Source organism: Haliotis rufescens, unplaced genomic scaffold (genome assembly GCF_023055435.1).
Source record: "Haliotis rufescens isolate VD_foot unplaced genomic scaffold, xgHalRufe1.0.p SCAF_13, whole genome shotgun sequence".
NCBI lineage: Eukaryota > Metazoa > Mollusca > Gastropoda > Lepetellida > Haliotidae > Haliotis > Haliotis rufescens.
In genome coordinates this window covers 9,765,603-9,909,781 of record NW_025963813.1, presented here as the reverse complement: position 1 = coordinate 9,909,781, position 144,179 = coordinate 9,765,603, and the positions used below count along the sequence as shown (strand labels likewise).

Genomic DNA, 144,179 nt, shown 5'->3' with positions numbered 1-144,179 from the left:
GTGAATGTTTATGTAATTATTTTTTTAATAACTGCATTTTCGTGAAATAGAATTATTATTCGATTCCAACAAATCAAATGGATGCTCCCTAAGCAATATTTGAAACCCAGATAAGAACATGTTTTGTCGTTACCATTCTCAATCATGTAATATTCCCAATAAAATGTCCACATACATTATTTGTCTTATCTACTCTTTGTTTTACTATGTATTAGGGTGTCGACGGTGGGACAGGAACCTCTCGCCTTTTTTGTGAACACATGGAATGATCCCTATGTCATAAACACATGCTAATGGTATAGTTGGAATTGTACAATGGACATTTTCAATATTATGGATTGTCTTTTAAGCTATGTTTTACCATATCTAATATCAATACTACTATGACTACTACTACTATTAATACTACGTCTGCTACCACTACCGCCACTACTACTACCACTACAACTACTATGACTGCTTCTACTATGACTATTACTACCACGACCACTACCGTTACTACTAAAACCACTATCACTACCACTATCATTACTACAACTACTACTACTACCGCTACTACTTTTGCTACTACTACTACAGCTACTATTACCACTACTACCACTATGACTACTGCTACCACTCCAACTACCACTACCATTATTACTACCTTTACTACTACCACTATGACTACTACTACTACTACCAATGCTACGACTGCTACCACTAGCACTACCGCCACTACTTCTATGACTATTGCTACCACGACCACTACCGTTACTACTACAACCACTACCACCACCACTACTACTATCACTGCTACTACTACTTCCGATACTACTTTTGTTACTACTACTACAGCTACTATTACCACTACTTCTACTACTACCACTATGACTACTGCTACCACTACCCTTTACTACTACCACTACTACTACTTCTACCACGTCTACTACTACCACTACTACTACTACCACTACTACTACTATGACTATTCCTACTACTACCACTACCGCTACTACTTTTGCTTCTACTACTACAGCTACTACTTTTGCTTCTACTACTACAGCTACTATTACCACTATTACCACTACTTCTACTACTACCACTACTATGACTACTACTACGACTACTACTACAAGGACTACTACTACTACCTTTACTGCTACCACCTTTACTACATACTACTACCTTTACTACTACTACGACTACTACTACCTTTACGACTACTACTACCTTTACTACTACTACTACTACTACTACCTTTACTACTACCTTTAATATCAACTACGACTACTACCTTTACTACTACCACCTTTACTACATACTACTACTACTACCTTTACTACTACTATGACTACGACTACTACTACTACCTTTTCTACTACTACTACTACGACTACTACCTTTACCACTACTACTACGACGACTACTACCTTACTACTACTACTACGACGACTACTACCTTTACTACTTCTACGACTACTACTACCTTTACTACTACCTTTACAACTACGACTACTTCCTTTACTACTACTTCTACGACTACGACTACTACTACCTTTACTACTACGACTTCGACAACTACCACCACTACTACCGCTGCTGCTGCTCCCGCCGCTGCTGCTACTACTACTGCTGCTGCTGCTGCTACTGCTGCTACTACTACTACTACTACTACTACTACCTTTACTACTACTATGACTGCTACTACTGCTGCTACTACTACTACCACCACTACTTTTACCGCTACAACTACCACTGCTACTTCTACTACCACCACCACCACTACTACTTCTACTACCAGTACTACTACTACTACTAACGCTACTACTATTACCGCTACTACTATTACCACTACTACTACTACCGCTACCACCACTACTACTACTACTACTACTACCGCTACAACGTGCCTAATTAATATCAGCAAATAGTTCTGCAAGTCTCTAGGCACTGTACTGTACCAAATTGATATCAGCGGATAGCTCAGGAAGTCGTGAGACCCTGTACTGTACAATGTTAATATCAGCAAATAGTTCCGCAAGTCGTGAGGCACTGAACTGTGCCACATTTATATAAGCGCATAGTTCAACAAGTCGTGAGGCACTGTACTGTACCAAATTGATATCAGTGTATAGTTTAGCAAGTCGTGAGGCACTGTACTGTACAACATAAATATCAGCGAAGAGTTCCGCAAGTACTGAGGCGCTGTACTGTGCAACATTGATATCAGCAAATAGTTCCGCAAGTCTCTAGGCACTGTACTGTGCCACATTAATATTAGTGAATAGTTCAACAAGTCATGACGCACTGTACTGTACAACATCAATTTTAGCGAATAGTTTCGCAAGTCGTGAGGCACTGTACTGTACCACATAGATATCAGCGAATAGTTCCGCAAGTGGTGAGCCACAGTACTGTACCACATTAATATCAGCGAATAGTTCCGCAAGTCGTGAGGCACTGTACTGTACCACATTAATATCAGCGAATAGTTTCGCAACTCATAAGGCACTATACTGTACCACATTAATATCAGCGAATAGTTCCGCAAGTCGTGAGGCACTGTACTGTACCACATTAATATCAGCGAATAGTTCCGCAAGTTGTGAGGCACTGTACTGTACAACATTAATATCAGAGAATAGCTCCGCAAGTCTTGAGCCACAGTACTGTACCACTTTTATTTCAGTGAATAGTTCCGCAGGTCGTGAGGCACTGTACTGCGCCACATTAACATTAGCGTACAGTTCAACAAGTCGTGAGGCACTGTACTGTACAACATTAATATCAGCAAATAGTTCGGCAGGTTGTTGAGGCACTGTACTGTGCCACATTGATATCAGCGAATAGTTCCGAAAGTCTCTAGGCACTGTACTGTGCCACATTGACATTAGCGAATAGTTCAACAAGTCATGAGCCACTGTACTGTACCACATTGATATCAGCAAATAGTTCCGCAAGTCGTGAGGCACTGTACTGTACAATGTTAATATCAGCGAATAGTTCTGCAAGTCCAGAGGCACTGTACTATGCCACATTGATATCAGCGAATAGTTCCACAGGTCGTGAGGCACTGTACTGCACAACATTAGTATTAGCAAATAGTTCCGCAAGTCTCTAGGCACTGTACCGTAGCACATTAATATCATCGACTAGTTCCGCAAGTCTCTAGGCACTGTACTGTGCCACAACGACATTAGCGTATAGTTCAACAAGTCTCGAGGCACTGTACTGTGCCACATTGACATTGGGGTATAGTTCAACAAGTCTCTAGGCACTGTACTGTACCACATTAATATCAGCGAATAGTTCCGCAAGTCGTGAGGCACTGTACTGTACAATGTTAATATCAGCGAATAGTTCAGCAAGTCCAGAGGCACTGTACTATGCCACATTGATATCATGTTCTGTGCCACATTTATATTAGCGATAGTTCAACAAGTCGTGAGGCACTGTACTGTACAACATTAATATCAACGAATAGTTCCGCAGGTCGTGAGGCACTGTACTGTGCCACATTGATATCAGCGAATAGTTTCGCAAGTCTCTAGGCACTGTACTGTGCCACATTAGTATTAGCGTATAGTTCAACAAGTCATGATGCACTGTACTGCACAACATTAGTATAAGCGAATAGTTCCGCAAGTCGTGAGGCACTGTACCGTAGCACATTAATATCATCGACTAGTTCCGCAAGTCTCGAGGCACTGTACTGTACCACATTGATATCAGCAAATACTTTTGCAAGTCGTAAAGCACTGTACTGTACCAAATTGATGTCAGCTTATAGTTCCGCAAGACTCTAGGCACTGTAGTGTGCCACATTTACATATTAGAGTATAGTTCAACAAGTCGTGAGGCACTGTACTGTACCACATTAATATCAGCGAATAGTTCCGCAAGTCTCTAGGCACTGTACTGTGCCACAATGATATTAGCACATAGTTCAACAAGTCTCGAGGCACTGTACTGTGCCACATTGACATTGGGGTATAGTTCAACAAGTCTCTAGGCACTGTACTGTACCACATTAATATCAGCGAATAGTTCCGCAAGTCGTGAGGCACTGAACTGTGCAACATTTATATTAGCGCATAGTTCAACAAGTCGTGAGGCACTGTACTGTACAACATCTATATCAGCGAATAGTTCCGCAGGTCATGAGGCACTGTACTGTGCCACATTGATATCAGCGAATAGTTTCGCAAGTCTCTCGGCACTGTACTTTGCCACATTAATATTAGCGTATAGTTGAACAAGTCATGACGCACTGTACTGTACAACATTAGTATCAGCGAATAGTTCCGCAAGTTGTGAGGCACTGTACCGTAGCACATTAATATCAGCCTATAGTTCCGCAAGTCTGAGGCACTGTACTGTGCCACATTGACATTGGGGTAAAGTTCAAGTAGTCGTGATGCACTGTACTGTACCACATTAATGTCAGCGAATAGTTCCGCAAGTCTCTAGGCACTGTACTGTGCCACATTAATATTAGCGTATAGTTGAACAAGTCATGACGCACTGTACTGTACAACATTAGTATCAGCGAATAGTTCCGCAAGTTGTGAGGCACTGTACCGTAGCACATTAATATCAGCCTATAGTTCCGTAAGTCTGAGGCACTGTACTGTGCCACATTGACATTGGGGTAAAGTTCAAGTAGTCGTGATGCACTGTACTGTACCACATTAATGTCAGCGAATAGTTCCGCAAGTCGTGAGGCACTGTACTCTGCCACATTGACATTAGTGTATAGTTCAACAAGTCGTGAGACACTGTACTGTACCACATTGATGTCAGCGTATAGTTTCGCAAGTCTCTAGGCACTGTACTGTGCCCCAATGACATTAGCGTATAGTTCCGCAAGTCGTGAGGCACTGTACTGTACCACATTAATATCAGCGAATAGTTCCGCAAGTTGTGAGGCATTACTGTACCACATTTATATAGCCGTATAGTTCCGCAAGTCGTGAGGCACTGAACTGTGGAACATTAATATTAGCGCATAGTTCAACAAGTCGTGAGGCACTGTACTGTACAACATTTATATCAGCGAATAGTTCCGCAGGTTGTGAGGCACTGTACTGTGCCACATTGATATCAGCGAATAGTTCCGCAAGTCTAGGCACTGTACTCTGCCACATTGACATTAGTGTATAGTTCAACAAGTCGTGAGACACTTTACTGTACCACATTGATATCAGCGAATAGTTTCGCGAGTCGTGAAGCACTGTACTGTACCAAATTGATGTCAGCGTATAGTTCCGCAAGTCTCTAGGCACTGTACTGTGCCACATTTACATATAAGCGTATAGTTCAACAAGTCGTGAAGCACTGTACTGTACCAAATTGATGTCAGCGAATAGTTCCGCAAGTCTCGAGGCACTGTACTGTGCCACATTGACATTGGGGTTAAGTTCAAGTAGTCGTGATGCACTGTACTGTACCACATTTATATCAGCGAATAGTTCCGCAAGTCGTGAGGCACTGTACTCTGCCACATTGACATTAGTGTATAGTTCAACAAGTCGTGAGACACTGTACTGTACCACATTGATATCAGCGAATAGTTTCGCGAGTCGTGAAGCACTGTACTGTACCAAATTGATGTCAGCGTATAGTTTCGCAAGTCTCTAGGCACTGTACTGTGCCCCAATGACATTAGCGTATAGTTCCGCAAGTCGTGAGGCACTGTACTGTACCACATTAATATCAGCGAATAGTTCCGCAAGTTGTGAGGCATTACTGTACCACATTTATATAGCCGTATAGTTCCGCAAGTCGTGAGGCACTGAACTGTGGAACATTAATATTAGCGCATAGTTCAACAAGTCGTGAGGCACTGTACTGTACCACATTGATATCAGCGAATAGTTTCGCGAGTCGTGAAGCACTGTACTGTACCAAATTGATGTCAGCGTATAGTTCCGCAAGTCTCTAGGCACTGTACTGTGCCACATTTACATATAAGCGTATAGTTCAACAAGTCGTGAAGCACTGTACTGTACCAAATTGATGTCAGCGAATAGTTCCGCAAGTCTCGAGGCACTGTACTGTGCCACATTGACATTGGGGTAAAGTTCAAGTAGTCGTGATGCACTGTACTGTACCACATTTATATCAGCGAATAGTTCCGCAAGTCGTGAGGCACTGTACTCTGCCACATTGACATTAGTGTATAGTTCAACAAGTCGTGAGACACTGTACTGTACCACATTGATATCAGCGAATAGTTTCGCGAGTCGTGAAGCACTGTACTGTACCAAATTGATGTCAGCGTATAGTTTCGCAAGTCTCTAGGCACTGTACTGTGCCCCAATGACATTAGCGTATAGTTCCGCAAGTCGTGAGGCACTGTACTGTACCACATTAATATCAGCGAATAGTTCCGCAAGTTGTGAGGCATTACTGTACCACATTTATATAGCCGTATAGTTCCGCAAGTCGTGAGGCACTGAACTGTGGAACATTAATATTAGCGCATAGTTCAACAAGTCGTGAGGCACTGTACTGTACCACATTGATATCAGCGAATAGTTTCGCGAGTTGTGAAGCACTGTACTGTACCAAATTGATGTCAGCGTATAGTTCCGCAAGTCTCTAGGCACTGTACTGTGCCACATTTACATATAAGCGTATAGTTCAACAAGTCGTGAAGCACTGTACTGTACCAAATTGATGTCAGCGAATAGTTCCGCAAGTCTCTAGGCACTGTACTGTGCCACAATGATATTAGCATATAGTTCAACAAGTCTCGAGGCACTGTACTGTGCCACATTGACATTGGGGTATAGTTCAACAAGTCTCTAGGCACTGTACTGTACCACATTAATATCAGCAAATAGTTCCGCAAGTTGTGAGGCACTGTACTGTGCCACATTGACATTGGGGTAAAGTTCAAGTAGTCGTGATGCACTGTACTGTACCACATTAATGTCAGCGAATAGTTTCGCAAGTCTCTAGGCACTGTACTGTGCCCCAGTGACATTAGCGTATAGTTCCGCAAGTCGTGAGGCACTGTACTGTACCACATTAATATCAGCGAATAGTTCCGCAAGTTGTGAGGCACTACTGTACCAAATTTATATAGCCGTATAGTTCCGCAAGTCGTGAGGCACTGAACTGTGCAACATTTATATTAGCGCATAGTTCACGAGTCGTGAGGCACTGTACTGTACAACATTTATATCAGCGAATAGTTCCGCAAGTCTAGGCACTGTACTCTGCCACATTGACATTAGTGTATAGTTCAACAAGTCGTGAGACACTGTACTGTACCACATTGATATCAGCGAATAGTTCCGCAAGTCGTGAAGCACTGTACTGTACCAAATTGATGTCAGCGTATAGTTCCGCAAGACTCTAGGCACTGTACTGTCCCACATTTACATATTAGTGAATAGTTCCACAAGTCTAGGCACTGTACTGTGCCACATTGATATCAGCGTACAGTTCAACAAGTCGTGAGGCACTGACCTGTACCAAATTGATATCAGCGAATAGTTCCGCAAGTCGTTAGGCACTGTACTGTATCACATTTATTTTTCTGTATAGTTCAGCAAGTCGTGAGGCGCTGTCCTGTGTCACATTAATATCAGCGAATAGTTCCGCAAGTCTCTAGGCACTGTACTGTGCCACATACTTATGAGCGTTTTGTTCGGGAAGTCGTCAGGCACTGTGCTGTACCACATTCATATAAGCAAATAGTTAAGCAAGTCGTGAGGCACTGTACTGTGCCACATTAATATTAGCGAATAGTTCCCAAAATAGTGAGGCAATGTACTGTGCCACTTCAATAGCGAATAGTTCAATAAGTCGTGAGGCACTGTACCACACTGATATCATGTACTGTGCCACTTCAATAGCTTACAGTTCAACAAGTCTCGAGGCACTGTGCTGTGCCTCATTGACATTAGCGTATCGTTGAACAAGTCATGAGGCACTGTTATGTACCAAATTGATATCATCGACTTGTTCCCCAAGTTCCGAGGCACTGTACTGTGCCATATTTATATTACCGTATAGCTCAGCAAGTCGTGAGGCACTGTACTGTACCAAATTGATTTCAGCGTATAGTTTAGCAAATAATGCGGCACTGTACTGTAGCACATTAATATTAGCGTATAGTTCCGCAAGTCGTGAGGCACTGTACTGTACCAAATTGATATCAGCGTATATTTCAGCAAGTCGTGAGGCACTGTACTGTACAATGGTAATATCAGCGAGTAGTACAAATTCTGAGGCACTGTACTGTACCAAATTGATATCAGCGTATAGTTCAGCAAGTCGTGAGGCACTGTACTGTACCACATTAATATAAGCGAATAGTTCTGCGAATAGTCTCTAGGCACTGTACTGTTCCAAATTGATATCAGCGTATAGTTCAGCAAGTCGTGAGGCACTGTACTGTACCAAATTGATATCAGCTTATAGTTCAGCAAGTCGTGAGGCACTGTACTGTACCACATTAATATCAGCGGATAGTTCAGGAAGTCGTGAGGCAGTGTACTGTACAATATTGATATCAGCGTATAGTTCAGCAAGTCGTGGGGCACTGTACTGTACCACATTAATATCAGCGAATAGTTCTGCAAGTCTCTAGGCACTATACTGTACCAAATTGATATCAGCGGATACTTCAGGAAGTCGTGAGGCAGTGTACTGTGCAACATTTATATTAGCACGTAGTTCAACAAGTCGTGAGGCAATGTACTGTGCCGCATTTATATTACTGTATAGTTCAGCAATTAGTGAGGCACTAAACTGTCCAACATTTATATTAGCGCGTAGTTCAACAAGCTTGAGGCACTGTACTGTGCCACATTGATATCATGTACTGTGCCACATTTATATCATGTACTGTGCCACATTTATCTTAGCATATAGTTCAACAAGTCGTGAGCCACAGTACTGTTCCACATTAATATCAGCGAATAGTTCCGCAAGTCGTGAGGCACTGAACTGTGCCACATTTATATCAGCGCGTAGTTTAACAAGTCGTGAGGCACTGTACTGTACCACATTAATATCAGCTTACAGTTAAACAAGTTGTGACACACTGTACTGAGCCACATTGATATCAGCGTACAGTTCAACAAGTCGTGAGGCACTGTCCTGTGCCACATTAATATCATCGAGTTGTTCAACAAGTCGTGAGGCACTGTACTGTACCACATTAATATCAGCGAATAGTTCAGCAAGTCGTTAGGCACTGTACTGTACCACATTGATATCAAATAGTTCTGCAAGTCTCTAAGCACTGTAATGTACCAAATTGATATCAGCGTATAGTTCAGCAAGTCGTGAGGCACTGTTCTGTACCACATTTATATCAGCAAAGAGTTCAACAAGTCATGAGGCACTGCTCTGTGCCACATTGATATCATGTACTGTGCCACATTGATATCAGCGTACAGTTCAACAAGTCTCGAGGCACTGTACTGTGCCACATTAACATTAGCGTATCGTTGAACAAGTCATGAGGCACTGTAATGTACCACAATGATATCAAAGACTAGTTCTGCAAGTCGTGAGGCACTGTACTGTGCCACATTTATATTGCCGTATAGCTCAGCAAGTCGTGAGGCACTGTACTGTACCAAATTGATTTCAGCGTATAGTTTAGCAAATCATTAGGCACTGTACTGTTGCACATTAATATTAGTGAAGAGTTCCGCAAGTCGTGAGGCACTGTCCTGTGCCACATTGATATCAGCGAATAGTTCAGCAAGTCTCTAGGCACTGTACTGTACCACATTGATATCAGCGAAACAGTTCCGCAAATCTCTTGGCACTGTACTGTACCACAATAACATTAGCGTATAGTTCAACAAGTTGTGAGGCACTGTACTGTACAACATTAGTATCAGCGAATAGTTTAGCAAGTCTCTAGGCACTGTACTGTTCCACATTGATATCAGCGAATAGTTCCGCAAGTCTCTAGGCACTGTACTGTACCAAATTGATATCAGCGAATAGTTCCGCAGGACTCTAGGCACTGTAGTGTGCCACATTTATATATTAGCGTATAGTTCAACAAGTCGTGAGGCACTGTACTGTACCACATTAATATCAGCGAATAGTTCTGCAAATCGTGAGGCACTGTACTGTTCCACATTGATATCAGCGAATAGTTCCGCAAGACTCTAGGCACTGTAGTGTGCCACGTTTATATATTAGCGTATAGTTCAACAAGTCGTGAGGCACTGTAATGTACAACATTAATATCAGCGAATAGTTTAGCAAGTCTCTAGGCAATGTAGTGTGCCACATTAATATCAGCAAATAGTTCAGCAAGTCATTAGGCACTGTACTCTGCCACATTGACATTAGTGTATAGTTCAACAAGTCATGAGACACTGTACTGAGCCACATTGATATCAGCGTACAGTTCAACAAGTCGTGAGGCACTGTCCTGTGCCACATTAATATCATCGAGTTGTTCAACAAGTCATGAGGCACTGTACTGTACCACATTAATATCAGCGAATAGTTCAGCAAGTCGTTAGGCACTGTTATGTACCACATTGATATCATGTACTGTGCCACATTGATATCAGCGTACAGTTCAACAAGTCTCGAGGCACTGTACTGTGCCACATTGACATTAGCGTATCGTTGAACAAGTCGTGAGGCACTGTACTGTGCCACATTTATATTACCGTATAGCTCAGCAAGTCGTGAGGCACTGTACTGTACCAAATTGATTTCAGCGTATAGTTTAGGAAATCATTAGGCACTGTACTGTTGCACATTAATATTAGTGAAGAGTTCCGCAAGTCGTGAGGCACTGTCCTGTGCCACATTGATATCAGCGAATAGTTCAGCAAGTCTCTAGGCACTGTACTGTGCAACAATAATATTCAACAAGTCTCTAGGCACTGTACTGTGCCACATTAATATCAGCGAAAAGTTTCGAAAATCTCTTGGCACTGTACTGTACCACATTAATATTTACGTATAGTTCATCAAGTCTCTAGGCACTGTACTGTGCCACATTGGTATCAGCGAATAGTTCAGCAAGTCGTGAGGCACTATACTGTACCACATTTATATCAGCGAATAGTTCAGCAAGTCGTGAGGCACTGTACTGTACCAAATTGATATCAGCGTATAGTTCCGCAAGACTCTAGGTACTGTAGTGTGTCACATTAATTTTAGCGAATAGTTCCTCAAATAGTGAGGCAATGTACTGTGCCACTTCAATAGTGAATGTCAGCGTATAGTCCAGCAAGTCGTCAGGCATAGTACTCCACTACATTAATATGAGGATATAGTTGAATAATTTGTGAGGCACTGAACTGTACCACATTTATATGAGCGAATAGTTCGGGAAGACAACTAAATAAACATCTGCAATTAATAACACTATGGACTGCTCTACAAATATAGTTCAACACGCTTTTAGAAGAATGTTTTTGTGAAGCAACTTTAGTTTGTGCTTCAGTGTATGGCATACGTTGTTCAAGGTTACAACGACCAGGATGGATATTTGATGCTGCATCAAGGACTTACTATTCAAGGCTCCCCTATTGAAATAACACAGACATACGTCTAACCATTACAACTTTCCAGAACTTAAGCTACAATAGTCGCATGCATTGTAGTCGAAACTAGTGTAATATCCAAATTTAACTGACTGTTGCTTGCGTTTCAAATGAGCACTTCAAATGCAGGCTCTGTACTATTGATGATATTGCTCCATTTGTTGATACAAGGTTTAACTTTACTTACGTCAAATAAACGCAGCCAAGGAAGATACAAATGTTGAAAGGTATTTTGGGGGCTGCTGAAGCAATTTTCGAGTGAATTTCACCACACACCAGGAGCCTTAATCATTTGCCCTTATAGGAAAATCGAACCTGGGTTACCCGCGCGGCAAGACAACCTTAAAAACCAGCAAGTTCCCAAAAGCACCCATTTTGAAATTAATAGCCCTTTCATAACTACTGTTCATTAAATCCATTGTTTGTGAATTTCAGATCAATTGGTGTGACCTTACCTATAGCATTGCCTTTCTCCCAATCAACACACCGAAGGTCCTGCAATAAATTCATACTATACATAATACAGTGTACTTGTCCTCGTATGTAAGCAATGAAAAGTAAATTACAAATTCAGTTATGTTTAGAAGTATAAAGTATTCAAGGGATAAGATAAATATGGTATTGAAACTCACATTTGTGATCCTTCCAAGGCTGAAATGATTGTAATCCCTCATGGAAGTGATTGGCAGGTGCATCGCTTTTGTGAAGGTGATGTCTGTAGAAAGAAGAAACAATCTGAATACAAGATTTCTCTTTTGCAGAAGTTACACATTAAACGTGTTTTCAAAAGCTATATTACTGATATATATCAATTGATCTTTATTCTGAGTTAGATATTTGACATTGCATTTATTTGAATCATTTAAACCTGTCTGCTACATGATTGATATTTTTGATAAAATCCATGCAAAACTGTGGCTTACCGAGATGGCAGGGGTAGACGACAGAGCAAAAATCTTCTTCTTTGATGTGTTTTAAATGATCAAGCTATGGATTCATGAGTACTCGTGTGAAAAGCTACTCGCGTAAAAAGGTACTTGCGTAGAAAGCTGTTCGCGTCAAAAAGTACTTGCTAGAAAAAGGTTGTGGCGTGAAAAGCTACTGGCGTGAAATCGCGTGAAAAGGGTACCCGCGTGAAAAAGGTATTCGCATGAAAAGCTATTCACGTGAAAAAGCTATTTGCGTGAAAAGGTACTCGCTAGAATAGGTACTTGCGTGAAAAGGTACTCGCGTAAAAAGGTACAGGCATGAATGATACTCGCGTGAAAAGATACTCCCGTGAAAAAGCTACTGGCGTGAAAAGGTATTCGCGTGAAAAGGTACTCGCGTGAAAAAGCAATTCACCTGAAGGTACTCGCGTCAAAAAGCAATTCACGTGAAGGTACTCGCGTGAAAAAGGTACTCGCGTGAAAAGATACTCGCGTCAAAAGATACTCGCGTCAAAAAGCAATTCGCAGGAAGGTACTCACGTGAAAAAGGTTATCGCGTAAAAAGGTACTCGCGTAAAAAGGTACTCGCGTAAAAAGCTACTCGCGTCGAAAAGCAATTCGCATGAAAAAGGTACTCGCGTGAAAAGCTGTTCGCGTGAAAAAGGTACTCGCGTCAAAAAGCAATTCGCATGAAGGTACTCATGTGAAAAAGGTTATCGCGTGAAAAAGGTACTCGCGTGAAAAAGGTACTCGCGTGAAGAAGGTACTCGCGTAAAAAGGTACTCGCGTGAAGGTACTCGCGTGAACCTCGCATGAAAAAGCTGTTCGCGTGAAAAGGTACTCGCGTGAAAAAGGTACTCGCGTGAAAAGATACGCGCGTGAAGGTACTCGCGTGAAAAAAGCAATTCGCGTAAAAAGGTACTAGCGTATAAAAGGTACTCGCGTAAAAAGGTACTCGCGTGGAAAGCAACTCGCGTCAAAAAGCAATTCGCGTGAAAAAGGTACTCGCGTGAAAAAGGTACTCGCATGAAAAAGGTACTGGCGTGAAAAGCTGTTCGCGCGAGAAAGCTATTCGTGTAAAAAGTACTTGCGTGAAAAGGTACTCGCGTAAAAAGCTACTCGTGTGATATGGTTCTCGCGCGAAAAAGCACCTCGCGTGAAGAAGGTACTCGCGTAAAAAGGTACTCGCGTCAAAAAGCAATTCACGTGAAGGTACTCGCGTAAAAAGCTACTCGTGTGATATGGTTCTCGCGCGAAAAAGCAATTCGCGTGAAGAAGGTACTCGCGTGAAGAAGGTACTCGCGTAAAAAGGTACTCGCGTCAAAAAGCAATTCGCATGAAGGTACTCACGTGAAAAAGGTGATCGCGTGAAAAAGGTACTCGCGTGAAGAAGGTTATCGCGTGAAGAAGGTACTCGCGTAAAAAGGTACTCGCGTGAAAAGGTACTCGCGTGAAAAGGTACTCGCGTCAAAAGATACTCGCGTCAAAAGATATTCGCGTCAAAAAGCAATTCGCATGAAGGTACTCACGCGAAAAAGGTTATCGCGTAAAAAAGTACTCGCGTGAAAAGCTACTCGCGTCGAAAAGCAATTCGCGTGAAAAAGGTACTCGCGTGAAAAGCTGTTCGCGTGAAGGTACTCACGTGAAAAAGGTACTCGAGTGAAAAAGGTACTCGCGTGAAAAGGTACTTGCGTGGAAAAGCACTGGCGTGAAAAGCTATTGGCGTGAAAAAGGTACTCGCGTGAAAATGGTACTCGCGTATCTTGTCAGTCGGTATAGGTTTAGGGGGTTTAAATTACAATATTTGCAACTGCCTATTGAGCTGAAATGGCCTGTTTTTTTCTGTTTAATGGAGTTTTTAGGTTATTTGCTACTGGACTAACATGAACTGCAATAAAATGAGATTTTATGTAAATGTAAATATGTGACTTACCTTTATCTTCTGCGTTGATGATCTGGTGAAAATGTATCAAAACTAAGCGCTTGCTATATACTAAGGGTATTTGAATAATAACCTAAGTGCTTGCTATATGCTAAGGGTATTTGAATAATAACCTAAGTGCTTGCTATATTCTAAGGGTACTGGAAGAATAAGCTAACTGTACTGAACCTATATCACCTGTCAAGTAATTACTGGTGAATAGTTTAACAAGTAGTGAGGCACTGTACTGTACGACATTAATATTAGCGACTAGTTCAGCAAGTCGCGAGGCACTGTACTGTACCACGTTAATATTAGCGACAAGTTCAGCAAGTCGTGAGGCACTGTACTGTACCACGTTAATATTAGCGACTAGTTCAGCAAGTCGCGAGGCACTGTACTGTACCACGTTAATATTAGCGACTAGTTCAGCAAGTCGCGAGGCACTGTACTGTACCACGTTAATATTAGCGACTAGTTCAGCAAGTCGTGAGGCACTGTTACTGTACCACGTTAATATTAGCGACTAGTTCAGAAAGTCGTGAGGCACTGTTCTGTACCACGTTAATATCAGCAAATAGTTCAGTAAGTCGTGGAGCACTGTACTGTACCACATTAATATTACGTATAGTTCAGACACTGAAATGTTCAAATTGGGGAATAGTTTAACAAGTCATGACAGATACTGCAAAGGTTTAAGGTTTCATGGATAACATAAGTGCTTGCTATTTTCTAAGGTGTCTCTATAAATAACCAAAAGTGTTTTGAAGATACTCTAAGTGCTTGCTATATTCTAAGAGTGAGTGAGTGAGTTAGGTATTTCACCGCCTTTTAGCAATATTCCAGCAAAATCAGGGCAGGGACACCAGAAATGGGCTTCATACATGGTACCCATATGGGGAATCGAACCCGGGCCTTCGGCGTGATAAGGGAACGCTTTAACCACTAGGCTACTCCATCGACCCCTATATTTTAAGACGTTTCTAACCCAAGTAGAATTGAATGTGTGTTGCGCATGACGGCCACTTCCAAGGTCCAGAGATGGTCCAGGGATAGTACAGGGATAGTCCAGGGATGACTTGCAGCAAGTTAATAAAGAAAATCGGATATATCTCAAAACATGAAAATTCGACCGACAACTGTTGGAATGAAAACAACAATCGTCAGACTGTTGCCGTTGGACAGTTGGCCAAATTGTAAGTACTAATTTGCCCTGAGTGCTATGTGGTTTCTAAAACCGCAAAAAGTTGGCAATACTTCCTTTAGTTCCATCCCACCTTTTTGATGAGGAGCATCGTCGGTTGGGTGGATCCAAAGGAACTATTTATCCCAAGCTTTTATTGTTTATAGTGATGCTTTCTGCGGTGTAATATGGAAGCTAGACCGTCGTATGAAATGTGAAATCTGGTATTTCACTAACAATAACGTAATTTCCTACCTTTCTTTGTCGATGTCAATCGTCCAGTCTTTCTTCATGAGTCACAGTCCTCAATTATGCAATCGCACAAAATGTGTCCATAACAATTATGTCCAATCCAAATTGAAATATCTCCTGGTGAAAGTTCAAACACTGTATCTTCAATCCACAAGAAAACATCTTCTCCAGTGACATTTACGTGGCTGTTTGGCGACGCCTCTGCAGTGACGAGTTCACTGGTATCATCTGTCCAACCGTTTGAATAGAGAGCCAAGCAGCCACTACACCTGAAAAAAACGGAACAAGTGCATGCAGATATGCTTAAGTTTTGTTTCGTTTTGGCGTATATCGACCGATGGGAAGCTGTACAGAATGAAAAACCTGTACTGCTGAGAGTGTATTTTCAAAGGGTGCGAGCGTGTGTGTTTAATGTTTAGTGTTTTTGTTTTGTTTGTTGTTTGACGCCGCACTCGGTAATATTCCAGACATATGACGGCGGTCTGTAAATAATCGAGTCTGGACCAGACAATCCAGTGATTGACATCATGCGCATCGATCTACGTAATTGGGATCGATGACATGCATCAACCAAGTCAGCGAGCCTGACCACCCGATCCCGTTAGTCGCCTATTCTATCCCGGATCTTCACGGGTCGATTGATGAATATGCTCAAATTTGTCAAAAATGAATGGTATACTTGCCCCGGGTCATGCATTTCATAACCCAGTCGGCAAAGTGTGTGTGTGTGTGTGTGTGTGGGGGGGGGGGGGGGGGGGGGGTATTTTACGTGCATCACACAGGGGCAACCAACAGTGTCCTCACAGTTTAGCATTTTGAGTTCCTAAATTTCTTTCCAAATACCTTTATCAAAACAATGATATAAGCATTTTAGGTGCTGTTAATGTTGGACGCGGTTTAAACAGGATAGAGCACTCTAACTATTTCAAAGATTAAACACCAGGTCCTCGTGCTCTAACCTACACATGGGCGTTAGCCCTTCGTATGAAATGGCATTTTGTAATAAACTAAAAAATAATGTGACTTCCTACCTTTCTCCGCCGATGCCAATTACCCAGTCGCTGAGTCAGTCTCCATGTCGTAGTCCACGATGATGTTGTCGCACAAAATTATATCCAATCCAAATGAAACTGTCGCTACTGCATGGTGAAAGTTCAAACACTTATCTTCAATCCACAAGAAAACATCTCCTCCAATGAAATGTAAATGGCAGTTTGTTGACACATATGCAATTAGGACTTCGCAGTTGTCGTCTGCGTTTGACTTGGAAATATCTCCTGGTGAAAGTTCAAACACTGTATCTTCAATCCACAAGAAAACATCTTCTCCAATGAAATTTAAATAGCAGTTTGTTGGCACATATGCAATCAAGAGTTTACGGTTGTCGTCTGCGTTTGATTGACGTGTGAGTACAGCACGAAGCATCCGCGTGCAGCACGTGAAAACCGAGGGTCGTATTTTGGAGAGTGTTAGTCGTATCGGGAACATGTTCTTGTGTAATTACGCTGCAAGTTTATTATGCCACAACATGTAAATCTAATGTCCAGGGATTATTATTATTATTTAATTTGCCGATGAATACATAAATATATAATTATAATTGTAAACTACATCGTACCGATAGTGCAAGTTTATTCACATCACACCATGACATAGGTGAACGCTAAAAAAACGTGTGTTTACAATGTTTACTTTGTCCAAATATATCTACTTTGTCCAATTTTTGCATCACGTGATGTGATTTCAAACACTTTTTGTGAACTAACAACGCTATGTAATAATTACAACCCAAAGAACTTCAGATGTTTGTTTGTTTGTTTGTTGTTTATGAACTATTATACGGATTGATGCCGGGTCATACGTTCAAATACTGTCAAATGTTGGTGATTCATAATGAAATAATAATGCAAATGTACCCTTTATATGACCAGGAACACTTTATAGACCATACCCGTGAAGATCCGGGGAAGAATAGGTCTACAGCAACCCATGCTTACCGTAAAAGGCGACTTTGCTTGTCGTTAGAGGCGATTAACGGGATCTGGTGGTCAGGCTGGCTAACTTGGTTGATGCATGTCATCGATCCCAATTGCGTGGATCGATGTTCATGACATCAATCACTGGATTGTATGGTCCAGACTCGATTATTTACAGACCGCCATCATATAGCTGGAATACTGCTGAGTATGGCGTAAAACAACAAACCAACCAACCAATACACGTCCATGGTATGTATGTAGAACGTATGTATGTATGTATGTATGTATGTATGTATGTATGTAGAACACACACACACACACACACACACACATATACAAACACTATCTATCCTCTCTCTTCTTCCCATCTTTCGGGGGCACGGGTGGCCCAGTCGTCTAATGCGCCGCGATTCGCTGTGCAGAGTTGCGTCCCTTGGGCACGCCACAAACCTATGATTGTGGGTTCGAATCCCGGTTCGCCCCGATTATGTTTCTAGGTTTGTCAGCACCATACCCGTGCTCGTGGGTTTCACCGAAGTGATAAACGTCTGAGACCTGCATCACTTCGGGCTTTCCTCCCACATTAAGCTGACACGCCGCGATATAACTGGAATACTGTTAAAAGCGGCGTTAAACCAAACTCACTCACTCACTCACTCACTTCCCATCAGAGAAAATAAACAGACTGAGAATATTAATTTATGATAAAAGCAATGTTGTTGTTTTTTCTTATAAACACTCCTATCAATATAAACTGTCGGGCAAATGAAAGTATACTCCCGTGTTTAAAGTGGCTGATATGAAACAAACAAGAAATGGCTATTCGATGGTGATGTATTTGATACGTGTATTATAGTTACGTTTTGGGCCTTAAAGGGGCACTGATCTAAAGCAATTCCCCTGGACTGGTTGTTGCCTTTGTTATTGTTTCTTCCCAGTGAGTACCCGGATGTATAGCCGAAATCTATACTAGTTCGCGACCTCTGCTGTGCCATTCGTAAGCGCATTAGTCACTTTGAAAACAGAAAATTTATCAATAAAACCTGTAGCGTTTAATAGATGTCCTAAATCCATATTACTAAACTTCTTTCTTACCCTACCATTCCAATTTTAACAACCATTTACAGCGTATCTATCAGCCCAGTTAAACACATGTTTGTTTAACCTACTAGACACAACACAAAGTAAATATTTCACCTGAGCATTGCTTTTTTTATAGTGTGTATATTTTTTACTGTCAAAATGTGTAACATTTTCAAATTTATTAAACGCCTAAATATTCAGTTATTTTACAAATTGACTGAAAAACATTTCCCTCTGTATTATTATGATAACGAATTCCAAACATTTTGAGTGAGTGAGTGAGTATGGTTTTACGCCGCTTTTAGCAATATTCCAGCAATATCACGGCGGGGGACACCAGAAATGGGCTTCACACATTGTACCCATGTTGGGAATCGAACCCGGGTCTTCAGCGTGACGAGCGAACGCTTTAACCACTAGGCTACCCGACCGCCCCCCAAACATTTTGATGTTTAATGGCATCACCAAGAGACTGAAAATTTTACGTTGAAAAGTACATTTCTCTGTCGTTTGGCTTCTAATCCTACATAATAATCTATTGTGATGTTTTAGGCCCTTTTGATCGTCTTAATCAATTTCAGTCAATCTTGACAGATTTTTCAGTCAGAATGACTGAAATATTTACACATTTTATAAATTGACCGTAATATATACACGCTTACAAAGGAAAAGACTTGTGAAAAAACGTCTATCGCGCATTGAAGAATTTCCCAACCAAGACGTAAAGGAACAAGAACGAATCGGTTCAATGCTACAGCAAATGAAGGAAAACAAAATGCAAATACCATAATTACAACCTACCAAATTTATGCGTATAATTTTATGCAGCTTCCTTGTTCGAGGAATGTATCCGTGAATATCCACACAAAGGAACAATATCCCACTGCAGCTATACAAAGAAACTAATTCGATCTCACATGTCCCTGTAACAATCAAATATTCTAAAAGATTATATCGTTTCGGGATATTATAACCCGCGTTCGTTTCTCAGCTGATCACTTAGATTGTATCAGGTATTTCACACAGGTGTTAAGTCTCAAGGGTCGGCTGAGAAAGCCCGACGTGACAACTGTTTTCATAAGTCCACTGTTCCTAAAAAATCCATTGAGTTAGAGATAACAATGAGCAATCAATCAACGTATAATCAGTTAACCCTTTGGACAAAGTATGTTGTTTTTACATCGGCACTTCATACCATGATATGAGTGTATTCCCAGAAATGGGCTTCACACATTGTACCCATGTCGGGAATCGAACCCGGGTCTTCGGCGTGACGAGCGAACGCTTTAATCACTAGGTAAGGCAACAACCAGTCCCGGGGAATTGCTTTAGATCAGTGCCCCTTTAAGTCTTTTTCATCCTATTCTCAAGTGTATATTTTCTTTTACCTGGCAGTTTGTAATGAAAACATTATGCTCCATGGCCTGATTAATTTAAACAAATCTTCAGATTCCTGTGGACAGACTGAATCAAGAGTTCACAGTATGAGCGCTGTTTCGCCCGTGTCGAATCGTGTTACATGAAAAATAAAGTCACGAGTTCAACCCAAAGAGGGTAAAGATCATGTTGACATTGACGCACAGATCCACGTCAATTAACAACGATGACCAAAATATGCAATGATATCTCAGTAAAAACTGAAATTGCTTTCGTGTGATGGAGTTTGGAACAACTACTCCCGAAAATTTTACAAATAACAAACAAAAAGGTTTTACAAAAAAAATCAATTCATGCTATTGTTCTACAACATGATATTATGTGAAAAAAATATATCTTTGACTGCTATTTTCTTGGAGCGCTGACTGAACCTTATAGAATATACTACTCAGACTTTCAAGGAAGGCTGCTCTTGTTGATTGAGACACATGCGTGTTGTGTTCAGAGAATGTGGAAACCTTCACAGATCGGTGTTGTTGATTGAGAAACATGCGTGTTGTGTTTAGGGTATGTGGAAACCTTCACAGATAGGTGTTGTCGATTGAGACACATGCGTGTTGTGTTCAGAGAATGTGGAAACCTTCACAGATCGGTGTTGTTGATTGAGAAACATGCGTGTTGTGTTTAGGGTATGTGGAAACCTTCATAGATAGGTGTTGTCGATTGAGACACATGCGTGTTGTGTTCAGAGAATGTGGAAACCTTCACAGATCGGTCTTGTTGATTGAGACACATGCGTGTTGTGTTTAGGGTATGTGGAAACCTTCATAGATAGGTGTTGTCGATTGAGACACATGCGTGTTGTGTTCAGAGAATGTGGAAACCTTCACAGATCGGTCTTGTTGATTGAGACACATGCGTGTTGTGTTTAGGGTATGTGGAAACCTTCATAGATAGGTGTTGTTGATTGAGACACATGCGTGTTGTGTTTAGGGTATGTGGAAACCTTAACAGATCGGTGCTGTTGATTGAGACACATGCGTGTTGTGTTCAGAGAATGTGGAAAGCTTCACAGATCGGTGTTGTTGATTGAGACACATGCGTGTTGTGTTCAGAGAATGTGGAAACCTTAACAGATCGGTGTTGTTGATTGAGACACATGCGTGTTGTGTTCAGAGAATGTGGAAACCTTCACAGATCGGTCTTGTTGATTGAGACACATGCGTGTTGTGTTAAGGGTATGTGGAAACCTTCACAGATCGGTGTTGTTGATTGAAACACATGCGTGTTGTGTTTAGGGTATATGGAAACCTTCATAGATAGGTGTTGTCGATTAAGACACATGCGTGTTGTGTTCAGAGAATGTGGAAACCTTCACAGATCGGTCTTGTTGATTGAGACACATGCGTGTTGTGTTAAGGGTATGTGGAAACCTTCACAGATAGGTGTTATTGATTGAGACACATGCGTGTTGTGTTCAGAGAATGTGGAAACCTTCACAGATTGGTGTTGATGATTGAGACACATGCGTGTTGTGTTCAGAGAATGTGGAAACCTTCACAGATCGGTGTTGTTGATTGAGACACATGCGTGTTGTGTTCAGAGAATGTGGAAACCTTCACAGATCGGTCTTGTTGATTGAGACACATGCGTGTTGTGTTAAGGGTATGTGGAAACCTTCACAGATCGGTGTTGTTGATTGAGACACATGCGTGTTGTGTTCAGAGAATGTGGAAACCTTCACAGATCGGTCTTGTTGATTGAGACACATGCGTGTTGTGTTTAGGGTATGTGGAAACCTTCACAGATCGGTCTTGTTGATTGAGACACATGCGTGTTGTGTTTAGGGTGTGTGGAAACCTTCACAGATCGGTCTTGTTGATTGAGACACATGCGTGTTGTGTTCAGAGAATGTGGAAACCTTCACAGATCGGTGTTGTTGATTGAGACACATGCGTGTTGTGTTAAGGGTATGTTGAAACCTTCACAGATCGGTGTTGTTGATTGAGACACATGGGTGTTGTGTTGAGGGTATGTGGAAACCTTCACAGATCGGTGTTGTTGATTGAGACACATGGGTGTTGTGTTGAGGGTATATAGAAACCTTCACAGATAGGTTTTGTTGATTGAGACACATGGGTGTTGTGTTAAGGGTATGTGGAAACCTTCACAGATCGTTGTTGTTGATTGAGACACATGCGTGTTGTGTTTAGGGTATATGGAAACCTTCACAGATCGGTGTTGTTGATTGAGACACATGCGTGTTGTGTTTAGGGTATGTGGAAACCTTCAAAGATAGGTGTTGTCGATTGAGACACATGAATGTTGTGTTCAGAGAATGTGGAAACCTTCACAGATCGGTGTTGTTGATTGAGACACATGGGTGTTGTGTTGAGGGTATATAGAAACCTTCGCAGATCGGTGTTGTTGATTGAGACACATGAATGTTGTGTTTAGGGGATATGGAAACCTTCACAGATAGGTGTTGTTGATTGAGACACATGAATGTTGTGTTAAGGGTATGTGGAAACCTTCACAGATCGGTGCTGTTGATTGAGACACGTGCGTGTTGTGTTTAGGGGATATGGAAACATTAACAGATCGGTGTTGTGGATTGAGACACATGGGTGTTGTGTTGAGGGTATATAGAAACCTTCGCAGATCGGTGTTGTTGATTGAGACACATGCGTGTTGTGTTTAGGGTATAGGGAAACCTTCACAGATCGGTGTTGTTGATTAAGACACATGCGTGTTGTGTTGAGGGTATATAGAAACCTTCACAGATCGGTGTTGTTGATTGAGACACATGCGTGTTGTGTTTTGGGTATAGGGAAACCTTCGCAGATCGGTGTTGTTGATTGAGACACATGCGTGTTGTGTTTTGGGTATAAGGAAACCTTCGCAGATCGGTGTTGTTGATTGAGACACATGCGTGTTGTGTTGAGGGTGTATAGAAACCTTCACAGATCGGTGTTGTTGATTGATTAATTCCTTAGGTTTAGGGATTGTTTTTTTTGTTGGTATATAATGACATGTACTAGTACTGGTAAGACGTGCACTCATTACGTGTGCTTGCTGCAAGAGGTGGAGGTGAAATGGGGTTTAACGTCGCGTCCAAGATTATTGCACTTATATAGCGACGTGCATGTACGTGTGTGTGTTTGTGTGGCTGCTTGTACTAGTCCGGACTGATGCCGATTTATAGTGCTAGCTCACTGAGATATCATGTCGCAGTTTAACCCCACTCAGACACAGTATACTGACTCCGAGCCGACCAGTCCTTGTTTTAGCCCCTTAATGCCGAGCGCCAGACAGGGTAACAACAAGTACCAGCTATTAACGTATTTTGGTATGACGCGGTCGGGGATCGAATCCCGGAACTTCCGCTCTCCGGGCGGACGCTATACCACTAGACCACGGAGGCTGTCCTCTTGCTGCAAGAAGTGCTCACACATATCCATAAAGAATATCTGTAATGTCTATTTCAGATATTATGTATATATCAAGTGATATGACAATTTTGCTGTTTTTCATTTGGGCAGCCACAAGTGAACATTTCATCAGGTCCAAATATGAGATAAACATGTTATTTTAAAAGACAAATGATCTATTTATTATTTCTTTGCTTGCTGACTTTCATTATCCTACTTCGAAAGCTTTGGTGCCATAAACATTCGATCTACGCAATTGGGATACGATGACATGCATCAACCAAGTCAGCGAGCTTGACCACCCGATCCCGTTAGTCGCCTCTTATGATGGGTTCCGGAAGACAAATTCTAAGATGGATCTTCAGGGGGCAGTTGCCTGTACATGTAGCTAGCTGACCTGGCCCTTGTGGTCAAAACATAGAGCCTGCCGAAAATGGAGGCATTACCTCATGAGGTGTCGACTGTAATTGGCAACTACAACACAAATTGTTTCGAAATGACGACAGAGAACGAGTTTATCGGCGCATGGGGGAACGTTTGGCCCCGACGTGTATTCTAGAGGTCCATTCATTCGGCGGGGGAGGTGTCATGGTGTGGGGCGGTATTTGTGGAGATCAGAAGACTGATTTGGTGATTATACAGGGAAACCTGAACGCTGTGCAGTACAGAGACCATGTGTTGCAGCCAGTTGTGCTTCCGTTCTTACAAAACCAACAGCAGGGGAAATTGTTTCAACACGACAATGCCAGGCCCCATACTGCAGGACTGACTCGGAACTTTCTAAACCAGCAGAACGTTGACGTTTTGCCCTGGCCTGCCCACTCACCCGATATGAATCCTATTGAACATCTGTGGGACCATCTTGACAGAGGGATTAGAGCACGCTATCAGCCTCCCGTCAACAGACAAGAATTGCAGCAGGCCCCGAGGGACGAGCGGCAACGGATTCCAGTCCACGTCATCAGAAGACTGACGTCATCGATCAGGCGGCGTATCACAGCATGCATTGAGGCAGCTGGAGGTCATACACGCTATTGAAGGCAACTGTGTCGACAATGAACTTTTAGTGTGTCTGACATTTTTTCGGTGACATTTCAGACAACTTTTGAAAATGAAATTTCTTACCCTACCATTGTTTTCCTTGAGCTTACATTACCTGTGATTGCACAATTTCATTCAAAGTGTGGTTGATCAATCATCTGATGAAATAAAATCTTAATCAATGTGGTTTGTCAGATCAAGATTCCCACAAGAACATAGACACTTATCCTGTATGTAGAAATTCCAAAATAATTCAAATTGCTGCAATGTCTTCCATATTTTCCAACTATTCATCAGAAAGGTGACGGTATATTTTTACATGACCTTACGACTGGAGCCCTCTGTCTGCAGCCGGTGTCTCACACAAATTGAATATGACAAACTCTGACGCACTCATTCACTCTCCCGCGCACCCACTCACTCACTGCTCTGTCAATTGGAACCGTCCACATTCTCTCTCTGGGGTGAAACCCCGTTAATGCGGACCGCTGTCAGTCAATTGTCTGAAGTAACGAGTATCTGTGATGGCCGTCTACGAGTATTTATATCCACCTTGTGCATGTATACTCACACGCAAAAGAAACGCAAGTGGTTTTAAGCAAATAGGTAACAAACAGGGAACCATAAATTGATACGAGTTTTAGCATGTAGTGAAGCCTGATGGTGTTATCAATATTTTCGGTTGCATTTTGGAAGCCCCGAGTAAAAACGAAACATAAAAAACGAATCGCCAAAACGCACCATTTCAATGAATATGTGGGTATCATGCACCCATTTCTCGCGAAATCGAAAATGCACGAACTGTCACGAACTGTAGTGGGTATAAAACTGTGGCAGTGGAAATGTTCACTTACTTACTTACTTACTTACTTACTTTGGAGATTTAACGTGCGCTTTCCGTCTGATGCGTATTTCGCACACGTGCCCGGCCAGGCCATTTAATGTGTTTCCGAAAGGGGCGAAAGTGGTGTGTGCAACCCAAGAGGGGTTATTAGGGGTTGCTTATATAGAATTTGGGAATTTTGAGATTTGGAATAGATGTCGATGGGGTTGGGGAGTAGAGCTAAGGGAGCTGGGTATGGTGGATGTTTGTTTGTTTATGTGATTTTGATTTGGTAGATTATAGTGTTTTTAGATGCGTTTTATTAGTTCCGTTTTGATTAAGAATACGCCTAAGGCCTTGAAGTTTTCTAGTTTATTTTGTGGGTTTAGTATTGCTTCTAGAGTGAGAGCCCTGTTTAGATTGAGGGTGGTTTGTAATGCGGTACGATGTGTTAGGTAATGTGTGCAGTGGATGAGTGCGTGTTCTGGGGTTTCTAGTTGTTTGCAGTGTGGGCAGTTACCTGTAGTGTGTTGGGTTTTTTTTTAAAATAGGTGGTTATTTAGGTTGGTGTGTCCTGTTTGGAGTTTAGTGATTACTCTGTCTATTTTTTGGATGGATGGAGAATTACCTTTTTGATTTGGCTATTTGGGTTTAGATATAGGTTATACCATTTTTTGGTGATTTTTTGCTTGTTTACACTTATAATTTCTGATTTTGAGATGGGTAAGTTTAAGTTTATTTCTTGGATTTCGAGGGATAGTTTGGCTGCCTTATCGGCGTTTTCATTACCGTATATTCCTACGTGGGCGGGTATCCACAAGAAGGTTATTTGTTTGCCTGCCTTAGTTAGGTCGTTGGAGCTTTTAAGTATTTGATTTATTAATTTAGGTCGGTTTTGGGTATTTTTGTTTTGGAGGGCTTGCAGTCCACTTAGGGAGTCGGTAAGTATTAGGATTTTTTTGTGGTTTTTGGATTCTTGATTATGGAGGGCTTAGGCCATGCCCATTGAAAATGTTCACAGACTAGGGGGAATGTATATGTGTAATAAGTAAGTTTTAACAAAACATGCATCTCAACTTTTTGAGTAAGCTCCTGCTAGCTCCTAACTCATTTATTTCCTGAGAATATTCAAACAGAATTACTGGCCTACTCTTATTAATTAATCCGCTAATCATGGGCTGTGACCATTGTTAAGTGGGTAGACTGGCTGTGTTTGTTTAATTAATCCCACCTACTCCACTGTCTTACAATGGGTGTCTCACTAATGGGATGTCTTACTTATGGGATGTAACCAAGACGGGCCGACCTTGTGTTCATGGTCTTGTGAACACAGGTCAATGGCCGCTCATTAAATCAAGATTTTATCTCACTATCCATTTGATATATTTTCCAACTTCAACTGAAACCCGGTCCCGTGTTACACGCATGGCACGCGCGTGTGCAACGAGTGACTCACGCGTGCTCAACGGGTTGCACACGCACTGCACACCCGTTGCACACGCGTGTTCAACGGGTGCTCAACCCGTGTGCAACCCGTTGAGCACCCGTGTCACATGCGTGTTATCAACGCGTGTTAGGAGAATGAACTTTTAGGCAGTAGTGTATTTAAGGAATTAAGTTTTATATCCGACATCGAACTTTGGAATTGGTCTCAAAATGAATGTTGATTAACGCTGTGGTCAGCTGTGGTCCAGCTGTGTCCGGGCATGGCATTGTATCTGAACAATATGTGTACATTTGATAGTAATGTCATGTCTAATATTAGCCTTCAAATATGCTGGGTGTCCCCTTGGAGTGAAATGCATTGCTTGTTTGAAAGTAAGAATATACTGGTTCCTTGGTAGTGTAAATGTGTTTAATGACGTCATGGCGGAACAATGATTTATCCTGAAATAAACTACACTTCGCTATTCATTGTTCTTTGCGATTAATCCCGTAGCTTTCTTATATACTGTAATATGAGATATCTATGAGATACATCTCAAAGTGAAATGAAGAACGAAGCGTTCTATTGTTCTATCATGGCGTCATTTCTGGAGATTCGAATATGCGCTCGCAACTTGACGACGTCATATATTGGACGACGTTAGTTTGTAAAGGGAATTGCCTAGTGAGTTGTTCACAATAGGTGTAGCTTGGGTATGCAGACAAGCACAGTGGCCGAACGATCGCATCCAAAAGTTGGAGAGATAAGTCAATCGGTATTAGGAGAAAAGGTTCAGATCATCGACGTGAGGATTGTGAGAAAATGAGGGATATACCAATTACCAAACCTAACCCACCTGTTCCTAAAATAGATTTGTCCGACATTGCCGAGATCGGATTCTATGTAGGGAGTCATCATATGTTAAACTAAGCTAACTGTTTTTTAAGCCTGCACATTTTATAAACATCCTTAAAGAGGAGGTACATAATTATTATTTTTATGTCTCATGGTTTATTCTTCTTCGTCTTTTATTTCTTAATAATGATACATGCATAACTAGTACAAGGTCATCATACACCATTTGCTCGTTTAATGCTGCGCGCATTATGGTATTTTATAAATTACATCCCCCGATCAACCAATTAAATACTTTGTTCCTGATTTAATAAAGATATAAACGGAATTAGGATCGATGAGATAGAATATCTAATATCCCAATTCGCGGACGACACATCTCTCATATTAGATAGAACTGAAAATTGTCTCCAAAACACCATGACAACTCTTCATATACGTATGTGTCTTTTTCAGGCCTAAAATATAACACAAGGAAAACGCAAGTGGTATGGATTGGCTCACAACGCTTTTCTGATAAAACTATGAGCAAAAGTTGGAATTTAGATTGGTCAAGAAAACATTTTCCTCTTCTCTGTATTATTTTTACTCACAATTTGGCAGAAATGGGAGAAAGAATTTACAAAAACAAACCTAAAAGTTTAAAAATTATCATGAACTCTTGGTTAGCACGTGACCTGACCATTAGGTCTGTACTAAAAAGTCATATTTTACCTAAACTAAACCACCTTTTCTCAACCCTACCTGATCCAAGTGAAAGGCTTATAAAAGAACTCGAAACACTGTGTTTTTGTTTTAGATAGAAAAATAAACCAGACAAAATCAGTAGAAATATTATGATAAAACCTTATGAAGAGGGAGGTATAAGAGTGCCTGATATTAAACATACAATCAATGCACAAAAGATATCTTGGAATAAACGTTTGTTCCATTCACATCCACACTCTAAACTTACCACTCTTTTGCTTAATAATATAACTCCAACACAAATTGGTTTTCGGCAAAAATGCCAATTCTATATATCGGAAAAGGTTATTGATGATAGGACCAATGCTTTCTGGAAAGATGTTCTGTGTACATTGGGAAACTTAATAGAAAAAAGGGAAATTCTATCAAAGAGGAAAGAGATAATCATATATTATCACAACCTTTATGACCAAAAATACGAATACAAGAATCGGGAACACTCCGGTATATTATAAACATTACTCGGGAAAATCTTGGTAATGATTTGATAGACTAGAGGTGAAGTTTTCTAGACCTATACTATGTATGCGACTGTAAAACACATTTTCTGGAATATTCTTGTCTTAGCCAAGCAATAAAACAATATCTAAAGCGTAAGAGTATAGCCCTAACATCTAAGTTACATCTGCCCTTAATACCATATTTCCTTGGAAACCTAGTGGAGAAGGGTGGGGGTGGGGTGGGGTGTAGATTATTTTATGATATATTAAATAAAGTATCCAACAATATGATATCCCAAAAATACATTCAAAGATGGGAACTAGATCTTGGCCTTCACATGACGGTAAAAGATTGGCAAATGTTTAATCGTAGCCCCCACAGATATATTGTGTCCTTAAAACAAAAATGGTTCCAATACAGTATTATTCATAGAATTGAATTGTACCAACAAACGAGTTACTGTACAAAATGGGATATAAAGAATGATTTCTTTGCATTTTTGGTAAAAGAGAAAGCAAATGTTCTTTGAGTGCAAAATTGTAAAACATATCTGAACAACCCTGCAAATGAATTAATGACAAAGCTGGAATAGAGCTAGAATTTTCTAAATTGACAATCTTATAAGGATATCAACAAAAACGAAATGATGTATTAAATCATATTTTAATTGTAACAAAGCAAAACATATTCAAATCAAACATTTCCGACTCCATACCAAATTTCCAACACATCAAACAAGAAATAACCGATTCATATTACATCGACAGACATATATCATATTCACATTGTAAATACACACAGTTCATGATCATGACATTTTGGTCTCTCTGTCACCACCTATTCGCACCACGAACTTACACAATCCAACAATATGACACTGAAATAGTTTTTGTTTGTTATCATCTATAGATATACTTTGAAACGTGTATGTATTCAAGATTGCATGTGAACTATATTCGGTAAACTTATTGTTTGTGTACTCCAAAAAGAAATAAAATCATAAAAAGATGAATTATTTCAAAATAAGAAACATACAGTGATAATAGTGAAACCAATCAATTAAGTGTCCCTCGGTCGCCAGAATAGATTGACGCTTCTTTATCTAGACGTACCAGATTTATCATGGAATGATATTTTATTACAAATTCAATAATATTTTGGTTCAAAGTTCATAATCTAAAACCAATGATTCCCATCTCTTGGTTCCGCCCTACCATGAAAGGACAGCTGAGTCAATTCACACTTCAAAATAAATATTGCCTCCAGATCAAATATTTACTCCCAGTTTACTCTGTAGATGTAAAAGTCGGTCCTTTATCTTTGGTATAAGACTATTGCTGAATTTTATAAAGGTAAAATCCTGTCTCAATGGATGATACTTTTGGGGTTTTTTATTCGTCCGGTAGTGATGCATTAGAGCGACTTCTGGACTAACAACATACATCTTCCAACCAGGGAGGAACTTTTCCATTGTGTGAACATGAAGCAGGTCCACGACCTCGGGTTTCACGAGAATTTTTGCATTTTTGCTAGGGTTATTTATGTAAGACCTGTCGGTATGCAGAAATGCATGCATTTTGAATTTCTTCGCATCCTCCTTTTCAGGGAACTCGATTTTTGTCTCATTTTCATGGATTGGGAAGTCCGCATTTTGAAACATAAGGGCCCCATACATATTTTTAGAATTAGTTTTTTTTGTATTCAGTAGTCTGTCAGCCAGATCTGCTAACGAAATATCTTTCCTGGGCACAACAATTTCATCAACATCTGCAAGGAGAACGTACTTGGCTACCCCAAGCTGAGAGAAGACACAGTCATGGATACTCGCCATCTGACCCCAGTAGTGGATCTGGTCTGGGGGGAAGGGAAGCTTCCAGTTCCTCATCTCCACCATGCCTTCCCTCTCGTAGTGCAGCAGGACTTTGCTGACATCTTCTGGTATGCTGTAGTTGTAGATGAGGAACTTGTCTGTCCCGAAGTATCTGTTGGTCTCCAGGGCTGTGACAAGTGTGTTGACGTCAATTAAGTTTCCACGCAGGGCATGGTAACAGCGCGTCAGTCGGTTATAGGGGGGTCCGGGATAGTTGACAGGGAGGATGTTGAGGGGGGAGGACATCCGGTCAGTGAGGACAGAGATGAACGCCGGGTAGGAGCCCTGAGGTACTGGGCAGTGAACAAATCCACATCGATTACTGAAAGGAGTAATCAAATAAGACGGCATAGGATTTATTTATTTTATTTTGTTTGTTGTCTCAATGTTACAGCACTATGATGGCGGTCTGTAAAAGTCGAAGTAGTAATAAAAGTACAAGTATATAACAACTGTATAACTGAGTCCCCTATTGAAACATATAATATATAAAATGGTATATGTTTCTCAAAGAATATTCAATCCAATGTTTCATTACCTACGTCATCAACCAAGTGGTATATTCGTACACTATAGATACATACGTGTCTGTGTATTCGTGTAGCTTGTTTTGTTTTAAACAAATTTTATTGACATATATGGTCAACGAGATTGGGCAAAAGTTATCCAACTTAGGTGGCCCTTTCCGTAATGTATTTGTACAGACATTGATACATATATACATACACACATACATATACATACGTGTACAGAAATACATACATATACACATAATCATATATACGCATAATCATACATACTCATACATACATACATACATACACATACTCATATACATATGCACATATTACATTTATAGTAACAAAGAGAAATATATTTACACAAGAACATAAACATCATGTTTGCAAGAATAACATAGACATACATAAGAAATGCCTATGTAAACACAATTTACTTGTATATACACATTATTCCAAAATACATGTAAGACTACATATATAATTACACAATCATACATACACTTATATATACAAGTACATATATGCACACATACACACACTACATACATACACATATACCCTTGTATACGCATGCATACATATATATACATACACATACACATACACATACACATATTTACACACATACACCAAGATATACATACCCGTAAACATTATGCTTACAGAAGGAGGAAGAGATACCCATGTATTCATATACATGCATGCAGTTTATACACTAATGGCGTAATTAATAATAGGTAATCGCTGAGCGATATTCTATATTTATGATATACTTGTACCACTTATGAAACTATAAATAGATTTATACTCACTTGTAAGTACCCCATCTACTTAGAGAGATGTGTCGAAAACGACCTTGAACCCAATAACCCACATGTGACCTTGTTCTCTTCAGTACGCAAACGAAAGAAACAGGATGGAATGGTTCCGGAACGAGGATAAGAGTTCGCACTGACGAGTGAGTTTTTTTCGTATATTGCAGAAAATATAAAAATTCGAACGTCCACTTGCTGAAACTCGCTTTGGTAAGGCCTCCTAGGTGGAAACCTGTTTTCAAGTCCGCCCTCTCCTAAAACGGCATCAAAACGCCTCTTATTGAGGAATAGTTGACCTGAACTGTTATCAGTTTGTTGGAGCATCTGAGGAAGTCGTTCATTACGTCGTGTGGTCGGCGTGGGTATGTTTCTGTTCAATAGAAACGCTTCTTGTTTTGAATGTTTACCTGCACTTGACTGGATCACTGAATTGTTTGCACCCTTTTGCACAGACGCGATTATGTCTTCACTAGTGTCCTCGTGGTCTCTGGAAGTCAGTGCAAGAAGCATCCTTACCCTCGGGATAAGTTCGGAAAAAATCAGCAGGCTGACAAGACAATTGCATAGTGTGAACACCGCCATTACTTTAACCAGGTTCATTCTCCTCATCTTCTCTGATTTTCCCCTGTATATAACAAAAGGAAACAAGAATATATTTCTTAACAGAGAGCAAACATACTTAGATAACAAAGAAGAACCCATAGCTTTCATTTTTTTCACGATAATCTGTTGTGGACCAACTTGAGAGTTCACTGATCATTTGCCCGGTGTCAGTATACCAAGGTAACAGCTGTGATTTGAAAGGACAACAATGTAAGAGAAGGTAAATTATTCAAGTTAAATTCGGCAATATTAATTTTTGCCGCTTTTATAAGTTTATTTTTACTCAGATCACTATTGAATCGTTATTTTCTTAATTTATTATTAATATATTTGGAACGTATTTACTTACCAAATGTCTAAACAGATTTGAATAACTGTATGGTATAGGAATTCCTTGTCGGTACGTCGGTGTGGCCTTTCCGAATGTGATTGTCGTTGGACCACAAGGTTGTACAATGTCACTGTGTACTATTCCAGCTATATGACTGTGGCCTGTGAATAAACGATTATGGATCAGACAAATTTGGGATTAATAGCATAATAATGATAATTCCTTTGTCCTGAGAGACATATATTATTCGTAGGGAACCAACGCCCGACTCGGACAATTGACTTGTGACTGTTGTGGCAAAGACACAGTGGTTTGACTGAGTATGGGTTTACGCCGCTTTTAACAATATTCCCGCAATATCACGGCAGGGGCTACCAGAAATTAAAAAAACTATTTCACTGATATCCGTGTCCGAATGACGTTACGATGTTACCAAGGATATGTTAGATCACGGGGAGGTAATTTGAACAGCGTCATGACGTCACCCCATTATGACGTAACAAAAAATGTTATGCAGGATAAAGTACAGTCGGTGCCTTTGTTCTTAGCGAAGAATCTTAGAAAGTATAATAATGATCCACGACCCAAGCCGTTTAGTTTACACGCCTTTAACGAAAATACCGAGTTTCATCGAATAAGTTGAGACTCCATTGTAAACTTGTAAACAATTACTGTCCAACAACATATGTTCTACGACCTATGGGGGCGGTCGGGTAGCCTAGTGGTTAAAGCGTTAGCTCGTCACGCCGAACACCCGGGTTCGATTCCCGACATGGGTACAATGTGTGAAGCCCATTTCTGGTGTCCCCCGCCGTGATATTGCTGGAATATTGCTAAAAGCGGCGTAAAACCATACTCACTCACTCACTCTACGACCTATGCCTCGACGTCACAGAAGTGCACTAGCCAAATCAGATCTTGTACAGCCCATATACGCATCGAGACGGGAAGGTGTAATAATACGCCAGTGAATGGCCCTACATGGTGTTTTTCTCAAAAACGTAATTTCATTTAGAAAACTTGATTCAGTCACGATCCCATTGTTAATGACATTGCTGGAACTACGGTAATCTTCTGAGTACCTGAATTTGTTTGAGATTGATAATTAGTAAATAATATTTCCAAAAAATAGATCTAAAGTCCAGATTCTATCTCCTGGACGGGAGGCCAAAACACACACACACACAAGACTACACATTGGGGTGTTAAGATCTTTAAACTTTAGGAAATATATTACAAGTTTATGATGTTTCTGTGTTCCTACTTATAAAATAAAATAAAACCTACCAATAAAATTCAATGATTGATCGTAACTCCAATTGAATAGATGTATATAAAGAGGTTATCACGCGAGTGTGTTTGGGGATGGTAAATATCCTGCATTTAGGAATAAAGAAGAAGAAGAAGAAGAAGAAGAAGAAAATTGTTTTGTTAAAGTGTCACATGCTGCAGTACTAAATATATGGACATATAAACATTTCATTAAAAAACAGCATCCGGCCAGTTGGCCTACGAGACACTAATTACATAATGGTACATTTAAAATATATAAAAAAAGAAAGGAAAAATTAGTTGCAACTTTGTATATTACTACACCCACACCCACACCCACACCCACACCCACACCCACACCCACACCCACACCCACACCGATACACCCACACACATATCCGCATTAAAATCCCGCTCAAAGCATTCAAACAGGTAAGCATACAAACAGGTAAGCATACAGGACGCTCACAGCAATCTCATACAGGACACTCACAGCAGTCTCATACAGAACACTCACAGCAATCTCATACAGAACACTCACAGCAATCTCATACAGAACACTCACAACAATCTCATTCAGAACACTCGCAGCAATCTCATACAAAACACTCACGGCAATCTCATACATGTCATACATCTATACACATATGCGTACATATACACACAACTTAATTCATCAATCGTGTATACTAACCTACATGTATAACCAGCATACATACTAACATACCAACCTACATACATACCTATATCCATCAAACATAAATCAATCCGTATTATACATACACAGGTCCATCCATACCTATGTCCGTTCAAACACACCTCAATCCAAATATACTAACACACATGCAACCATACATCCATACATATCTATATCCATTCAAACACACCTCAATCTAAATATACTAACACACATACAACCATACATCCATACCTATATCCATTCAAACACACCTCAATCCAAATATACTAACACACATCCATACCTATATCCATTCAAACACACCTCAATCCAAATATACTAACACACATCCATACCTATATCCATTCAAACACACCTCAATCCAAATATACTTACACACATCCATACCTATATCCATTCAAACACACCTCAATCCAAATATACTAACACACATCCATACCTATATCCATTCAAACACACCTCAATCCAAATATACTAACACACATCCATACCTATATCCATTCAAACACACCTCAATCCAAATATACTTACACACATACAACCATACAACCATACCTATATCCATTCATTCACACCTCAGTCCATATATACATACACACATACAACCATACAAGTGTCGTACTGAATACAGTATGAACATACATTAAATACAACAGATGATATAAATGAGAGGCACTGTGTACTAACGTACATAAACACACCCGCTTACACACCTACGTGCATATATAAGACAATGCATAACATTATGGATGGGATAAAAAGTAATTAAAATAAAAGCTAACAGTTTATATAAAGTTTACGGCGCCTGTACATTCTGTAGACAAGGCTAGGGGTTTACTTATACATGTAGTATTCATTAAATAACAGGTCTGTTGCAGTAGAGAACAGGTCGGGAAGGAGGGCTCCAAGGAGGTAATATAATTCCATAAATCATATCTTAAATCAGAATAAAAGTTCCATTCGGTCCATTATAAGTTGAACATATGGTTCAGTGTTAAGCGAGCCCTTAAAGAGTCTATATGTTCTAAGTTTGTTACCGTTTATAAGCCCTCGATCGTTCCACAGCTGACGTAGCCAGTCGTGGTAATCATTGGATATAAGCCAAGTCTTTATGTAGTCCATGTCAGAGGGTGTTAAATTAAATATATCTAAAATAGGTAGTTGCCACGACTTGATAAGTGTAAAAACCTTATTAGTCCATGATTTACGATAATTACGTGACCATAGATGGACTTTACTACTCACTCGAATGTTGTCACAGTTTTGTAGACGATACCATAGTTGTAAAATTTCTAACTTTTGCTTGGTATAAGGCGAAGTCCAACCCATATCCCCTCGAACTGACAAGTTTGGTGACTTACAGCCCACTCCGAGAAAGAATCTACATGCTCGATTTTGTACAGCATTGATACAACTGAACTGACGTGTGCCCCACACAGCAGCTCCGTATGAGAGAATCGGTTGCACAAGGTTTTCATATAACTTATTAAATACATCGTAAGCCATTCCTCCACTGGCTTTGAATTTACACACAATCACACCTAGGGCACGATGAGCTGACTTGGCTATTTCCTTAGCTGTGAAATTACGATCTAGGTGTTCATGAAACCAAACACCAAGATATTTATATGCATGAGTATAACACACTTCATTTTCACCGATAGTGAAACATTGTATTCAGCGAGCGTGATAAAGACGGGATGTGGTAGGGCATGGGGTTGAGATTTTTAAGTACAGTTTAGAAGTGAGCCTGATAGCAGAGTTTGTGCTGGTAGAAAGTACGGTTTGGTGAGAGGGTGATAGTTTTCTTTAATAAAGTGTGCTGAGCTGTTTTGAATAAATTGGGGAGCTAGTTGGAGGCCCTGGTCCTGAGTTTCTATAAGTAGTGAATTTAAGTCCTGGAGAGAAAACATTTGGTGATCAAAACGTTCCCTTCCCAGGTACTGGACCATGGTGAAGGTGGCGCGGTCATGGGAGCTTCGGTAGATTTCAGATGCCAGGGTCTTGGGGAGATCTGGGTGGGTCTGGGTGGGAGTACTCCTACCAGATCCCTGGGTAATGGGTTGTTGATGTTTCTAGTTTAACGACGACAGTATGTGTGAACACGAGACGACCACGAAAACCGAACGAAAGAATAACGACGACGAACCGTGCAGTGGACTGCTTACTTACTTAATTTGGGAATTTAACGTGCGCTTTCCAACATATGCGTATTTTGATATTGGTAGGTTGATGCTTACTTCTTCTAATTTTAGTTCAGATTTGGCTGCTTTGTCTGCGTGTTCGTTTCCAAACGTAGATTGTTGGCGCTTTTAATTATCTGTTGTATTAGTTTTGGGCGCTTTTTTTGTGTTTTTGTTTTTTATGGCCTGGAACCCACTTAATGAGTCTGAAAGGATTAGGGTTTTTTGGAGACTATCTATTTGATCGCTGTGCAGGGCTGTAACTATCCCCATTACTTCGGCTGTGAAAATTGATTGATTATTTGGGAGCCTATAGGATTGTGTTTCTTTTTGGGGTTAGGTTGATATGGATGCCGAATCCTGTGCGTTTTGAGCCCGGGTCAAAGGACCCGTTTATGAAAATGTGAAACTTATTTGGCCATTTTCGTGAATGTATGCTAGTGTGGTGGATTTAGCTTAATTGTAAATTATTTAGGTTGTGTGTATTAAGGTAATTTTTTATGCGTTGAGAGATTGGTAATAATTGAGTTTTTTTGCGAGCTAGAGCTTGGAGTCTGGGGCTTTTGTTACTTTCAATCTGTTGGATTTGTTGGTTTTGTTGGGTTGAGGCCCAGTAATTTATTGTTAGATGTTCTCGGCGTAGAACCAAGGGTATTTCGCCTGTTAGTGCCTGTAGCGATATGCGCGGCGTGCCATGCTGAGTGCGTGTAATTATCTTGAGTGCTTGATATTGAATTGAGTTTAGTTTATCGCTTAATGAGGAGTTTAAGGTGTTGTATATTTGGCATCCATAGTCTATTTTTTAAATCTAATTTGTGATTTGTAAAGTGATAGTAGGGTCTCCTATTTGTTAGGTTTTTAATGTGAGCACCCCAGGTAAGGTGTTCATCAAACATTAGTCCAAGACATTTGGTTTCTTTTTGGAATTGTATGGGTTTTTGTTTAGTTTTAGTTTGGGGGTGTTTGCACGCATATTTCTGGGTTTGAATACTATACCAGTGTACTGTAGCTGAATGCCCTACTTTTTGAGTTCAAGGAAAACTAGTGTCCCCAGCTGGAGTCTGACTGACTGATATAGGAGATTTAACGTGCGCTTTCCGACTGTAGCGTATTTCGCACACGGGCCTGGCCGGTCCGTTTAGTGTATTGCGAAAAGGGTGAAAGAGGTGTGTGCAACCCAAGAGGGGCTTTTAGGGGTTGCTATTGAATTTTGGGAATTTTTAAATTTGGAATAAATGCCGAAGTGGGTGGAGGAGGGAACTAAGGGAGCCGGGTGAGGTGTGTGTATGTATGTTTATTGGATTTTGGATTGGTAGATTAATGAGTCTTTAGATGCGCTTATTATAATTAGATCTGTGTTGATTAGGAATACGCCTAGGGCCTTGAAGTTTTCTAGTTTATTTTGAGGGTTTAGTATTTCATCTAGAGTAGGAGCCTTATTTAGATTGAGGGTGGTTTGTAGTGTGGTTCTGTGTGTTTGGTAGTGGGTGCAGTGGATGAGTGCTGTTCTGTAGTTTCGGGTTGTTTGCAGTAGGGGCAGTTTCCTGTGGTGTGTCTTTTAAGTTTTTTAGGTGGTTATTTAGGTTCGTGTGTCCTAATTGGAGTTTTGTAATTAATCTGTCAATTTTTTTAGAGGGGTGTAGGATTTTAGGTTTGGCTAGTGGTTTTCTCAGTACTTTTTTGATTTGGCTATTTGAGTTTTGATATTGATTATGCCATTTTTTGGTAATTTTTTGTTTGTTTACACTTTTAATTTCTGATTTTGAGATGGGTAGGTTTAGGCTTATTTCTGGTATTTTGTGAGATAATTTAGCTGCTTTATCGGCGCAGCTTTTGTTAGGTCGTTGGAGCTTTTAAGTATTTGGTTTAGTAATTTAATTAGGTCGGTTTTGGGTATTTTTGTTTTGGAGGGCTTGTAGTCCACTAAGGGAGTCGGTGAGAATTAGCATTTTATTGTTGTTTTTAGATTGTTGGTTATGCAGGGCTGAGGCCATGCCCATAAGTTCGGCCGTGAATATAGATTGGTTGTTAGAGAGTCGGTAAGATTGTGTGGATTTAACTGGTTGTGTGGTATGGACTCCGAAGCCTGTGTGGTTGGAGATCGGGTCTGAAGATCCGTCAGTGTATATGTGACACCAATTTGGCCAATTTTCGTGTATGTGTGCAAGTGTGGTGGTTTTAGCTATGTTTGGGTCGGTTTGTTTATTTATTTGGTTAGCTAGCGTTGTGTCTATATTGGGTATTCTGAGTTTAGGGGTGAGGATATTTGATTTTTTGCAGTTTTGTTTAAGATTTTGAGTTTGGTGTTCATTGAGGTAGTTAGTTATTCTTTGGGATAGTGGGGTGAGTAAGGGGTGTTTGCGAGCTAGAGCATGGTTTCTTGGGCTTATGTTTTGGATGAGAGGGTTTGTTTGGGACGCGGCCCAGAAATTAAGGCTTAGAAGTTCCCTGCGTAGATTTAGTGGCATTTCCCCTGTAAGGGCCTGAAGTGAGGTGTAGGCGGTGCCATGTTGGGTGCGTGTAATTAGTTTAAGGGCTTGGTATTGTATTGAGTCAAGTTTTTTAGACAGAGAGTTGTTTAGGGTATTGTATATGGCACAGCCTAGTCTAGTTTTGATCTAATTAGTGCTGTATAGAGTGAGAGGAGGGTATCTTTGGAGGCTCCCCAGTTAGAGCCGGTGAGACATCTTAGTGTGTTAAGGTCTTTGCTGCATCTAGTTTTTAGGTTTTGGACGTGAGCCTCCCACGTGAGGTGTTGATCGAAGGTGTTTTTGGAATTTGATTGTTTGATTGTTTAACTGGAGGGTTGGATAGGCAGGTTTCATGTTTTTATGTTTGAATACTACTCCTGTTGTTTTATCTGAGTCAAGGGAGAAGCCCCATTTGTCTGCCCATTGTTGTATTTTATTTAGAGATTTTTGGATTAAGTTTTCTGCCGTTTTAATGCTTTTAGTGCGGATCCATAGGGCTCCGTCATCCGCGAATTTTGAAGTGTTTAGTTTAGGGGATAAACCCTCGAATAGATCATTTATCATTATATTGAAGAGGGTTGGGCTGAGGATGCTGCCCTGGGGAGTGCCATTTTATAGGGGACACTGGTCCGATAGCGTATGGTCTATACCCACGGTTATTTTGCGATTGTTTAGGAAATCTTGGATGAAGTTTATTATTTGGCCTTTTAGTCCTATTTTTTAAAGGTTTTTGTATTAGCCCGTGGTGCCATACCATGTCGAAAGCTTTAGAGAAGTCGAGGAATATGCCTATGGTGTATTGCTTGTTTAGTTGTCCTGTTTTTATATCCTGTTCTAGTCGGGCGAGGGTATCGAGAGTTGATCGGCCAGGAGTGAAGCCGCTTTGGTCGGGGTTTATGATGTTGTTTTGGTCTAGGTAGTGCTGTACGCTATTTTTAGTCATAAGTTCCATTATTTTGCAGAGATTTGAGGTTAGGGAGATGGGCCTATAGGAGTTAGCCTGATCTGCTGGTTTATTTGGTTTAGGTATTGGGATTACTAGAGCTTCCTTCCATGAGGATGGGACCTGTCCGTTTAGGTAGACTAGGTTGTATAGTTTAAGTAAAGTTTGGAGTAGTTTGTTAGGTAAGTGTTTGATTATTTGGTAAGAGGTGAGGTCTAGGCCAGGGGCTGTTCCTTTTTTCTATTGTTTAGTACGTGATTTAGTTCTTCTATGGTGTAAGGTTGGTTTATTTCTAGGTTGTCTTGTCTGTTTTCTTTGGAGAATTTGGTTTCTTTTTTTAGTTTAGATTGGAATTTCTTACTGAAGTTACTGTTGCTACTAACTTTAGAGAAGTGTTTGGCTAGGTTGTTGGCCTTTTGGGTGGGGTTAGTTGAGTTGTTTATATTGGGGCTTTTTTGTGCCGTTTGATGCCTCTGATGGCGTGAATTTTGCGCCACACTTTCCTAGCGTCAGAACAGAACAGAACAGTACTTTTTTACGCCCAAGGCTACAAAAAGTAGCATGTTGAGGTTTAACAGGAGATGCGACGTATAATAGTGATGGCAGCTTTAATAGTTATTTAAATGTAGCCATGACTATTTTACAATATTTTGATAATTTTTTCAAGAACATATTATTTTCACAATGAAACATCTGTTGAAGTTTAAACATAGATGGGTGTACAATAAGAGTCTTTGGTATGTATAATTGTCTTACTTCTTTAAAATATTCACATTTAAAAATATAATGATATTCATCCGCAATGTCTTGGCTTTTACAAACAGTACACTTTCTATCTAATAAAGGGGTGTGATTCCATCTTCCACATTCAATCGGTAAATAATGGCAAGAAGTTCTGAAAAGTAGTAGTGGTATGTACACTCGTTTTAGAGAATTGCACAGATATGTTTCCAGTGAGATATTATCTTTAATGACTTTATAAAATTTTCCTTTACTTGAATTTGTGACATCAGAATTCCACCGTTGTATAAACTGATCTTCCAAACAAGTTCTAATCACACATGTAAGCCAATCAACTGATGAAAATGACTGATTTATCCAAACATTGTTATTACCTGTCATAACAAGAATATGTTTAACAAACTGTAGCCAATTTTGGTGTTGATTATTTACAGTGTAGTTATAATACAAATTTTTATACACAATTAAAGAAAGTTTGGTGGCTTTTCCAGATAGCAATCTTCCCCAAAAATTGATGATTCTTGTCATGACAGTAATATACAGAGGTTTTCGGCCTGTCGGTGTGGTGGTTTAGCTCCTCACAGATTTTTTTCCAGTGTTTGGTTTTAGCAGTTTTAACTAGGTTTTGGACTTGGTGGTTAAGTTCATGGGCTGTTTTGAGATGAGAGGGGTCTCGTTTAGCTCTGTTTAAAAGCTGATTTGCGTTTTAGTCTAGTTAGCTCTATTTCCTCATTCCACCAAGGGACAGTGGGTTTTCCTGGGTTGGATGATTTGATGGGGATTGAGGATTTGGCTGCGTTGATTATGAAGTTAGTTAGGTTTTGACAGAATGTTTCGGGGTCTGTTGTTTCTAAATCGTTTAGATTAGCTTCGTTGCATAATTCTTGGAATTGGTCCCAGTTGGCGTTTTTGTACTGAAATTTAGGTTCCTGTTTAGGGGTTTGATTTGGTATTTTTAGATTTCCTAGGGTTATATTTATGGGGAAGTGGTCGCTGCCTAGAGGTACTGGGTGGACGTCCCACATCTGACTTTGTGCTAAGTCTGGCGTACATATTGTTAAGTCGATAGCCGACATGGTGTGGTGGATTTTGTCGTATCTAGATGGTTGGTTATTGTTTAATAGTATTAGGTCATTTTTTTCGATCCACTCTGATATTAGTTGTCCATGGTTGTCTAGTTTATCTGCAATGCCCCAGGTAGGATGATGGGCATTGAAGTCTCCTAGGAAGATGGTTGATTTATTTACTAATTGGTAAAGGATGTCTAGGTCTGTATCTTTAATTGGTTTTAGTGTTGAGTGATAGATGTTAATGATTTTTACTTTTTGGTTATTGATGGTGACTTGGATTCCATTAGCTTCTAGATTAGGAGTGTTTACTTTAACTTCCTCGTAGTTAATATCCTCTCTAACGTAGATGATTAGACCTCCTCCTGTTCTGCCTGGGATGGTTTTGGACCTGTCGGTTCTCACTGCGTTATAATTTGGTAGGTTGAATTTAGTTTTATGTGAGAATTTGGTTTCTTGAATACAAGCTACATGGGGACCTTTATCTATTTTGAATTTAGCTTTAAGTTCAGAACCATGGCCGGCGAGGCCATTGGCATTCCATTGAAAAATGTTTAGGCCTTCCATTGGGAAACTGGGTTGATTTATGTTTGGTTTAGGCTTGGTTTAGGTATTTACTTTAGTAGGTCATTAAGGTTGCTGCTGAAACGGTGGAAAGGGGTGGTGAAGAGTTTTAGTTTATGTGCTACACCAAAGAAGGCTTTGGAGCTGGCTTCTGGATTAGACTGCTTTAACATGTAAGCTAGTAGGAGGACTAAGTTGTTTAGTTTTTTGCTTGCTACGTTTTGGGTGAGTTTTTCTCTAGAGCTTTTGGTTTTGGGGGCTGACATGGTTAGATCGTTTATTTCCTCTGAGGATGTGTACTCGTCCTCTTCGGTTAAGTTATCTTTAGTTTGGTCACTCTCTTCGGTGGTGGGTTGCGTGCTGGGTTTGGGTGTGAGAGTCTGAGTGGTTTCTGTAGTTTCCTTGTTGACTGGATGTTTGGGGGGTGCTTGTAGGTTTTGGGGTGTTGTTGCCCTTGTGGCTGTGATGGCTTGTGTTGGTGCTGGTTGTGTGGTGGTCGTTGTGCGTTGGGTTTTGCTTGCGGGTGTAGATGTGGTAATTGTAGGGTGAGAGGCGGGGAGGGTGAGAGTGTGAGTTTGTGGGATGTGTGGGGTGTTTGTTTCGTTTGCGATGTATGCGTCTTGCTGATTTTGGTCCCATACGGAGTCTGGGTATACTGTTTTGCGTACGTGAGTGTTGTTGTTTGGGGGTGGTGTTGGTAGTAGTGGTTTGTATGCTTGCGGTGTGGGTTTTTTTGGTTTGGATTTTGGCCGTGTTTATGTCTATATGTTTGTTGGCCTGTTGGGTGAGTGATAGTCTGTGGGGGTATTGGTTGGAGAGTGATGAGTGTTTTATGGATTTGCAATGGATGCACCAGGGTGTGCATATGCCTGGGCAGTCCGTTTGGGCACAGTTTTTGCATTTGGGTTTTTTGAAAGTACATTGGCTAGCGGTGTGATTATATTGTAGGCAATTAGAACATTGCTTTACTTGCTTGATGTATTGTTTGACCTCTAAGTTATGGTTAGCGCCGAAAGTGATATGTTGGGGGGCTTCAGGGTGTTTAGTTGGTTTTTTAAAGTTTATTATTACAATAGGTGTGGGGGTGGTTTTTCCCGTTTCTGTTTGATTTAATCCTGCGGAGGCTAGTTATTTGTGGTTGGGTTTGGATAGTGTTAGCTTCTTGGGTGTATATGTCGAGGTCCTCGTCGGTTTCCCTTGGGTGCACTCAACTAAATCCCCTAGTGTATATTTGCCAGTTAGGTTTAGAGCTATTTACGGTGAATTGGAATATTTGTTTAATTTTAGTTGCTGCCATGTAGGATTCCTGATTTGGGAAGATTATCTGATATCCTTTGAAGCTACGTTTGATGTTTAAGTAATTGATTTTTTGTTGCCTTAGCCACATGCCTATTTTATTTGCGGTTAGTGTTTGAGCTAGTTGTACTGAGGGGGTGGCCGAAAAAAAGTGGAGGGCCCACGTGGTGATGAGGGCTGCGGGTGAGAGGGTGGGTGAGGTAGGTGATGCCGATGCGTCTAGTTTGCCCAACTGGAGCCATCTGGTAACAATTAATTAACATCACAAGCTGAATCTTGATAACTGTTTTCAATCTGGGGGGGGGGGGGGGGGGGGGGGGGGAGGGACGGTGTGTGTGTGTGTTGTGAGTTATAGGTTTAGAATTTTAGGGTTGTTTGTTGTACTTTCTTTTAGATGCGGCCGGGTAGGCCTGTTTTGATGGGGTGTTCTCACTTTGTTCTAGTTTAAAAATCATTAGCCCGTGATAATCCCTACAACAATGGGGATTAACACTAAAGACGGTTTCACTTTCACTGACTGACTATAGCCAGACTACAGCCTGTGCAGGTAGATATAACACAAAACATATATGTAGTAGTATAGGTTTTTATTAATTATTAATTAAAAATTACATTTATGTACAGATGTACAAATTTTCAAGACAATATAATATAGCTTGATATCTGTTAAGCTGAACACAGTTCACGTCATTAGCTAAGCTTGGCTCACAGTGGGTCACAGCTAAGTCATCAAGGAGCTCAGATAATCAGAACAGGCTATAGCTGGCAAGTCACTGGACCGTACAAGTTAATCTCCCCAGCCTGCTGGCAAAGTGAGAGTAAACCGTTTTGATTAGATAGATGTCTTGTACTTTAAAGGTTTGTAAGTCATTTAGGGGGATTAGTAGCGTTGATTGTGTCATTTGATTGTTGCAGTTGGGTTGGAGTGTTGTTCTGTGCTGTTGGTAATGTGTGCAATCAAGTATAACGTGTTCAGGAGTTTCTTTTAAATTGCAGTGGGGACATTTACCGGTTTGGTGTTTTTTAAATTGGTGCAGGTGGGAATTTAACCTAGTGTGGCCTGTTTGAAGTTCTGTAATTCATTTATTTAAACCATTTATTTATACCAAGTACGAATGCATTAATATGCCCGCGTTGTATCTACTTTATTTATTTTTTTAATTATCATTATTTATTTATTTTTATTATTTTTTTATAGTAATATTAATATTATTATTTCACAATGGAGTTACTTGTATTTTAATGTGTCTTATAAGCCTAATAAGGCTGGATGTACAAGCTTTTGTTTTGACACATATTATGTCAAATGTTTTTACCATGACTGCGTGTGTGTGTGTGTGTGTGTGTGTGTGTGTGTGTGTGTGTGTGTGTGTGTGTGTGTGTGTGTCTCTCTCTCTCTCTCTCTCTCTCTCTCTCTCTCTCTCTGTATCTACTTACATGTTCTTTAATGCCAAAGAACACCAACATCACAGGACTAAGTTCTTATGTTTGCTGAATGTTGTTTCGTGAATGCACCAATTGTGTAACACATTCCCTGAGCACAAACACAAGTTGCCCGTCCCTTTGAGACAGGTGTTAATTAGAGAATGTATTGCCACCATATTATCTCCCGGCAATTTTATGACATGTAATGAACCTAGTCAGTCCATGGATCTGTAACAACTTTATAACATCAAAGTAACATCAATCTTATATGATTCGTATTAAATCAAACATTTACTGAATCAAATATAACATGAATATAATTGCGCTTTTGCGGATGAAATTGATATTTTTGTTCGGATGAAATTACTAAATACCCTTAAAAATACATGATTGAAGAATTTCAGAATCAGCTGTTTCTTGTATTTATGCACGCCTTCACACAAACTGAAAAAGTATACATATGTTTATAAAGCTATATTTACATGCATGGCACAAAGATTAACATGAAATAATAATGTTGGTCATGTTGGTTATTTTCTACATTTCGTTGTTATTGGTATCCCGAGGATGTTGTAATTACACACGGGTTCTGATCTTTGACGTATAATAAATGAACTGGTTGAGTGACTTTCTGCCATCAATCAGCGTGAATGGATTACCCACACATATACCCACAATCCTTTGTCAAAGAGAAAGAAAGGATCATAAATCCTATAAATATCATATCCACCTGGTACTAAACGTTCACTATCAATCTCCTCTGATAACAAACTGTTACATTTGATATCCCCAAGCAACAATACTCACTATGCTCATGTAGTAATTGTCAAAATCAGAAACCCGAATGATATCCTGTCTATATGGTCACACACACGGTGACTGTTAAGATCTACACCCAAACAACATGGCAGTCTGTATTCATTCCTTGTATACCAAAAGTTCCCCACCAAACTTCCTCTTATTAATTCTTACAACAACAAAACAACAACAAAAAGTATTCATATATTTTTATTCAGTAAATGAATCTGGATTGGTAAATACTGCCTCAGAAACCAAATAATATTTATCAAGTAATATTGATATGTGTTGGTTAATATATATATACTCGTCCCATTTTAATTCTGGAAACCCAAATTGATAGTCAAGAAACTCTACGGTCTTTGCCCAGTCTCTGTCAAAGGTATTTACAAAATTAAACATGCTGTTTTCATGGGAACATACTAAGGAAGAAAAATGAAAAAAATTGTTCAAATACTCAATATTTACACCATGCGAAGTGTGGCCCATGGGTAGGCCCATAGGCGAGGATATCTTCATTTACTCAAAACTCATGGTTTTGTTTTGCAAATACATAAAGGTGTTCATAGAAGTTTCATGACACATAATTTAACTAATTTCAACTTAATTCAACTATTTTACGGCTTTATTGAAATATTTCGCCCTGGGCGAGAAAGTTTGGCACATGGGCGAGAATATTTTCCTTTGCCCAACAGTTTTAGTTTCGCAAATATATAAAGATTTGTCTACAAGCATGACACATGATTCAACTCATTTCAACTTAATTCAACTAATTTGTGGCGTTATTAAAATATTTCGTCAGTCCCTTTAAAGCATTAACTAATTGTGTGCAAAGTATATTGTATCATGTGAAATATACTTTATATCATATCATTACATTACTATTTAAAAAGGGCCTTTGGTTGGATGTTTCCTTTATAGAAGTTTTACAAATTTCATTTTTATTTCACCCATGGGCAGGGACATTGGCCACACTTCCCATGGGCGACATAGTGTAAATATTGAGTTTTTGAACAATATTATTTTCATGTTTTCTTCCTTGGTATGTTCCCATGTAAACAGCATGTTTCATTTTGTAAATACCCATGACCGTATTTATTTTAAAACAACCATCAAATGCCAGCTCTATGCTGCGCCGCTGAGGTAAACAAGAAAAAGGTGGCCGGAAATTACGGCGCTACACGGGCTTGAACTCAGCAAACGTTTCTGATTGGTTATATTTGATATCAAAAGACACTCGGGTGAGATTCTACATTTATCTGCACCCACCATACACCACACTAATGAGGTATGCTTCAGTGCAATACACGTCAGGATGTAGACTTTCATATTGTTTTATTTACAGTGGTTTGTATTCCCAAAATAGAATAGCAGAATAGGACCAGACAATCTAGTGATTGACATCATGAGAGTCTCTGAGTTTTTTATCCACGCAATTGGGATAGGATGACATGCATCAACCAATTCAGCGAGCCTGATCACCCGATCCCGTAGGTCGCCTCATGCAAGCATGGGTTGCTGAAGACCAATCCTAACCCAACCTGGATTCACGTTATATGTTTTTTTGTAGAAACATATGTAGTTTACTATTCAACCAATGAAAATCAATGTTGCTAATTATAAGAAGCAGGCATGCGTTTTGAAGAAGTACACTGTAACATATTACTCTATGTGATGTATGTACGAAAATAATAATGTAAAAGTGAAATGTGTACTCTATATGGTTCTGTACAACGTTATTAATTACAGCAGTAAACAATGGTATGACACCAATAAGTACGGCACATATATACATGGCGAAACATTCAGAATCACCTCTTACGGTACATATTTTAATGTATTCAGCGCAACTCTAAGGGTGTTGGAGGGAGTGGGTGTCTTGTGTAAAATCCCCTGTTTCTGATCTCCTAGTCAACACCGGTTTATAACAACAAAAGTTCCTGTGACATTGAATAAGATTTAATGCAAAGTTATGCTTTGTACCAAATCTGAAGCAATTTCGGTTTGCAACAGATAAAAGACTCCTGTAAGTGTTCAAATGGTTTAATTTGCCATACTGACTTCAGAAAATGCGTGATTACATAAAATAAAAAAAACAATGAACATGCCAAAGTGTTAATTTACAAATCAATAGCGAGCGTGTGTGTCCACCTCTGGTTGCGATGCAAGCAACACATCTTCGTCTCATGGAATGGACCAGGCGTCGCACAAAGTCCTGTGGGATATCTGTCCATATCTGCTGGAGCATGTTTCGAAGGTCCTGGAGTGTCTGTGGAACACGTGGTTGACGTTGAAGGCGCCGATCCATCTCATCCCACATGTGCTCGATTGGTGAGAGATCAGGGGAGCGAGCCGGCCAGGTGATGACATTGTTGAAGAGAATCCTGAACACGTCGAGCAATATGAGGCCGGGCGTTGTCATGTTGAAAGGTAATGCCCCGGCCATGACGACGCAAAAACGAACAACAGGGTCGATGATCTCGTCGCGGTAGCGCTGTCCACTTAGGTTTCCCTCTACCACTATCAAACGGGTCCTCTGTCTTGCTGTAATCCCACCCCTTATCATAACGCTGCCGCCCCCGAACCGATCTTCTTCCATGACACAATGATTGACGTAACGTTCACCTCAACGTCGGTACACTCGAATCCGTCCATCGCTGTGGCTGAGGTGAAAACTTGACTCGTCAGTGAATAGAACTTGTCCCCATTGCATGGCCGTCCAGCGTAGACGCCGTCTGCAGCACTGTAGACGTGCTTGACGGTGGTTTTCTGTCAAAATGAGACTTCTGGCGGGTCTTCTGGCGACAATCCCTGCACATCTGAAGCGACGACGTACGGTTTGTGAAGATATTTGTCGAAGGCCAGGGATGCTTCTTGCAGTCACTGTTGCTGGCTGGAATCGATTTCGGAGGTGTGTTGTTCGAATCCAGTTGTCTTGTCGATTATTGGTTTAGCGTGGACTGCCACTCCGAGGATGGTCTCTGACTGCATTCGCCTGTTGCCAACGTTGCCATAAACACCAAATGGTGTTTCTGTGGACTTTAAATTGTCTTGCAACATCACGTTGACTCGATCCTGCTTCAGGATACATTGTGGTAATACATAATGATTAGACCCGTCAAGTTTCCGGGGTAGAATAGGTCTTCAGCAACCCATACTTGCCGTAAAAGGCGACTATGCTTGTCGTAAAAGGCGACTAACGGGATCGGGTGGTCAGGTTGGCTGACTTGGTTGATACATGTCATCGACCCCAATTGCGTGGATCGATGGTCATGATGTCAATCACTGGATTGTCTGGTCCAGACTCGATTATTTTACAGACCGCCGTCATATAGCTGGAATGTTGCTGAGTGCGGCGTTAAACAACAAACAAACAAAACAAACATAATAATTATGATGTAAATTGGTCAATGGGTAACAGAAGTGTCAACAGGGGTCACATCAGTAGCATGGTCAAAATGTGGAACGCTACCGGTAAAGGGAGCACGGAGTCAGTATTGAGTTAAGAGTGGATGCCTAATTTACAATGTGATCCCTCCAAAATAAAATCAAAATAAACTGGATAGCTTTAAATCTGACTGTGTGGTGCCTTGTCAAAACATGGTTGACTAGAATTTTAGAAATCTGTTTAAGTGAGAAAACGTGTGCTGATATTGTTGTGTGTTTTCTTTTCACCATAAAACTATAATAGCGAGGAAGTAACCGTGTGCATATACCTTGTTATTAGAAAGACAGCTTTGACCTTGATCAAGTTACTGACAAGCCTTGGTAGGGAGAATTAGTTATTTGGAGCTTTGAAACAAGAAAGGAGAGAGCTGTGAGGTCCTTAGGGTTTATTCAAGCAAGTGTCTACATATAATTCATTCATATATAATAATGACATACAATGATGATAATAATGATAATTATATCCCAATACAGTCTCAATCTAAGACTGGGAAAAAAGCAATGTTTGTTATGTAAGAGTATGTACAGTAACTGCGCATTGTCATTATACCAAGGAATCAACATTTACTAGAGTAATAACGGTGATGCCAATTGACATTAGTTTCAAGCTAAATTGAATAATCGTAACATTTTAATAGAGCATGTACGGTTAAACCTGCATGACAATTTTATCTGTGATATGTTGCGCCTATTTGGGTAACTACGGTAAAGCATATATTAATGACTTTTGTTAATATTAATTTGACAAATGAAAATACATACGTAATTACCTTCCACAATTAAAACATCCTTTCCCAAGCATTTCGCTAACCTATATTAATACAAGGCATGTTCGGTAAACTACATTTATTACTGTATTGAGATGGACTTATTCACGCCTAAGCTGGTGCTTATTACTAGTGTAGTATAGACAGTGCCCAGTCACTATCACTGTCAATATACTTCAAAAGGCGTTCTGACGTGAAGGGTGTATCGTTTGCACTGGTCGGTATTAAATTAACCTTTTCTCAGACCGGACGTCTATCAAATCTGAAGTCTTTCCATGAAGATCCGGGTTAGAATCGGTCTTCAGCAATCCATGCTTGTAATTATAAGAGGCGACTGTGCATGCCGTTAGAGGCGACCTACGGGATCTGGTTGTCAGGCTCGCTGACTTGGTCGATGCATGCCACCGTATCCCAATTGCGTAGATTAATGCTAATGTTATCAATCACTGGATTATCTGGTCCAGACTATTATTTACAGATCACCGTCATATAGCTGAATGCGGGGTTAAGCAACCAACTTGTTGCCTCCTGTTTCCATACATCATGTTCAGCTAATTGCGAGAAGAATTGTATTCCCAAAAGGATATCAGCTTGACCCTGCCATTCTTTTAAATGGTACGACGACGATGAACACTGTGTAGATGTTTGTCAGTGTTGGGACCAATGTCCACATAATGACCGGTGACTATAGGCTACTGACTTCTAATTTTTAAATGGCTACTCGTTGACTTCCGGCTACTGGCTACTGACCAAGAACTACTGACTGATGATAACTTGCTACTGGTAATTGACAATAGCTAGGCTACTGTCTGGTGGCTGTTGACCAGAAGCTAGTGGCGATTTATTGCTGACTATAGGCTACTGACATGTCTTTTTAATATTGATTACAGGTTTATTGTCATAGGCTACTGGATACTGATCACTAATCACTGGCTGTTTATTACTGGCTACGCATCACTAACTACAGGTTGCTGACTGTAGACTACTAGCTACTAACTAAATGTGCTGACTACTGATGATTTAGTTTCAGTTGTGTCCACTGAGTTCATCTTCATATTGACCATTGGGTATAGTTTACTGATTACTGGCTAGAACGCAAGTCAAAACTATAAGGGCTTTCACAAAGCCCGTAGACAATTTTGTTTGTTCTTTGTTGTTTTACGCCGCAATAGTCAAGCTTTATGGCGGCGGTCTGTAAATAATTGAGTCTGGGCCAGATATTCCAGTGATTGCCATCATGAGCATCGATCCACGCAATTGGGACACGATGACATGCATCGACTAAGCCAGCGAGCCTGACCACCCGATCCCGTTAGTCGCCTTTTGCGACAAGCATAGTCGCCATTTACGGCAGGCATAGGTTGTTGATCATGAAGAGCTATTCTACCCCGGATTTTCACGGGTGTGAATAATTATGAGTGACAAGGCAAAGCCAACAGTGGACAATATGATCAACGATCTACGCCGTGAGTAAAGGATGACACACAGTCAGCCAGGGAACACGTTGTTCAAACCTGTTATGAAAGGGTTTTAGGAGAGTGCGGAAGAGCCCCTCTCCAACTTGTGTATACCACAAGGGCCATCAAGTATTGGTGCAGGCTACTGCGTTTGGACGAGCACAGACTGTCTCGCCAATGCTATTTAATGCTCAAATCACTGGACCATTCTGGTCGCACCACATGGGCTACTCACATTAAGAATATTTTGTTTAAATTAGGTTTTGGATATGTATGGTTAACACAAGATGTTGGCAATGTGAAGATATTTATTCATCTTTTTAAGCAAAGATTATTTGATAACCTTCAACAATCATGGTGTAGTTCTATCAATAGTATATCTGATACCTTTTATTATAAACATTTTAAATCCCCGTTAAATGTAAAAAATATCTTACACTCCCAATACAAGTGCATCTGAGAATATGTATGACTCGTTTCAGATGTAGCAAGTTTAAACTTGCAGTTGACTTGGGGAGATACACAAATGTCCCATACACTGAACGATTATATAAATATTGTATAGAAAATGGTATCATAATATCTTTTATTCAAGATGAATTTCATGTTTTACATGTACTTGTATGTGAGCGTTATTCAGCCCTAAGAAATATGTACCTTTAACAGTATATCAAGTTTCAAACTGTAACATCTTTTACTGAAATTATTTCATCAGAAAACTTTGATGTTGTGTATAACACATGTTTATATCTATATAAAGTCCAACCGCTAAGAGAAACTTAAATCGACTACTTCCTTGGCATGCGTAGTTCATACAATCAACTATTGTCTGTATTATGGGCCTGTGGCCTTCTTACTGAATAAACTGTCTGTCTGTCTGTCTGAAAGGGTTTACCTTGGCAACGGCAATACGATCCCTCAGTAGAACGGTCAAGACTTGTGACATAGCGTCAGTTGAATCAGCTTTGACATCTTTGATACATGACCTCTCTCGAGCTTGAGAAGCCTACAAGACTGATTCCCTGGCGCTGAATCAACCACAGTTACAGTCATCATCACCGTTTACACGGAGTACGCCCCCGAATAGGTTGTTGTTGAAAGAAATCAATTTCTTTAAGACCGCACTTCAATCACCTGCGTCCCTGGCGCGATAGCACAATTGAAGAATTTTCCGTTAAAAGCGACACAGCAGTTATTCAGCCAGTCCAAGTCACTGAAAATATATCGACTGCCACTCCATATGAAAGTGATGGAAATTGATGATTATCGTCAATTCTCCATTTATTTTCGGCAGTCTGTTACGGCAGATAAGAGAGACTGATTATTCTCTGGTGTTTTTTTATATATATTTTGAAATACTGACATCTATTGAAACTGAAATGTCGCACGAAGTGCTGGGTTGGTATGTCTTACTGAATTCTGTTCGCCTTCTAAGTGAGTGAGTGAGTGAGTATGGTTTTACGCCGCTTTTAGCAATATTCCAGCAATATCACGGCGGGGGAGACTGAATTCTGTTCGCCTTCTAAGTGAGTGAGTGAGTATGGTTTTACGCCGCTTCTAGCAATATTCAAGCAATATCACGGCGGGGGACACTGAATTCTGTTCGCCTTGTAAGTGAGTGAGTGAGTATGGTTTTACGCCGCTTCTAGCAATATTCCAGCAATATCACGGCGGGGGACACTGAATTCTGTTCGCCTTGTAAGTGAGTGAGTTAGTATGGTTTTACGCCGCGTCTAGCAATATTCAAGCAATATCACGGCGGGGGACACTGAATTCTGTTCGCCTTGTAAGTGAGTGAGTGAGTATGGTTTACGCCGCTTTTAGCAATATTCCAGCAATATCACGGCGGTAGACACTGAATTCTGTTCGCCTTGTAAGTGAGTGAGTGAGAATGGTTTTACGCCGCTTTCAGCAATATTCCAGCAATATCACGGCGGGGAACACCAGAAATGGGCTTGACACATTGTACCCATGTCGGGAATCGAACCCGGGTCTTCGACGTGACGAGCGAATGCTTTAACCACTTGGCTACCCGACCGCCTCTAACACCTGAAGAGATAACCCATGACTAACGCCTTGTAACTCACCGTGCCTCGAGCGCTGGCTCTGGCTTGCAAGAACGTTGGAGAACATTGTGCAATATAAACGTTCTTACAAGCTTAAATTTCAATTTTAACAGTTTTTTAATATATTCCCTGGCAAAGTGTAAACTAGAAATACGTGTATTTGATCAATACGTTTATAACACTTCGAAAGTCAAAAGTATAGTTTCATTTCATCAGGCTTTCTCAAATACGTGTTACGACCCGTGAATATCCGGGGTAGAACAGGTCTTCAGCAAACCATGCTTGCCGTAAAAGGCGTAAAGCAAATACGGTAAACCGCGCAGACTGTTTGGATGAGGAACATGACATGTACTTCGGAAGAGACGGTAAACATATCTGTTGTTTTGGTAATAATTTTCACAACATAATAATTTCGGCAAATACGGTAAGTAAATATCCAAATAAAGATACGAATGTACGCGGTAGGAGTTATAGCTCGGTTTTAGTTACTGCTATTATTAGTTAATTATACATTGTTTCTTTTTAATGATACATAGAGATAGATAGATAACTTTGAAGTAATTATGAAAACAAACTTTTTTCACACCACAAACATGTATCATTAAAAGACATCGCAAGTATCTGTTATTAAAATTGTGTTATTTTGAATGTTTGTTGAAGAGGAGCTTTCTTGGCGACAAAATTGTATTTTTTATATATACACCTCGTCATAAATATCGCACGTTCAGTCATAAAATTGACAACACAAGACCGAATTTGAGCACTAATTGAGGTTTTAATTGTCGCAAACTAAAGTTCACTAAAATCACCGTGAAATAAGGTGAAATAAGTATGGCTGCCGGAGTCGTTACAACAGACACACAAGACAGTTCACAATTCATTAATGTCGAACACACTAGTAACGTCCACAATGACTGACTAACTCAGTATCTGGTGTAACCGCCTCGCACATGGATAACATGTTCTCATATGCTGGTCCCCAGACGTCTGGATCTCTGTTGGGGGATCTGCTGCCACTCATCATGCAATGCGTGGGTCAATTCCTGAAGGTTCTGAACTGGAGGATCCCTTGCTCTCACCCTACGTCCCAAAATGTCCCACAAATGCTCAATAGGATTAATGTCTCAATGGCGTTGTGTTGGAGATGCTGAACAACAGCTCGAGCACGATGTGGTCTGGCATTATCGTCCATGAAGACTGGATGTGTGGCGAGAGCATGGTTATTGAAATGAGGCACAACAGCACCGTCAAGGATCAAGTTCTGGTACCTCTGTCCATTCAGTGTTCCGGGAACTGTGATGAGGTCAAGTTTAAAATCGTAGGAACAACACCCCCACACCATGACGGATCCACCCCCAAATGGAACATCAGCTTGAATGTTCCTCTGATCATGTGCTGTGTCTCTCTGCCTCCAAACTCGTGCCCTCCCGTCTGTATGATGCAGCAAAAATCTGCTTTCATCGGACCAGTGGATCCTTCTCCACGTTCTTGGCACCAGGCTAAACGGGCATGGCGGTGCTGATTTGTGAGGAGTGGACTGATTGGTCGTCTTGCTCTCAATCCTGCAGAATTTAGGCGTCGTCTGATGGTGCTGATGGACACTCTGTTGTATGGATGCCATCCATGTCGCAGCTGTGTACAAGTAGACTTAGGGCTTCGTCTGGCTTGGCGTACGAGAGCACGATTTTCCCTGTCATTGTTTTTTGTGGGACGTCCAGACCTCGGTCCATCCTTCACTTCACCGGAAGCAGCATGCTTACGTATTAGCCTGCTGATGACAGTGTGATTAATGTTCAGTTGTGCTCCAATAGCACGACATGACATACCAGTCTGGTGCATACCAATAATTTGCCATCTTTGGTTCAGAGGCACTAGACGCTTGGGCATTTCACTGGTTGGTCAAAATAAAGCTTAATTTATGCCTAAAACCAAATTTTAGCTGTGTCTGCCAATATAACATACGCCAAAAGAGGCTATGTGCAGACTGCATTTTAAGCAAACCGACCCCCGGTACAAGCATGCTCAACGCAAGCATGCACGTGCAGCTCGGAAAAGGGTGTGTTTGTGATATTATGTTCAATTCTATTTTTACTTTAAAATGTGTGGTGCGATATTTATGACGAGGTGTATATGTAGACAAGGATGCCGAAGACAAACTACAACTTTTAATTTAAAGGGACAAATCGATCGTAATATGCACGTGATATTTAGCTGAACGTGTATCATAAAAGAACATAATTGTCATTATTTTTTTTAAGCGAACGTACAATATTGCTTTCCCTGCGTGTTCTGCATCGTCTCTGTGCACACTATATAAATCTTTCTTCACCCACATAGCACTCACAAAAATCATGCATTCTTTTCAAACTCTTTATTTTTGCTGATACCTCCTAAATGGTGATCAACCACGTGGTCCCATTACTGGTAGCCTACCCCACATGTTGCCTCACGTAAACGTAATGCTCACGTGAGGAAGGAAAATGCCATCCTCTGTAGCCGAGGAGGAACAACATTTACATATTCTGTTATTTAAGGGAGCTTTCACCTGAGAAAAGCGACGCAATACTATTTCTAAAGGAGTGCCACATCTTACTGTATGCAATGTACTGCGCAAAGTACATAATGAGAAACAATTAGCATAGTTTTAAATAACCTTCATGTTCTAAGTTTATTACCATTTGTGACAACAGCATCGTTCCACATTTGACTGTACCAGTTTTCACGATCTATGATTTCATGTTTATTCTTATCTTAAAAAGAAACACTACGTGGTGGATACATACGAGAAATTTTGAAACGGTAGTTGTATATCAGTCAACATTTTCAGAACAGTACAATCCCAAGATTTTAAAAATCGAAGTAACGAGAGAAAAACTGGAGATGAAACTAAACATATACAAGTAATTGAAACGAGAAATTACGATTTAAAATATTTATATACAGTAAACTACGGTTATAACGAACACGCTTATAACGAATTACGGTTATAACGAACTAACATTAGTAGTCCCTTTGAGTTCGTTATAACCGTAGTTTACTGTATACCTATGCTACTAAAGTGGCACCATAAGCCTTCGTAGGATTACTAGATTGTATGTACAACTCATTTTATTTCCATTTTCAACGAGTTAGGGAATCTAAATACAAAATATGTGGTCTAAATGGTAAACTGTTTATTAATATTAAAATAAAGTCTAATATTTAATTAATTTCTCTTACCTTCTCTTCAGCTGGGGAGTCACCAAGCGAATGATCCGGAGGTACAATGTCTGTGCTGGGCGTGACTTTGAATAGATGCCATATGTTGCAAAGTCGATATCATACATTCTACCATGAAAGTGGAATTTACTCGATATTAAATCACAATAAAACTCCTCTGATTGATATATACAGCTGGTTTGACGTCCGCATCACCGCGGAAGCTGATATTCACAGAATGGTACTTTTTTCAGTCATTGTCGGTAGGCATATTTTAAATATTTATATCTACAATTACAGGTTACACAATGCACAGGTGCGGTTACTACAATATTCAGAGAATGTGTGGCAATGCATTTCGTGCAGAAAACACGATAGAAATCTACAAAGGGAATGTATTTACGTTTTGGCGACTTGGAATTTTGGCGCTTTTCTATATACGACTGTGACGTCATAGCTTTTGCGTCACAATGAGCGATATGACGTCATAATGGTGACGCGCGATGTAGAGCGAAAGCCTTGCAAACCTTGCTTTGTTTTCTTTACGGATACCCACCTCATGTTAGCTTACCAAGTTGCCGCGCTTATATGCCTTCAATGCCTGTTCGGGTGAAGTATTACGGTGTAAACAAACTGCTTGAGTATATACAGCGCCATATTTTGTTCGATAACCCACTCAAAACCCATGCCGCTTCACTCAGTATATTTGGTAACACCAAAGAGTTCGCGTTTTACCTAGTCATGGTAGAATGGAGATAAACATACTGTGTTTTCAGTGTAGAGCTAGGTTAGCTGGAGATTTAACCGCGCTAAATTTAACATTTGAAACCTCACGCTGCGCGGTCGGTTCCAAATTCAATTTAGCGCGGTTAAATCTTCAGGTCTAGACAGAATCGAGTAAATTCCAAATTCATGGTAGAATGAGCATTATTTTTGCTGAGAAAGTTGTTTTTGTTTGCAGTCGATATAGCTTCAATCGCCCCTAAATGAGCGGTCTCTACAAAAGATGTTAAATTGTGCATCATCCTGGTTTACTCGATGAAAATTTTAGAAAATGCTAACTGTCTACTTCTATAGAAAATTCTCCTCTGTACAAATACTTAGGTTTCTGGCTTAATGGATATCTTGACATGAATTGTACCGCAAAAGGAGTTGCTAAATCTGTTAATCGGGCTATTTTCACGATATCTGTAAAAATAGAAAGTTTTGGTTGTATGCCCTACAGCGTCCTTCAAAAGCTGTACGGCAGTCTTGTACAGCCAATTTTGTTACAGTGCGGCAATATGGGATACTCTAGACTACAGCTATATCAACACATTTTATTTTGGCAAGACCACCCGATTTGGCCACAAGTGTTTGTTTGTTTGTTTTTTTGTTTAACGTAGCACTCAGCAATATTCCAAACTCATTGTATATGACGGCGGTTTGTAAATAATTGAGTCTGGACGAGACAATCCAGTGATTGACTTTACTAGCATCGATCTACGCAATTGGGATAAGATGACATGCATCAACCAAGTCAGCGACCCTGACCACCCGATCCCGTTAGTCGCCTCTTTGGAAAAGCATAGTGGCCTTTAACGACAAGCATGGGTTGCTGGATTGTCTGGTCCAGACTCGATTAATTACTCGATTGTCATACAGCTGGAATATTGCTGAGTGCGGCGTTATACAACAAAGAAAAGCCTATTGGCACGTGTTGATATTGATATCACAAACATGTCGATTAGCATCGCCAGTATAAAGGGTGAAGTGTTAAAAAGGACACTAACAAGAGGCCCATAGGGCCTGTATCGCTCACCTGAATATTTACGCAATCATGACAAAATATACATTTGCATTGTACATGCATATAATGCTGCAAATATTTCGTAATTTTGACTCTGTCAGCATTTAAAATGGGTGCATGGCAAATCTGACAGCATGAACATGTATTTCTCTAGATAAATATGTAGCATAGAGATCTGAACCGTTTCCATGTTATGATCCAGAATAAAGCATATTAAAGGTATTACTCTCTTCAAAACAAACAAATATATACAATGTATCTGTTTATAATAGGGTGGGAGGTGATCAGCCCTTCTATTTGTACCAGACCGCCTCCATTGTCTAGAGGTAGAGCGTCCGCCCGGTGAGCGGAAGGTCCAGGGTTCGATCCCGGGCCGCGTCATACAAAAAGACGTTAAAAGATTGTACTTGTTGTTACCCTGTCTGGCGCTCGGCATTAAGGGGCTAAAACAAGGACTGGTCGGCTCGGAGTCAGTATACTGTGTCTGAGTGGGGTATTCATGTTAAACTGCGGCATCGTATCTCAGTGAGCTAGCACTATAAATCGGCATCAGTCCGGACTAGTACAAGCAGCCACACACACACATACACGTGCATGCACGTCGCGATATGAGTGCAATAATCTTGGACGCGACGTTAAACCCAATTTCACCTCACCTCTATTTGTACCATTTTGAATTCTCACAAACGGAGAATGCTTCCAACCATATATGGTTGATATCTATCTCTTAGTTACAGAGAAGAAGTCGTTTAAAGCAATAACGCCAAATTACCCCTATTTGGCCCCGCCTTCGGACCCAGTGAGCTAATAAATGGTATGGTAACTTGTGCCAAGACAATGGCAAGACACCCATCTTCTTTTTAAAAATGTATCTTTTACCGACGAATATGTAAAACACATTTCCTCGGGGGAAAACCGCAGTATTTTAGCAAAGTTTCGATGTGTTACCCTTCTGCTTGAAGGTGAACTTGGCCGTTATAACCGCCACACAACCCCTGTAGAAAATAGTTTATGAAAAAATTGTAATTTTAACGCTGTTGAAGACGAGTATCCCTTTTCAGTTATGTGCCCATTTTATTGGGATTTAAGATATGATCTATCTTACAAAATTGCCCAGTTTGAACCAATTTTTCTCTCTATGCAGCCTCAAGATAAATTTTCTTATGTCATGATTAACGATCTATTTTCATAATCTGTTGCCGCAACACTTTGCAAAAATGTATTAACATAAACGTCTGCAACAAGCCCAGTACATCCATCTCAACTTGCTGAGGTAAACCCAGACATCGGTATGTGCAGAACTAAATAGTAAGAAGATGGTATTTGTTGTTACCCTGCCTGGCGCTCGACATTCAGGGCCAAAACAAGAACTGGTCGGCTCGGAGTCGGTATACTGTGTCTGAGTGGGTTTTTTTTATGTAAAACCAAGGCATGGCATCTCAGTGGACCTAGCACTATTACAATCGGCATTAGTCCTGACTGGTAAAGGCAGCTTTAAAAGTGCAATAATCTTGGACGCGACGTTAAACCCCATTTCACCTCACCTCACAGAATGCAAACGCGGAATGCTCAAAAGCGAAGGAAGACCTCGTAAAATATACAAACTACTCCAGCAGTTCACGTGAGCGAATGTGTTGTCCTTGAACTGGTACACAGAATACAGTTGCAAGTTGTATCGCCAATATTGTAAACATATTTATAGAAATGTTTGTTTGTTTGTTTGTTTGTTTATTTGTTTAACACCGCACTCAGCAATATTCCAGCTACATGACGGCGGTCTGTAAATAATCGTGTCTGGACCAGGCAATGCAGTGATTGATATCATGAGCATTTGGGATACGATGACATGCACCAACCATGTCAGCAAGCCTGACCTCCAGGTCATGTCTTAAACACATATGTTATTAGAATGTATTCATTGACTTAAAGGAGAATAAACATGTTTTAAACAACCAACACAAGCCGGTAAATCCTGATTGTGCTCGTGGACGGAAGGCGATGTCACCATATGCCGAAGACCGCCTCTGTGGTCTAGTGGTGGAGCGTCCGCCCGAGGAGCGGAGGGTTCGAGGTTCGATCCCCAGCCGCTTCATGCCAAAAGACGTTAAGAGATGGAACTTGTTGTTACCCTGCCTGAAACTCTGCATTAAGGAGCTAAAATAAGGACTGGTCAGCTCGGAGTCAGTATACCGTGTCTGAGTGGGGTTTTCATGTTAAACTGAGGCGTGGCATCTCAGTGGACCTAGCACACACACACACACACACACACACACACACACGTGCACGCAAGTCGCTATATAAGTGCAATAAACTTGGACGCGACGTAAAACCCCACCTCACCTCATCTCACCATATGCCCAAACCAGGACGGATAACCAGGTTGTAAGCCTGTGTTAAAGTATGGGAGTTACGACCACTTTAGCGCTAAGATCGCTTTGTGGAACTGGGTCCTCACACTGGACCATATATTGCACTAAAATATAATATTGATTATATTCTTACACCGTGAGCTCGCCGGTTTTTACGTTGGTACCTCCATAAACGCAACTATTATTCAAGTCAATTCAATGGAATAAGATCGTAAGATTGGTATTGTTTCAACTATACATATTCCTTAAGATGTCATGTTCTTTCATTGAAATCTCCACTGATGAGAAAATCTGCTTCTCCATATTGTGACTTGAGTTCCTTTATAAGATAGTCAATGCCTCTGATATCCCGGATATCACGCCATGTAGGAGAACACTCTGGGTGAAGATACACAAACCCTAATATGACGACACTGTTGAGGCCAGAAACCTTGAAGCATACACAAGGAATATATGGTCGCTGCTGGAAAAAAATAACCTTTCTCACGCCATTAGATAAGTCCACCTCTATTGGTATAGTCCCTGAAATTAGGATATACAATATAGGTTGTGGGAAACAGTTTTCATATTTCGCGCATAAATCGACAAATCAGTAGTCATAAGTTCAGAACACAGCTTCTGAACGGTACAAGACAAAAGGGACATAACTCCATCACAAAGACCCCGGCCACACCCCAATATCGTGTTCTCTGTCCTGTCTCCATCTGCTGATTTTGAGTCGTTAGGCTGCTTTAAACGACATCTACCGGCAAACACAGGGAGTCCGCTTTGACGATTGCAAGTCACAGTTTCGCCATACTCGAAAAACTAACTTGTCTACCCGAGGCGACTTCTTCTGCCCTTTTCTCTCGGTGCGTCCATGATAAATTTCAGTTTTTAACGTTTCATCCTCACTGTCAAGAGGGGGCACGGGTGGCCCAGTCGTCTAAGGCGCCGCGATTCGCTGTGCAGAGTTGCGTCCCTTAGGCACGCCAGAAACCTATGATTGTGGGTTCGAATCCCGGTTCGCCCCGATTATGTTTCTAGGTTTGTCAGCACCATACCCGTGCTCGTGGGTTTCACCGAAGTGGTAAACGTCTGAGACCTGCATCACTTCGGGCTTTCCTCCCACATTAAGCTGACACGCCGTGATATGACTGGAATAATGTTAAAAGCGGCGTTAAACCCGACTCACTCACTCACTGTCAAGAATTGACCTCGGAGACAGCTACACTTAGTCCTTAAGTGATCTAACTCCACGCATTATCACATCTCTCGTATTGTAGCTCAATAGTTTATGATAATGTTTTTTTCCACGGTTAATACAATAAGCCGTTCTATGAAGAAATTCGAGTCGTCTTAGAAATCCATCTTCGACCGTTATATTTCACGAACTCTCGGACTCTCCACGTTTCGTCAGGTTTAGACCTGGGAATACCGTGGAATGGCACGTTATTCCGACGACTCTGGTTTTCCAAGTTGTCAAGTTTATCAGTAGCAACTGATACGTTCTTCTTAACTACAGGACCCGTGAAGATCCGGGGTAGAATAGGTCTTCAGCAACACATGCTTGCCGTAAAAGGCGACTATACTTGTCGTAAGAGGCGACTAATGGGATCGGGTGGTCAGGCTCGCTGACTTGCTTGATGCATGTCATCGTATCCCCATTGCGTGGATCGATGGTCAGGATATTAATCACTGGATTGTCTGGTCCAGACTCGATTATTTACAGACCGCATATAGCTGGAACATTGCTGAGTGCGGCGTTAAACAACAAACAAACAAACACAATTCTTAAGTACAGTGTTTTCATTTTCCAGCGCTTCATTGAGAGATCATCCACAGTATATTTTATTATGTCCAATGAGTCAGGCAGTCTGTTGAGTTTGCAGGATAAAACCTTGGGTACGTTATCAATCTTGTCAGTTAGTTTTTCAAATTGTTCCATTAACCTCTTAAATTCTGATTTTCATTAGAATCGATAGCACCAGGAGGCTTTAGTTGTTTAGGAGTGGTACGGGTGTCTGGGCCTGAATTTTGTGCTACACAAAAACGTATGAAGAATGTTATCAAACTCTCGGGTTGAGGAAAGTCGATGTCAATCTCGGTCTGCAGAAAACTTGTCATTTTACGAGCGCTTTCGATAGAAAAACGGCCATGACACTTAAAGACAAGATACACGACATACAAACCTGACCCCTATTTTCGTTAGCGGTGTCATGTGAAGCAATACGGGGCATGAGAAAGTTCAAATCTAATTTTAAAAATGAAGAAGTGGAATTGATTTTAGTCTCCGATATGCTGGCATAATCCATACCTAGTGTCCACATCGACAGAAGTAACGACAGGGACAGAACAAGCTTGTCGCTGTCCAGCGTGAGTTCGGGTCGTAATTCGTTACCACTCGCCCCTTTCCGTAACCTGCAAGAAGACTCGTCCCCCAATCGATGAATGTCATGTGGGAAAATACGACAAACCAATCAGAATGCGCGTATGAATTCAAGTTGTTCGTCAAAGAATCCCTCAGAAATAATTGTGATTTTACATATGTCTTGCATCTAAAAATATACCCAAGACACAGTTAAATGTGTTCAATCATAATGTATAATTCCGCGTGTCCCGATGCGCTTTAAATTGCATCTGATATATATATATAATATATGGGGAAATATATGTGAACCATTACGCAACGAGTTGACAATTGTTTTAGGTATGCCCGTTTGCGCTAAGACGGAACCCGGTCGCAAAAATGGCCATGAGAGGGGCACGAGTCGCTATTCGGCTTGACCCGGAATAACACGAGTTGGTCACGAATGTTCGGGTCGTATGACAGGATTGTATCGATCTGTCTCAGACCACGGGGATCTCCAAACTGTCCAGAGATCCACAGAGTTCCCTATTGCTGCATGTGTTTGGGACCTTTCTGTAATTTTTGTTTTTATTTGTTTTTGGAGGTTTTGGACAGCTCTTCGTAGACGTCACTATTCCCATACCCTTTGCTTTAGTTGCAATGGAAGCCATATTGAAATAAGAATGATACTGTAGAAGTATTTATCTAAGTTTTTATGGGTATATAACAGCGATCATTAATTTGGTATTCCAAAATAAACACTGATGAGAAATTCACCTGTAAACAGCCTGAACCATGCGACGGACACAAATAACATCAACAAACAATTATGTTTATTACATATTTATATTTTTTATTTCATAATAGCTGATTGATTGGCAAGTATGACTGCCATATTTACAGTCCAAAGACTATTTTAAGTCAAGTCATGATAGACCCAATCACTAGATGATAGACCTGTTAACATTAACTGGCTCGGCTTGTTCCTTACTTTACTTTATTTCGGCTACTGGCAATATTCATGAGTAAAATCATTGTCATTTTTTTATCATTCATCTTATCATTTTTAAAAACTAAATTATAAAGATTAACAACAACAGGAAAAGCTGCCAAACATATTGGTCTGGCAAAGTTTAATTACCATACAAAGACTAAGACACTGTTGCTAATTTTACAGACACTCACTTTGGCACCATCCTTGTAGAGTTCCAGCTTCCCAGATCTTATGAGGACCAGGCATACCAAAACCAAAGTGACCCATCATCAGCCAACTCTCCAGTCCTGAACCACTTGTTTCATTGCAGTCGACTCATATGTCAAGCCAAGGCTATCCAAGATACCAAACAGCAAATATCTCGCCCTTAATGAAATGACCCAAATTGCCTCTCAGGTTTTAGTTTATTAGATATAAGAATCCGTCAATCGTTTATTAATAGTGTGATGTCATGATTGTTCTCTGCAACTGCGAGTAAATGTATAAAAACAGCCCTCGTAAATACTCAATGAAGCTTTTCCAGCATCCGTTCAGAGGAGCTAATTTCCGAAACACAATTACGAGCTAATTTACTTTCCGAGTCAAACCTATATATTTATAACAGTTGTATACATCTAAATCATTATTTATATTTATTTAAAATCTTAAAATGTTCACTAATTTTGGGAAAAAAACAATAGAGTGATGAATAGATGAGTGAAGAAATATTGGTTACTCAATGAAAAATATAATAACCCATTTAAATCTTAGAGGTAAACCTCAATTGCTCAAAAACTTATCTGGAGCTCTGGACGTCGATAAGGTCGTTTTCTCAGCTAAATGTTGCAGTCAGCAAATTCAAACTATATTTGTAAATTATCAAGTCTAGGAGAGAAAAAACCAGTGACTGATATTATAGCTGATGGTCGTTGTCGGCACAGGTACTACAGAAATGTACACCAGGTACGGTTCTACATACAGAAATGTACCCTAGCCAAAAGGGACGCAACTCTGCATAGCGAATTACGGCGCCTTAAACGACTGGGCCACCCGTACCCCCCTAATATAGAAGGAAAGCCCATTAGTACTTCAGTCACAGACGTGTTCCACTACACCACTTCAGGTCGGGTTCGGACAGACCAAGAAACATATTTAGAAGAAAAACATCATCTGGAATGCGGGTCCTTGACAAGTGGATCCTTGCACAACTAAGGGACGTAATTGTAACTTCGGAAGACCAGAAGGCCACCCGTCCACTCCACATGGCTGTTCTCGTCGTTCCGAAACCCACTCACTCACTCACTCACTCACTCACTCACTCAGTGCATGTCAACCTCACCTGATGAAATAAAATCTTCCATATTTTCCAACTATTCATCAGAAAGGTGACGGTATATTTTAACATGACCTTACGACTGGAGCCCTCTGTCTGCAGCCGGTGTCTCACACAAATTGAATATGACAAACTCTGACTCACTCATTCACTCTCCCGCGCACCCACTCACTCACTGCTCTGACAACTGAAACCGTCCACATTCTCTCTCTGGGGTGAAACCCCGTTAATGCGGACCGCTGTCAGTCAATTGTCTGAAGTAACGAGTATCTATGGCCGTTCACAATAAACAAGGTCAATGTATAAGAACAAACTGAAAATGAATACTTAAAACATCAATCCACATTTTCATAATCGATAACATATGTGTGAAGGTACACTTCATCTACGAGTATTTATATCCACCTTGTGCATGTATATGCAGAAGCTGAGGCCAGGGAGAAATATAATATTCTATTTTAACACTTACACGTCAACTCAAGAAAAAAATATGTTACCACGTTGCATTTGAAAACAAAGGGACCAAACAGCCTACATCAAGACCATGAGCCTCATCCCTCGTAAATCACCCAGTAATATCCTCTAATAACCTACAGTCATTTCCTACTGTTTGTTGGCCGGTGCTGTGACACCGAAGGCATCTGCACATTCCCTCACACAGGGACACACAGGCCTCAACGAAGCGAGCTGTCCCATGTGTTTGTAGGTATCCTGGTATTGAACTTGCAACATCTGCTGCCGCGAGGATCGTCAACACCCACTGTCGTCTGTCAGCTCGGCCGCCATATTGGCTGAGGAAGGATCACAAACGCCCTCTGCACATAGACCGTTTCGTTCATGGCCTAGCTGATGGTGTTTTCCCGGAATACATATTTTGGTGCATGAGAATGACGGATCTGCTGAATCCATTGTTTGTTGGAGCCCCATGTTCCCGAATTCCGGATAGAGCAGGACAAGTGAAGGTAAGATGGAAGTCTCGGGGAACATCATTTAGATGGCTGGGGACGTTTCTCTTCCAAAGTTCTGATCACGTGACTCAGAACCACCGGGACTCTGAACATTGCACGCAAACTGTTATACGAAACTTATAAACAGTAAATAAGATGGTTTATGTTATGATGCAATGACTTCTTGGAAATACGTGTACAAAGGTTGAATGGGATTTCAAAAGGTTTTCAGAAATACATCCGCTGTGTACTATCAGATGAGCAACTGTCGCTTTTCGATCATTCCAATTTAGATACAACCGATTGTGTCTACATACAATGAGTCTACATAACAGGACATCCGATACGTTTATTTGTTATTGAAGCCGCACTAAGAAATATTGCAACTAAAAACGGCGGTCTGGACCATGACCAGTGACTGATATTATGAGCAGCGAGCCACACCAATCCAACAGGTCACCCAGCCTGACAACCCGACCCATTTGGTTGATTCTTACGACCAGCTTAGGTTGCTGGGGACCAGTTATGACCCTGAAACCCGGAACTTCTCATTAAACAGGGCTTCAGTTCAGCGAATTGACAAGCGTAGCAAATAGAATGTACATTTGACAAATGACAGCTTGTTGGTTTGCTGGTTCAAGGTTTATTATGAAGATCACTATTTAAGCCGATCATTAACATTGTGTTGATGCAGAAACCAGTTCCAAAGTTCGCAAATAAAAGACTGAGTCACAATGAGCATATTGGCTACCTCTCGCTGTGATCTACCTATTTGAGCATGACAACACATCCACGGCATGACAACATATCCACGGCATGACAACATATCCACGGCATGACAACATATCCACTTCATGGCAACACACGTGGTGAAACCATCACAAGAACTTGTAGAAGCGACCATTGACCATTGATCGCTGCACATTGACCATTGACCGCTGCACATTGACCATTGACCGCTGCCCATTGGTCTGATGGCAACAATTCAACGCACTAGGGATTGGCTACGATACGTAAATATAACATGCTGAGAACCGTATATAATTGTACATGGGCCAGGAAAACCAGCTTGCCTGTCTTCAGGGCATAACAACACATCCACAGCATGACAACACATCCACGGCATGACAACACATCCACGGCATAACAACACATCCACAGCATGACAACACATCCACGGCATGACAACACATCCACGGCATGACAACACATCCACGGCATGACAACATATCCACGGCATGACAACACATCCACGGCATGACAACACATCCACGGCATGACAACACATCCACGGCATGACAACATATCCACGGCATGACAACACATCCACAGCATGACAACACATCCACAGCATGACAACACATCCATGGTATGACAACACATCCACAGCATGACAACACATCCAAAGCATGACAACACATCCACGGCATGACAACACATCCACAGCATGACAACACATCCACGGCATGACAACACATCCACGGCATGACAACACATCCACGGCATGACAACACATCCACAGCATGACAACACATCCACGGCATGACAACACATCCACAGCATGACAACACATCCACAGCATGACAACACATCCACGGCATGACAACACATCCATGGTATGACAACACATCCACGACATGACAACACATCCACGGCATGACAACACATCCACGGCATGACAACACATCCACAGCATGACAACACATCCACAGCATGACAACATATCCACGGCATGACAACACATCCACAGCATGACAACACATCCACAGCATGACAACACATCCATGGTATGACAACACATCCACAGCATGACAACACATCCACGGCATGACAACACATCCACGGCATGACAACACATCCACAGCATGACAACACATCCACGGCATGACAACACATCCACAGCATGACAACACATCCACGGCATGACAACACATCCACAGCATGACAACACATCCAAGCAACTCACATTTAGACACTCCGAGTATTTCTATCCAAATTCGAGGAGTATAAGCAAAATGTATTACATTGTATTTTAATTTATGAAGCTGCTAAAAGGACTGAAACTAGGTGTTTGATGATAATCGTAATTTGATAAAATTATTATAAATGTAATAGTTTCATACTGAAGCAACTGATATAATTATTCGGGTATTTCCCTGAGTGAGTGAGTGAGTGAGTGAGTTGGGTTTAACGCCGATTTTAACATTATTCCAGTTATATCACGGCGTTGGTATTTCCCTGAAGACAGGCAAGCTGGTTTTCCTGGCCCATGTACAATTATATACGGTTCTCAGCATGTTATATTTACGTATCGTAGCCAATCCCTAGTGCGTTGAATTGTTGCCATCAGACCAATGGGCAGCGGTCAATGGTCAATGTGCAGCGGTCAATGGTCAATGTGCAGCGGTCAATGGTCAATGGTCGCTTCTACAAGTTCTTGTGATGGTTTCACCACGTGTTAAACGTCCACGATCTGTATAATTTGGTGATTTTCTCCAGTGTTAATCTAACTTTGGCTTCAGTGATAAATACTTCAATTGGAGGCCCTCCTCATTAGACTATGAGATGCGGTCTCAGCACGAGAACGATGGGTTGTGCAGACATGAGAGCATATGATGGCATTAAGATAAATATGTATCTAGAAGTGGATATAAGTAAAATACATCAAGCATATACATCTCCTATGCAGTTAAGTGCAGTGAAGGTTACAGTTGAGGGTAATGACCTGTATATATCACCATCATCATCATTACCATAATTTAAGAATTGACTTTCACTTTGTGTGAGTTCATTGGAGTCTGAACCTGCATAGTGTGAGGCCTAAATGTATGAACGTTGGAGCTTGCGACCATGTTCATACAATGTTTGGCCCTATTTTTTTATATATCTATTTTTTACCTCGAAGGATGTAGGTCTAGATCTATATTCAGTTGTGTTTAGTATCTATTGTGAGTTCATGTTTACACTGACAGCAATACAACAACCAGCTGTATCGCGGAACAAAATAGTTCCTCAAAAACGTATGTATGCTCAGCTTGCTCTTCGGGAACATCTGTTGTAGATTGTTTACAACAAATGTATTCAAATAATTTCATCATTGGATGAGAAAGGTGTGTAAAGAACTACCCAAGTAAGTCAGTCAGAATGACAGCGCGTCGTAATACATTTACATCAAGTACAAGACGTCAAAATGGCCGACACTATAAACGTGAAGGGAGAGATTTCCGAAGTTGTAAATGAACCTGTAGCGGTTACATGTGTTGGTCATCATTGATCAATTGGCCGATCATTGAAAGGTGATTGTAAGGTCAATTCATGGATTGCTGTAGACTCTCACTGTCTGTCTAGACACGGATCGAGTCGATACCACGATAGTTTGGATGTGCATTTCTTCGTTTTGTCCACAAGGATCGGTCGTAGAGGATATTCGTGAACGATCATGCAGTCAAACTCTCTCAGGGTTCCTCACTGTATGCTAAAGCGTTTAGTTCTAGATTGAAGGGTTTAAATGACCAGAAAATACACTTCTGTATGTATTCGTGCTAGGGAATTCCCAAGGGTTTCCCCAGGAATGTGGAAGTAGTCCGTCAGCGTTAACGTCATTTCAAGAGCACGGTCTCGTAAAAAACGTATGATCGTCAAATTGTGTCGTTCATAAACTTATGAACGTCAATTTCGCGGTCATGTGACCGACCTGTCGTCCAATGGAAAAGCCGTATATCGTGTAAACTTCCAAACAAAACATATAATCACTATGATCATCATCACCGTACCCTCATCATCATCATCATCATCATCATCATCATCATCATCATCATCATCACTCTTAACCTGCTAGTATTATTTGCCACCGTACCTCTCTCAGATCATTTTATTTATCAAGCAAAAGCTATACACAGTATTTCTTCGATCGGGACTAGCATCATGTATATAATTGTAATGTGAACGCAAAATCAAGAAACCACTCATATCTACATAAAATAGTTTATCTTGACTGCAAAGGAATGCTGGCATAAAGCAGTTGGAATGTAGGTAATAACGTATATGTGTGTCATTTGTATGTTGATTGGAAACGGAACAAGACATTTGCATTATTTCCAGACAGATTACACCATGTGCATTTTCTACACACACGCAACACAACACAACAAACCTATTCTTGCAACATACGAAATTATTTTACTTTGCCAGATGGTAAATTAGCATATTTGCATTTGCAACTCAGACAACTTATTCACATTATTTCAACATAGGTTAACATAACTTACATGGTGGGCTGTGTTGGTGGACTGCGCGTAACAATTTATGAGCTACAAATTATTCGAAATGACAACAAAACATAATTTCAAGAACTAGAACTTATGGAACAAAAAAGTGAATTACAGTTGATTAGCAAAAGGCTCGCTACAGTTGAGTGAGTGAGTGAGTTTTATTTTTACGCCGCTTTTAGCAATATTCCAGCAATATTACAGCGGGGGACACCAGAAATGGGCTTCACACATTGTACTCATGTCGGGAATCGAACCCTGGGCTTCGGCGTGACAAGCGAACGCTTTTTCAGATGTACATGTATGTCTTAATACAGATCAGGGATGTCAGATGTACATGTATGTTTAAATAATATTTGCACTTCCAGCGTCACTCAATCGTTCCTTGCTGTTTACTCTTATATAGGGCAGGTCCAGGTCATTCATAATTACCCCCACCCCCAACCCCAGCCCCAGCCCCCGATAGCAATTATTGCCCCCAGCTTCCCGTGCGTCTGGGTGTCGTGCGGGAATGTGACCTACATCGGAAATGTCAGAACTTCAACTTGGTCACAACTGGATCATTCCGGTTCACGTTTGAAGTTATCTGCACGTTTATGCTTGGTCCCATATAATCATGCCTATATTGGCATTAGCACGGGTAATACGTTATTCAATTAATATGTTGCCCTCTCTTAAAGAACCATTATGCCCTGACTGATTGCATCAGACATAATTGACACCGTGTGGGTTTACTATACATAATGAATGTGTAATTTGTTTTGGCCGACACATTTATACGTCAAGAAAACGCCCTAGAGTTTATTTCTATTTAGAACTCATGTTTGTTTGTTTGTTTGTTGTTTAACGCCACAATATTCCAGCTATATGGCGGCGGTCTGTAAATAATCGAGTCTGGACCAGACAATCCAGTGAATGACATCATGAGACCCATTCTACCCCGGATCTTCACGGGTCTAGAGATAATGCACATTCGATCATGGTCGACTTCATATCAGCTGAATAAAGCCATACAAAACACAAGTCATGAATTTTACCGACTGTGAAATAATTGATTCCACTCAGGGGGCGGTCGGGTAGCCTGGTTAAAGAGTTCGCTCGTCACGCCGAAGACCCGGTTCGTTTTCCGACATGGGTATAATGTGTGAAGCCCATTTGTGGTGTCCCCCGCCGTGATATTGCTGGAATATTGCTAAAAGCGGCGTAAAACCATACTCACTCACTCACTCACTCAAACAACTCAAGTAGAAAACAGTACTTTTCATTATGTATACTGGTGAACATAGATGCAGATAAAAGTGCGCAGTTGTACCTTCATTATACTTATAGACTGTGTAGTGTGTATGTGTGTAGTGTGACGTGTGACGTGTGTAGTGTGTAGTGTGTATGTGTAAGCAAGTATCTTGTACACACTGTTGCAGTTATGTGGTTGGCACGGCAATACACAATTATCATAGTCAAATCACCAGGTCGTCATTAGTCGGCCCTAACAAGTTTGGAATACTAAGGACATATTTTGCCCAATTGATGCTTGCTACTGATTAGTAAGCATATTTACTATTTGTTCATTTGTTACAAACATCTGCTTTCGGCATCCCCCATGGTCATTAACTGTGCTCCCCTTTTTGCTGATCTCTTTCTTTTTGCATGAATCGGAATTTCTGCTCGGATTGGCAAAGTCGAAAAAAGGTAATTTGGCCAAGAAGTTTAACTTGAACTTCAGGTATATCGATGATCTGAAAAATCGATCGTTGAAATATTCCCTTCCGCTGATTTACCCACCTGAACTAGAAATAAAGGAGACCAGAGAGACCGCTTCATCTGTTTCATATTGTGATCAATGCATAAAGATTCAGAGTGACAAAACACTCCCCACAAGACTGTATGACAAGACGGATGACTTTAACATTCCAATAGTCAACTTTGTAGAGCAATATTCCTCTAGCTCTGGCCATTGGTGTCTAAATTTGACATTTGTTTGGGTACAGTCGAACAGGCTCTTTCTTCCAAGATTTAAAAGAGCGTCAAACGACTCCCACCAGAAATTTTTTCGATCAAGGTTACAACAACATTCAAGGCCTCAGTAAAGCTTTCAAAATGTTTAATGGTAGATTCTAGGAGGACACTTCCAAATTTGACGCATCAGTGACAAAAGTGATGTCCGATGCAATTCCCTATTTTGACTTGTACGACATATTCCGGTGGGTTTTTTTCAGGAGACTGATTGACTTGCCTTTGCTTGTGTTTGTGACGGGTGCATAAGTGGGGCAGGATACGCTCACCATTTTCGCGAACACCCGGTATCAATCACATCGACAGTGATTCACATGCTTATGATATAGTCGGAATCGTACAATCGACTGTCTTTTTGACAGAGATGAATATGGAAAGGGTTTTGTCACTTATATTGATATATCTAACGATGTCCCAAAGAGTAGTGAATTAGCTTCGCAACCATATTCAGATATGAAGCATGTGGCTTCCTTATCAACGCTGAAGATTTACGTCAAGATCATTAACGAAATATGATATCTAATAAATATAAATAATGATGTTATTAGCTTTTCTCATTATGCCAGACACATTTATGGTGATGAATCACGCAGCTGTGAGATAAGTGTGGCATTGTGGCTGGGTTCATTCTGACACATGCATAGGGTTTACCTGGCCAGTTTAAAGTAGAAGACAGAGTGGACGGATTTCAACTTCTGCATTGTTTCAATGCGATGCTCTGGTACGGATGCTATATACAACAGATTCCACAGATACGGCAGATGCAACGTACAGTGGTGATAAATGATGCAAGGGCATGAACCGGGTAACAAGGTAACTGGGTGTCGTGTGTAGTTGCAGTGTGTTAATACAAGGTAACTGGGTGTCGTGTGTAGTTGCAGTGTGTTGATACAAGGTAACTGGATGTCGTGTGTAGTTGCAGTGTGTTGATACAAGGTAACTGGGTGTAGTTGCAGTGTATTAATACAAGGTAACTGGATGTCGTGTGTAGTTGCAGTGTGTTGATACAAGGTAACTGGATGTCGTGTGTAGTTGCAGTGTGTTGATACAAGGTACCTGGGTGTAGTTGCAGTGTGTTGATACAAGGTACCTGGGTGTAGTTGCAGTGTGTTGATACAAGGTAACTGGGTGTAGTTGCAGTGTGTATTAATACAAGGTAACTGGATGTCGTGTGTAGTTGCAGTGTGTTGATACGAGGTAACTGGGTGTCGTGTGTAGTTGCAGTGTGTTGAAACAAGGTAATTGGATGTCGTGTGTAGTTGCAGTGGGTTGATACAAGGCAATCGGGTGTAGTTGCAGTGTGTTGATACAAGGTAACTGGGTGTAGTTGCAGTGTGTTGATACAAGGTAACTGGGTGTCGCGTGTAGTTGCAGTGTGTTGATACGAGGTAACTGGACGTCGTGTGTAGTTGCAGTGGGTTGATACAAGGCAATCGGGTGTAGTTGCAGTGTGTTGATACAAGGTAACTGGGTGTCGTGTGTAGTTGCAGTGGGTTGATACAAGGTAACTGGGTGTCTTGTGTAGTTGCAGTGTATTAATACAAGGTAACTGGATGTCGTGTGTAGTTGCAGTGTGTTGATACAAGGTAACTGGATGTCGTGTGTAGTTGCAGTGTGTTGATACAAGGTAACTGGGTGTCGTGTGTAGTTGCAGTGTGTTGATACAAGGTAACTGGGTGTCGTGTGTAGTTGCAGTGTGTTGAAACAAGGTAACTGGGTGTAGTTGCAGTGTGTTGATACAAGGCAATCGGGTGTAGTTGCAGTGTGTTGATACAAGGTAACTGGGTGTAGTTGCAGTGTGTTGATACAAGGTAACTGGGTGTCGCGTGTAGTTGCAGTGTGTTTATACGAGGTAACTGGACGTCGTGTGTAGTTGCAGTGGGTTGATACAAGGCAATCGGGTGTAGTTGCAGTGTGTTTATACAAGGTAACTGGATGACCTTGTGTAGTTGCAGTGTGTTGATACAAGGTAACTGGATGTAGATACAGTGTATTAATACAAGGTAACTGGGTGTAGTTGCAGTGTGTTGATACAAGGTAACTGGATGTAGTTGCAGTGTATTAATACAAGGTAACTGGGTGTCGTGTGTAGTTGCAGTGTGTTGATACAAGGTAACTGGATGTCGTGTGTAGTTGCAGTGTGTTGATACAAGGTAACTGGGTGTCGTGTGTAGTTGCAGTGTGTTGATACAAGGTAACTGGATGTCGTGTGTAGTTGCAGTGGGTTGATACAAGGTAACTGGATGTCGTGTGTAGTTGCAGTGTGTTGATACAAGGTAATTGGATGTCGTGTGTAGTTGCAGTGTGTTGATACAGGGTAACTGGGTGTTGTGTGTAGTTGCAGTGTGTTGATACGAGGTAACTGGATGTAGATACAGTGTATTAATACAAGGTAACTGGGTGTAGTTGCAGTGTGTTGATACAAGGTAACTGGATGTAGTTGCAGTGTATTAATACAAGGTAACTGGGTGTCGTGTGTAGTTGCAGTGTGTTGATACAAGGTAACTGGATGTCGTGTGTAGTTGCAGTGTGTTGATACAAGGTAACTGGGTGTCGTGTGTAGTTGCAGTGTGTTGATACAAGGTAACTGGATGTCGTGTGTAGTTGCAGTGTGTTGATACGAGGTAGCTGGATGTCGTGTGTAGTTGCAGTGTGTTGAAACAAGGTAATTGGATGTCGTGTGTAGTTGCAGTGTGTTGATACAAGGTAACTGGGTGTTGTGTGTAGTTGCAGTGTGTTGATACGAGGTAACTGTGTGTCGTGTGTAGTTGCAGTGTGTTGAAACAAGGTAATTGGATGTCGTGTGTAGTTGCAGTGTGTTGATACAAGGCAATCGGATGTAGTTGCAGTGTGTTGATACAAGGTAACTGGGTGTAGTTGCAGTGTATTAATACAAGGTAACGGGGTGTAGTTGCAGTGTATTAATACAAGGTATCTGGGTGTAGTTGCAGTGTATTAATACAAGGTAACTGGGTGTAGTTGCAGTGTGTTGATACAGGGCAATCGGGTGTAGTTGCAGTGTGTTGATACAAGCTTAACTGGGTGTCGTGTTTAGTCGAAGTGTGTTGATACAAGGTAACTGGGTGTCGTGTGTAGTTGCAGTGTGTTGATACAAGGTAACTGGATGTGGTGTGAAGTTGCAGTGTGTTGATACACCGTACCTGGATGTAGTTGCAGTGTATTAATACAAGGTAACTGGGTGTCGTGTGTAGTTGCAGTGTGTTGATACAAGGTAACTGGATGTAGTTGCAGTGTATTAATACAAGGTAACTGGGTGTCGTGTGTAGTTGCAGTGTGTTAATACAAGGTAACTTGGTGTTGTGTGTAGTTGCAGTGTGTTGATACAAGGTAACTGGGTGTCGTGTGTAGTTGCAGTGTGTTAATACAAGGTAACTGGGTGTCGTGTGTAGTTGCAGTGTGTTGATACAAGGTAACTGTGTGTCGTGTGTAGTGGCAGTGTGTTGAAACAAGGTAATTGGATGTCGTGTGTAGTTGCAGTGTGTTGATACGAGGTAACTGGGTGTCGTGTGTAGTTGCAGTGTGTTGATACAAGGTAACTGGGTGTAGTTGCAGTGTGTTGATACGAGGTAACTGTGTGTCGTGTGTAGTTGCAGTGTGTTGAAACAAGGTAATTGGATGTCGTGTGTAGTTGCAGTGGGTTGATACAAGGCAATCGGGTGTAGTTGCAGTGTGTTGATACAAGGTAACTGGGTGTAGTTGCAGTGTGTTGATACAAGGTAACTGGGTGTAGTTGCAGTGTGTTGATACAAGGTAACTGGGTGTAGTTGCAGTGTGTTGATACAAGGTAACTGGGTGTAGTTGCAGTGTGTTGATACAAGGTAACTGGGTGTAGTTGCAGTGTGTTGATACAAGGTAACTGGGTGTTGTGTGTATTTAAGACATACAGAACGATTTCACAGGGTCTATACCAAACCAAGTGTTTGATAGGCATTTCATTCATAAAAGTTTCATGTTTCATATGTTAAACCAATTTATGTATTTCTTCAGTGGAACCCCTTTTGTTATTCCCCGTGAAATAGTCCGGAGTACCTATAGTCAACACTAGTGCCCATGGTTCCCAGTAAAGGGACAAATTGTTTCCTTTGAATAACCCTTATTCTTACAAACTCGCTTCATTTCAAAGTGGTATGTGTCTAAGACCTGCATCACTTCGAGCCCCCCTCATTCATCCCGGTGATGTAGGGATCAGTCTGGCGTATAACCAAACCCACTCACTCATTTAAAAAGTTGCTAGTTCTACTCACGTGTTTCGTATCTATCTACACTAGGCTTCATAACAAACTTACACGTTTCTCGGGCACATTTGTCCTCCACCAAGAATACCAACAAACATAAATGGGCGCACATTGAACCCGGCCGTTTAAAACGACGACAGTCGTCTAGCATATTTATTTATGGATAATAGAGTAGGCTTCATATGGCGACGGGAATTTGAATTTTTTTTTTGTTTAAGTGGCAATATACATGACAGGCGCGCAGGATGTATAGTGACGCGGCGATGCATGAAGAAACATTAACTTGAGTGAGTGAGTGAGTGAGTTTGGTTTTACGCCGCTTTTAGCAATATTCCAGCAATATCACGGCGGGGGACACCACAAATGGGCTTCACACATTGTACCCATGTCGGGATTCGAACCCGGGTCTTCGGCGTGACGAGCGAACGCTTTAACCACTAGGCTACCCGACCGCCCATGAAACATTAACGATTAAGCCTAATGTAAAGGCTAGTGAAACCGCACTTTGAGACAATTAAGTTTGCTTGTTTGGTGTTGTTGTTTTTTGTTTAACGCCGCACTCAATATTACAGCTATATGACGTCGGTCTGTAAATAATCGAATCTGGACAAGACATCCAGTGGTTGACATCATGAGCAAGGGTCCACACAATTGGAATACGATGACATGTATTAACCAAGTCTGCGAGCCTGACCACCCGATCCCATTAGTCGCCTCTTACGACAAGCAGTCACCTCTTACGACATGCCTGGGTCGAGACAATAAAGAGAAACGGTTCTGTTTCCATGTATTCCTATGTTCTGTGATTCAAGGACTTGAGAAATATAATGCAGCCCTAACCTTATACACTCAAAACTCTGTAAGTTCGCCAACATCATGGCTACATGCAACAGCTGTCCGTATAGTTATATATATCTTTGTATTATGCATCTGAAAAGGAATCTATCAACTCGAGCACAATGTACCACAACACCGGCCCACCTACACGGTGTCAGTACCGACAGTTCACAAACACAAACACATGCTGTAATGTTAATGTGCGCCTTGTTTGAAAAACGCTTAAACGTTAATCAATATCCCTTGACGTAGGCCTTTATAAGCTTTTGACTTAATAAACGGTTCAATACGCAATGCTTCAAACGTATAAGTGATACTTGTGCAATCATCATCATCATCATCATCATTATTATTATTATTATTATTACAGACTAAAATATAAAAATGCAGCAAAGAGGGTTTGGCACAGTCAGGCTGGTTAGGCTCATCATCAGCTCAAGGCCCTTGCCCCCTCTACACGCAAACCAGACAGCGAATGGGACTTCTCCCGGGAAGCGCTGCCTAGTCAACCCACTCAGAACATTTCGGAGAATGTGAAGACTCCCCAACACTGGAACCTTCTGCATTACCCAGATTGTCAGAAGGGCTGTATTCCCCTAAAAAAACAAGGGTACTCTCCCAATGTCAGTCAACAGATTTGGAGGTACCAAACCTAAGGCACCGAGAACAATGGGGAGTCGGACAACTTGGTCCTTGGGATGCAAGCGTGACATTTCGAAAGCGAGGTCCGCATATTTGCCATGTTTTTCCTCAATCTTGTCAATCACATTAGTGTCAAAGGGGACAGAAAATTTAATGATATTTCATTGGATTTATCAAAAAGGTTTGTTGGCCTGGATACGCCATACGGGCCTATTCCAAAGAATTTTGTATTTATCATTTTCCATGACGCCCTCTACATATTCTTGGTCGTACCATGGAAATTCGATTTTAGTTCATCCACAGCTGCAATTACAACTAACAACCTAAATATAGTTTCTTAAATATCCTGCAAAAATATATTTTTTGGTGGCTGACAATTTTTTGGCCACAATTTGAAGCATATTTATTTTTTCAAGCATAATTTAAAGGTGTGCATGCCTGTGTGTATGTGCCTGTGTGTATGTGTGCCTGTGTGTATGTGTGCCTGCGTGTGCGTGTCTGTGTGCGTATGTGCGCCTGCGTGTGCGTGTCTGTGTGCGTATGTGCGCCTGCGTGTGCGTGTCTGTGTGTGTATGTGTGCCTGCGTGTGCGTGTCTGTGTGCGTATGTGCGCCTGCGTGTGCGTGTCTGTGTGTGTATGTGTGCCTGCGTGTGCGTGTGCATGTGCATATGGATGTGGATGTGGATCTGGATGTGTGTATGTGTATGTGTATGTGTATGTGTATGTGTATGTGTATGTGTATGTGTATATGTATATGTATCTATGTGTATGTGTATGTGTATGTGTATGTATGTGTGTATGTGTATATGTGTATGTGTATATGTGTATGTATATGTGTATGTATATGTGTATATGTGTATGTATATGTGTATGTGTATGTATGTGTGTATGTGTATGTGTGTAGGTGTATGTGTATGTGTATGTGTGTATGTGTATGTGTATGTGTATGTGTGTATGTGTATGTGTGTATGTGTGTATGTGTAGGTGTATGTGTATGTGTATGTGTATGTATATGTGTGTATGTGTATGTGTGTAGGTGTATGTGTATGTGTATGTGTGTATGTGTATGTGTATGTGTATGTGTATGTGTATGTGTGTATGTGTATGTGTATGTGTATTTATATGTGTATATGTGTATGTGTATGTATATGTGTATGTGTATATGTGTATGTGTATATGTATATGTATATGTGTATGTGTATGTATATGTGTATGTGTATGTGTATATGTGTATGTGTATGTATATGTGTATGTGTAAATGCGTATGCGCGTGTGTGTGGAGTTTCCACAAACAGTTCGGGTTCCAACCCAAGATTATCCAACAATGGTGAATTTGAACTTTAAAACTTTGAAGAGATATGTTGTGCGTGTAGCAGGCCCTCTAAGTGTACATCAACGATTGGACATCAGTACAACACGCCTAAAATATCGGTACAACACGACTGAGACATCGGTACAACGGTATAACACGACTGAGACATCGGTACAACTCGAATGAGACATCGGTACAACTCGAATGAGACATCGGTACAACTCGAATGTGACATCGGTACAACACGACTGAGATATCAGTACAACACGACTGAGACATCAATACAACACGGCTGAGACATAGAGATTACTACACGAGTGCCTGTCAGATACCATTTATCTTACAACGAGTTGTTTCAAAACATATCTAACGAGCGAAAGCGAGTTAGATACGCTTTGTAACAACGAGTTGTAAGATCAATGGTATCTGACAGGCACGAGTGCAATAATCTGTTTCTTACACACCCTAAAATCGCACCTTTTTGGCATCGAAACGATGTATTTTGTCTGTTCTCATGATCGCAGTGGCACATTAATACATAATACACTGGTAATGAGTGACGTCATCCGACGTACTGCTTACTATTCATATATAATGTGACCCTACACCTAAACCTAAAAACCATTCCGCCATCTGTGGATTACAAAGGCGACGATGATAGTGCAAACTAGATAAGATCAAAGAACCCGCATGATGCCGACTTAAAAAATCACCTAAAAGAAATGACCAAATATGTACAACAATGTTTACTACCGTATGACATCACTGCCGGTGACCGACTTCTACAAAATGGCGTGTTCACTGATAGCGACAGTACGCGGAATTTTCAGAGAAGGATTTTCGTTGATTGAGGGATGGTACAGGTTACACACAACCAAATGTTTTCCCATAGACTTCTATAGTAACGTTATATTTTTTTCAAAAATAACTAAGCATTCAACAGCTATTACCTGTACGTGTGTGCACAGTTTGGCCTTAGAGCAGCAATAAAAAAATAAAAAATGACTAGCTTAGTCAGCTCCTTTTCCGAGTACCGGAAGCTAAACACAACACCCCCAGTTTCGCACCAAATGTCACCTACTTGGAAATAGCTGTGGTCACATTCAGCATAAGTCATCATGTTGAAAAAGACAGTACTAAATATAGAAAAACATGGTCAGTTTTACTAACTGGATGGATGTACATTTGAAAGACATAAAAATCTTACAGAATATCCTCCAATCACAGCCTGCAGATATCTCTCGATCTGTACTGAAGGCTCCCTACGAAAACCGCACTCTCCAAACTGGTACTGATTTGGTGTAGTAGAACCTATATACATAAATGTGTCATGTAAGTAATCAGAAACAATCTGACAATTTGCGTACTGTTATATGTTTTTATGTTTTCCAATATAACAAAGAGAATTTGTCAGAAATGCAGATAACTACCGTCGTCGTTGTGCGTGACTTTGCGTCAGTCATGGTGTCACACAGAACGGGAACTTGATCATTGTAATGTATATAATTTTAATTCCATAATTCGTGCTACGATACTCTTCCCACGAATATTCTCAAACGCGTCAGCCAATGTATGCAACAATTAGACGCTTGATCTCTCAAAATGGGAGTGTGTAAAATCTGAATTTTGCTTTGTTTACATTTCATCAAGTACAGTTTTCCGAGCACAGTGTTCGTTTCCACACCTAATTTATTTCGCTTGATGTCATCTCGATGATTTGTATTGGTGACAAAGACCATTTGTCACATGATTCTAAAATGTAGGAGGAATTCAGGGATGCAGGTATCGCAGCTCAGTTTGAAATGTACGTGATCTAATAGGCGTTTCATAACCCGCGTGAAACGTGATTTTTGTCAACACTATCCAATATATGGCGGAAAGTGCACTTCGGCGTTCTTGTTTGGGTATTTTACAAAACATTCTAAACTATCCCAGGCTCCTCGGCGACGTTTCAGAATTATCATTGGTGTTTTGGTGAAAAACAGATTCCCCTGATCACTAATATGTTATTTTGAAATTCAATCCTTCGACTAAATATCCGATATTTAGATTTTTAAACACACAGTAATTTTGCTTTGCCTAAAATGGATAATATCACAGAAGAGGGAATTTCCAACAGAATTCAAAACTTTCGGTGTGCGTGAAGTATTTCGGATTTTAGTCGACTTGGAAGTGAGGGTTGAAGAGGATAGACATATATATCGTCGGATCATTTGTTTTCGGACATCAAACGTTTTCAGGCTGCAACGTTTATCGCGAATTACTCCCGCTATAACGAGAGTTGTGGTGTCAACAGACTTTGTAATATACTCAGATGATGGCTTGATTTTTAGATAAAGCTGTCTTTGATCAGTTAATGAGAATGTTTTACGGTTCTTGTGATTAGCGAATGTAACATAGCACGGGAATATATATATATATTAACACTCTAAAACCATTACGTTCAACACAGGTGGACATTCGACTGAAGCACGAGCAACTTATCAATGACTTATGATCTGGAAAGTAGTCCGTCATAATCTGACCTCAGGTCATCACCATGGAGTAGCCAATCACTAGCCTGGAATTTGATCTCACACATATGTTTGATACCAGTTATCTCAAATGGGTTTCTCACCCACAGGTGTGTAAGAAATCAGAAGAGACATCAGTACAACACGACTTAGATATCAGTACAACACGACTGAGACATCAATATCACATGACTGAGACATCAATATCACACGACTGAGACATCAATACATCACGACTGAGACATCAATATCACATGACTGAGACATCACTACAACACGACTGAGACATCAATATCACATGACTGAGACATCAATACAACACGACGGAGACATCAATATCACATGACTGAGACATCAATATCACATGACTGAGACATCAATACAACACGACTGAGACATCTTACGGCATGCATATTCGCCTCGTCACAATGGATATAGGATTACGCGTCACTGTCTTTGACTCCACATGCAGGCACACAACGGTACAAGGAATGGCAGCATAATAGGGGCATGTAGCACGTGCAGTACGTCTTTGCGCTGTTCCACCTACTGTTGTGTCACCCTGATAACAACTTGATAGTTTCTTAAACAATGTTTTCCAGTGATGGGTATAAAAATATCAAACAACAGATATTGTTGGGTACAGGCTATTCATTGCCGTGTACCGTGTATTGACCTTTAATAGACTATTCCCGATCTTGAGTTATTTTGCAATTCAACGTTCTTATTTGGGCTGACCGCCTCCCGGCCGCGTCATACCAAAAGACGTTAAAAGATGGTACTCGTTGTTACCCTGTCTGGCGCTCGGCATTAAGGGGCTAAAACAAGGACTGGTCGGCTCGGAGTCAGTGTACTGTGTCTGAGTGGGGTATTCATGTTAAACTGCGGCATGGTATCTCAGTGAGCTAGCACTATAAATCGGCATCAGTCCGGCCTAGTACAAGCAGCCACACAAACACAAACACACACACACGTACATGCACGTCGCTATATAAGTGCAATAATCTTGGACGCGATGTTAAACCCCATTTCATCTCACCTCTTATTTGGGTGAAGTTGTCCAATACCGGGAACAACCTCACTATACTGTGTACTTGATGAAAAGGTGTATACGGTGTACTTGATATATTACGAAGTGGTAAACGTCCGAGACCTGCATCACTTTGGGCTTTCCTCCCACATGAAGCTGACACGCCGTGATATAACTGGAAGACTGTTCAAAGCGGCGTTAAACCAAACTCACTCACTGTATATGTTGATTGTTATATCAACCCTTTCCCTTCCAGAGCTAGATGGGCTGAGGAAGCACCAGAACATGTCAGCAACCGAGGCTCCAGTTATATACCACCTGGAACCTTGGGACAAGCTCGTCATAATAGCAGCAGCACTAACAGCACTCTTCACTATCGGCATCCTCGTCTTCTGTGCCATCAGCCCCCTCTGTTGTCTCTTCCATATCTGTCCCTGCAAAGAAAAGGATGAAAGAGGTACGTTTATATGTTTAAATAATATAGTTAATTCAATTCACACATACATAGGGGAACGGTTAACGCAGTCGTCTAAGACGCCGCAATTCGCTGTGCATAGTTTCGTCCCTCGGGCACGCAAACCAATGACTGTGGGTTCGAATCTATGTTCGCCCCGATTATGTTTCGTGGTTTATCAGCAACATACCCGTGCTTGTGATTTTTACCACAATAAACGTCTGAGACCTGCATTACCTCGGGCTTTCCTCCCACATTAAGCTGACACGCCGTGATATAACTGGAATACTATCCAAAGTGGCGTTAAACCCAACTCACTCAGTCACACGTACAGCTCTGTCACATTAAACAAAAACAACAAATGGAAGCGAATTACCGTAAAGTTACATAAATGGCACCAGGTGTCATGTGATGAGGTCATGTGATGAGGTCCCTGTTTCACGAAGCAGTAAAAGCGTTCCTACTTTGGAAACGCCTGTACAATATACTAGTATATGCTTACGCTAGTCCTAGTGCTACAGTGGCTTTGCATGTGTTTGTGATGTGTGCCACCGGCAGGGCAGGGTACCTTCACCTTTTCGCGAACATCTAGTGTCATCGCGAGGTAGTGATTCCTTGCTAATGATATAGTCGGAATCGTTCACTTGACTCTACTTTTGGCCGGGATTTCTTGTGACTATAGACAGGGTTTTGTCGCTTTTATTTGTGAAACGGAGACCTGGATACTCAAAGTTAGCATAGTTAGAAGCAATGATCGCAGTATGTAGTCCACGTAATCAAACTCTACAATATGATATTTGACTTGTCTTTGCATGTGTTCGTGACGGTGGCACGCTCACCTTTTCACACTTATTGATAGTGATTAATAAACACATTTCTTATGATTATGGAATAATGAAAGCACCTGGTCAGAAATCCACATCTTCGCAGATTTACGAAAACATAATTTACCTTGTACATATCGGAAAAGTGTTGTTAAATATACTTTTGTTTTCCAAAAGCATGTTTTAATGATAAATTTATAACTTAATGTACTTGTATTATGGACAAGGGTCCACAAACAAGGCTTCTCCTATTTAACCCAGTTCCTCAAACAATAACAAAACTGGCCTGACAGTGATTTCAATACTGGAATTATATTTGTGAAGTTACTATCAACTAAACAATTGGTTGCTGCAGTTTGTTCCAATACAACACTACTGTGCTGTCCCACCCGATAGGTCATCGTGATCCTGAGGTAGTTCTCTAAGACTCATCCCTACTAAAGATGAATTAACATCCAAATGTTGTAACGTTTCTTTAACAACCTCAATATCTTCAAAATACACACATTGAAGCTGTTACTTTTGTTTATATATTTTTCCCATTCAAACCTATTATGTCCTGACGGGAGGTTGAACCCTTGGTGTAAAAGAGTGAGTGAGTATAATGTGACGCCGCTTTTAGCAATATTCAAGCAATATAACGGCGAGTGACATTGTACTCATGTGCTGGATCGAGCCCAGGCCTTCGGTGTGAAGAGCGCACACTAGGCTACCCCACCGCCCCTGGTGCAAAAGAAGTAAGACATATTAATATTTCTTCCAGAGAAAAAGGGCAAGGACAAAGTGCCAGCCTATGGCTCAACGACAGGATCGCACGCGACTCCATACTATAAACCCGAACAAAACAGTCCCTGGCAGCCTCTACAATCATTTAAAGACACGGACACTTCCGATTGGTCAGATTACAGTTCCCATGACGTCATTGAGATGAAACAGGTAACACATGACTTGCATGTTCAAGTTACTGTAATCTCTGATGATGGTGATCCCATGCAGCTTTTCGACTGTCATTGTACAGATGTATATATAAGAGAATCTACGTCAGCGTGACCAAGTGTACTTAACAAGGTTGAATATATCACCACGTGGAAGTGAATGTTGAATAAAGCCGCACTCTAGCTATCGCAGCCCTATCACGGCCGTCTGTAAATAATCGAGTCTGAGCCAGACAAACCAGCAGTTGATATCAACTAAGTCATCAGCCGATCCATTTTCTCTCCCCTCACAAAACAGTGCACGGCGTATTCTACACCGCCTCCCAAAGAACACTGTACACGTTAGAACGATGATTAAGAACGACATCATTGTTTAGAACATACTTTTGAATGTCAAGGCGTGAAGATCCGGGTTAGAATAGGTCTTCAGCAACCCATGCTTGACGTAAAAGGTGACTATGCTTGTCGTAAGAGGTGACTTACGGGATCGGGTGGTCAGGATCACTGACTTGGTTGATGCATGTCATCGTATCCCAATTGCATGGATCGATGCTCATGATATCAATCCCTGGATTGTCTGGTCCAGACTCGATTATTTACAGACCGCCGTCACATAGCTGGAATATTGCTGAATGTGGCGTTAACAAACAAACGAACAAAATAAACGAATGTCAACCATGGGTTTCATTGGTCTCAACTTTGCCAATGTATATTTCAGGATCGTCACCAAAAAGAACACGTCTTCAAACCTATTCGCAGTGAGCCCCAGTCCCCTTCTTCGCCAACTATATTTCTTTTTCAAAAAGCTTCGCTTGTCTTTGGTCTAATGTATGACAGAGTCGACGGCAGGCTTACAATGCGAGTCCAGAAGCTGAGCAACTTCTCAATCACCGATCCCGACGGCGCCATGACACCTTATGTCAAAGTGAGGCTGTACCGGGCTCCACGCAGCTTCTTTACCTTCAGGGGCAAGGCGAGTAGGGAGCACGAAATGAACAACCTCGATGTGGAGTTCCAGACAAAGATACTGCGCAGGTCCACAGACCCCGCTTTCAACGAGATATTTATGGTGCCAATTGATGCAAACGAGATCCACCACTACACACTGAAAATGCTGGTGTGCGACTTTGACCGCTACACAAGGCATATTGTAGTCGGCGAGGTCGTGGTGCCGTTGTCACGGGTGGAGTGGACCACGCAGACGGAGGTGGTGTTTGACGAGCCACTGCAGCCCCCGGTTGATGTAAGTTGATGAACGGTTAGGGTACCTAAACAGCTTGAAGAATTATCAGGGCGACCCAGGCGAACTTACCTCCCACCATCACCATCAGCATCACCATCACCACCACCACCACCACACCCACACCAACAACCGTTCCATCACCCATTCCAACACCAACACACACACACACACACACACACACACACACACACACCATCACCCACACCATCACAAACACCATCACCCTCACCCGCATTCACACGATCACTTTCACCCGCACCCACACTCACACCCATACCCACACCGCACCATCATCCACACCCGCATCCACACCCGCACCCGCACCCACCCACAGCATCACCCACATCCGCAGCCATACCCGCAGCACACCCACACCATCACCCGCACCCGCACCATCACCCGCACCCACACCCGCAGCACACCCACACCATCACCCATACCCGCACTATCACCCACACCTGCACCCGCACTCACACCATCACCCACACCCGCACCCACACCATCACCCACACCATCACCCACACCATCACCCACACCATCACCCACACCCGCACCCACACCATCACCCACACCATCACCCACACCATCACCCACACCCACACCCACACCCACATCCACACCCACACCCACACCCACGCCCACGCCCACACAGACATCTTATACTTTTAAATAGATGCTCGGATGCTTACCGTGTCTGATGAGTCAGTGAAACTTTGTTATACTTGCAACAGCGTTATATTTTCGTTGTCTGTTAAAAATTTTTATTTTGCTTTTTATTTTGGCTACTATAAAAATGTGATCTTCTTGCCGTTGTTTTCGAAAAATCAGAATAAAATTGTCTTTTAGGAAAAATAACATCGACCTTTAATTAAAACTCGACACCAAATTCCAGAACATGCATGCATAAAATAAATTCACCCTTCTCTGTTATCATTAATCTCGAAATAACCTTAATGGGTGAATCATCTGAACTGTAACGTGCATGATAAGCTTTCATTGATGCCCATCTCAATCAACATAGATTCATATCGACCACAGCTGTTGCAAGATGACAGATGTCCAGTTTCGAAACTAGATAGCTGCTAAATTGGATAAAAACAATTTCACTATGTTCAAAAAGTTATTCTTTAAACCCATGACAGATAATAAACACATCCAGCTGTTTTCGTTACAGATTAAAGCATGATGGAAATTGATATTGCTCAAAGAATAAACCCAAATGGAGAAATGGAATATATGATGAATATAATGTTGTGTCATTACATATTTACCATTGTAAGCCAAATGTACATTTCGTACAAAATATATTAATGTACATTTGTATATTGGCCAGAGGTATTCGTACAATATATATTAATGTACACTTGTATATAAACCAGGGGTATTCCGAAAAAAAAAATTCTTTATTTTTGTCTACAAAATGAAAAGTTTGTCGATATTCTAATACTCCATTTTTTCTTACATCAGGAAAACCTCGGCGAGGTACAAATTGGGCTGATGTACTTGCCTACAGCAGAGAAATTGAGTCTCACTATCATCAAGGCACAGGGGTTGAAGATCATGGACCAGGCGAAGGCTTCTACCAGTATGTTCACATTCATATTCTACCCTTCAAAAATACACCCCACCCCCTCCTTTGTAGGGTCGTGCCAGGGGATCGCAATAAGTTAGAGTGAGTGAGTTGGGTTTAACGCCGCTTTTAACAGTATTCAAGTTATATCGCGGCGTGTCAGCTTAATGTGGGAGGAGAAGCCCAAAGTGATGCAATAATTTAGAACTACAGTAAACTACGGTTATAACGAACACGCTTATAACGAACTGACGGATATAACAAACTTACTTTTGGGTCCCGACTATTTGCTGTTGTTATACTGTATATATGCTTATAACGAACTACGGTTATAACGAACTAAAATAAGTAGTCCCTTTGAGTTCGTTATAACCGTACTTTACTGTACATACTACATGAAAGACAGGCAGGCAGACAATGTATTCACCGGCAGCATATACATGTAATCCGTGTTTCTTTCAGATGCCTTCATGAAAGTGAACCTTATGTTTGATGGTCGTCCTATGAAGAAAACGAAGACGTCGGTACGTCTTAGTGACGTCAGCCCGGTGTTTAACGAGACCATGACGTTTGACGTACCTCATTATCAGCTTGACAAAGTTTACTTCAGCATTGCCGTCATCCATATTGATAAGGATGCGGAGAAACCGACACGGGCTCTGGTTGGTCGACTATACTTGGGCATGAACTTTGACTCCGATGCGCGTGCACAGTGGAACGAAATGATTCAAAATTCCAGGAAGCAAGTTGCATGCTGGCATAAACTACAGATTTGATCTTCACTTGAAGGGACTCTCCGCGTGAACCAGGTTCTGTGAACACTGCAGTATCGGGCGGCTTTATTGATAGCTCAACCTGTTCATATACAATCAATGTTTTATTGATGGTTCAGACTGCTAGTCAATGTTTTATTAATGGTTCAGACTGATAGTCAATGTTTCATTGATTGTTCAGACTGCTAGTCAATGTTTTATTAATGGTTTAGACTGCTAGTCAATGTTTATTGATGGATCAGACTGCTAGTCAATGTTTCATTGATGGATCAGACTGCTAGTCAATGTTTTATGAATGGTTCAGAATGCTAGTCAATGTTTTATTGATGGTTCAGACTGCTTGTCAATGTTTCATTGATGTTCAGACTGCTGGTCAATGTTTCATTAATGGTTTAGACTGCTAGTCAATGTTTCATTGATGGATCAGACTGCTAGTCAACGTTTCATTGATGGTTTAGACTGCTAGTCAATGTTTCATTGATGGTTCAGACTGCTAGTCAATGTTTCATTGATTTTTCAGACTGCTGGTCAATGTTTTATTGATGGTTCGGACTGCTTGTCAATGTTTCATTGATGTTCAGACTGCTCGCCAATGTTTTATTAATGGTTTAGACTGCTAGTCAATGTTCTATTGATGGTTCAGACTGCTAGTCAATGTTTCATTGATGTTCAGACTGCTGGTCAATGTTTCATTAATGTTCAGACTGCTGGTCGATGTTTTATTGATGGTTCAGACTGCTAGTCAATGTTTCATTGATTTTCAGACGTCAGTCACTTTTAATGTTGTTGTTGTTGTTGGTACTGTTACAATGGGTAGTAGGCAAACCCTGGACACATATAGTTATCCCGTTACTCGAGCCAGTTATATACGGTACGTCGCCTGACAGACTTATTTGTTGTTGTTAAAAATACTTTAGCTTTAAAACGAATCCCGTAGTTAAAGATTGGCTTCTCACAGAAAGGCATGTTTGAATGTGCACATGATGTGTCTAGGGCAAAGGATAGCTTGATAACAATCATCGACATTATAAATCTGCATGTGCGAGAAGAGAAAAACGTTCGTTAAAGGGGCTCCAGGCTTAAGTCATCGACAGTCCCAGCAAATTTGATACAAGCGCCATAAACAACGATTTCTTTGTCTGATTGTTCAAATTTTAATATCGATTATGTATGATATGTTTCCGCAGAGACGATGTGTAAGTTCACACGTGGTAATAATGAAAGTATCTAGAACTAGTCAGACAATGGGCCCAGGGACGTGGTGTAAAGACCAATCACAGAAGGTGTGTACGTGTCACCCCAAGGCCATTATTAGCAACTAACCAACGTTTCGGGCAAACCATCTTTTATAGTGGTCCCAGTCACCGTGTCGGGCTTCACAAGGGAAGAAAACAAAACTGTTGTAGAAAAACGTTGTAATAATGTCGTTTCAAAATGTTCGTCAGTGTAAGAATTTCAAACGTTTATCACGACTGAAATTCTGCCCATACACAAGAAATAACCTCCGGGCCTAGGGAACAGACATATTATATACGGTGGAAATGAGCAGATTATTTTTCGGTCATTATAATACACTGTCACTGTATATTGTAAAATATGAGACCAAATTATTTTTCCGGTTCTTATTTTCTGAAATATTTTTGTTCCAAAGTACGCCTCCTCTTCACCCACACGCCCTTGTCAGAACATAAAATGGCCGGCCCAAAATGTATGGAGAGAGCCCCTTAAACCCCGCGGGCGAGGCTATCATTGAGATGCTAGTTTACTGAAAATGTTGGTTTTGTTTAATTGTGCCATGTGTTGTGATGCTTGAATGACGTATTCGCCCAGACTACCATGCCTCCATACCCGAGTACCGGGAATTACCATACCTCCATACCCGAGTACCGGGAATTACCATACCTCCATACCCGAGTACCGGGAATATTGTGGACATGTACATCAAGCTTGCGCAAGAAATTGGGAAATCAATGTTCTTTTAGAATTCTTTTGAAGAAGAGTCTGAAATTGTCCATTTTTCAAAATATTATTCCGAACACCGGGATTATATGCTTCTAAATACTGTCTTTCAAGACTATATTTACATTCATTAATGTCTGCATTTACTTCAGTGCGGTTTAATATTCAGATACAAGACTATACAACGTTGTATAAGATACAAGACTATACAACGTTGTATAAGATACAAGACTAAACAACTTTGTATGAGATACAAGACTATACAACGTTGTATAAAATGTATAATGTTCAAAAGTCCCTACTTTTACAATGGGGGTTATTCTCAACGGTAAAAGTAAGGGTGGTCACATCATTTTGTTGATAACTGTAGGTTAGCAATACTTATTGTGACATGATCTATCTACCAGGCTGATCAACGGGCTGGTTGTGCATTCCAGAATCCACTCTCGCCAGAGCATGGCTTCAAATATGGAACACCCTGATACTTCTTTCCTGTTCAAACAATGGGAAATGCAAAAACCGAACATGTTACCTTAACTTGTGTCAAGATCACTTGCTTCGCACAATTTGAATTTCAACGACTGAATTTGTTTCATTCTTAATTTTAAAAACTGAATACTTCAACACAAGCACATATCAATACTTCAACACAAGTTGACTTCAATACGTCAACATAAGCACACCACAAAACTTCAACACAAGCACACCTCGAAACTTCACAAGTACACATCAATACTTCAACATAAGTACACTTCAATACTTCAACATAAGCACACCTCAATACTTCAACACAAGTACACCTCAATACTTCAACACAAGTACACCTCAAAACTTCAACACAAGTTGACTTCAATACTTCAACATAAGCACACCACAAAACTTGAACACAAGCACACCTCGAAACTTAAACACAATTCACATCAATACTTCAACATAAGCACACCTCAATACTTCAACACAACCACACCTCAATACTTCAACACAACCACACCTCAATACTTCAACACAACCACACCTCAAAACATTAAGGAAACGAGAGGCGTTTTGAGTAATGTTTTTGTCAAAAATCACAATAAGAGAAATAAGAACATACTTATTTTTGCAGTTGAGTATATTGCTGACATTGGATTGATTGAAACACGTATACACAGCTCACTCCTAAGTGATGCAAATACCGCTAGAATATGTAGTTTCACAGTTGTGCGAATATTGTTGGTAAAATCAATACGTATATACACGCACGGAGGAACACATGAATAGTAAGATATCTAGGTCACATTTATGCTTATTTCAACCGCAGAGAATTTTTCTGCTGACGTAAGCATTTCTTGCTAATGATTTCGATACCCCAGGCAAGCTTATAATGTAGAAATATATGCACCCATGAGACGAACGTTTTCCTTGTATAGTAAATCCTATTATGTTGCATATGTTCGTCTTCGACGTGAAACTTCAAAATATATAACACATCGTTTACAATAACTTGAAATGCGTTTACTGATATGATCTGTACGATAGTGTTCAACACTCTGATAACACTCGTCTCCTTTAATTGCGCAAATTTGACTGGCACTTAGATGATCTTAACTGTCGGGCAAAAGAAAATATGCACTTGAAATTTGAAATTGACTCAACAATTAAAAACGTTATCAAAACGTTACAAGGCTGAAACAGTTGCTGAAACACTGCAAACTCAAGATCCAAAACACAACCATGATACCCGTGTCAAATACATCACCATTGAATAACCATTTCTTGCTTGTTTCATGTTTAACCACCATCACACATGGGTGTATACTTTCTTTTGCCCGGCAGGATATATCAAAATATACAATGGAATTAATAATGGGTAATATTCATATTTCAAACAGCAAAACTAAGAGACAACGTGAGCATCTTCAACCGTACACGTTAATCTATGTTCAAAATACCGTTCTCTAAGTGTATGTCAGGAGTTGTATATGAGTTACTGAGATGAAATATGCGAATCAAAGTTTAAACTTAGCAAATAAATTTTGATGAAATTTCAAAATAACATTTAGAAATGGTTTAGGAAAAATATATATTTAATTTAAAGCACAGGGATAATATGCATCTAATTACATTTTCAATTATTACATCTGGAGGTAAAGTATGTAATTCTTCAAAGACAATTCTACAACCGTCTGATCATAACAATGAATGTAATGGGATTCCGAATATAATTATTTGGCATTTAATTTAAAACCTCATTTTAGTATTTCCGGTTTTACACACTGATTGAAATTTTGAACTTATTTCCTATGATTATATATTGTTGGTTACCTGTGGTATGTATCTTGTATAGCTAAGGCTACTTTGTATGGAGAAGAGTGAAGGCAGGACTAATATGTGTTATCACACAGATAAAGGTACCAGTCCTTGGACACATACATCCATCCTGGCTTCACTGTCCTACAGCTGCTTCGTGCCACTTACATGTATCATTTATATGAATGTACATATGTATATTGTAAAGTGCTTTTGTATACAGTGAAACCCCATTAATGCAGACCGTTTCGAATGAAATCGTCCTAATTAACGAATCACGGCTACGGATGAATATCCATTCTATGCCAGATTCTTATAAAACTTGGTTTAGGAATCAGTCGACTTCACAATTCATTCCGCACCCCACCTCCCTGTTTATATTTTTAGACTTTCCTGAAAGAAGTATCAAGAATCCGGGAGTTTGCGGATAAAGGAGGTCCGTATTAACGAGGTCTCACTGTATCTGCATACAAGATGGCTGGGCATAGTGCAATATCCCCGTGTGAGGTATTATTTGAAACTGTTGATTTGTATGTTATCATATATGGTTAATTGAAAATATGAAATAAAATATATATTATACATAATTTGTCGTGATTAATTACGTGTGCAACCAATACCTTGGTGTCTGGATCTCCTGATATGTTCTCTGGAACGAAAGTGAGATTCTACATTGCAAGCTTGTATTAACATCTCATGGTAGAGAGGGCCTGTTGTGACACGGTATAGAGAGGGCCTGTTGTGACACGTTATAGAGAGGACCTGTTATGACACGCTATAAAGAGGTCATGTTGAAACACGTTATAGAGAGGGCCAATAAACAGCGTTTGCTGTTCTAGCGTCTGTTCTCAAAAGAACAGTGCATACACTACTGTTTAAAAAAACCCACCTCAATTACAACCGCGGCGCGAAATTTCGTATGGCGGACGTGATCTCGGGAAGCTGTTTTGAACAATTTCATTTCCATTGACATCATTCCAAATAAAAGATGGAATATAATATCAACAAAATAATCATGGACACCGAACGAATCAAACTCATTTGCTCATCAAGTGCTCATTTTGAAAAAAATAAATAAATATGCAATGTCAGAATTGTTTTAATTTAAACTTTAGCACAGTGAATAAAATGAATAAATCCATATAAATCAATACAACACGACAGAATGGCATGGTATATGTGTACATTTCACTTATGATTATGCAGCATATTTTATTATTCACATCAGCAAGCTCTCATGTCAGGACAATCGATAGCCGTGTAGAATATCGCTGATACGTTGTTCAGCTGACACACCTTATCGGGAAATATGGATTTGACCGAACATGACTATACAGCATGACTCAGTCCCGAACAGCTGCTGGTTATAACACCTTTCTAATCAATACACACAGAACACACGGCGATGAAACCAGTACAGTGCGAGACATAAATAATTACCAATCACAGACAGTCAGAGATAGTCCAGGTATATCACAATCTCATTAAAATCAGATCTTAGTTCTCGCTACCGCTAAACAAAGATCTCAGGACATCCCATTACGGGTCACGTCAGAACGACCTTTCATCCAACCAATCAGAGCGTCGCTTACCAGATCCTGAAAGTGACCGTCGGAATGTGTTTTCTAATCATCCAACCTCGAAATATTTAACAGAGGGTATTCCGAACGACAGTTACGGGTTTTATGATTATATCCATACAATCTAGGCCATCTATAAGCCATTCCAGAATGTTGTTTTGGTCAGTTTTATTTTTTTTAATCGAGAATATATCAAAATATGTTTCAAAGCATAGTCGCCAGTTTGAAACTATTGCCGTAAAGCTCGAGAAAGCTGCCTTCTGATTTGCTAATGTCGATTCTTGTCAGTCATTTCATTGGTCGGTCAATGTTCGCGAAAGGTCGTTCTGACGTAACCCGTAATGGGATGTCCTCAGATCTTTGGTTAGCGGTAGCGAAAACTAAGATCTGATTTTGATGAGATTTGGTATATCATGGCCACCTGGAAATAATCATTTCATGCCAACTTGTGGTTGCTAATATGAGCACCGATTACGTCAGGGGACAATCAGCCATGTTAAATAGCGTAACCACCTGGTCATCATTCGTCGACAAGCCATCTTCCCGAGGTTGGAATTTCGTGGCTCGGTCGTAGCGCCACCAGTGTCTATTACGAGTTATGTCCCTTCTATGTCCTTCCTGTTGACACCCGTGAAGATCCGGATCAGAAGAGGTCCTCAGTGAGCCATGCTGGCCGTAAAAGGCGACTATACTTGTCGTAAGAGGCGATTAACGGGGTCGGGTGGTCAGCCTCTCTGACCAATTGCGTAGATCGATGTTCATGATGTCAATTACTCGATTATTTACAGACCGCCGTCATATAGCTGGAATATTGTTGAGTGTGGCGTAAAACAACAAACAAACAAACCTCCTGTTGACCAATCATATTCCACCTCCTATATCACTTGAATTTGCTTTAATCAAAAGGGGGGCTCCAAGTCAAAACGATTTGATCAAGTTAATCAAATAAAAGTTTCACATTCCCTGTCTCAGACATAAAAATATGAAAAGATTTGGAAAATATATGTCGATGCCCAGTTGATATTTTGCAGTTTACGAACCGGATGTCGATTTCGTCACGCGATTTTGATTGGACTATGCTTTGACTCGTTAGTTCAGCCAAAATATAACATTCAAGCCTAGTTCAGCAAGAGTGGAAACTGGACTCTTATAGTTAGTAAACTACCTTGCTTCGGGAAGATGTTAACAGGCATGTGTTGTTCTACTCAGGAATCCCACAGCCATAATATCGACGTAAAATGCGGTTTCTCTGTATGATGGTTTTTCGGTAAAAGTCCACGTAGACGTATGTGGTTCTGAGGAAAACTAGGGACATATATATATACGGGGAGGGAATCTGGGATTTGAACATTCTTCTGATAAGGGGGCAATGGTATGGTTCAGTGGTTAAAGACTGTCGCGCTTGATGTACGGGTTCGCTTATTCGGGTATCTGTTGCTGTGAAGCCGTTTGTAACTGCTGTAATATTTCTAACATCGCCGTAATTTTCTACTTACTCAATCCCTTCTCAATTACGGATTATCTCGCCCTTGTGAATTAAAACTCAGAACTTTCAAAACTATTTCACTCGGTACAGATAAGCCGTGTTCATCGATGCTCGTAGCCAGGTTCTTCTCCCTGTATATAAAGAGGGTGAGTGAGTGAGTTTGGTTAACGCTTTTACAGTTACTAGTTAATCACGGCGGGAAAGCCCGAAATGATGCAGGTCTAAAATGTTTACCAATTTGGTGAAACCCACGAGCACGGGTATGGTGCTGACATACTTAGAAACACAAACAGTTTAAATGTGATATTTGAACCCACGACCATAGGTCTCTGGCACGCCTAAGGGACGCAACTCTGTGTAGCGAATAACAGCGCATTAGACAACTGGTCACCAATGCCCCCTTTATCATAAGGAAATTGCTAATGAGGATATTGCTAAGGATAAATGTTCCACATCAACCCATTCTTAATCTTGTTTTATGTTTGGTATTTATATCAAGAGATAACGATTATCGGAACAGTACCGTTTCATTCAAATATACTCGATAAATGAATCACGAATACGGAGCAAAAATATCCCTTGTATATAAACTGACGGCTTAAAGAAACTTTACCATAGTTTTAAATCACTCTAGTTTAAAAACCACAAAAGATAGATACATGAAGTAAAATGTATTAAAAAGATCACAATTTCAACGAAATCAACATTTAAAATTACAGTCATACAGCATCCGATATTGGCATAACAGTTGCCCGAATTTAGGTGAAGTAGCAAAAATATGCTTTCAACGAAAGGCACACACATCTAAAAATCGCTCAAATTCAAGGACACGTCATATTGATATGACCCCCACGTGTAAGACCACCCCCTGCTACAAGACACGCAAAAACTCTCTGGCGTACAGAGTCGGTCGTCTAATGACGTCAAGTAGGATACGTCACAATTCTTCTTGGAGGGCCTTGGATCAGTTCGTGTCGGTTGGCTGGATGATGCGTTCGCTGTCGAACACGACGATCCATGACATGGCAGAGATGTTCTATGGGGCACATGTCTGGGGAGCGTGCAGGTCACGGCATAACGTTGACGTTGTTGGCTGCAAGGAAGTTATGTATGGGATCTTGCGTTGTCATGTTGATAAAGGACACCACGTGGCAGCCAGTAAGCCCTAATTCCTTGAGCCCTGAGTCGACTAACCATATGCCCTGAGGCATTCGTCGCTGATGACGTCACTGTCAGGAATCGATTCCGGAGATGCAATGTACGCAAGAACAGGTCTTCATTGGGCGTAGTTACCCTGGGTCTGCCTGTTCTTGGACTGACTGAGCACGGGAGCAACCAAAAGTTCTAGTAATGTGGGCATTGGTGGCTCCGATCTGTATTATAGCCAGGGCCCGCTCACGTTGTTCGGGTGTCAGTAGTGGCATTTATGTGGTGTATTGTGTATCAGTTTGAGTGTCTGATACTGATAATTTATAACCTTTATTGCACCTGTAGTTTCGGCTGCCCAAGAGGCACGTGTTTTTCTTTATTTTGGTATTTTCTATACAAAAATCGTGCCGTGGACGTGAATCACTTGCTGCATAGAGCATTGCTGTGTTTGGACGATGTGTTTTGCACTCATTTAGTTTGAACTTGTATTTTTAACTTTTTGCAATTTCATAATTAAAGTGGTAAAGTTTCTTTTGGCCGTCAGGTTATGCAGACATTCCCATTCGTCAGCGCCAGAGAAAAACAGATTCCATAAAATACTGAATGGAACACTGAAAATCAGTGATGAGACGAGGTATTCGCGAACATGATGTCCATGTCCTGCACTACCGGTAGCACCCGCCACTCATACGTTTCATAAAAAAATATGTTTGTTGCCTGACACCGCACGTCAGTACCCCTACCATGCTAAGGCGACACGTAAACAAACCAGACAATCAAGTGATGGATTTAATGATTTGGTTGAAACTGGAAACGACAAGTGCAATGTTGTGTTCAAGTCTAGATATTTTGCTGCTTATAAGTAAAGAAAACGCCTGGGGAATATGCTCGTTTTGTAACACGGTGTGGGGCAGATTTATAGTCTCGGCCCAAACATTTCTGTTGTAGTTGACAAAGCCTAATTGATAATTGCTTCTGCGCTAACCCTTAACCTTAACCCCAAATCTGTTTTAGTTTGCATTTGTTATAAATATAACACGTCAACGCCTGAATAACCAGTGTCGGTCAAAACAACGAAACAAACCGATTCAACTTTCCTTTTTGTCGATACAAAAATGATAAAACAGAACATTTAAAAAACAATTCCGCGTTGTAAACAATGAACACATGCTGTGATAACACTACATACGCATGTGACAAGAGATGACGCATATTCTTCCACATTCCACATTCGGTGAATTATTAATGCTCAATATATTTGATATTGTTATTGAGCATTAAACCTTTTGCTTAATTGTTCTCGTTGAACTAACCTGTTTCATAATCCTGATTATCAACTAAATATCACCAGTCCAGGATATTCCCAATCGAAAACAATTAGTTCATGGGTCCGCCAATATGTCGCTCATTGCATCCCAGCGTGCCGTTAGCAGGTCACGTGACGCCTGGCGTGTCTAACCGCAGAATGCTCGTTCGTATGAAGGCACGGATGCTCGAAATATTTCTAAAGAGAGAACAATTTAATAATAAGAGTGGTTCAAGAGACACCGATGAAGACAATGAACACCAAAAAGAAGACAAAGATGATGTCAATGCCTCTTAAATCAGCAAATAAATTCAGAATGGGTTACATTCAGACATTATTGTTAATCTCTTAACAGCACATTCGTCAATCGTGTTGCACCTCTGTAGTGTTATGTGCGATGTGTCTGCCGTTGACGATGCACAGAAGGCGATTTCAGGAACTGGGAGGATTTTGAGGATACGAGTTTCCAAGGAACACTGGATGAGCATATGCGTCTATTGGAATGGAGTGCGAATGAAAACTTATCTTTTGACTTGACCTTTACCTTTTTGCAGTACTTAAAAGCAAACGCAGACCTGAGGTGTATTGTCAGGAATCCTTGGTATTCAATGTGTTTCAGTAAGTAAGGGGGAAGAACACGAAAGAGCGCCAAAGAAAATTTCAATTTGGATAATCCTTCTTTGTTGATGTGATTTAAATTATACTCCTGGAGACCAGAACACACTATGGGAAATACCTATACTCCAAGAAACAAGAACACACTATGAGTGAAAACCAACGAGGGTCACAAATTGCATTTGGATGTTCCTTCTAACTGGATGTGATATTAAATGATATGTACGTCATCAGAGAACGAGTTAGGAGACCTAAGACTTAAGCCCACGGTGGAATGGGATAGCCACCGACGTTTGCATTACAGGAATTGTCATAAACATGATGAAACAAGATGTTTCACTGTTGCTCACGATTTGCAACCTGCTAAAACCGCCAATTGAAACCTGTTAAAATCTCCAATTGAAACCCTTTAAAACCTTCATTTGAAACCTGTTGAAACCTTCATTTGAAACCTGTTAAAGCCGCCAGAACTTGGAGGAGAAGAGGGAACACTTCGGTCAGCTCCTTCAACTCGTCCGTAATGATGAAGAAGTGCCTGAAAAAGGCGATGACAGCCATTGGCATCGTGAAGGCGGTCATCGGCAGGTGCTTGTTCGCTGCCCATGGGTTTGTGTGTATCTGGAGGGTGGTTGTGATGAAGGGGGACCCCCTCTACTGGTGTCTGACAGGCTCTCTCCCGCTGCTGATTCTGGAAGGAGTCTTTACTTTGAAGAAGAAGAAGGGCAGAGAATGGAAATGGTGAGTAGGGAGTGGTTTACTAATGTTTCAATATTCCTAGTTTTATACTATCCTTATGTGTTTCTTCTTCAATGTTTTAGCATGCTCAGTACTAGATATGATGCCATGGGACAGAGGAACATGTGCATGCACCACGTCCTGATACAACCAACCCCTTGTTCTATCCGGCTTCGTTACTTCCGGAACAGATATACAGATTTCTTGAACTGATATGCATATTTCTGGAAGTCATACATGCAACATCTCCAGTTATACGCGTGTAAATGAAAGCGACGAAACCCTTCCCATATTCATAAGAAATGTCTGCAAAAAGGTGAGCGTATCCTGCCCCACCGGTTCACAAACACATACAAAGGCAAGTCAATTGATCGCACGAAAAAGCATAGAACATATCCCACAAGTCAAAAAAGGGAATAACATCGGACATCATTTTTGTCACTCATGCGTCAAATTTAGAAATGTCCTCCACATGTTTACATTTTCACGCCCAAGTTAAGCCGGCATTGACAATTGTATATACAGTGTCGGATCTACCATCTGTTGCCGTGACATTGCGTACAACGACCATGCACCACAGCATCGTTGACATCTATGAATCACTGATGGTAAAATACAGCAGCTGTATCAGTGCAGCCTTGCTCTTCTTGTAATCGTCAAGAACAAAATTGTGACTATGGTTCTTTGAGGGATGAATTAAATAACGTTAAAAATACGTGTATCTATTTAGATACAATATGCTATTGTTCTCCGCGACAAACTGTCATACAACAAAATGTAATTGTACTATTGGTCTCATGGTTACATATACGATCTAAATCTGTCTGTCTGTCTGTCTGTCTGTCTGTCTGTCGGTCGGTCGGTCGGTCGGTCGGTCGGTAGGTAGGTAGGTAGGTAGGTAGGTAGGTAGGTAGGTAGGTAGGTAGGTAGATTTGTTTGTTTGTTTAACGCCACACTTAGCAATACTCCAGCTATATGACGGCGGTCTGTAAATTATCAAGTCTGGACAAGACAATCCAGTGATTGACATCATAAGCATCGATCCACGCAATTGGGATACGATGATATGCATCAACCAAGTCAGCCGATCCCGATTAGTCGCCTCTTACGACAAGCATAGTCGCCTTTTACGACAAGCATGGGTTGCTGAAGACTTATTCTACCCCGGATCTTCACGGGTCAGGTAGGTAATACGTGCGTGCTATGCGTGCGTGCGATATATATGTCGATAGGTTAATAATATGACAGCATGAATACATCTTCAGTAAATTAGATAGAAATATCTGACAAAGAATTAATAATAAAAGAGGCAAAACCCTTTCCATACTCATAAAAGATCTCTGCTAAAAGCAGAGTCGATACTATTTTTCCGACTGGCATGAGCATATGTTTATGAATCACTATCAAAAAGTGATGATACCAGGTGTTCGCGAAAAGGCGGGCGTATCCTGCCTCGCCTGCGGTTCCCATCACAAACACGTGCAAAGGCAAGTCAAGTGTGTTTCTTGTGAACCAACTTGGTTCAGTTTTCAGTGTATGATGTTTCTTTTTTAAGTAGTTCCGTGCTAGTTATATTGTAAATAACATTTAATATGTATGGATGAATAGACACATGTAGGGAAGAAACAAAAGAATCACTATGAATCGTGACTAAATTTGTTTCATCGTCAAAATTAATTTTAAAAACTCTCGCTATCTTGAAGCTGGTTGGCACGAAATATTCTATACTCAAAGTAAACACATGGTCCAAGTGCATCCAGCATGGTCATGTTACTCACTTTTTGGCCAATAGTTCGCATCACGGGTACGATCGCGCCGTCGCTATATATTCAAGGTGGAGAATCAATCAACGACATCAACAAGGATGCCAAACCTTGAACATTTTTTTTATTCTAATCTATTTTGTCTACAAGAAAAGTTTCACACTACTCTAAAATATTGAATATCTACAATAAAAGAGAAACCATTTCCATAATCATAAAAAAAAACAGAAAAGCATAAGAAAGCTCTATATATGTCAGAGTCCGTCATACGATTCCGACTACACCATAAGCGTAGCACAACACAATATTTACAACACAGCACAACACAATATTTACAACACAGCACGGCAGAGCACAGCACAACACATCATCATAATAAATTTTAGAGACAAAACCTTTTCCATCTCTGAAAGCCGAGTCGATTGTACGATTCCGACTATATCAGAAGCATGTGTTTGAGCGTATCCTGCCCCACGTGGCACACATTACAAACACATGCAAATGCAAGTCAATTCTTCACCTGAAAAAACACTTCAAAATACGATACCGACTACATCATGAGCGCAGCACAACACAGCACAACACAGCACAGCTCATAATCATAAAAAATCTCAGACAGCATGAACATACAAAACACACCATACCAACATGCTGTCTGTTACCGCGCTCGGTTCCAATCAATCAATCAATCAATCAATCAATCAGCAAGGTCCATGTTTGTGTAAGACACGCGTTTTATGATGGATTGTTATGTTTCCTGTGTACATAGTACAACGTGGTAAATATGTGCTGTGCTGCGCTGTGGGTGTTGTGTGGAGTAGTTGGTAGAGAGAGTCTTGCTGTGTGCGTTGTGATGTGCAGTACTGTGTTGTGTAGCGTTACTTAACGAAATATATACTGAACAACAAAAATTCCTGTGACATTGAAAAAGATTTAATGCAAAGTTATGTTTTTTACCAAATCTGAAACAATTCCGGTTTGCAACAGATAAAAGACTCCTGTAAGTGTTCAAATGGTTTAATTTTCCATACTGACTTCAGAAAATGTGTGATTTCATAAAAAACAAAAAAAATGAACATGCCAGAATGTCAATTTACAAATCAATAGCGTTTGTGTCCACCTCTGGTTGCAATGCAAGCAACACATCTTCGTCTCATGGAATGGACCAGGCGTCGCACAAAGTCCTGTGGGATATCTGTCCATATCTGCTGGAGCATGTTTCGAAGTTCCTGGAGTGTCTGTGGAACACGTGGTTGACGTCGAAGGCGCCGATCCATCTCATCCCACATGTGCTCGATTGGTGAGAGATCAGGGGAGCGAGCCGGCCAGGGGATGACATTGTTGAAGAGAATCCTGAACAAGTCGAGCAATATGAGGCCGGGCGTTGTCATTTTGAAAGGTAATACCTTGGCCATGACGACGCAAAAACGGTAGCACAACAGGGTCGATGATCTCGTCGCGGTAGCGCTGTCCATTGAGATTTCCCTCGACCACTATCAAACGGGTCCTCTGTCTTGCTGTAATCCCACCCCATACCATAACGCTGCCGCCCCCGAACCGATCTTCTTCCATGAAACAATGATTGACTTAACGTTCACCTCGACGTCGGTATACTCGAATCCGTCCATCGCTGTGGCTGAGGTGAAAACGAGACTCGTCAGTGCATAGAACTTGTTCCCAATGCATGGCCGTCCAGCGTAGACGCTGTTTACACCACTGTAGACGTGCTTGACGGTGGTTTCCTGTCAAAATTGGACGTCTGGCGGGTCTTCTGGCGACAATCCCTGCACATCTGAGGCGACGACGTACGGTTTGTGAAGATATTCGTCGAAGGCCAGGGATGCTTCTTGCAGTCACTGTTGCTGGCTGGAATCGATTTCGTAGGTGTGTTGTTCGAATCCAGTTGTCTTGTCGATTATTGGTTACGCGTAGCCTGCCACTCCGAGGATGGTCTCTGACTGCATTCGTCTGTTGCCAACGTTGACATAAACACCAAATGGTGTTTCTGTAGACGTTAATTGTCTTGCAACATCACGTTGACTCGATCGTGCTTCAAGCATACCAATGGCTCGCAGACGCTCATTTTCGGACAGGCGTAGCATTTCGTAATGTTGAATAATTGCGTAATTTTGTTGTTTTTCTGAGTGGTTGCTGTCAGCACGATGCTAAACAATGCATATGGAATCCCGTTAACGCACATGTTTTTCTGCCTATTCTTGGGTAGTGAAATGCATGGGGCTTGCATAAAAGTCAACTTTTGCATGGAATGCATGCTTTTCTGTAGCAGTTGCGTTTTTGTGACTTGATTCCATACATGTACTACAATATTGAAAACCAAACTTTACTTGTTTGAAAATTGAACTAAAATATTGGTGTCACAGGACCTTTTGTTGTTGAGTATATATCATAACGTATAATGGACCGATAGACGGTAGAGCGCCTGCCCGGAGAGCGGAAGGTCCGGGGTTCGATCCCCGGTCGCCTCACACCAAAAGACGTCTAAAAATGGTACTTGTTGTTACCCCGCTTGCTGCTCGGCATAAGGGGGGTAAAACAAGGAGTCAGTATACTGTGTCTGAATGCAATATTCTTGAACGCGACGTTAAATGTCATTAATTTCTCCACGTGACATTAGGTCCGGGGTTCGATCCCCCGCAAGCCTCGAAATTTTTTCCACTTTTATCAACTTGTGTTGACATATTTGATATCAAAAGACACTTGGGTGAGATTCTCTATATGTATGTGACATAATGTAATGGATTTATTTACGTGACATAATGTAAAGTAAAAGATTTATCCACGTGACATAATGTAAGGTAATGGATTTATGTACGGGACATAATGTAAGAAAATGGATTTATCCACATGACATAATGTAAGAAAATGGATTTATGTACGTGACATAATGTAAGGTAAAAGATTTATGCACGTGACATAATGCAAGATAATAGATTTATCCACGTGACATAATGTAAGGTAATAGATTTATCCACGTTGCATAATGTAAGATAATAAATTTATCCACGTGACATAATGTAAGGTAATAGATTTATCCACGTGACATAATGTAAGGTAATAGATTTATCCACGTGACATAATGTAAGGTAATAGATTTATCCACGTGACATAATGTAAGGTAATAGATTTATCCACGTGACATAATGTAAGGTAATAGAATTATCCACGTGACATAATGTAAGGTAATAGATTTATCCACGTGACATAATGTAAGGTAATAGATTTATCCACGTGACATAATGTAAGGTTATAGATTTATGTACATGACATAATGTAAGGTAATGGATTTATGCACGTGACATAATGTAAGGTAATAGATTTATCCACGTGACATAATGTAAGGTAATAGATTTATGCACGTGACATAATGTAAGGTAATAGATTTATGTACGTGACATAATGTAAGGTAATAGATTTATGCACGTGACATAATGTAAGGTAATAGATTTATGCACGTGACATAATGTAAGGTAATAGATTTATGCACGTGACATAATGTAAGGTAATGGATCGTGTTTTCAGGGTCTGCCCCAGCGTGCTACTGTATCTGGCGACTGCAGTTCCTGCGATCTGGTTCCTGGAACTCAATCTCCTGGACAGAAGAATCCTAGCAGCCAGGACTGGTGGCAGAGCGTCTGTCAACGCCTCCAGGACCGAGAAGATTACCGTGTGGAACAGCCAGGTAGGACATGGTAGGACAGGAAGATGAAGATGTCATTTACAACCCCCCATGTCATCTCCATGTTCAGCTTCGGATGCCATTGTGTTCTCATCTCCATGTTCAGTTTGCGATGTCACTGTGTTCTCATCTCCATGTTCTGCTTCGGATGTCATTGTGTTCTCATCTCCACGTTCAGTTTCAGATGCCTTTGTGTTCTCATCTCCATGTTCTGCTTCAGATGTCATTGTGTTATCATCTCTATGTTCAGCTTCAGATGTCATTGTGTTCTCATCTCCATGTTCTGCTTCAGATGTCATTGTGTTCTCATCTCCATGTTCAGTTTGCGATGTCATTGTGTTATCATCTCTATGTTCAGCTTCAGATGTCATTGTGTTCTCATCTCCATGTTCAGCTTCAGATGTCATTGTGTTCTCATCTCCATGTTCTGCTTCAGATGTCATTGTGTTCTCATCTCCATGTTCAGTTTCAGATGCCTTTGTGTTATCATCTCTATGTTCAGCTTCAGATGTCATTGTGTTCTCATCTCCATGTTCAGTTTGCGATGTCATTGTGTTCTCATCTCCATGTTCAGCTTCAGATATCATTGTGTTCTCATCTCCATGTTCAGTTTGCGATGTCATTGTGTTCTCATCTCCATGTTCAGCTTCGGATGTCATTGTGTTCTCATCTCCATGTTCAGCTTCGGATGTCATTGTGTTCTCATCTCCATGTTCAGTTTGCGATGTCATATTGTTCTCATCTCCATGTTCAGTTTGCGATGTCATTGTGTTCTCATCTCCATGTTCAGCTTCGGATGTCATTGTGTTCTCATCTCCATGTTCAGCTTCGGATGTCATTGTGTTCTCATCTCGATGTTCAGCTTCGGATGTCATTGTGTTCTCATCTCTATGTTCAGTTTCAGATGTCATTGTGTTCTAATCTCCATGTTCAGCTTCGGATGTCATTGTGTTCTCATCTCCATGTTCAGCTTCGGATGTCATTGTGTTCTCATCTCCATGTTCAGCTTCGGATGTCATTGTGTTCTCATCTCTATGTTCAGTTTCCGATGTCATTGTGTTCTCATCTCCATGTTCAGCTTGGGATGTCATTGTGTTCTCATCTCTATGTTCAGTTTGCGATGTCATTGTGTTCTCATCTCTATGTTCAGCTTCGGATGTCATTGTGTTCTCATCTCAATGTTCAGTTTGCGATGTCATTGTGTTCTCATCTCCATGTTCAGTTTGCGATGTCATTGTGTTCTCATCTCCATGTTCAGCTTCGGATGTCATTGTGTTCTCATCTCCATGTTCAGCTTCGGATGTCATTGTGTTCTCATCTCCATGTTCAGTTTGCGATGTCATTGTGTTCTCATCTCCATGTTCAGCTTCAGATATCATTGTGTTCTCATCTCCATGTTCAGTTTGCGATGTCGTTGTGTTCTCATCTCCATGTTCAGCTTCGGATGTCATTGTGTTCTCATCTCAATGTTCAGCTTCAGATGTCATTGTGTTCTCATCTCCATGTTCAGTTTGCGATGTCATTGTGTTCTCATCTCCATGTTCAGCTTCGGATGTCATTGTGTTCTCATCTCCATGTTCAGTTTGCGATGTCATTGTGTTCTCATCTCCATGTTCAGCTTCGGATGTCATTGTGTTCTCATCTCCATGTTCAGCTTCGGATGTCATTGTGTTCTCATCTCTATGATCAGTTTGCGATGTCATTGTGTTCTCATCTCCATGTTCAGCTTCGGATGTCATTGTGTTCTCATCTCCATGTTCAGCTTCGGATGCCGTTGTGTTCTCATCTCTATGTTCAGTTTGCGATGTCATTGTGTTCTCATCTCCATGCTCAGCTTCGGATGTCATTGTGTTCTCATCTCCATGTTCAGCTTCGGATGTCATTGTGTTCTCATCTCCATATTCAGTTTCAGATGTCATTGTGTTCTCATCTCCATGTTCAGCTTCGGATGTCATTGTGTTCTCATCTCCATGTTCAGTTTGCGATGTCATTGTGTTATCATCTCCATGTTCAGCTTCGGATGTCATTGTGTTCTCATCTCCATGTTCAGTTTCAGATGTCATTGTGTTCTCATCTCCATGTTCAGTTTCAGATGTCATTGTGTTCTCATCTCCATGTTCAGCTTCGGATGTCATTGTGTTCTCATCTCTATGTTCAGTTTCAGATGTCATTGTGTTCTCATCTCCATGTTCAGTTTCCGATGTCATTGTGTTCTCATCTCCATGTTCAGCTTCGGATGTCATTGTGTTCTCATCTCTATGTTCAGTTTCAGATGTCATTGTGTTCTCATCTCCATGTTCAGTTTGCGATGTCATTGTGTTCTAATCTCCATGTTCAGCTTCGGATGTCATTGTGTTCTCATCTCTATGTTCAGTTTCAGATGTCATTGTGTTCTCATCTCCATGTTCAGCTTCGGATGTCATTGTGTTCTCATCTCCATGTTCAGTTTGCGATGTCATTGTGTTCTCATCTCCATGTTCAGCTTCGGATGTCATTGTGTTCTCATCTCCATGTTCAGTTTGCGATGTCATTGTGTTCTCATCTCCATGTTCAGTTTCAGATGTCATTGTGTTCTCATCTCCATGTTCAGTTTGCGATGTCATTGTGTTCTCATCTCCATGTTCAGCTTCGGATGTCATTGTGTTCTCATCTCCATGTTCAGTTTGCGATGTCATTGTGTTCTCATCTCCATGTTCAGCTTCGGATGTCATTGTGTTCTCATCTCCATGTTCAGTTTGCGATGTCATTGTGTTCTCATCTCCATGTTCAGTTTCAGATGTCATTGTGTTCTCATCTCCATGTTCAGCTTCAGATGTCATTGTGTTCTCATCTCCATGTTCAGCTTCGGATGTCATTGTGTTCTCATCTCCATGTTCAGTTTGCGATGTCATTGTGTTCTCATCTCCATGTTCAGTTTCAGATGTCATTGTGTTCTCATCTCCATGTTCAGCTTCAGATGTCATTGTGTTCTCATCTCCATGTTCAGCTTCGGATGTCATTGTGTTCTCATCTCCATGTTTAGCTTCATGTACCTGTGTGCGGGGCTTAAAGTTATGTCTTTGTTGTTTAACGCGGCACTCAGCAATATTCCAGCTATATTGTGGAAACCCACTAATCCCTTTGTGAAAACCCTTTTTGTTGAAACCCATTTATCTCTTTGTGGAAAAACACAAATCTTTTTGTGGAAACCTCACAATGTTTTGTGGAACCCACTATTCTCTTTGTGGTGTTTTGTTTGTTTGTTGTTTAACGCCGCACTCAGCAATATTCCAGCTATATGACGGCGGTCTGTAAATAATCGAGTCTGGAACAGACAATCCAATGATTGACATCATAAGCATCGATCCACGCAATTGGGATTCGATGACATGCATCAACCGGTTCGGCGAGCCTGACCACCCGGTCCCGTTAGTCGCCTCTTACGACAAGCATACTCGCCTTTTACGGCAAGCATGGGTCGCTGAAGGCCTATTCTACCCCGGATCTTCACGGGTCGCGGGGCTTAAAGGTCTTGAATGCGAAAAGTTTACAAGACGGGAAGAAATCAAGCTATGGGCTGAGTCTGTTCACTCCTACGAATATCCCCAAACAAATGTTGTGAAAATATATTGTTCAGCTCCTCTCACAGAATAAAACCTGTCTCAATAACACCAGGTCACATCTGCATGATCTCCAGTCGATATCCAGAGCCATCGCTAGAGGTAGCTAGTTTATCAAGGAGAGTAATTTATTGCCAAGTAAACATTATGCAGACAATATAGATGTATGTGCTATTCCCAACTATATTCTGGAAAGGATGCGCCTTGAATTGCATACATTTCAGCATGATCTGTTTTATCGTAATGCTATCTGGAGGGTTGGTTGTATCTAATTTATCCGGAAGGTGTATATTAACCTTATCACCCGCTTCTAAAATCAACTGGTTACACCTACACTATGACCAAGGTCTGGACTTACATCACTTCACTTGACACACCCGTTATGACTCCCATTAATGAGTAATTCCTCACTGTTATCGTCCTACATTCCTAATTCCTCTTTCCGATAAGTCTCCCAGCCCTCTTTGTCCCCTACGACTGGTTTAAGATACTGTTTGTTATTACATTTGGAGGTTCCACTGCCTAATTCCTCTTTCAGATAAGTCTCCCAGTCCTCTTTGCCCCTGACGACTGGTCTAAGATACTGTTTGTTATTACATTTGGAGGTTCCACTGCCTAATTCCTCTTTCAGATAAGTCTCCCAGTCCTCTTTGCCCCTGACGACTGGTCTAAGATACTGTTTGTTATAACATTTGGAGGTTCCACTGCCTAATTCCTCTTTCAGATAAGTCTCCCAGTCCTCTTTGCCCCTGACGACTGGTGCAAGATACTGGAACAAATGATGCTGCTTGTTCTCATCATTGGTCGATGGCTGCTTCCCAAGGGGGAGATAACCCGTGAACAACTCTCCCAGCTCCTGCTGGTTTACATCGGCATGGCTGCTGACATCATCGAGCTGTTTGAAGCCTTCAAGGAGAAGGAAGTCCGCTACAACAAAATCCTCACCATGATCATCCTGTCTATGTGGACGGCCAGCCTCCTGCAGTTCACCTTTGTCCTAACCGCCACCAAGTCAAAAAGAATGCGTCCTGTCCTGTTCCACTCTGGGAGTTCTGCCTCCACAATCTCCGTGGGAGGGAAGTCATGTTGCCCTACTGAAGTGCTATCCATGATGATCAGTGTCATGCTTCAGGATGGGCCGTTCTTGGTCATGCGAATGCTGTTGATATTCCGATACGGTGTCCTGAGCTACACTAATCTGTTCTTCACATGCAAGAATACCCTTGTTCTTGTTCTTCAGTTTTATCGCCTCTTGGTCCTATTTTGTCAAAAGACAGACAAATCCACACTCGTCATTGCTAAGGATGGTTTAAATTCAACTGGATCCATTGACTCGAAGGCTAAAATGGGATCGCTTAAAACAACAGGGACTCCCAAGCAGTGTAAGAAGATGAGTTTGGATGTCACTCTTGAGAGGCCAGAAGGTCTGGCTGAGAGGAGAAGATCGTCACTGATGAGGCAAGACTCAGTCACAGATTCCAGCCATACACAAGACACGGATGTGATGGACACAGGAATTGAAGAAGGCCATGATATCAATGATGGGGACATTGAGGATGAAGCAGCTGATTTGTCATCTGCTACGGTTCCAGACGAAGAACCTTCAAACGACAAAGGGAAGTCCAAGAAGAAGGAGAAGAAGAAGAAGAAAAAGAAAGAAGACAAGATGGGGAAAGGGAAAAGTAAACTGTCCGTGGACGACAAAGATCACTGGGCTGATGTCAGGAAAATGGCAAAGGCACTGGCCTTCCTGAATGAGACAGGGAAATGTCGGACAGTGGTTGTGAATTCAGGCGGTAATGAACATACGCTACTGATTGTGGATGAAGCGGGTGCCAAGGAACTGGTTGGTAAAGGACATTGAAGTCCAGTGTGGTGGTTTTGGATCAGATAGATGACAATATCCATCTTGCGATGCCAAGGAACATTGGTTGGTGAGTGTATTTAGTTGTTAGATTCTTGTTAGAAACTCTGAATTGCCTGCACGGGTCTAATGACTCGTTGTTGGACGAACAATGATGTGATGCCAAACAGAAGAAAAATGTACAATGTAAAATGTGCATGCTTAGAGGCCGACCGTTTCATTTTCTGGGGCGGGGAATTCATATGGTTGGGATTTTATAGATAAAATTAATTGTTCCCGAAAATTATTGGAACTAATAATTATGTTTTAGACGGTTGAAAAAAATGAATTAAGATATATAATGCACTTGATAGACGAGGGTGGGCATTGAATAGAAACAAATATTCCCCCCTGATGATTGGAGTTTGATGCCTTGGATCCCACAGAGTGTGTCCTGGGAGGTCTATATCTTGTTTGTACCAAGGCCAACATCTGGAAAAGTGGTCTTCTTTGTTATGCCAGGTTTGTTTAGGTTCGAAAGTATTGTTTTGTTTTATTCGAAGTCGTATAGAACGCAATTCGAGCAAAAAAACTATTTTTGCGCGAAAGAAAAAAATTGGAAATAATTACAGAAGAGTTATTAGGAAATAGTTACTTCAAAAGAATTATCATTTTTAGTGACACATCTTTTCCATTCCACAACAGAGAATAATAGACTTTACATAGTACATGATCGAATTTGAGCAGAGTGTTAATCAAGAGTGCGCTTCATATTTCAATATTAGTTTGGAAAATAAATGTTTTGAGTGATGAAAAGAGACTCTTTGCTTGATATTTTCTTGAGACCAATGACTGATATTATGAGCAACAATCAAAGCCATCGGGGTGCGATGACAAGCTATCAGCCAAGTCACCGATTCTGACCGCGCCAGATTTGTTTCACACAGAGATTTCTTGGCAAGATTTACTTGTGGTCGATCATCGGCCGCGTCATACCAAAAGACGCAAAAGAAGGTACTTGACGTTACCCTGCCTGGCGCTCGGCATTAAGGAGCTAAAACAAGGACTGGTCGGCTCGGAGTCAGTATACTGTGTCTGAGTGAGGTTTTCTGCTTCATGGGATCTCAGTGGGCTAGCACTATAATATCGGCATTAACCCGGAATAGTACAAGCAGCCACACACGCGTACGTTGCTATGTAAGTTCAATAATCATCTTTGACGCGACGTTAAACCCCAGTACACCTAACCTCACAATCATCAACGGGATATACTCGCGTAATACATCCACAAAATCAGCTTTCAGCTTCAGACAAATTCTAATTTTCGACAAACAACGTAAATACAGATATTAATTTCCATATACATTGTATATCACAAAAAATGAAAAAGAATCCAATCTTGAGATTCAGATTATCCAAGAACTCTCTGCGACCGACGTTGCTTAACGTCACCTGCCTTGTGACCTGTGACCTGTGCAGAGACCAACCGGTCGCCACGTGTTGTTGATTCACGATGGTACGACCTATTTAAGAAATGCACCTTTCACTAAATGGAGATCCATCATCTTGAGTTAACAGGGCGAATACATCAAACAACTCTCATGTAATACACAAGTGTTTAAAACAATGTAACAAATGTTATATTTGGGATAACACTTTCTCAGTAAAGTACAGATTCTCGATTCTTCGTCCGGGATTCGAACCCTCACTTGCCAGAGTGAGGCACCTTATCGCCAGCACACAAAGTCAGCGATCTAACCCACTCAGCCACCGAGGCTTCCACAAAAGGAAAGTCCGACAACTGGTAGTCTAGATCGCGTACTTTGAGTACCCCTCTGACAAGTGTAAATTGGCACGGCTCCCATGGCCGAAAGCTATGAATACACGAGTGTTTAAAACAATGTATATTCTTTGGTTTAACATCCCCCACATCACGAACTGTCATATACATGTGCCCAAAGAATGATTGGTTGTAATGAAAACAATACATTTGATCAAATATGTATAAAATATTTATTTACAATATCATAACAATTTATTTACAAAGTAACAGGTATGAATATCTTCATTTATTAACATTGTGTTTAAAAACAAACTCATCAAGAATGTAATATATGTCAATGAAGATTTCAGCAGCACTTGCGGTACATTTGATTATATGAAAATAAAGATATTTTACTTCACTGTTTCCTATATACAAGCATCTACTTGTCTACTGTCAAACCTGTATTCCTTGCTATGAGTGAGTGAGTGAGTATGGTTTAACGTCCACACTTATCATCTTTCCGAGGCAAGAGAGTTAACTGACTTGTTGAACTTTGCTGGAATTATGGAGTTATATTTTGGCTGGACTAACTAGTCTATGCATAGTCCAATCAAAATCGGTTCGTAAACTGCCGTGCAGATTTCGGTCGCTTGCAGGATTTGCTAAGCATGTGTACCGTCAACCGAGCGTCAACAGATATTTCCCAAATCTTTTCATTTTATAATGAAAATGCTCACATGATTTGATGCACTTCGCGAAGTAAGACCCGTGTTATTACAATATAGATCTTAATTATCGATCAGATCGTCTTCACTGGGCGACGCCATTTTATTTGAAGCAAACGCAAGTGATATGAGAGGTGGAATCTGATTGGACAATAGGAGGGACATAGAAGGGACATAACTTGTAATCGACCCTGGTGGCGCTGCGATCGAGCCCAGAAATTCCAGCCTAGTTCGGCAAGGGTGAAAACTGGACTTTTACAGTCAGTTAACTCCCTTGCCTCGGGAAGATGACACCTATGAAAGAGGAACCTGTAACGATCATTTCGTCATCATCCCGGTGTTACGTTTGTTCTTTTAAGCCTGTAACGCTCCATCGTCAGTTCTCCGTGTGTTTGTATAAGCTACCTTCATCCATCACCCGAGAATACTCAGGGTCGATATGTTGTGTGGTAGTGGCGTGTGCCTATTCTTAGTCAGCCAATGAAACGGGTCCTTGTATAACTCACGGATTGTCAAATGAGTCCTACCCGTTAATGATACCACGAGCATATGACATATCTCGCTTCACATAATGTCTAGCAGTAGCACAAGAGGTACATGTGCTCTTATGCATTAGGTTTATACTACGAGCTGGAGGGACGCATAAACCCATGTGTACCCCGAGTGATGCTTTCATTGACACGGAAGAAGCTTGAAGCTTTTTGCTTCGAAGCGGGTACGGAACAAGGGGTTTTAAGCTACGATGCTCAAGGATTGCATAACACGCGCTATAAAAATGTGTATATGAAGCATTTGTTTGCTTCTCAGATATAGTTTATGCTTCTTAGATATATTTTATGCTGGGAAATAATAATGTCTGTTAAGATTAAGAGTGAGTGGGATGGGTTGAACACCGGTTTGAGCTACAGTTCAATTATATCACAGCGTGTCAGCTTCGTGCTGGGGAAAGACCGGAATGGGGCAGGTGTTAGGTATTTACCACTTTGGTGAAACCCACGAAATTGGGCATTGTGCACAGGAACAGAATCGGGAGAACCTGGATTCGAACCCACGACCACATGGCGCGCCACAGGGACGCAATTCAACTCTTGGCTGCGGTCTTCGTGTATGACCACATAAACTTAGTAGTTTTCAGGACTGGCTAAAGCCATTAAATGGAACACATTGAATTCCTCACTATGAAAGTGTTTGATGTTACAGCCATTCGAGGATTATTTCAGTTACGTATCACGGTGTGTTTGTTTCATGTGTGAAGAAAGTCCAAAGTTAAGTAATTATGAGTGAGTGAGTGAGTGAGTGAGTGCGTGAATGAGTGAGTGGGTGAGTGAGTGAGTATGGGTTTACGTCGCCTATATCAATATTCCAGCACGGCGGGGGATACCAGATATGTGCCTATGTGGGGAATCGACCTCCCCCCCCCCCCCCCCAAGCAATTATAATAATACATGCATAATTATATTAGCCGTATCCATGTACTGCATGACCCTTTCATAATTATTAACCTTGTCAATTGATCGGTGTGTACTCACAGGGCATTATCAACTCCCTGGGGTGTATACAACCTTTCAGGAGGTTTTTAGATAATCATTATATTACTATCTCATACCAGTGAGGATGTCACGTTGATGAAGATGTTACTGTGGTGACGTCACGTTGTTACTGTGTTGACAAACCTAGGATCTTAATCAGGGAATATCCGGGACTACAAACTTACAGGATCCCATCTCTATGTTTTTACAATTCATTTAAATACAAACTCACAGAGAATTAACAGCTATGTACAATAAGATATCCTCAGCACTTGAGGTACACATTTGATGGAAAAAAATATCTTTGCACGTCAGTGACGTCACTCCGCACAGCGAATTACGACGCCTTCGACAATTGAGTTCCTGCTCTTCCCTTGTGTAACCGTCGTAAAAAGGCACGTTTAGATTATTTATTTACACGTACCATCTATGTAACACGTCATCGTGACGTCATCATGACGTATCGCGTATTTTGGAATGCGCTGACGACTCGTCTGTCGTGGCTGTACTACGTTCCTTTGATTCAGTTGACAGTCTCTCAAGGTAATCTCGTGCGAAAGTCTCGTATTTTCTCGTAGGCGAAGGAACTGTGGGAGACTTGGGAGGTTGAAGATTCAAGTCCACTGAAAGGTCAAGCAGAGTGGCGTTAGATAAATTCCGTGTGGTTTAATTAGCATTCATGCCTTAATTCAACACATCTTATGGCGACACATCACAACTTGCGTGAGGGGCACGGGTGGCCAAGTCATATAAGGTGACGCGATTCGCTGTGCAGAGTTGCGTCCCTTAGACACGCCAGAAACGTATGATTGTGGGTTCGAATCCTGGTTCGCCCCGATTATGTTTCTAGGTTTGTCAGCACCATACCCGTGCTCGTGGGTTTCACCGAAGTGGTGAGACCTACATCACTTTGGGCTTTCCTCACACATTAAGCTGACACGACGTGATATAACTGGAATATTAAAAGCGGTGTTAAACCCAACTCACTAACTCAACTTGCGTGTGTATCATAAAATATTAATTTTTATGGGAATGGCTGCATCTTGGAGGCCAGAGACTTCCTGGTACGGAGCAGGCTGCCAATACCATGGTTTCTCTCCAATGTCTAGTTTATTCTGATTTAAGGAAAAATAGCTAACCAGGGCATTATCATGTTTGTCCAACCAAAAATTGCATCCTCCGATGTTTAACAGTTTATTGTGTGTTTGTCGTGTTCGTTAATAATGTCTGATACAATTCCCTATTTAATTTGTACCATATGTTCCGTGTATATTTTTCAAGTGAACAATAGACTTGCCTTTGCATGTGTTTGTGACCGGTGCCACTGTGATGTTCTGGTAATATCGCCTAAAAGGTTTAAAGGATAAGAAGGACGACGGCGGAATCTGCAGAAATTACCCCAGAGACACTGTAGCAAAGATGGAGGAAGTGCGCGAGTTTGATTTAACGTCACTTTAAAAAGCCCGAACAGATGCAGGTCGCAGATGTTCACCACTGTCGTGCCAGCCACGAGCACGCGTGTGGTGCTGATAATCTTGAAACATAATCCTGGCGAATTTGGTATTCGAAGCAGAGTCTCCTCGCACACCTGACGGCGCAACTCGGGACAGACAAGTGCAGCCCTTAAACCACTGGGCTACTACGCCCCTTTGTGGCAATGAGTGAGTATGGTTTTACGCTTCACACATTTTACCCATGTCGGGAATCAAACCCGGGTCTACGGCGTCACGAGCGAACGCTTTAACCACTAGGCTACCCGACCGTCCCTTTGAGGCAATGATTTACGTTCAGATGTAATGGACTCTATTTACCTTTGAACAAGGGCTGGGAGTTGTCTATAGGAAACGTGGGCAGGTGGAAGAGTGGGGGAAAGGAGACCGGAAACCTCGGTATCCATGGAAACAATGGTGGTCGCATTGTAGGTGGAAGTGATGGCGGAAGTGATTGTAACGGATGTGAGATGACTTGTGGGTAGGTATCGCATCTTTGTCTCCATACATCAATCATTCGAACCATGCTCTTCTCTTGCTTCCGCCATTTAGCTCTTCTGTTTTGGAACCACACCTGAAACAAACAGACGCGTTCATGAGTATTTGCATGTACAAGAGTGAGTGAGTGAGTTGGGTGTGACACAGCTTTGAACAGTATGTCAGTTATATGACGGCGTGTCAGCTTGATGTGAGAGTGAGTGAGTGAGTTGGGTTTAGCGCCGCTTTTAACATCATTCCAGTTAAATCACGGCGTGTCAGCTTAACGTGGTAGGAAAGCCCGAAGTGATGCAGGTCTCAGACGTTAACCACTTTGGTGAAACCCACGAGCACGGGTATGGTGCTGACAAACCTAGAAGCATAATCGAGGCGAACCGGGATTCGAACCCACAATCATAGGTTTCTCGAGTGCCCAAGGGATGCAACTCTGCACAGCGAATCGCGGCGCCTTAGACGACTGGGCCACCCGTGCCCCCTTGGATGTACAAGAAGCATATACAAGAAGCATATACAAGAAGCATGTACTAGAGGCGTATACAGTCAGCATAGACAGGAAACCTTTACAAAAATCGTTCACAAGAAGCATGTACAAAAGGTGGCTATCGAATGCTCGCTCGAAGCGCTGCTTAATCTGCTTACACTATTATTTTTTAAGCGTCCAAGTGGTCCTCTACCCGTAACTCCTAGCGCGAGGGGTTCACAAACATTATGAGACGTTGGTGTTGTTTTCCACAAGGAATTCCATCTCTAGATCACGTCTACCTTTATGTTTTCCTATCTTTGGACGCCTCTCGGCAGCTTCCAGTATTGGAAATGTGGTCGATAAGTTAATAGAAATATGACAGAGAGATAATCATAACCAGCATGAATCTGGGATTTGAACCCACAATCGTCGGATCCTGGTACGTCTGAGGGGCGCAACTCAACGCGTTCCCCGACCAGGCAGACCCTGCCCTCAACAAATCAGTATTCTTTCCCATTTTAACATTAAACATTTGATTTGAATAATATTGAGTATCTAATTATTAGGCACATGTCATTCAGTTCTACGTGTGTTCATAAATAACCGTTAATTCTTTCAAATAACATAGCTGTTTGTATGTTGGAATTCAATCAACTTAAGACCTTTGAAAATAAGACAAACATATAGAAAACGTATTTCAATAGAATTGTACGTTTGTCACTAACAGCAGAAAATAGGTATAGTTCCTGTAAAGCATTGGGGCATGAAAACGCGGTGAACTACAAGCGTCCTTGAAGCACCTATTAAATCTATTATCCCTAAAATAGGGCATTATTATCCGTGTCGGGAGCTTTCCCCACATTCCAAACACACAGCATCAATTGAACTCCACATCACTGTTCTACATCGACGTAACGGGATGTTTAACAAACCAGATACTAAACATCGGGTATCGAAATCCCCTCTTACAAAATGGACTAATCCGATTACGCCGATGCGAGATCTCAGCGTGATTTTCATCAAAGGGAGGTAATCCGATAGACATTGTCTCCAATGAGTTAGAAAACAGGTACTTTTAGAAGGATCTACAATTGATATTTATAGAGGATTTGTTAGCGAGAAGATCAGTTGTAATTAAAGCTGTATCTGGCAGCATGGGCGGGATGTTCTGAGGGGAGACACTGCGGGGGGCGTCTATTTCTGCTCCAAACCAGCGGCGGAAATAACAAGATGATGCGACTTAAACATTATTTACAAAATGGCGGCAGGAGATATTCATTCATGCCGTATTTATTAACATATTTGTGATTCGTCAATAAAATTATAAATATTCGAAAATGTTAGATCTGCTCAGGGGCCGACTATTTAATCTTCTTGGTGGTTATGTGGAGGTGGAGTGGGTGGTGGGGTGGGTTAATGGGCTTTTGATGAGTTATGTTTTTAGACATTTTGAAGTTTTGATATTGACATTGTTATTATAAATTTCCCCCGCCACAACAGCATACGTAAGTGATTATTAACTTTTCATCGCATTCGGCAAAAACTCCAGCTGAAGCGAACTTGTGCAGTATTATTGTTTCAAATTCCAGCCACATCATGGACTGCTTACAGTGTATATCATATCCATTAGGAGATTCTAACCCGTGACGAGCTGACGTACCCACAACGCTACCCCGCACTGCCCAGTGGTAAACCCTGAGGACAAAATATTTTTCCAGTATTTTCGGGAACAGATTAATTGTTTCAAAAAACTTAAGCTCCCGATGACATACAAAACACATGGACTTAGATAAAGAGGAGTGGCGATGTAAGCCCAAAGAGCTACTGAGTATCATGTCGAGACCATGTCACGTCGTCTTAACGATGTATATCGACTTAAAGACGTTGGAGTAATATAAACCACGTGACGAAACGTCTTAATGGAATCAAGGAAGCTAAGATATCAGTCACCTGTTATTCAATAACATGCTTTAATACAGGGGAGTATAAACCTTATTACGACACTTTCAATAATCTCAGCTGGTTTCGAGACGCTAAGCAAGTATTTGTCGCGAGTAATCGGATTTGTGTGTGGTTTTAACCTTTCATTAGTAATCACTTGTTTACTTGTGGAGGTTTGTGTTGGTCCAAACTAAACACACAACTCTTTTGTGGTATAATACTCTTTTTGTACCGCAAACACATATGTATATTAAAACCTAGATTATGGGATCAATAATCTCAAGTGGTAATACGATATGAAAAGCGTCAGATTGTGGCATGTTTCTTAATGGAGGGGATCAATTTTGTTTAAGAAATCCTTGTCAGTTGTTTTATGGGTCACGTAATATTTTCCATTATTTATTTCTACACATGGTAAGATCCCAACACTTTTAATATACCTTACTGTTAATGCCAAATGTTTACTTGTTTGACCGATTTAATATGGGAACATGCACATAGTCGTAAAAAAATATTTTTTTGAACACAACAATTTTAGTTTGATATTGTTTGATCTATTCGTGTTACGATTCATGGGTAATCTGATTATGATTTGTTTCATCATACATCTCCATATTTAAAATCAAATAATTGTCAAATGTTAATTCATACTAATAATTGTAATCCTTTCATCATGTTTCAATCTCAGAATCATCGATAAATAAATCAGCGATTCGCGTTTTGCTAAATAAATTGTACCCCTGAACGTTTCTGACAAGCGCAGATGATTAACCTCCGACCTGTGAGTACATGGTCTTCTAAGCCGATCACTCGACCAAACAACTCCTCTCAAAGATCGTGACATGTGTTCAACGAGCTCTCCTGATGCCATAACAATTGTAAAGCTCCAGCTCGCATTGTCCGTCCTTATTTTAGTTGTATTCCCGGAGCCCCCTAATCTGCTCGTAATTAGTCTCTCGTTGGCCAATCAAGGGAGGTAAATTGCAAGGTGGCGCTCTTGAGATCACGTGATGTCAGCGGGAGGCGGTCCGCAGTGAATGCAGTCTCGGGCTCGAGTGATTTCTAAATGAGCCAATAATTATCACAATTACCCATATAACTAGAAGCCTCTCGCTAGTCAATACACGGACAATGTTTGCACGATAGCCTGAAAACTATCCCCGACCCCCTTGGGTGTACCCCTACCCCCAGGCCATCTGATCTTTGGGGCGGGGACGTGAATAGCGAGCGAGATTTAAACACTTCATTAAACAAGTGATAACAGCGACCTGGCTCTCAAGAAGGCTTAATCAAAGGTGCCGATTACCAATTATCAGGTAGCAAACAAGGCATCCTTCATATGATGAAGCGAAGCCTTTCATTCCCTCGTTGTTCAATACAGATGGACATTGTTGCATATCCACATCAGTTGACTTGAAACATTGTATTTCTTAATCCGTGAATGTTATCCCCTATTTTGGCTAGATGATGACCGCTTCGTTACACAAGAGCTGCAAGTCTACCTACCCAATAACATAGAAATGCATTCATTTTAACAAAGCGTGTGTAGAGTGTTGGGTTTTTTTAAGTACTCAGCAATTTATTTTTTTTGTTTTTCATAATGGCATTTTGAACGAGTATTTAAATGGTATTTTCTCGTGAGATGCTTTGACAGCCGTTCTACACTTAACAAACAGGTAAGCGTGTCTGAGAAGGACAAGCAAGACCGTAGTTGGTCACTGTGTGTTCCATTACAATGTACTATATTAAGTTTCAATCTTAAGCACATTACAGAGTTAATGACTTTTATGCCAAGTAAGTGATTCATTAAAAACATATTTATACGGAAAATTAATTTCATCTGTTCCACGTGCACATATAGCTGACACTTCTTGATATGGTTGAATATGTTTGATAATTGCTGACTTAAACAACAAACACGCGATATGATTGTACTCTGCATCAAACCCAACTCACTCACTCATACAATGTGGCCACTGTTCGGCTCTGTGTTGAAAGAGGCGACTTAAGGGTCGGGCTCGTTGACATGGTTGATTCCTTGTCATCGCAGCCACAAGGCGTGGATCGATGCTCACAATGTCGACCACTGGTTTGTCTGGTCCAGACGCGATTATTTACATACCCATCATATTGCTTGAATACTGCTGTTCGGCGTTAAACAATAAATTATGATTGACTGGCGTCTCACCTGCACCCTTGCTTCCGTCAGGTCCACCTTGTCTGCAATCTGTTCCCGGAGGGTGCAGTCGGGATAGTGGGTGTGCTGGAACACCGACTCCAGCTCTCGAAGCTGCTCGGCCGAGAACGTTGTTCTGTTTCTTCTCTGTTTCTTGCTTGACCCACTTCCGTCGGAACTTACCCCAGCCTCGTCATCTGCTGATACAGTGGGATATGTGGTCAAACATATACAGCATCTCAAACACAAGGGCAAATTAGACACAATTTATGGATAACAACTTCTTTATTTACTGTTAAGGCCACGTTTTGGTATAGATCCTTATACCGTGGTCAAGCAAGGATAAATACCGAACATCGCCTTCACAGTAAATAAAGAAGCTGTTTTCCATAAATTGTGTCTAATTTGTGACCCGTCAACTTCTAAGTAATGCCTATCAAACAATTTAAACACAAGGAATAATCATGCTTTCAGCAACAGCAACTTTAACTTGGTCTTGGACCACAAAGCGACTTTAACGTTACGACTGTCGCAAGTTACAGACTCGCATCCGTCGTAGTGATAAGATCGTTTTGTGCAGCGAGAAGCTGAACATGGTAGTAGTCAACCATACGTCGCTTTCATAAATACAATGTACCCAAATGGGAATAGAACCCTGATTTTCGTCTGTGCGACGAGCGAAAGGTTTATCAACTGGGCTACCCAACGAAAGTCTGATGTTTCAGTAAAGATTCCGAAACAGTTACTCGAGCTTACATGCAATACAACCAGCCCGCCGTATAATCAATTATACATGTAAGGAAGCGTCATACCACTGTAACAGTGCGGTATATTATGGCTGAGGTACAATTTGCATGTTTAAACACTATTCTCTCATTGACATATTTCACAGAAGTTGATAACTCTGCGTTCCACTCCATTTCTACACGATCTTCAGCTATGAAGACATGAAAGGTCAACGTCTTCATATATACTGATGAAAGGACAATTTGAACTGTCGTCACTGAATGTACACGTTTGCATAACCGTGATATGTGAATATTGTTTGTGGGCTGTCAGAAAATGTTTTTGCTTCTTTAAATTCATAGAGTAAATCATTCTCATTGAGAAGGGCGGTGCAGCCAAAGAAATCAAGTGTCTTGTGCTATAGGAGGTAAGTTATATGCTGCTTAACATAACGGTATATTGAATATGTTTCTCCTGTCAGCGAAGTTGACTAAAAAATGTGGTTATAAAGAATCACCTCAATTTGCATATTCTAAACCCTAATCTGACGTTTGTGACAGATGCCAGAACATCCAACAATCTGAGATACATTGTATTCCTAATCACGTGGTAAAGACTACACAAGAGTAATTGTTATATATTTTCCACTTCCACATGTTTAATTCCTCAATACTAAAGTGATCCCTACTGTTTAATGACACATGTCGATAAACAGGTCTGTGTATCCATTCATACGCTTAGGCATTTAACAGCAACAAAGTAAATAGATCAGGATGAATTTACTAGGGATATTAGTTTGTGTAATCAATTAATATCTTGAAGCTAAATATGATTTTTAATGAATAGCCCATTACATTACTGAGTAAACTTTCGTATTTCTATGATTTGTTGATCATTTTTAAAAACGCTAAAAGCTCTTATTCTGCAGATTATATTGAATAACAACAGAGCCAAGGTACCCTAAAAATATCATTTGCATCAACAAACACATACAGGTAATTACGTGTTACTAAAGTTCAGGAAGACAGGCACGACAGTGTCGCGAAAACACCGAGAAAAAAACACCACTCCTTTTTTCACATTCCGAACTTAGGTGTATCTCTTGGCAATATCTACAGTGACACTGACCTTACTACCTGACCTTTCGCGAACACCCGGTGTCATAACTAGTTGATAATCATTCATAAACATCTGCTATTGGCAGAGATTTCATAGGAATATGGAAAGGGTTTTGTCATGTGTTTTTTTATAAATACCAGAGGTAGCACTGATAATGAGCAACTCTGTGTATAAGAACTGTGTATGTTCCCCCGATGGTCGCCAGTACTTGGTCATATCACGTAATGCGACGATGTGAGACAGTAGTTCAAAGGTCAAATAACCGTAACGCTATAGACCAGTAACGAAACATCTTATTACATAACCGATTTTTGTTTCTGTATTTCAGCATGAGTTTGTCAGTTTTTAAACGAAAACAAATGTGTTTCGCCCGACAAAAATATAGGCTAGGGTTTTAAGAAATTGCTATTCAACACGGCAATGAGTTGTGGTAGTCGACATATGTCACATGAAATCAAAACCGTTCCGATTTGTGCAACCAACCAGACATACTCGTAAAGCGAAATCCATCAGATGCAATAACAATGTAACAACACATTCAACCTGCACTTGTATGCACGTGTTTGAACTGATGGACTATACAACGGAATGAGGGTCTCTACCGAAACGTCGCATCATACCAGAATAAAGAAGTTGTCATCAAGAAAATATCTTGTCTTGACAGAAGTACGTGTAATAATTGCAGTACATCAAGCGTCATTTGATGTAAAATCGGCGTTGTCCGAATACAAACATTTACGACCAATTACAAACAGGATTGCGAAGTCTTGACCACTTAATGGGGTCAGTATTGTGGTGAAAAAGAGTATTCATGTCTTGTCACATCAATATTATCACTTGTTTTGTAATTGGCGACTGTCACTCTGCTAAACAAGTCATTATGTATTAGTTGTGATCAGTATGGTTGTATTCGAATACAATATATGTGCATGAAAATATGAAGTAGGACTTTTTTCATGGTAATTTAATAAAATGATGTAGTTCTCAACGTAAACATAGAAATGGACAATTGAGGTTTACGGACCCGTGTAGGGCGATACAACGCATTTACAGGAATAGGTTTGGTATGTCACTGTGACTGATTCAACACGAAGCGTTACATTTTATCAAAAGGTGAATTGTGTTCAGTATCTTACCATCATTCGCATTAAGACTTTCATCTCTCTCAGAACTGGCCGAAGAAACCGCATCATCCTCCACATTCAAAGTGACGTCGTCATCATCAAAACTTCGTTCCGCAACATCGTCGTTGTTCTCAGTTTTCATACTGTCGGTTCTATGCCTTAACAATCAATAACGAGTTGAGTGTCTACAAAATCAGCACACACGAAACCAATAAGAATGTAGATAAAAACTGTGACCTTTCAGTGATCGAGCAATTGACTAAACTGGGTAGGTAGGTTTAGGAAGATACTGAGGGTTAGGCAAACACGTCTTCTAATCTGATCTGAGTTTCTGATGAATGAACAAGAGTCCTATCGCGGGTTTACACCTCAGTTGTCATAATACCACAAGTCGCCCCACTAATCTTTCTAATTTCTCCGAATGCTTAGAATTGTTAGAAGATTGGGATCTACGATTCTAGTTAACAAGAGGCTTAAAATGCACCATTCTTCTTTCAGCCAATCAGAAACCTTCCCGCCCAGGGGGGCCCAGAGGAACCAGGAGGAGGGGGCGGGGGATGGCGTTACTCACGGGGAGGGCTTCATTAGACCAGAGGGGATTAAGAGGGGGATAATTAGAGGTTTGGGTATTGAACTTGTTTGCCTCGTAATTGTTTCGCGATATTCATCAGCCGCCATGTTGGCTTCAAGATATATTATTGCTCTGACCAGATTACATAGAATGGGATTTGCACGTGGGGCTGAATGTCATTGAAAATGTCGTCACTTTAGACATCGTTTGATAGGCATTACTTAGAAGTTGATGGATGACAAAGTAGACACAATTTATGGATAACAACTTCTTTAATATTGTAAAAAGCGACGTTTCGGTATAGATACTTATACCGTTTCCAGTCTTGCTTGGCAATGGTATAAGGATCTATACCGAAACATCGCTTACATAAATAGTGTCACATAAATTGTGTCTACTTTATAGGGTATAAAAGCTAATTAGGTACATTAGGTTTGAGGAAGAATGTAAACACATGGAGACTTGATCATTAAAATATCTGTCTGTCTGTCTGTCTGTCCGAACATAGGACTCTTGCGGTCTCTGGTTCAAATCTCGCCTACTAACCTGAGAACATTGTGTAGTCATGACTCCATCAGAAAACAGGAGGTGTGTTTCGTATTCTCGAACGGCGAACATGACGTCATAACGTAAGTATTTTTATACAGAAAACTAATCACATAAACAGCATTACTATAATAAAATACCATGACAACAGAACAAACAACTATCTGGTGTGCGCTGGGTACATAGGAATAGTTGTCACATTCACAAACCATAAGGTCGCGTGATTAACCAATATCTCGAGTTGATGGAGTTCAAACTAACCATGACTCACTGTAGACATAAAATTAATCTTGTTTCCAACAGTTATGTTGACACAGCTATACATATAAACCAAACTTGATAATGAAATAAGATATACAATATTATTTTACCCTATTTAGTCAATTCGATCAATATTTCATTATTATAATTACATTTTACTGAACACATTTTAAAACCTGGAAGTCATCCAACCAGGACAACTTCCGTGGCTCTGAGCCATGAAGGGAGACATCTGTTGTTCAGGGGACATAACTCTTAACTATCCATGTCAAGAGTCTCAACCCTGAACCCATGGTGTTTGTGGCTTCGTTGACAACCTTTGTGAAAGCTCGTGGCTGACAGGTGCACATATCACAAGAGGTGAACATATGGCCAAACACCGTTGCTGTGTGTACCCAACTACGAAAATAAAGGAAATTGTTGCAGATAAAAGTTAGTGAATCGCATGTGATATTGACATTGGCGTTTGATTAAAACGGCTTATACAGGGAAATGAAAAAGAGGCTTCGTGACCAGAGAATATTACACGTCGGTCAACTACCATAAGAAAGTAATGATGATCGGCACAGTTTAATCACGTTGATTAGCACATTATTTTAAAGTTGATTGACACTGTTTATTAAAGATGATTGGCAGTGTCTTAAAGATGATTGGCACTGTTTATTAATGATGACTGACACAGTATTTTAAAGATGATTGACACTGTTTATTAAAGATGATTGACAGTGTTTTAAAGATGATTGACACAGTTTATTATAGAAGATTGATAGTGTCTTAAAGATGATTGACAAAGTTTATTATAGATGATAGACAGTTTATTAAGATGATTGACACGGTAAGCAAAGACAGTTTATTAAGATGATTGACACGGTAAGCAAAGATGATTGACACTGTAAGTAAGATGTTTGACAGAGTAAGTAAAGATGATTGAAACCAGTAAGTAAAGATGATTAACAACGTAAGTAAAGATTGACCCAGTAAGTAAGATGATTGAAACAGTTTATTAAAGATGATTGACACAGTAAGTAAGATGATTGACACAGTTAAAGATGATTGACACAGCAAGTAAAGATGATAACCACAGTAAGCAAGCTGATTGACACAGTTTATAAAGATGATTGACACAGTAAGTAAGATGACTGACACAGTTTATTTAAGATGATTGACACAGCAAGTAAAGATGATTGACACAGTAAGCAAGATGGTTGACACAGTTTATTAAAGATGATTGACACAGTAAGTTAAGATGATTGACACAGTTAGTAAAGATGATTGACACATTTTATTAAAATGATTGACACAGTAAGTAAAGATGACTGACACAGTAAGTAAAGATGATTGACACAGTAAGTAAGGTGATTGACACCGTAAGGAAAGATGATTGACACCGTAAGGAAAGATGATTGACACAGTAAGTAAAGATGATGGAGAGCAAGGGTTTACTCGGGTTCCTCGGGTAATTTCTTCAATGGTGACCAGTGTTCGAGTATCAGGTCGTCGTCTCTGTGCTCAAAATTATTGTATGTTAAGTTTAAATTTATAATATACAACTTAACATGAAAGACATAACTGTTTCATTTAAATATCGTCCTCTGTTACAGTTACATTATTGTAGACATCAAAACTCGAAGGTCAGGAAACTACAGTATTACACAAATGGAGTAAAAATACCGCCCATGTCACCAGGACTTCAATCATGTTTGTTTGTTTGTTTGTTTGTTTAACGCCACACTCCAGAAATAGTCCAGCCTTTTGACAGCGGTCTCTAAATACTCGAATCTGGACCTCACAATCTAGTGATTAACATTATGAGCATCGATCTACGCAGTCGGGATACGATGACATGCTTCAATCAGGTCAGCGAGCCTGACCACCCGATCCCGTTAGTCGCCTCTTACGACAAGACCAGTCGCCGCCTTTTACCATAAGCAAGGTTACTGAAGAATAATTCTAAATCTGATTTTGACGGGACCTAGTCATGTGCGTATAAGCTTATTACATATACATTGTACAAATGTACAAGTTTTTCACTATTTACTGTAAAATCAACGACAGACGTAAGTATATTTGGGCTCTTGTTAAATTCTTGTTACCATAAAAAAACGTTTTCAGATCAAAATCCCTTGTGTGGTAGTGCATTGTGCTTCTAATGTTATGATAAGCAGGACACGTGAAGGGGAAGTGAAGTGGAGAATCCAAATATAAACCACACTGACATGCTGCAATATTTGAAATATGTCTTTCTACTTTATGACTATTAATATCACTACATCCAAATCTTAGACGAGCATGGACAATTTGACAATTTCGAGTACCGTAATTTAAGTCAAAATATACTGAACCACAAAAGAAACGTAACCATGGATAGATATATGATAAACCTTATTTGTCCAAACACTGTAAACATACTTTGAGACATACCAAAAAGATGAAACTTGGCAAAACTGATCATCAAGGTTGAAATTAAAGTGTCAAATGTTTTTAAAGTGAAGCACAACACTAGTCTCTGAGAAAATGGCATCACAAGTCAGTATCTCGTAGGTCCTCCATGTGCATTGATGACTGCCGTGCACCGTCGATACATTGAATGGATGAGGCGGTTGATGAAGGCCAAAGGCACTTGAGCCCACACTCTGAGGAACGCCTGTCTTTGCATCTCGTCCGACAGGTGCTCAGTGGGATTTAAATCGGGTGAGGTGAGGTGAACTTGGGTTTAACGTCGCGTCCAAGATTATCGCACTTATATAGCGATGTGCATGCACGTGTATGTGTGGCTGCTTGTACTAGTCCGGACTGATGCCGATTTATAGTGCTAGCTCACTGAGATACCATGCCACAGTTTAACATGAATACCCCACTCAGACACAGTATACTGACTCCGAGCCGACCAATCCTTGTTTAAGCCCCTTAATGCCGAGCGCCAGACAGTGTAACAACAAGTACAATCTTTTAACGTCTTTTGGTATGACGCGGCCGGGGATCGAACCCCGGACCTTCCGCTCTCCGGGCGGACGCTCTACCACAAGACCACGGAGGCGGTCACTTTAAATCGGGACTGAGGGCAGGCCACTGCATGGTTCTGATGTCATTCTGCTGGAGGAAGTCTCTTGTTGCTCCCTCAGTGTTGGCACGGGCGTTACCATGCTGAAACTCGTGGCTGCGGCGACGTGCCAAATGAGGTATGGCGTGTGGTCTCAAGACTTGATCAATGTACCGAGCTGCTGTGACACCATTGCCTCCCCCTGGACCGATGTTCTGGAAGACCACAGGGCCGACCTTTGTGCAAGACCAATTCCACCCCACACCATGATGCTCGGACCACCCCACGAGTCTCGCTCAACAACACAAGCACCCGAATAACGTTCCCAACGGCGTCGCCAATCTCTCTCTCTCTCTCTCTCTCTCTCTCTCTCTCTCTCTCTCTCTCTCTCTCTCTCTCTCTCTCTCTCTCTCTCTCTCTCTCTCTCTCTCTCTCTCTCTCTCTCTCTCTCTCTCTCTCTCTGCCATCTGCTGTCTGAGAAGAGGACTCTCCACCTCTGCTGGTGGCGCCAATGCTGGTGCTGTGTTGCCCACTGAAGACGGTCTCGGCAGAATGGGTCCTCGGTGTGGCCTGTGACAGTGGAGGTGTCTGCTCGACAATCGTCGACGGCGTCCACACTAATGTGTCGCTGGTGTGTCCCCATGGTCTGTCGAGCAGTTTCCGCAGCAGTAGCAAAGCGATCTTGAAGATGCTGTCGCACAATCTGACGATCCTGACGTCGGGTGGTAACCCTTGGTCTTCCACTACGTGGTCTGTCACCTGTAGTGCTGGCGGTCTGGTACCGTTGCTGGAGCCTGTATATGGTCCTTACGTGAAGTTGAAATGCATTGGCTACTTGCCGGGCGGGTTGTCCAGCTTGCAATCGTCCAAGGGCTTAGTGTCGCTGATTTCTTGTCAATGTTGGCATGTGGTAGCAATTCAATAACGAATGAATGTTATCCGATCTGGGTGGATTTTTATAGGGCAAGAAATGGGGGAACGCATGTGCATTTCAAATTGCACGGAACTCACGGGTTACCATGGCTGTTGCCGTGATTCGTTTGGGCGATCGGTTTTATTGTCATCTGCTTTTTTTATCATCAAATTTCATTTTTCCGAACAAGGTAACGTAAAATTTTAAAAACTTTGACAAACAGTACCCAGATATTTAAATGACAACTTTTCATGCAATGTTACTTAGTGTGACGTTTCTTTTGCGGTTCAGTATATTATTGGATGTGTTTCTCGTCTCTATGCTTTATATTATTGGATGTGTTTCTCTTCTCTATGCTTTATATTATTGGATGTGTTTCTCTTCTCTATGCTTTATATTATTGGATGTGTTTCTCTTCTCTATGCTTTATATCATTGGATGTGTTTCTCTTCTCTATGCTTTATATTATTGGATGTGTTTCTCTTCTCTATGCTTTATATTATTGGATGTGTTTCTCTTCTCTATGCTTTATATTATTGGATGTGTTTCTCTTCTCTATGCTTTATATTATTGGATGTGTTTCTCGTTTTACTCATAGCCCGCTCTTTATATACTTCCTTATGACGTCATCGCGCCCGTGGTAGTCAGAGATAAACGTGGGTTATTTTTATGAAATTGAACATTAAGTGAAATAAGATTGTTTTCTGATATTGCTGGTAAAAGCGGCGTAAAACTGTTCTCACTCAAACAAACAGTATCATGTTTCAAATATTCTCTCAGATGACGGTTTGTAGAATGAGGCCCGTTATTCTTCGATATAGTTGTTAACCTTGGTCTTGGATGATTAGAAAGCAGTAAAAGAGCATTCCAATTCATTAGACTACACTTTCATACACTGCTACACGTGTAGCTTAGAATATGGACAAGCAAATATATTAAAAAAAAGGTTAAATCACGTTACTCCGGACGGTGTCGATGTCAGCAAAATCGCCCTGATTTTAACAAAATAATCACGCGGACGTAAATAAACTGAGGGCCAAAAGAAACGTTACCAACATTAACTGATTTGCCACTTTGAAACAAAGATGCCAACCTGTTCAAAAACAGTAAAGAACACATCTCATGGATACAGCCTTCATGTTCTCAGTCGTTCTTTGCACGTGCACGGGAGATATTGGTGTTTTTCATCAATTTTTTAAAGCATTCTTTCCCAAATTATCGTGCAATTTCCTGGTATAAATTACGCACGGATCTGTTCCCTATCATTGGTTGCGATGATTAACACCAACGAACATGCCAAGACTGACCGCTGTCCAGAGGGAGAGAGCCATAGGTATGCTGCAGATGGGAGCGACACAGAGAGCGGTTGCCATTAACATGAACTGCTCCAAGATGACCATTACCAGACTGGTCGCACGTCTCCGACAGACTGGCAGAACCACAGACAGACCACGGAGTGGCAGACCAAAGATCACGACCCCGCAGGATGACCGCTTTTTACGGGTACTTCATCTGAGGAACAGACCTTGACCCGTCAACATCGACGTGCCAGATTGACGTGGTGCAGGCAAACTTAGCGATGGCAACAAAGGGAATGGCGGCGAGTGCTGTTTAGTGACGAGAGCAGGTTCCAACTCTTCAAACCTGATGGGCGGACGCGAGTTTATCGACGACGTGGTGAACGTACGGCTCCCTGTTGTGTCCAGGCAGTTTAACCTTTCGGGGGCGGAAGTGTGATGGTCTGGGACGGCATTTGCGGGGACGAGAAGACGGAACTTGTCATCATCGAAGGCAATCTGACAGCACAACGCTACATTGACAATAACCTTACGGCCAGTGGTTCTTCCTTTCATCCAGCGTCAACAACGAACGGTGTTCCAACAAGATAACGCCAAACCCCATAAAGCCCGTATTACTAGAGACTTCCTCAACGCCAACAACGTGACTGTCCTGCCGTGGCCAGCTCGATCACCAGATCTGTCACCCATAGAACATCTCTGGGACCAGTTGGGGCGTCGTCTTCGGAAACGTCAACATCCTCCCTTCACGAGACAAGCGTTGATCGTTGCCCTCCGTGAGGAATGGAATCGGATACCTGCAGTCGATGTGAGGACGCTTGTCTACTCAGTTCGACGCCGCATTCGAAGATGCATTGCCGCTCATGGAGGTCTATCCCGAATTGAACGGTCTGGGCCGTCGTCACCTTTAAGTTGTAACCAATGTTGTTGATCGAATACTGGACGAATGACACCTTGTCAAGATGTCCCTGTTGGAGGTCAAGGACTTTGTTGTTGAATTAGTAAGTTCGCATTTTACTGTTCTGAATGATGAATTTCTACAATACAATTGTTATTGCCGCTTCAAATTGTGTTGGTCATATTTTATCCTAGAAATATTGTTGGTAATGTTTCTTTTGGCCGTCAGTTTATTATCACTTTAATCACAATACGACCTTTCTGACAGTAATGGTCCGGAATGCGAGGTGTCCGGAATGCGCGGTGTGCGTACTCTGGGGGGTCTGGACTAACGATTTATTTTTTTTAATTACCCTGCACGTACCCAAGTATGCGTATTAATATATTCATCGTGTACGTTTTATTGAATTATTCAAGGAAAACGTTTCATGTTGATAGATGCGGACGTAAAATGTTTCACAACGCCCCACACCGTGCACATATTCTGCGCATTGAAAACACTTTGGGGGTATTGTTGTTTCCATTGGATGACATATTGTCTGTCGTCGTCGTTGTTCCTTCACTGGAAGCAGGTAGGAATCCTGATTTCAATATGAATTTACAAAATAAAATAGGAAATTCGAGATATTTATGTTTCTTCGCCCTGGTGTGTTCCGAATGCAAAAACACACTGGAAGCCTCACAGGACAATAATCTTTTATTGCTGCAGTTTGTTTTAATGCTTGCTTGTTTACATTACTTATCATAATAAAATAGAGGCTTTTCCATTCCAATTCACCAGTAGTAGTAGTTGTAGTAGTGATGGTAATCGTAGTAGTAGTGGTGGTAAACGTAGTTGCAGTTGTAGTAGCAGCAGTGGTAGTAGTCGTAGCAGTAGTGGTATTAGTAGTAGTGGGAGTAATAGTAGTGGTAGTAGCAGCGGCAAACAGCAGCAGCAGCAGAAGTAGTATTGTAGTAGTGGTGTTGATGGTGGCGGTTGTGGTTTTAGTAATTATTGTAGTGGTAGTAGTAGTAGTTTCGGTAGTAGTAGTAGTTTCGGTAGTAGTAGTAGTAGTAGTAGTAGTGGTAGTAGTAGTAGTAGTGGTAGTAGTAGTAGTTTCGGTAGTAGTAGTAGTAGTAGTAGTAGTAGTTTCGGTAGTAGTAGTAGTAGTAGTAGTAGTAGTAGTAGTAGTAGTAGTAGTGGTGGTGGTAGTGGTAGTAGTAGTAGTGTAATAGACCTAACAGAAACCATGAGTTTCTGCCCTCATTAAACCTACTTGGTGTTTTAAAATACGTATTTTCATTCGTACAGCATGGGTGAGCTGTTTTTTGCCGTTTGGCTGTTTGCCACGGGAATGTTGAAGTGTTTGTCAGGATGGACTTATGTCGGAGAGTGTTACGATGAAGAGGAAAACTTGAACCGAACGAGTTGTACGAAGCTAACGTAAAATCCCCGATTCCGCGTATCTCCTGAACTGTCGGGCTCACACACTCACTCATTCACTCGCGCGCTCAGTTGCTCACTGCTCCACACGCGCTGACACTTCCACTCGCCCCCACTCACCCCTTATGCAATCTCACCTTATCTCACCATCGCTCTGACTTTGCCTCACCCTCACTCTGACTTTATCTTCGAATACCTTGTTTTCCCCGATAATGTTTCTAGGTTTCTAGGTTTGGTAAATGTCTGAGACTGGCATCACTTCGGGCTTTCCTCCCACATTAAGCTGACACGCTGTGATACATGATTGGCTGGTTATGAAGAGGTGTCACACGTGGTGTACACAGGAGATGCATATATACACTCAGTAAACAGTAACATGACCATGCAAAGCCAGTTTTGATCGAGGAGACACTCTAAATACTAATTATAATATAATGTAAGAATTAATTATATATGCCATTGCATGCATAGAGTGAGTGCGTGAGTATGGTTTTACGCCGCTTTTAGCAATATTCCAGCAATATCACGGCGGGGGACACCAGAAATGGGCTTCACACATTGTACCCATGTCGGGAATCGAACCCAGGTCTTCGGCGTGGCGTACGAACGCTTTAACCACTAGGCTACCCGACCGCCCCTTGCATGCATAGAAGCAAAGTAGGTACATATATGTATACAGCCACAAAGAAGCCCCTCCCCACATTAACCCCATAAATATATATGCACATAGACACAAGTGCGATCATATACACTACATATAACCGGAACACTGTTCAAAGAAGCGTTCAACCCAACTCACTCTCTCTTTATCTCACCATCACTTTACCTTAAACCCAATTATCTCAACTTCATCCTCATTCAAATTTTATCTCAAATTCACTATCACTTTATTTCACTCTCACTTTAACTCATTCATTTTATCTCACCCTGACTCTATCTCACCCTCACACTCACTTCATCTCACCCTCGCTCTCACTTTATTTCACCCTCGCACTCACTTTATCTCACCCTCACTCTCACATCATCTCACTCTCATCCTCACTTCATCTCCCCCTTAGTTCATCTCACACTTACTCTCAATTATCTCACCCACACTCTCACTTTATCTCACTCTACTTTTTCTGACTCTCACTTTATCTCACCCTCACTCTCACTTTATCTCACTCTTATCCTCACTTTAACTCACCATCACTCTCACTTTATTCACACTCTCACTTTATCTCACTCTCATTATAACTTTAACTCACTCTCACTTTATCTCACTCTCACTTTATCTCACTCTAACTTTATTCTCACTTATATCCTCTTACTCACACTTATCTCACGTCACTCTCACTTTATCTCACGTTCTCTTCATCTCACTCTCACTTTATCTCACTCTCACTTTATCTCACTCTAACTTTATTCTCACTTATATCCTCTTACTCACACTTATCTCACGTCACTCTCACTTTATCTCACGTTCTCTTTATCTCACCATCACTTTACCTTAAACCCAATTATCTCAACTTCATCCTCATTCAAATTTTATCTCAAATTCACTATCACTTTATTTCACTCTCACTTTATCTCATTCATTTTATCTCACCCTGACTCTATCTCACCCTCACACTCACTTCATCTCACCCTCGCTCTCACTTTATTTCACCCTCGCACTCACTTTATCTCACCCTCACTCTCACATCATCTCACTCTCATCCTCACTTCATCTCCCCTTTAGTTCATCTCACACTTACTCTCAATTATCTCACCCACACTCTCACTTTATCTCACTCTACTTTTTCTGACTCTCACTTTATCTCACCCTCACTCTCACTTTATCTCACTCTTATCCTCACTTTAACTCACCATCACTCTCACTTTATTCACACTCTCACTTTATCTCACTCTCATTATAACTTTAACTCACTCTCACTTTATCTCACTCTCACTTTATCTCACTCTAACTTTATTCTCACTTATATCCTCTTACTCACACTTATCTCACGTCACTCTCACTTTATCTCACGTTCTCTTCATCTCACTCTCACTTTATCTCACTCTCACTTTATCTCACTCTAACTTTATTCTCACTTATATCCTCTTACTCACACTTATCTCACGTCACTCTCACTTTATCTCACGTTCTCTTCATCTCACTCTCACTTTATCTCACTCTCACTTTATCTCACTCTAACTTTATTCTCACCTACATCCTCTTACTCACACTTATCTCACGTCACTCTCACTTCGTCTCACGCTCTCTTTATCTCACTCTAACTTTATTCTCACGTATATCCTCTTACTCATATCAAACTCACTCTCACTTTTCTCACTCTCACTCATACTTTATTCTCACTTATATCCTCTTTCTCACTTATCTCACACACACTCTCACTTTATCTCACTCACACTTATCCCACATTCACTCTCACTGCATCTCACTCTCATTATCACTTTAACTCACTCTCACTTTATCCCACATCCACTTTCACTTTATCTCATTCTCAATCTCACTTTATCTCACTCTAACTTTATTCTCACTTACATCCTCTTACTCACACTTACCTCACGTCACTCTCACATCGTCTCACGCTCTCTTTATCTCACTCTCACTTTATCTCACTCACACTTATCCCACATTCACTCTCACTGCATCTCACTCTCATTATCACTTTAACTCACTCTCACTTTATCCCACATCCACTCTCACTTTATCTCATTCTCAATCTCACTTTATCTCACTCTAACTTTATTCTCACTTATATCCTCTTACTCACACTTATCTCACGTCACTCTCACATCGTCTCACGCTCTCTTTATCTCACACTCACTCTAATTTTATCTCATCTCACTTTCTTTCAGCTTTATTCCCAACTTGTGTATTCACTCCTCACACTGTATCGACACTCATTTGTCAGTTTTCAGATCAGGAATGATAACGTGATCTTCCACCCTTCCAGGCGAGTCAATACTTTCGTTTAATTGTGAATTTTGCTTAGAATGTTCGGGAAATCGAAGCAGAATTCTATTTACAATTTCACGTACCTACCCAAGAATATCTTTTAATGAAGCGTACTCATTGCGCCCAACAGTAGCCCATAGCGAACACCCAAGCTCAACCGTCGCCTCCAAATTGGCGTGCATCATACCGTCCTACACGTACAACCCCTTTCACTCAGCCCCACTATTGCCACAGAAAGAGTTAACATAGCCAGAACTCCATAGAGCAGTGCACCGTGACAGATCTAACACTACAGCAATGTTCAACGTGGTCGGTCAATGAAGCTTGAAAGAGGGACGAAGACTCCCCTCGCTAAACAGTGGGGAGAGATCCGGGCCTGGCGCCGACGGTCTTGCATCGATACGTGATCGATCGTTGAACACACTTAACTTCGATCTCTCAACGATTCCGCATTACCTATTAATTCGGAGGACAAGAGAGCCGATGTTGTTACCACCTGAACGGTTTTATATTTATCTGTGGTTAGTAGTGCTTGCGAAGATAGCCATTTTATTTTATGGCATGTATAGTACTGTAATTCTGAAGGAAATTGTACATGTATGCACAGGGGATCGTTACGCAAATAAATAGCAGGTAAAAGATCTGTGGCCACAACCAGTGTCAGTGTTATACAAAACACACACACAAAATAAGAAAAAAAACTTTATATAGTACTATCCCTGGTTGTGACCACCCCTCTAATAGCGGCAAAACAAGTATATAAACTGATGTTTGATGGTGGCTACGAATGAAACAGAAGAAATGGTTAATCGATATATTGGATACAGGTTTGCAGGTTTTGGCGACTGTTTTAAGTTTAGTAACTTTTTTTGTAAACGTTTGTAACGTTTCGGTCAAATCCAATTTTCAGGTGTATACTTTCTGTTCCCCGCCAGCTTATCTTGTAGCTGCTACGTTTGCGTTACAAGTCCCTGCTCTCTTACAGGGTTTGATTACTTTCAAAAATTGTGAAACAATGTCTTAATTCATTGGTACAATCATCTCAAATCACTTGGAATGCAATCACATTGACACAGTACATTTCATAGGCCTGTGTGCTACACGTGCAATTCATGTGTAGTGTGATATTTAGTGTATCGTTTTCTCTGAGTTGGTTGTTTGTTTGTTGTTTAACGACGCACTCAGCAATATTCCAAGTATATGACGGCGGTAAATAATCGAGCCTGGACTAGACAATCCAGTGACTGACATCATGAGTATCGAACTTCGCAACGATGATATGCATCAACCAAGTCAGCGAGCCTGACCAACCGATCCCGTCAGTCGCCTCTTACGACAAGCATGGGTAGTTGAAAGTGGTTACTCTTGAGTATTCCTGGTTACTCCTGGTTACTCCTGGTTACTTCTGAGACTGCTCATGTCGGGCTTTCTACTACGCCAATTTGAAAGACCGTTATACAATTGAAATGCTTTTATAGCTGCTTTGAAAGAAACCAACTCTCTAAATCTGGCTAAATGTGACGCGCATACAGAACCCACAAGACATAAACACTCGTAGGTTAAAAAAAAGTCTCCTTACAGCGATGTATGCCTGCCTAACCAAAAAAAGTGACGTATGCCTGCCTAACTAACAACAGTGACGTATGCCTGCCTAACAAACAACAGTGACGTATTCATGTCTATCAAACAACAGCGACGTATGCCTGCCTAACCAACAACAGCGACGTATGCCTGCCTAACTAAAAACAGTGACGTATGCCTGCTTAACCAACAACAGTGACGTATGCCTGCCTAGACAACAACAGTGACGTATGCCTGCCTAGACAACAACAGTGACGTATGCCTGCCTAACCAACAACAGCGACGTATGCCTGCCTAATCAACAACAGCGACGTATGCCTGCCTAGACAACAAAAGTGACGTATGCCTGCCTAACCAACAACAGCGACGTATACCTGCCTAATCAACAACAGCGACGTATGCATACCTAATCAACAAAAGTGACGTATGCCTGCCTAGCCAACAACAGTGACGTATGCCTGCCTAACCAACAACAGCGACGTATGCCTGCCTAATCAACAACAGTGACGTATGCCTGCCTAGACAACAAAAGTGACGTATGCCTGCCTAACCAACAACAGCGACGTATACCTGCCTAATCAACAACAGCGACGTATGCATACCTAATCAACAAAAGTGACGTATGCCTGCCTAACCAACAACAGCGACGTATGCCTGCCTAATCAACAACAGTGACGCATGCCTGTCTATCAAACAACAGTGACGTATGCCTGCCTAACCAACAACAGTGACGTATGCCTGCCTAATCAACAACAGTGACGTATGCCTGCCTAATCAACAAAAGTGACGTATGCCTGCCTAGCCAACAACAGTGACGTATGCCTGCCTAGCCAACAACAGTGACGTATGCCTGCCTAGCCAACAACAGTGACGTATGCCTACCTAAACAACAACAGCGACGTATGCCTACCTTAAAAACAACAGCGACGTATGCCTGCCTAATCAACAACAGTGACGTATGCCTGTCTATCAAACAACAGTGACGTTTGCCTGCCTAGCCAACAACAGTGACGTATACCTGCCTAACAAACAACAGTGACGTATGCCTGTCTAACAAACAACAGTGACGTATGCCTGTCTAACAAACAACAGTGACGTATGCCTGTCTATCAAACAGTGACGTTTGCCTGCCTAGCCAACAACAGTGACGTATACCTGCCTAACAAACAACAGTGACGTATGCCTGCCTAACCAACAACAGTGGCGTATGCCTGCCTAACCAACAACAGTGACGTATTCATGTCTATCAAACAACAGTGACGTATGCCTGCCTAACAAACAACAGTGACGTATGCCTGCCTAGCCAACAACAGTGTCAAACAACAGTGACGTATGCCTGCCTAGCCAACAACAGTGTCAAACAACAGTGACGTATGCCAGTCTATCAAATAACAGTGACGTTTGCCTGCCTAGCCAACAACAGTGACGTATACCTGCCTAACAAACAACAGTGACGTATGCCTGCCTAACCAACAACAGTGATGTATGCCTGCCTAACCAACAACAGTGATGTATTCATGTCTATCAAACAACAGTGACGTATGCCTGCCTAACAAACAACAGTGACGTATGCCTGCCTAGCCAACAACAGTGTCAAACAACAGTGACGTATGCCTGCCTAGCCAACAACAGTGTCAAACAACAGTGACGTATGCCTGTCTATCAAACAACAGTGACGTTTGCCTGCCTAGCCAACAACAGTGACGTATACCTGCCTAACAAACAACAGTGACGTATGCCTGTCTAACAAACAACAGTGACGTATGCCTGTCTAACAAACAACAGTGACGTATGCCTGTCTATCAAACAGTGACGTTTGCCTGCCTAGCCAACAACAGTGACGTATACCTGCCTAACAAACAACAGTGACGTATGCCTGCCTAACCAACAACAGTGGCGTATGCCTGCCTAACCAACAACAGTGACGTATTCATGTCTATCAAACAACAGTGACGTATGCCTGCCTAACAAACAACAGTGACGTATGCCTGCCTAGCCAACAACAGTGTCAAACAACAGTGACGTATGCCTGCCTAGCCAACAACAGTGTCAAACAACAGTGACGTATGCCAGTCTATCAAATAACAGTGACGTTTGCCTGCCTAGCCAACAACAGTGACGTATACCTGCCTAACAAACAACAGTGACGTATGCCTGCCTAACCAACAACAGTGATGTATGCCTGCCTAACCAACAACAGTGATGTATTCATGTCTATCAAACAACAGTGACGTATGCCTGCCTAACAAACAACAGTGACGTATGCCTGCCTAGCCAACAACAGTGTCAAACAACAGTGACGTATGCCTGCCTAGCCAACAACAGTGTCAAACAACAGTGACGTATGCCTGTCTATCAAACAACAGTGACGTTTGCCTGCCTAGCCAACAACAGTGACGTATACCTGCCTAACAAACAACAGTGACGTATGCCTGCCTAATCAACAACAGTGACGTATGCCTGCCTAACAAACAACAGTGACGTATGCCTGTCTATCAAACAACAGTGACGTTTGCCTGCCTAGCCAACAACAGTGACGTATGCCTGCCTAACCAACAACAGTGACGTATTCATGTCTATCAAACAACAGTGGCGTATGCCTGCCTAACAAACAACAGTGACGTATGCCTGCCTAGCCAACAACAGTGTCAAACAACAGTGACGTATGCCTGTCTGTCAAACAGTGACGTATGCCTGCTTACCAACAGCGAGTCTTTGCCGAGCACAGACTCTCTGACCACGACTTCAACCCTGTGTATAATTGAGAGTGTCGCTGCTAGTGGTGGAAAGTTATACCTTACTTCACGATCAACAGGAAATTTCATTCTCAGGTTTCAATCGTTGAGAAAATATACACTGAGATTGCAAATAAGGTGATATCAGCCCGGATATTGATGTATCCCGACCACAGCGGCGATATGGTTTTAATTAGGTGCAAATATTTGACAGTTAAGTCATACAAACATTTTATACAAAGGAAATGTCTGCGGGAAAGTTCCCCGGAAATTGGACTTTTATTGCAAATAATGTTACCTTGCCCTCTCCCTTGCTTATAAAAGACGGGGTGCCGGTAGCTGTACAGAGTTGCGCCCCTTAGGCGTGTCAGAATTCGACGATCCTCACGCCACCTGGCATGTCTTGATGTAACTAAAATACACTTTCGATTCTGCTTTGCACATGCACGTATTGGTTTGACCCTCTCGTTGAGAGTGAGAGTCGGGGAAACGCCGCCTTAGACAGTATACGATTTACTTCAAGGAATGCCATCGTAGAACTCTAGAAACGCCATAACCATTGTGGAATTCGAACCCAGGACAAGAGGCTCCAGGCTTAAAGACGCCAATTAAACCACTGGACACTTCGGTCCCCTGTTCAGCAAGAGTAACATTAATGAGTATCATGTCTCAGTGTGAGTCACATCGTGGAGAGTCATCACATGGCCTCCACCTAGTGTGGATGCCGGAGTAGAACAGGTCCCAGGCAACATATGCTCATCCTTAAAGGCGACTAAACGGATCGGGTGGTCAGACTCGCTGACATGATCCCCAGCTACCTATGCTGATCCTTAGAGGCGACTAAACGGATCGGGTGGTCAGACTCGCTGACATGATCCCCAGCAACCTATGCTGATCCTTAGAGGCGACTAAACGGATCGGGTGGTCAGACTCGCTGACATGATCCCCAGCTACCTATGCTGATCGTTAGAGGCGACGACTCGCTGAGTCGGTTAATAGTGTGTCATCGTTCCCCGACGGTTGGTTGGTTGGTTGGTTTGTTGTTTAACGCCGCACTCTGCAATATTCCAGCTATATGACGGCGGTCTGTAAGTAATCGAGTCTGGACCAGACAATCCAGTGATTAATATCATGAGCATCGATCCACGCAATTGGGATCGATGACATGAATCAACCAAATCAGCGAGCCTGACCACCCGATCCCGTTAGTCACCTTTTACGACAAGCATAGCCGCCTTTTAGGGCAAGCATGGGTCGCTGAAGACCTATTCTACCCAGGAAATCTTCACGGGTCCCCCGACGGCAAGGATCGTTGCTAACAATCTTGTCTGGGCCAGACTCGATTGCTTATGTCATATTGCTGGAATATTGCTGAGTGCGGCGTTAAACAACAAACAAACAAAACATGGCCTCTACAATAAGGTTTAATATCAGCGTTTGATCCTGGCGTTTGATGCCAGCGTTTGATCCCAAATCCGACTTCACAAATATATACCTCGTAGCACAGAATCCTCCAGTCTTTCCGTAATTCTACAACGCACTTTTCACACCAAGTCTCCTCCGTCATAACATGTTTTTTTTCACACGAATAATATAAACTTGAAAAGGAATAATTGCGAACGCAATATTCCTATTTGACCTGTTTACTGATAAAACTAAAAATGTTTATTAATAACCTGTTTTTCTCATCGACAATTGTTGATGAAATATTTGACTTCCCATCCTAACAAACACACCTCCTCGAATGTCAGGACGCCGTACAATGACTCAATCAGGTGCTATTTGGCAAAGTGCGCAGGATAACATCATTACCGATGTAATTAGGCCGGTATTCCTCCGCCGTGAGATATGTTTATTTGTGTACTAGTGAAGGCTGCGGTTGAAATGAGGGCACGCTGTAGAATCTCTTACTCCGTAGATGCAAGATCGACTCCGGCTAGTTAGAAATGGTACACTCAAATGAAAGTGTAAATATGAGCTTTCTGGGACCTTGTCAGCTGCCTATACAGCGGGTGCACATGTTTGTTGAGTGGTGTTTCTGGCAAGCCATATTTCGCACCTCGGTATGTGTTCATGTTCCGGTGAGTGAGTGGGTGAGTTTGGTTTAACGCCGCTTTTAACAGTATTCCAGTTATATCACGGCGTGTCAGCTTAATGTGGGAGGAAAGCCCGAAGTGATGCAGGTATCAGACGTTTACCACTTCGGTGAAACCCACGAGCACGGGTATGGTGCTGACAAACCTAGAAACATGATCGGGGCGAACCGGGATTCGAACCCACAATCATAGGTTTCTGGAGTGCCCAAGGGACGCAACTCTGCACAGCGAATCACGGGGCCTTAGACGACTGGGCCACCCGTGCCCCCTCATGTTCCAGAGACATATTGAACAGGATAGTGTATTATCAATATTGTCGTCGTAGTACATGTC

General features: G+C 41.2%; 5 protein-coding genes across 5 annotated transcripts in view; 3 read left to right on the top strand and 2 right to left on the bottom strand.

Moving 5' to 3' along the window:
• Positions 1 to 179, top strand: part of LOC124126829 — a 4,823-nt gene extending 4,644 nt beyond the window's left edge. The window contains exon 2 of the mRNA XM_046490357.2: positions 1 to 179. This exon is cut by the window's left edge and continues 1,347 nt beyond it. The gene's annotated coding sequence lies outside the window, so the exon portion shown is untranslated.
• Positions 180 to 30,286: 30,107 nt separating this feature from the next.
• Positions 30,287 to 31,135, bottom strand: LOC124115163 (beta-1,4-galactosyltransferase galt-1-like). The gene has a single exon (XM_046476040.2). It carries the CDS (start codon positions 31,133 to 31,135, stop codon positions 30,287 to 30,289), a length of 849 nt encoding a protein of 282 aa, XP_046331996.2.
• Positions 31,136 to 66,952: 35,817 nt separating this feature from the next.
• LOC124115181 (synaptotagmin-A-like) lies at positions 66,953 to 92,427 on the top strand. The gene is made up of 6 exons (XM_046476088.2): positions 66,953 to 67,309; positions 84,422 to 84,622; positions 86,207 to 86,379; positions 87,097 to 87,621; positions 89,089 to 89,206; positions 89,654 to 92,427. Exons 2-6 carry the CDS (start codon positions 84,451 to 84,453, stop codon positions 89,965 to 89,967), a joined length of 1,302 nt encoding a protein of 433 aa, XP_046332044.2. The 5' UTR covers positions 66,953 to 67,309; positions 84,422 to 84,450; the 3' UTR covers positions 89,968 to 92,427.
• Positions 92,428 to 99,921: 7,494 nt separating this feature from the next.
• On the top strand, positions 99,922 to 112,747 carry LOC124115179 (transmembrane protein 26-like). The gene is made up of 3 exons (XM_046476086.2): positions 99,922 to 101,086; positions 106,387 to 106,546; positions 110,867 to 112,747. Exons 1-3 carry the CDS (start codon positions 100,869 to 100,871, stop codon positions 112,004 to 112,006), a joined length of 1,518 nt encoding a protein of 505 aa, XP_046332042.2. The 5' UTR covers positions 99,922 to 100,868; the 3' UTR covers positions 112,007 to 112,747.
• Positions 112,748 to 116,032: 3,285 nt separating this feature from the next.
• On the bottom strand, positions 116,033 to 125,683 carry LOC124115161 (retina and anterior neural fold homeobox protein 2-like). The gene is given in 4 exon segments (XM_046476038.2): positions 116,033 to 116,601; positions 117,790 to 118,068; positions 122,585 to 122,769; positions 125,554 to 125,683. Coding segments are annotated over 4 exon segments (738 nt in total). The 3' UTR covers positions 116,033 to 116,457.
• Between the last annotated feature and the right edge of the window lie 18,496 nt (positions 125,684 to 144,179).

Bases quoted from the DNA above. Each gene is read 5' to 3' on its own strand.
- LOC124115163 (XM_046476040.2), bottom strand. From the start codon at position 31,135: ATGTCCTCCCCCCTCAACATCCTCCCTGTCAACTATCCCGGACCCCCC.
- LOC124115181 (XM_046476088.2), top strand. From the start codon at position 84,451: ATGTCAGCAACCGAGGCTCCAGTTATATACCACCTGGAACCTTGGGAC. The intron at 86,380-87,096 runs GTAACACATGAC...TGTATATTTCAG, and splicing joins ACGTCATTGAGATGAAACAG to GATCGTCACCAAAAAGAACA. The intron at 87,622-89,088 runs GTAAGTTGATGA...TTCTTACATCAG, and splicing joins CACTGCAGCCCCCGGTTGAT to GAAAACCTCGGCGAGGTACA.
- LOC124115179 (XM_046476086.2), top strand. From the start codon at position 100,869: ATGATGAAGAAGTGCCTGAAAAAGGCGATGACAGCCATTGGCATCGTG. The intron at 101,087-106,386 runs GTGAGTAGGGAG...TCGTGTTTTCAG, and splicing joins AAGGGCAGAGAATGGAAATG to GGTCTGCCCCAGCGTGCTAC. The intron at 106,547-110,866 runs GTAGGACATGGT...TTCCTCTTTCAG, and splicing joins TTACCGTGTGGAACAGCCAG to ATAAGTCTCCCAGTCCTCTT.